Below are 144179 nucleotides of genomic sequence, written 5' to 3'. Positions count from 1 at the left end.
CCCACACTTTAGTAAATATACCCCTAGGAGTTGTACAGTTAGTAAAGCACATTGGTTCCCAATATTTCAGGAGCTAAAGACCTTGGTGAGAATTGGGCACAAAACAAGCCTCCTTAAAGCACAGGAAATATCTTTATGGAGGAATTTGGAAAGCTGGTCAAAGATAGAATGGGATAAATTAGCATTGTATATCAAAAGGGAATGCGGCTGTTTCAAATCCCGACAGCAGTTGCCTGACAGGATGAAAATCCCGACAGAGGCAGGTAAGTATGCTAACCTCCCCTGTCCTCCCCCAACCCTAACCCTCCCTTAGTGTTGCCTAACCCTAACTTCCCCCCTAGTGCCTAACCCTAACCTCCCCCCCCCGGGGTTGCCTAACTTGCCCTTACCGCTCCCTAAACCTAACCCTGCTGGGGGGTGGTACCTAACCCTAACCTCTCCATGGGGGTGCCTAACCCTAACCCTCCCCCCTAGGGGAACCTAACACTAACCACCCCCCAAAACCAAACCTAACCCTCTCCCCCCGCTGATAACATGATGGGTGCCCCGGATTTACTAGGATTCTGGCATTGGGATTATGATAGGTGTCAGTATTTCGACAGCTATCATAAATCCCTAGACAGCATTCTCCTGTCGGGATTGTGACCGGCGGCTGCAAGGTCACATAACTACATCCCATCAAAAGAGACATGTCTGAGATCTGAAACTGAAAGAGACTCAAACAGGAGCTTATTTTGTTTGTTAGAAAGTTCATGTGCATATCTCACATGCCTATCCGCACAGCTGCTTCCTGTGTGTTCCTTCTCCAGTGAAATACTGAAGGCCATCCAGACAAGAACTGTTATTTCACAGGTGCTCATTGTTGCATCAGCATAAAACCCATTTATGAATTTCCAGTTTACAAGTGTTAAAGAACACATTGCTCACCAGAGATAAGGGAATTGATCTCTATGAAGCAGCCCTGCATGACTATATAATTTTATAGAATCCATACTGACCGGTGCTTAATTCATGTATTTGTATCAGTATTTATATTATACCATTAGCTTAATATTGGTAATTGTGAGTGTAATAATAAAGCCCATATCATATTTGACTGGGCATTTTAACAATGATATTGGTAACAGTATGTGTTATGATCTGTAGTCTTATGATCCACTCTGTATATGTTTATATTGTATCAGCTAACCAAATGATTTGTGTGTTCAGCTATAGAAGACTCCTAGCAGGCCAGAATGTTTATGCAAGAACTAAATAAGTTTCAGAGGATGTGGCTGATAGACTGCTATTTCCAGTAGGACACGATCAAATGTCCTATGTGCAGTTTGCATGCCAAAGAATTAGCCAGTGTATTGTGTAAATTCTGCAACTAGCGCCACAAGGAGCCAAATGGGAAATAGGAAATCACACTTGTAGGTTTTCTGAAATCTAAACCTGTCTCCTCAGTATGCTAGAGCAGGAAAAGAGAAGAAGAGATCTCTTGATCATGTCCTATTTCATGCTGCCCAAGGTGTAATCTCTATTTGTTGGACAAGAACCTTGTTCTGAGAAAAGGGTCAGGTAATCACATCTGATGCCAGGGAAGTAATTCAATCTCAGACTTTAGGCCTCCCTCTCCCATGCGCTATGAAGAGGAAGAATCCATTTCTGTGAGATGGGAAGCATGACAGAATGGGTATATTAACCCAGCAAACTGGACAGCAAGTGTCCATTCTTTTAAGGTAGCCACATGGCTTAGATACCCCAACTTCTTCCAGGAGAGACCTTACTCCAGGTATTGTTCAATTCCAAAGGTGATATCTGAACTTTGGGCCTGATTCAGAGCCGGACGCTATTTGCGGACGCTCGTTCAGAAAATAGGGGTGGCTATTCAAATGAACCGTTCGCTGTTTGCGGTCTATTCACGCCTCTAGGTCTGAACGAGCTAACAAAACTTGCGGTCATTTTGTGGGAAACTACGCCCCCTGGCCGCTCGCATCCTACGTCATGTCCGCTATTTATTAGATTAATCGAGTACATCGAACAGGGTATGAGCTGCTCGCTATTCTTGTGGTTGGTTTTTGCTACCACAATTTTGCGAGCAGTTCTGGCTATAAAATAACCCAGTGACGTGGTCAATGGCGCTGCTGTTTTAAATATGCACACCCATAAAACGCCCGTTTTGACCTTTAAGCACGCCTGCGTTCGGATCTCCAATCCCCGTTTTCAAGCACCTTCCCCTGTTACACTCCCACATACACCTCATCCTGTCACTCAAATTAGCAGGCATTCGCTATTTTGCGAGCACATGAATTTCGGCCGCACTGACTGGTTCGCGCATGCGTATAACGATCCGTATGCATGCGCAGTTGGGCAAACATCGCTCGGAGCGAACGAGCTGCCACTTACGAGTGGCTCTGAATCAGGCCCTTTGTTTTGTCCTCTTTTTTCTTTGAAATTGTCTGTAATCTGTGTGTACTTTTAATAATCATATTAATCTTTGTAATTCGTTTTTGTACCTATAAACTTTGAAGTAATCTTGAAATTAAAACTTAATCTTTAAGTCTGATATTTTGTGTTCTTAGGCCTACGACCTTACGAAGTGCATGCTACTGATTTTAAAGCATATATACAGTGAGCGGAACCGAAGGACCGCTGTGGGAGGAGTTCCTTCCTAAACTAATTATTTGGTGGTGGCAAAGAGGTAAATTTTATTATTAGGGAAATTTGCAAAACACCAAAGTCACGACCACCCAACTAGGATGGAGTTCTGAGTACGGGCTCAGATCATGACAGTGAGTAATGCTGATCATCTTCAACGAGCCTACTTGTATACTTAGGGCCTGATGCAGATGTAGACGCAATGCCGATATTTATGCAGACAGAGCGATTGTTAGCCAATTGCGCATGCATTAAAGCATGCACAGTGATTGTTTTATGATTCCTCTCACATAGAGGAGTATAATAGAAGCACTGGTAAAGTGCTAGATGGCATATGTATTTGTCCACGGTTTCTGACCTATGTGTTCTAAACCCCCAGGAAATGTCTGTCTGCTTGATTAGAATTTGGGCTTTGAGTAAAAGCCGGATAATGGGTCCTGGGGGTATGGATATGAGAGAGAAGGGAGGGCTCCATCCACAAAGCTCAGTTCGGGTTTTCCAGCCTTCAGCCTGAGAGCAGGCAAATTTATGATTGCACCTGTGAGAGACTGATATAAGCTGTGTCAGGATTTGGCTCAGGGTCTCATACCTGGGGAGAACAGGCACTCAGGCTTGTTCAGAGACACTGTGATGTACTACTTGTAAGTACTGTGCATACGCCTATGTTTGTGGTGAGGACATAGGTCCTACCACTTTGAGAGAGGGAATCTATTGTTTAGTTAGTGCCCAGATAGGCTCGGATTTAGTTTTATGTTTTCTATTTAATACTGCACAATAAAAACTAGCTGCGGCTAGCTTGCACGAAAACCTTGGACAGGTGTGCTGTTTCCTGGCTGCTGTGTGTTTGAAGGTGTCCATCTACCCCAGGAGAGGGACCTCCTACCCCGATCCTATTACAGGAGTTATTTGCAAATTGAGTGACAGGTAGTCAGTGTTTGGGGGTGGTTATAAAAACGCAGGCATGTTGGACCATTTAAACACTGTTTAAGGGCATCAATAAATTGCATTCTTGCTCAAAGCAGGAGAGCCCTCTGTGTGTTTGCGACAGCCTAGACTTACTCAGCAGGCTGATAGCTGCTTCATCTATGGTCGATGTTTCCGGTTTTGTGCATGAAAAAGCGGATGTGAGATGCTGTCAGTGGGCATCTCTAAACACTGGACAGCGAATGGGTCATTAGCTTATTTTCACAATTGTGATCTGTGAAAAATCACTGCTGCAATGACCTTTGCGTCCAGTGTCGGACTGGCCTACAGGGGTATAGGGGAAACCCACGGTGGGCCCCACTGCCTGAAGGCCCTCCCCCTCCCCTACGGATCAGGTTCCAGACTGTGCGCTTGAATTATACATTATATGTTACATTTAACTGCATAGGACTATGGTGTATTTCTACAATGCATTGCTGTTATTAATCTGGTACATTATCATGCATGCACTAGCAGTATTTACTATATTTTTAAAGGTGTGGAAGGCTGGTTACACCCCTTTGTATGGGCCCCTATCACTGCATTCCCTTGTTGGGCCCTTCATGCCCCAGTCAGACACTGTTTGCATGCACATCTGAATCAGGCCCTTAGTGTCATGCAGAAGATAATAAAATTGTGCACACTCTAAGCACTAAGAATACTGATAAATAAACTGTAACTATTAACATGGATTTTAAATATGGTACATAGGGGATGATTCAGCACATAAGTACAATGCTGAACGCGGATCTGTGCATATACAGAACAGTACCTGCGTATTCGGACGCAGAGCGGCAGCAGACTGCAGTGATAAACAGTCTGCTGCTGTTTGGAGTAAGGGAGGGGTGCGGTGACAGCTTCCGTTTTCCAAAATAGAGGTGTGTCATCGCAAATGGGGGGGGGGGGGCGGAGGCCAGGATCTCTGCCAGCAAATGGAGATTTCCTGGCCTCTTCCTCTCATCTGCGATGGCTGGCCAGCTTGACCCCATGGTCACTCAGCCGGCCAAGGATCACACAGATGATCCGATGCTGCGTCCAGGGACGCAGCTCAAGTCATTAATGCATGCAGGAGGTATGACACCTACTACTGCATTAACATAACAGGAAGGATCGCATTTCAAAGCTGCTTGCGTGTAGCTTTGCAATTCCATCCAGTGCTGAATTACCCCCTTAGTACATGTTTGGCCAAAAATGTCTGCCCCTCATCATGTGGATCCCTAACATCCCTAATACTGACACACTATATAAATGTATCCAGACCTTACCTATAAGAGTGCCCTTTCCAATGTGTAGACTGCAATGACCTAATGTAATTAAAATCACCTAAGTGCAGGTGGGAGAGGTGCTAATCCAGTCAGAAGGAGTCTCACCTTCAAGTGGTGAATACACACATACAGAGGTACAAGGAGGTGGGAGGGCTGGACTGCACACCATAATTTTAAACATAACCAGATGTGCTACTATGCTGAATCCTGTAGTGTTATGCAGAAAAAAGAAGAAAAGAAAATGCAGATGCACACTCTAAGTAATAAGAATACTGATAATCAAAACATGTATAATAAACTCTAACAATTAACATGAATTTTAAATAAGGTTCTTAGTACATTTTTGGCCAAAAAATGTCTGCCTACCTACAGTACCTTGTCAAGATGTAAGGAGCTTTTTTACAAATGTATTTTTTAAGACATTTATACATTAAAGGGCAGTAAAAACTCTTAAGCTGGCCAACTAGTTGATTGGTTGGAATGACAATCTGGTAAGGTATGAAAGCAAATGACAATCAGCAATTTGCTCCCAAATGCTGGAAAATGGACAAAAACTGTTGCTTGAACAAATTATTTAGATCAAACATTTAACAAACTTGTCTGACGGCCATTTTCATCTGTTTTCTGGCATTTAGGAGCAAATTGCTGATCATTTACTCCCATACGTTACCAGATTTTCATTCCAACCAATCAACTAGTTGGCTGGTTGGACAGATAATCTTTAGATTTGTGGCCAGCTTTATAATTACTGACAAGGGTGAGGAGCACATTATGGTAATTAACACCTCCACTTGTGCTATTTTAAAGATTTGATAAATCCCCCTCTTAGAGAGAGAAGGTGAACAGAAAAATGTCACTACATAGGTAAGGAACTACTCAGATGGGAAAGCACAGTAAGGTACATGCAGATGGGGGATTTATGGTAATCACAAACTGGCGGGGGTATGGGAGTATCTGGAACCAAGGGCAGAACTATGGGTGACAATTGAGGTGCCTGCTGCCAAGCGCCAGCACTAAAGGGACACCTCCATCACCCACAATATATTCAACCCACTTAGGGCTGTAACTATTTACTCGGAGTGTATGTCACGGCTGCCCAATACATGGCACCTCTTCCTGGCACCTGAGAAGCCACCATACCCTAGTGGGGGGCTCATTGTCAGACCATCAGCTGCCGCCTCCTGCTGCCGTCTATATATAGCCTGTCCCTGCTCATTGGTGTCACTGCTCCTCAGCAGCTTCTTATGCCAGTGTGACACGTCCGTCGCTCTCTCACCCACAACTCCCTGTCACACTCCTCCCTGGCAGCAGCCCTAGCCGCGGACTTGTGCTTCGTGTCTGAGCATATGCGTGGCTGCAGATCTTCCAGGAGCTAGATGTCAACAAGAATGCACCAGATGGAGCTGCGGGTAAGTGTGCATGGGAAGCGGGAGTCTGAGGGCAGATCTTTGGAGGGGCAACTTCCCATTATGTGATTGGGCATTTTGTGAGTTATAATCCCACCACAGTGACAGCCTTACAGTATTGACTCAAACTCAGTCCCCCAAATCAGGTGGTTTTCCCTCCACCAGTGGTATCAGGAGAGCTCCCCAACCCACATCAGGTGGCTTTAGCCTCCATCAGGAGGACTTTCAGCCTCATGCTAATTGCACTATACAGGTCACTATCTTATCTGTGGCTAATGCATAGCTGTATATACTCCTATTTAACCCCAGAGCTGTAGCTAAGGTCACTCTTCATACATACAAACATACATTACATTCCTCAGTGCAATCACCTTCTCTATAATAGACAATGTTGCAATGTTATCCCTTATCTTGTGTCTCTGGTATACAATTGGAGAGCTGTAAACCTTTGCATGTGTTGTAGGCACGATAACTGGAGGGGATCTATACACAACCCTAATGCAAACCCTTAACTTCTTCTTCAGTACTGCTGTGCATGAGTGGTGTGAGTGGAGAGTGCCAGGGAGGGATGCTGGGGATCCCTTTCCTGGTACTTTTTGTGATCTGTAACCCATAGGCAGCTGCAGCTAATGCCACCTTGAGATAGTGTTAGCTACTAGGGCCAGACTCCGGAATGCAGATACATTCGGGTGATTCTACTGTATAAATCTGCAGCTATCTCCCAAAAAAGATTGTTTTTGGTGGAGGGGCTGGGGGATGGAGGATGAAGGAAGATTATAGACCATACAGGGGAATGATTGAGTAGCACAAGCAAAAAAAAAAATATAGGGTTATCTGGAGCACATTATGATAATTGTGATCATTTTACTGATGAAGAGGATCACATTATGATAATTACTGATGGGGGTGGGTTTGGAGTACATTACGATAATTACTGATGTGGGGGTGATGAGTAGATTATGATAATTACTGATGACGAGTTTCACATTTTAGTAATCACTGATAGAGGTGGACCACATTCTGAAAATTGTTGATGGAAGAGGGGCAAATTATGATCACTGTCTGGAGCACAGTTTGTCAATCATTGATAGTGGGTTGTCTGGAGCACATCCTGGTAATAATTAATGGGGGGCATGATTAGAGTACATTTTGGTAATCTCTTATGGGGGGGTTGAGGACCACATAGAGAACATACAGATGGACTGAGTGGTACATGGTAACTAGAGATGTGCAGCTCTGTTTTGGTGAAAACAGAACACATGAACTTTGGGGTTCATAGTCGAATTGAGTCTGACTTAGGTCTGCTGTAAGTTCAGAACATGGATTTAAAATGTAACTGGTCCAAATTACATGATTTTAGCTGTTTTTATCAATTTTAAATACATCCAAAACCAAAACAGATAAGAACCAAAACATTTGAGGGTGATTTTTACAAAACCATTACACGGGGGCCCTCGCACATCTCTAATGGTAACTACTGATGCAATATATGTATCTAGAGCATGTTGTGGTAATTATTGACAACTGAGGTGACAGAGGGGCACATAGAGAGGTTGAGACAAATAAATAATATTTTAAATTGTAAAGCATAATCTAAGTATTTTATATATTGTGAAAGCAAAAGTAATGTTGTTCTAAATGCTATCTAAATATATAAAGCTCAAAATATCTTATAGAGAAGGTAAATAGGGTCATCATCACATTGAACTAGCATGGGCTTTTTTCACTGTCATTGGGACGCTTTTGTTTCTGGCTGAAGTTGTGCTGCTTTGTTGGGTGAAATTTCTGCCAGTGAACAATCCAAAGTCACTAGTGAATGATACTTCTATTATACTGGGAAAGAAGTGGCCATCACCTCAACCTGCATAATGGTGCCATTTGGATTAATCTTCATAGTGTTTTCAGTTCTTGTAGTACGAATAGATTACTATTGTGTCTCTATAAAATGTTTTGAGGTTTATAGATTTGGATATATAGTCTTTATACTAACATGACTATTGCAATCCCAACATATATTCTATGTATGGGTGTTTGCATTTTCTATATATGGGTGTTTGCATATATGCATGCCAAGCTCCCATTTATAATAGAGAGTTTTACATGCAAATAATGGGGACCACCATGGGGTCAAATTTGGTGCTCACATATGCTAATATTTTTATGCATGAGTATGAAATCACATACATTATGCCCAAATATGGGGTAAATATCATGTATTTTTAGATTTGGAACAGCACTGAGACTAAACTCATTGATATGGCGAATAAGCTAAATTCTTTGGATTGCACTATACACGTAACTTGTAAATCAAGCCTTTTTTTCTCTTGATTTTTGGACATTACCATCTTACATAAAGGTACAAGATTGGGCACATTGTTCTATCATGAAGACATGGATAGAAATACTCTATTGTATGAAACAAGTACTCACCCTCCTAGGTTGAAAGTCAGCCTACCCAGTTCACAATTTCTAAGGTTTTCCTGCAATACTACAAATCCAGTTATGGCAAAACAACAAATAATGTAATTTACATCATGTTTATTACAAAGGGATATTCTAAAAGGACTGTATAGGGTTACCTCGCCAGGGCTGTGTAGAGATTGGCTGGTTGCGCTAAGAGGACATAAGTCCAGACAATTTTTGTGAGCTAATATGACAGTGTCTCAAGTGGGGTTGACAAGTCTAATAAAAGTAACTGGCCCATCATAACCTCAGATCCAGTATTTTGTGGTACATTACAACACTGGTTCTCAAACTCGGTCTTCAGGACCTCACACAGTTCACAATTTCCAGGTCACCTAGCATGTGCACAAGTGTATTCATTACTCATTGGCACATTTTAAAAGGACCACAGGTGTGACCTAGAAAACATGAACTATTTGTGGTCCTAAGAACTGAGTTTGAGAACCTAAGCATTACAACATCCACCCATGATGGCTTATAGATGTGTTCCCAATCTTAAAGAGCTCCTGATGTGTTCAATGTGGCAAACTGTGACAGAAGGGTCAATGTGGCTTATACACAACAATAGGTATGTTAAATGTGCCAGTTGTTTGATCTGTAGAACTATGGTTCAGTAGAGATTGTGGTGTACTTGGCAGTGAGAGATCAGGAGGTGATAAGACTGTAGATGGAGGGAAGACAATTAGTTGTTTTGCCCATGTTGAGTTTGAGAGTGCTCAGACATACAGGAGGAGATGGCAGAGGCATCAGGAGATGAGAGATAGTGTGGAGTGTCATCAGCCTAGAGGTGAAAATGGAGGCTGAAGGAACTGATAAGTTCACCCAGGGAGGAGGTGTACACAGAGAAGAGCAGAGGGCCAAGAACAACCCTTCATCACACCCACGTGAACGACGGATGGGAGGAGGTGAAACTGAAGGCAGAAACAAAGAAGGAGATGTCAAGGTAGGAGGTGAACCAGGAGTGGGCAGTGTCCCATGGTCTGAAGGATGCAGAGTAAGAGAAGATGATCCACATTGTCAAAGGCTGCAGAGAGGTTTAGGAAGATGAGCAGGGAGAAGTGGGCCTTTGATTTGGCTGAGAGCAGATCATTGATGACAGTTTCAGTGGAGTGAAGGGGCAGAAGCTAGATTGGTGAGGCTCAAGGATAGAGTTGTCAGAGAGGTAGTAGGTAAGATGGTTGTAGACAAGCCACTCAAGTATTTTGGAGGCAAATGTGTGAAGAGAAATGGTGTGGTGGTTAGATGGATAGTAAGGATGGCTCAAGTTTGTTTTATTTTTATAATGGATGAGACGAGCATGTTTGAAGGGTGAGGGGAAGATTCTGGTGAAGAGGGATAGATTGAACAACGATAAGGGAGTGGACTTCGTCACCCATAGTGAGGTTGATGGACAAGTGGAAATGGCTGTAGTGAGGGCAGGGTTTTGCTACAGCCAATCAGCAGACAGTGGCAGCATCCACTGATTGGCTGAGAATGTTCAACCTTTAGCCAATTAACAAAGTCATTGTGAATGTCTCACGCAGGAACTGTCATTTCACAGTTAGCACTACATCAAGTCCGTTGACTATATTTTTTGTTTAATCAAGACCCTGGACTACTATATGGACAAGGGGACTGAGCACATCCAAGGATTAGGTAAGTATGAAGTGTGAGTATGTGTAATAAAGGGTTAAATACAATTGGTGTGTATGTTCTGTCATTATTGTAATATTTTCTTTACAGTGGGACTATAGGTGCCAGCAGTCCCTAAATGTCTGTGCATGCTAGGATTTGTGTATCTCTAAGTGTCGGCATGCCAGGGAAGGCTTGTTGGGACCTGTAGTTCCACTGTAAAGAACAATATTAAATCTGTTACACAATACTAAAACATTCCACTGCAACCAGGGATGCGTGGAAGAGCCCTCGGCTGTTGGTAGATCCTTAGGAGGGGAACCCCAATTTATTTTGAATATGGGAAACTTTATCTTCGTTTTACCTCTACTTATGCTTCCTAGTGTGGTTTACATTTAGATCGATCACAAAAATGAGTCTATTCCTAAATGAAGTCTAAATAACTAAAAGTATGTAGCACAGCTATACAGTGTACATTTTTCTATATAAGAGTTCTCCTTTTTATTTCTTTCACCTTGTCCTTTCTCTTTCTGTCAAAGCAATTTATGCTCTGATAGAGTTTATTGGTTCTGAAAAGAGAAGGCTAATAATGACTGTTCACATGGACTGAACTTTTATTTGCATCACTTTATGCATAATTTTCTCAGTCACTTAAAGTACTTATCAATGCTTGAAGGACACTTGTAACGACCTTGGAATTGTATAAATCTTGGAGGGAGAGCCGGTAGATATGTTGACATGCTGTCTCAGCTAAAGTTTAACTTACATTAATTCTTAATAAATTAATTATTATTGTGATAGGATCACTGGTAAAGTGGTCAGTGATAGATACGTTTGCCCTAGGTTTCTGACCTATGTATTTTAAAACCCCCAGGAGAAAGTTTGCAGTGAAGCAAGCTTGAGTTTCGGCTTTTTGAAAAGCCGGTTTGGGACCTGGAGGTGTGGGTGTGAGGAGAGAGTGGGATCCACCCATGGCCACTCCAGGTTTTGGGCCTTTCAGCCTGGTAACAGGCTCATTAGAGCTTCCAGCTGAGAGTGGCCAAGATATGCTTAGTTTGTTTGGGGCTGAGGGTCTCACCTGGGAGAGCAGGCAGGGAGTTTGCTCAGAGACACTTGGAAACCTAGCAGTGAGGACTGTTCTGTGCTTTTGTTGCTGGTGAGGGTATTAGGCCCTACCAGGTTCTTGTAGTGAGGGAAATCACTTGTAAAGTTAGAGCCCAGACAGGGCTAGGATTTATGTTTATGTTTTCTTTATGTAATTTCTGATATTGTACAATAAAGTCTGGCGCCGACGATCTTGTACTCGCATCCAGACTGGTGTGCTGTTTCCTGGCTGCTGTGTGTGTAAGGAAGGAGTCCATCTACCCCAGGAGAGGGACCCATAATCCAGTCCTGTTACAATTGGTGGAGAATGCAGGCAAGCACACACTGAAAAGTGCAGCAAGGAAAAATTTGTCCTTTAAAATTTAAAGGGACAGACACATGATTGATTGTTGAATCCCAGGAGGTGGCATCAGCCAATGCTCAGAGAGGCAAGGTTCAGCTTCCAACCAGCGCCTGGAGGTAAAATGGAGGACATTGTAAAAGCCTTGCTTCAGGCTACGGCAGCTCAGCAAGAAGCTACCAGGGCCTATTACGACTTATGGTAGCTTATGGACTATAAAAAATTAAAACAGGAGATCTTAACTCGCTTGGGAGTTACCACCTTTGTTACCACCTTTGTTCGTGCCCAACGGGTCCACCACTGGGAGTTCCAAATGGACAGACCACCACGCTCACAGATGCATGACCTTGTCCATCTATCCACCAAGTGGCTACAGCCCGAGACGCTGACAGGACCACAAATCGTCGAACAAGTTGTAATGGATCGGTATCTGCGATCCCTACCTGCATCCTTGCGCAAGTGGGTGAGCCATGCAGACCCTAAGTCCGCAGACCAGTTGGTCGAGCTGATGGAGAGGTACATGGCGGCTGAGGAGCTGATGAGTATGCCCCACTGAGCCCCAATGGTGCATCAGCGAACTCCCACGGACGCTGGTAAGACTGTTCCAGGGGAGAAGGGTGCTGGGCAGTGGAATGTACCTAAGACTGAGGGTGTCGAACCTGGAGACAGGCCTGCCAGGCCGGGAAGGTTCTTACCCCGTAAGCGACTAGACATTAATATGACTCAGTGTTTCTGATGTGGTGGCTTCGGCCATATTGCCGCTAATTGTTCACTTACCTCTGAGCCCATGCAATGTGATACTGCTCATGTCCACCGCAGGGTGGCTTTCTTTGCACAGCCAGCCTGTACTGCTGATTGGCAGGCTGAGACAGATAAGCACATGTGTGTACTCAGTGAAGAAGGCAACCGAGTTGAGGCACTGTTAGATTCTGGTAGCCTAGTGACACTTATGAAAGCTGAGCTGGTGGACCCCTTGAAGCGTAAGGGGAAAACTGTTGGAGTGACCTGCATACATGGGGATACTCGGTATTATTTTACAGCCGAAGTGAACGTCAAAACTGCATGTGGTTCTGCGATAGTCTCCGTGAGTTTGGTGCATGGTCTAATGTATGATGTCATATTGGGGAGAGACTTTGCGCACTTCTGGAAGTTGTGGGAAAGCTGGTTTGTTCCAGAAGTGAACAACCCCGACCCATTTGAGAAGGTTATTGAAACAGTGGAAGGGAAAGTTTCTTCTGAATCTGTGATGTTCCCTTTCTCTAGCATGGTTGGCGAACCCGAGAGTGAGGGTGGCTCACCAGACGGTGTGCCTCCCACTGAGGTGGGAAGTGTTGTTGAGCCAGTTGATCGTCTGCCTGATTTAGAGGTCAGAAGGAAGGTCTTTGCCGTGGAGCAGTTAAATGACTCTACTCTGGTAAGAGCCAGGGAGAATGTCAAGGTGATTAATGGTAAACCCATAGACCCCGATAGTCCTTTGTCCTATCCTCACATGACAGTATGTCAGGATTTGTCATATCAGGTGTCTAAAAAGGGGGAAGATATTGTGGAACAACTAATAGTGCCCAAAGCTTACAGAAGAACAGTGTTGGATCTGGCCCACAGTCATATAACGGCAGGCCATCTAGGGGTAGAAAAAACCACGGAGCGAATTATGCAGAGGTTTTTCTGGCCTGGGCTCCATAAAGAGGTATCTGACTTTTGCGCATCCTGCCCTGAATGTCAGTATCATGCTCCCAGACCACATTTCAAAAGTCCTCTAGTCCCACTACCTATTATAGAGGTACCATTTGAAAGAATAGCTATGGACTTGGTGGGGCCCTTGTTGAAGTCTGCCCGGGGACATCAATATATTCTAGTAATTCTGGACTACGCTACCAGATACCCAGAAGCGATACCGCTACGCAATACATCTACCAAGTCCATTGCTAGAGAGCTGGTCCATGTTTTTAGCAGGTTGGGAATACCTAAAGAGATACTGACTGATCAGGGTACCCCGTTCATGTCAAAAGTTATGAAGGAGTTGTGCCGCTTATTTAAGATGAACCAGTTAAGGACCTCGTTTTATCACCCCCAAACCGATGGACTGGTCGAGAGGTTTAACAAGACCTTAAAACATATGTTAAAGAAGGTAGTCGACAAAGATGGTAAAGATTGGGATTATTTGTTGCCTTGTCTGCTGTTGGCCATAAGAGAGGTTCCCCAATCCTCCACCGGGTTTTCACCTTTCGACTTGTTATATGGGAGACATCCAAGAGGGTTACTAGACATTGCCAAGGAGATGTGGGAAGGGCAGTCCAGTCCTTATAAAACAGTGATTGAACATGTTTCCCAGATGCAAGAGAGAATTGCGGCTGTAGTGCTGATAGTTAAGGAGCACTTGGAACAGGCCCAACTAGCACAGCAGAGGGTATACAACCGCAATGCACAGTTAAGAAACTTTGCTCCTGGGGACAGAGTGTTGGTGTTGGTTCGTACTGTAGAAAGTAAGCTGTTGGCTAAGTGGCAAGGGCCCTTTGAGATCTTAGAAAAAGTAGGACAGGTCAACTATAAAGTTTACCAGCTGGGGAAAAGAAAACCCGAACAAATATATCATGTGAACGTGATAAAACCCTGGAGGGATAGAGCAGCACTGTCAACCGTCCAAGCCCCTTCAGTAAAAACCGGTTCCCTGGTAACCGAAGTGACCGTGGCAAAAACCCTGTCAGCCAGTCAGCAGCAGGAGGTCAAGGAATTTTTGATCCGAAATAGGGTACTGGTTTCTGACCTGCCAGGAAAAACCATGGTCATCAAACATGATATAGTCACTGACCCTGGGGTAAAGGTTAACCTAAAGCCCTATAGGTTGCCTGAAACCCCAAGGGAATCTGTGTCAAAGGAAATTAAAAAGATGTTAGAATTGGGGGTAATTGAAGAATCACACAGTGAGTGGTCCAGTCCCATTGTGTTGATTCCAAAGCCCGATGGGAGTGTGCATTTTTGTAATGACTTCCGTAAACTGAACAGTGTTTAAAAATTTGATGCCTACCGGATGCCGAGGGTGGACGAGCTAATTGAACGGCTGGGGACAGCAAGGTATTTAACCACTCTGGACCTAACCAAGGGGTATTGGCAAGTGCCATTAACCCAAAACGCCAAAGAAAAAACAGCTTTTTCTGCACCGGAAGGGCTGTTTCATTATAAGATGTTACCCTTTGGGCTACATGGGGCGCCTGCGACCTTCCACAGAATGATGGATCGGATTCTAAGACCCCATAAACGATATGCTGCAGCTTATCTGGATGATGTCATCATACATAGTCCTTATTGGCAGTCTCACTTACCCAGAGTACAAGCAGTGTTAGACTCCATCTTTAAGGCAGGTCTGACAGCCAACCCGAAAAAGTATTGTCTCGGGATGGAGGAAGTAAAATATCTGGGGTACACTATTGGCAGAGGTTTGATAAAACCACAGCTCAATAAGATTGAGGCAATACAGAATGGGCCACGACCCCTCAATAAGAAGCAGGTGAGAGCCTTCTTAGGGATCCCGGGATACTATAGGAGGTTCATACCCGGTTTTGCCACCATTGCGGTCCCACTTACTGACCTTACCAAGGGCAAACAAAAAATCATGGTGGAATGGGGTCCGGAAGTGGGGAAAGCTTTCCAAAATGTAAAAATAGCTTTATGTACCCAACCTGTTCTGGTGACCCCTGATTTTGATAAAGAATTTGTGGTACAAACCGATGCATCTGGTGTAGGCATCGGAGCCATCCTGTCCCAAAGTAGAGAGGGTGAGGAACACCCTATCTTTTACCTGAGCAGGAAATTGAACGTACATGAGAGAAACTATGCCACAGTGGAAAAGGAAGCTTTGGCCATAAAATGGGCATTAGAGACTCTCAGGTACTATTTGGTGGGAAGGAAGTTCAAATTGATTACTGACCATGCCCCTCTGACATGAATGTCCGAAAACAAGGACAGTAACGGAAGAATAACAAGATCGTTCTTGGCACTACAAACCTTTACGTTTTCAGTAGAACACAGGCCAGGAAGCCAGCAGGCCAATGCAGACGCGTTGTCACGCTTTCATTGCTTGGGATCTTCAGTTGTTCCGCCCCACAGGTCGAAACAAAGGGGGGGATATGTGATAGGATCACTGGTAAAGTGGTCAGTGATAGATACGTTTGCCCTAGGTTTCTGACCGATGTATTTTAAAACCCCCAGGAGAAAGTTTGCAGTGAAGCAAGCTTGAGTTTCGGCTTTTTGAAAAGCCGGTTTGGGACCTGGAGGTGTGGGTGTGAGGAAAGAGTGGGCTCCACCCATGGCCACTCCAGGTTTTGGGCCTTTCAGCCTGGTACCAGGCTCATTAGGGCTTCCAGCTGAGAGTGGCCAAGATATGCTTGGTTTGTTTGGGGCTGAGGGTCTCACCTGGGAGAGCAGGCAGGGAGTTTGCTCAGAGACACTTGGAAACCTAGCAGTGAGGACTGTGCTGTGCTTTTGTTGCTGGTGAGGGTATTAGGCCCTGCCAGGTTCTTGTAGTGAGGGAAATCACTTGTAAAGTTAGAGCCCAGACAGGGCTAGGATTTATGTTTATGTTTTCTTTATGTCATTTCTGATACTGTACAAGGAAGATTGGTGCCGACCAGCTTGTACTCGCATCCAGACTGGTGTGCTGTTTCCCGGCTGCTGTGTGTGTAAGGAAGGAGTCCATCTACCCCAGGAGAGGGACCTCTAATCCAGTCCTGTTACAATATGTATAATTTTAAGATGAGGAGTTTGGAATTGGAGAAATCCGCAGAACTGAATATTGAATATTTGTAGTTCTGAGAGGCATGAAGGGAGCCAGCATTGGGAGGATGTGCAGGTCCATATATAGTGCCATTTGGAGGTTTCTGGGGTACCTCCTACGTGAGTCAGCTCTCAGCTTATATTTTTATATGTGCTGTTATTATGCAGTACATTAATTTGTAATTATATGACCTAGAGTGGGTGCTACTATTTTTTAGCAATAATTATTTTGGGGTGAGCGTTTGGGCATGGGACCCCCGGAGTTGCTCTGGCTGGGCCTTTTTCAGGGCATCCCCACTTAATTCACATAGATATTTTTTCATCAAATTTCCATTTGTTTGTTTATTATTTATGTAATTTTAATTATTTCTTATTATATTAACACTTATTGATTATCTTTACACATCTATACTTTACACTTCACTATCACCTTTCTTCCATTTTTCGTGTGATGCCCTGGGAGTGGTCCTTGGCTGGGTTCTTTTGGGCTGCTCTGCGCCTCGGACATGAACCCATCAATGTTCGGGACGCTGGTATAGAGGAGCCTTGACGCTGGCCCGGCGCTTAATCATATATTTGCAAATGTAAGCAACTAATACCTCTGAATTTCTATTATCATGTAGGATTCAAGTATTTTTTCTGATATTGTTGCAGTGTGCTGGAGGGAATATTCTTTTTTTTCTGTGGTTCAGAGTAAACCCCGCCCTTTACAAGCACCTGTGCAATATCATTAAGCTGATGTGAGCGACCACTATACTTTTTATTTGCAGTACCGAGCAGAACTGGGTTGATATTTAGTTCCTCCCATCAAAATCCAATCTAAAGACCATACAAAATATAATTTCCCAGAAAATATTGGATTTTGTGAGTTTTTGATCACCATGTAAGATTAAATTAGACAACGTGTGTAGTAAACGTCACTTTCCTACAAATTAAAAAATATATTTTTTATCTGTCCAAATTCTAGTGTTTTATCGTTAAGGGTATTGCCTGTGTCAACATTCGATCAATGGCAGTCTAAAGGCAACATTTTCACTGCTACTGTGTACAAAAGTTTCCCCCATCCCTGCCACACCACTAAAAAAATTTTTTTATTAAACAAGCATTTTCTTCTTTAAAAATTAAATCCTGGTGTTATACTGTCAAGAGTGTTTTCTGTGTAAGGCACATTATTTACTATTACATATGTACTAGCCAGTGGTCAGAAACAAGGTACTGTGTGAATTTGCCTCTGAGCATCAACACCCAACAATTAAATAAATATTTGCGCTGTTACTAATTTCCAGTCGGCTCATTGCAGCCTTTGATCACTAGTGTTAAAAAAAAAATTCACAGTTGTTAGTTTGTCATTGGTAAAATTACTTTAAATGACTATAATGAATGTAAATGAAAGAAATACTAATGTCAGAATAAGAAGAGCTCCAAAATGCATGATTTAATATGTTTTTAACCATTATAAGCAAATTCCATAACCGAAACAATGAACCAAACAAAACAAATAAAAAGATTTTAGAACCAAAAACCAAAATATGGGGTTTTACGCACACCTCTAGTATAAATAAGCTTTCCCTATCATAGTTATTTCTGCATTCGTTCCTTTTTCACAGTGGATAAATTGAAGTCATACTATACCAGGGCAGCACATCCAATAAGAGGCTGTACTAGCAATGGCTGAACCCTATTAACATCCCGAAAGTGTGAACTTCTGGGTGCATGGGTGCATTCCAGTCCCCCGCAGCAATGTTGCAGCCTATTGGTTACAGCTGCTATGTCATTCATAGATGTTGTTAGCTATTGACCTCAAGCAATGAAAAGCTATGCTATAGAGCAACTCTGTCCTCAGGACCCCACACAGTTCACGTTTTCCAGGTCACCTAGCAGTTGCACAGGTGTATTCATTACTCAGCAACATATTTTAAAAGTTCCACAGGTGTAGATAATTATTGCACTTGTGATTCTGTGAGGAGACCTGCAAAACATGCACTGTTTGGGGTCCCGAGGACCGAGCTTGAGAACCTTTGCTATAGAGTTTAATACATTGCTTCTGCAACAGTCCCCAATGAGAATTATGCGTTAGTTTGCTAATGCAAATGATATCTCTGAAGTGACCATCACACAATGCTATCAAAATATAGCCCTTTTTGTCTTTAGAAATAAAAAAAACTGTAATCAAAGAAATTTAAACAAATATATTATTACCGTTTAACTGACGCATACTGTAGCAAAACCAACCGCTGCAATGTCTTGCTGTGAGACACGGTATGCTCTTATACTCCACTTGCCATTAATCTTTCTTCAGATGCTTCAGGATGTCTCATCACCCATACAACTGCTTCAGAGCTGATTTGCCATTTGGTGAATTCCTAGTCCAGGGGTATATTTGGTGGTTTCCTAGTCCAGGGGTATATTTACTAAAGTGTGGGTTAATAGAAGTGGAGGTGTCGCCCACAGCAGAAAATCAAACTGTACTTATCATTTACCTAGCACCCTCTAGAAGATAATAGCTAGATTCTGTTTGGTTGTATTGGACAACAACTCCACTTCTATCAACCTGCACTTTAAGCGGCCCATACACGGTGCGATTTTTTGCATTATCTGGCCTATTTAGATCGATTGTATTGATTAATCGTGCACATTGTGTCTGTTTTTTGTACACTTACGATGACAATGCAGTCGTAAATCTGCATCGTACATCTTATGGGTAAACCGTAAGATTACGACCTAGCGTCTACGATGTGACACACATCATAGTAATTTTTCTGTATTTACGATCTGATGTACGAGGACTTGGAAAATGCCTGGCCATTCTCCTACTCCATTTTGTGATTTGTGAGAGACAATGAAACGGAGAAGACCAAGCAGCATTGTGTACATCATCTGTGAGCCTTGCGAAGTGAGTATATATGTACTATACAGTCTCATTGTACACCCTGTAACCACTGTGCCACCAATGCTAATTCCCCTGGCACACCATTGGTTATACCGCTGTGGCACCACTGTTTTTTTTAATCCTGGCACACCCTTGTTTATACCGCTGTGCCACCAATGTTTATCCCCCTGGCACACCATTCTTTATACCACTGTGGCACCAATGTTTTTTTTACCCTGGCACACCCTTGTTTATACCACTGTGCCACCAATGTTTATTCCCCTGGCACACCACTGTTTAGCTATAAAGGACCATCATTTTATATTTTAATTTATATTTATTTTTCAAACTATTCAACAGTAAAAACATAACAAATTAAATCATCATAAACATTTAAAAACAAACTGTGTAAAAGTATTACATTTTTCAGTTTTCAAATTGAAATCAATATAACGCAGTTTTTTTTTTTTGTCAACAGAAATGACCAGTGTAAAGGAACGCCAGTTCATCACAGGCTTCCTGGAGATGTATAGATTCCATGAGTGCCTTTGGAGTATAAAAACTAGAGATGTGCGCTGACCCCCGTGTTTTGGTTTTGGATCTGGATCTCCCCTGGTTTTGGATCTGGATTGGTTTTGCCAAAGCCTCACCTCCGTGTTTTGTTTTCGTGTTTTGGTTTTGGATCTGGATTTTTTCTTAAAAAAATAAAAACAGCTAAAAACACATAAAATGGGCCTTTTTTTGTTCCGACAGTATTAATAACCTCAATAACATTTATTTCCACTCATTTCCAGTCAATTTTGACCACCTCACAACTCTCAAGGGGACCAGGAAGTGTGCTTTCCAAAAATAAATAAACAAATGACTTAAATAATGCTTTGCAAATCTTCTATAAACTGGCATTTCTGAACTTGTAGAGGGACATAAAAAATACCATAGTTAGCTCAAACTGCCGTTGGTCCCACTGTCCACTTAACCATATGAGATATATTGTGAACAAGCGGAACTGAGCAGCAAATACAAAATTTCAGACCTAAGGTTTAAGTATTACGTTGTGTGGCTGCGCCATGCCTGCTTGCTGGCATTTTTTTTTCATCCCAGAAGGGGACCAGGAAGCGTGATTTCCAAAAATAAATCTTCTGTTCTGTTTCCTAACCTGTAAAGGGACATTAAAAACAACCAGAGTTATTAGTGGCCTTCAAATTGCCATTGTTCCCACTGTCTTGGATCAACCATGGCGACTGAATTAGTGTCATAAGGAAGAGGAGGCTGCACACTGGGTATCATGTTATGAGTTGGCCATATGGGGTATGTTGCTGTTAAGGGATCAGGCTGGTTATCAGTGGACACATTATTATAGTTGTTGTTATTCTGGGTTGCCATCTCTCAGTGGCGTAAATTCATCCCAGATACCCGGAGGAAAGTTATAATTTGGTGCCCCCCGTCACAGCCGCTGACACTGTAATGTAGCAATTCGCATGCATCCAGGCTATAGATAGACGAAGGCAGCAGCTGATGGTCTGACATGGAGCTCTCCACTAGTGTATGGTGGCTTCTCAGGTGCCGGGAAGGGGTGCCATGTATTGGGTGGCTGTGACAGTACACTCTGGGTACCTACTTACAGCCCTAAGTGGGGTGAATATGTTGTGGACAATGGAGGAGGTGCCCCTTCAGAGCTGGAGCACGGCGGCAGGCGCCTCCATTGTCTCCCATAGTTCTGCCCCTGTCATCTCCTGAAGGGTGTTTACCAACAGACAGAGACTACCTGTCTATCAGCTCAGGCATAGACACTTCTTGAGGAACAGAGCTCTGTTCTCTGGACGGAAGCCAAATAGGTGGGAGCCCCTGTTCCAAGTCAAACATTTGAAGCTCTTATTCTCTCCACATCATCTATGATAGAAGAAAAAAAAATTAATTGGGAACATCTAGCTCCTCTTTCTGTACCCTGCTTACCCTTTTTGGACAGTAAGTCCAGCATGGATGGTTTGGAAGGAGGCCTAGCAACAGATAGGGATGGTCATTATCAAGACCTGGTCCCCCCAGTGGGTGTAGTCTGGGAGGTATTGGTTGGCATGTAGGCAGCAGAATAACAAAGGCCTCCATGTTGTCTGTGCTTACTATTCCGTATTTCATTTTGCTATTCAGGTAGGAATAAACTAGTGGGCTACAGAACACAGGGCCTGATTCTGACCCGCTTGCAAGCGGGTCGATGGTGCCTAATTGTGCATGTGCACGAAGGAGGGAGCTCCGTCGTGTGCATGCGCGAGACCCGGCGAGCGATGGGGAATCCGTCGCTCGGGGTCTCACAGCAAAGGGGGCGTGCTGTTGATGGTGAGTGACAGCACGCCCCCTTTGGTGGGCGTGCCGGGGGCGTGGCTGCCAGATGGAGGCGTTCCCATGGGAACGCCTACTGTCTGAGTCCGGCCCCACTGACATCAGTAGTGATGTCAGTGAGAGTGATTTTGGCTCTGACAGAGCCAAAATCACTCCAGGGCTTGCGGCAGCGAGACCCTACAGCAGGGTCTCGTCGCAGGCCTGATGGTCGCGATGGTCTTCCATCACAACCATCATCATGGACGCTCGCTATAGCTGTGGGTGGTAACCCACAGCTATGCGAGCGTCCATGAGGCCGCTCCAAAATGAGGTAGGAGGGCCCTGATTCAGAGCGAGCGCTCTGGTCAGAGCGTCCGGCTCTGAATCAGGCCCACAGTGACAGAATCACTGGATGTCTTAGTGCATTCAGGCCAAATACGATCCATGAGTTCCCAGAAAGATCCGGACAGATGAATCCTTTGCTTGTAATAATCTTTGGCTATCTATAACACCCACCTTTGCCAGGAATTACCAGATACTTTGAAGGCTGTAACTTTGGACTGCTTTATAGAAAACATGTGAATGAAACCTTTCCATACTGCAGAACATGATGGAGAAATCCCTTGAAGTTCAGCACCTAGAGCATCTTTTTCATGTTCTCTGAGGCCTCTCCTGACTGTGAAGAAAGATTCTCCACACTGTAGTCTTCCATTGTGACTTTTAATGGTGATTTCAATGTTGACCACTGGCTGAGATCCATCTCATCTGAGGGTTGTGTTTTCCTCATGCAAATGAGACAATTCACATCCAGAAGGTGACTCTTATGTTTAGCCGTGGTGTCAGTCTTTCTTTTGGCAAAATTAGGCTTTAGTTTTTTACAAATATTATAAATATAGGCTTTACTTTTTTAGAGCATATAACTTTATAAGCTGTTAGGATAACATTTCTGCTATGTTTAAGATAAAAAAAAAAAAACTTTTTGTAACCCAATAACTTTAAAAAAAAGTTTTTATTGCAATGTTCATGCAGCCCCTTGCCAGACAGCAGCACAGCACCCCTGCACAGCTATGCCGATGTCAGGTCTGGCTGACATGCACATAAAAAAAAATGTATTTATTATTTTGGGAAGAAGCCCCTCAACAGACAGGAGCACAGCATCCCTGCGCAGCTATGCCAATGACAGTGACAGCCAGGTGTAAAATTGATAATAACTTTAAATGTTAAATTGATCATAAATGAATTAAAATACAATTCATTGGTTGCAGCCCCTGGCTGTTAAATTGATCATAAATTGATTAAAAAACAATTCATTGGTTGCAGGCCCTGACTGTCAAATTGATCATAAATTAATTAAAAAAAATAATTGGTTCCTAAACCAACCATAACATTAATTTAAAATGTCAGGCAGCAATGCCCCAATCAGCATGAAATGGAATGGAAAAAGGTGCAAGATGGAATAGTACTTGTGCCCTCCCACCCACCCATATTATTATTATTATTATTATTATTATTACCAGTTATTTATATAGTGCACACATATTCCGCAGTGCTTTACAGAGAATATTCGGCCATTCACATGCGTCCCTGCCCCAGTGGAGCTTACAATCTATATTCCATATCACATGCTCACACTCATACACACTAGGGGTAATTTTGTTAGGAGCCAATTAACCTACCAGTATATTTTTGGAGTGTGGGAGGAAACCGGAGCACCCGGAGGAAACCCACGCAAGCACAGGGAGAATATACAAACTCCACACATTTAGGGCCGTAGTGGGTATCGAACCAACGATCTCAGTGCTGTGAGGCAGTAATGCTAACCATTACACCGTCTGTGCTGCCCACCCTTATGTTGTATACACAACAGGACAGTTTAACAAACCAATCATTTCAGCGACAAGGACTGCCAATTGTGGCTGAAATGATTGGTTTGTTTGGACCCCCATAAAACAAGTTACCAATGTGCTTTGGACATGGAAAAGAAAATAATCCCATACACAAACTGGCTTTACATTACAAGTTGTCATCATCCTCATCCTCTTCATCCCCCTCAGTGTGTACATCCTCTTCTTCACACAATATCAATTCATCTCCACTGGATTCCACCATAGGCGCCTCTGTCATTTTTTGATGTAATTGTTGGTCGAGGTCTTCCTCATGGAATTTGTAATTCATTGTAATGAACATCATCTTTTCCACATTTTTTTGAGGAAGTAACCTCCTACGCCGATCACTGACAAGGTTGCCAGCTGCACTGAAAACTCTTTCGGAGTACACACTGGAGGGTGGGCAACTTAAGTAACGCAAAGCCAGTTTGTGTATGGGACTCCAAATTGCCTCTTTTTCCTGTCAGTACTGAAAGGGACTGTCTGACATGTCTATTAGGATGTTATCTTTGAAATAGTCCTCCACCATTCTGTGAATGGAGACCGTATCACACATAGTCACGGTAGAAGGCATGTCACTAGTAGGCAGTTCTCTCAGGCCCGACCAGATATAATTTTTTGGTGACTGATCTGCATGACCAGCAGGCCTTCTGTAAGGAAAATGTAGTTTTTTCCTGGCAGCTGTTGAAACTGAAGGAGGAGAAGAAGGTGTTACACATGCGGCTGCAGCTGACAATTTTTGACCAACAGCTCTTTGCACAGTTTTAGATTTTGGTCTTTTGGAAAAAAACTCAAAGGGTAGGACCTAAACCTAGGATCCAGAATCGTGGGCAAAATATATTTTTCAGATTTCAATAGATTGACAACTCTTGGATCCTGGTGAAGTGAATCAAGGGCTTGATCCACCAGTCCGACATACTTTGTGCAATAGCTCCGTTTCAGCTCCTCCTTCAGTTTCTCCAGCTGTTTTTGCAAAAGTCTGATGAGGGGAATGACCTGACTCAAGCTGGCAGTGTCTGAACTAACTTCACGTGTGGCAAGTTGAAAGGGTTTGAGAACCTTGCACAACACGGAAATTATTCTCCACTGCACTTGAGTAAGGTGCATTCCCCCTCCACGGGGGAATGTCATAGTCCGCTGTATAGGCCTGGATAGCCTTTTGCTGTTCCTCCATCCGCTGAAGCATATAGAGGGTAGAATTCCACCGAGTTACTACCTCTTGCTTCAGCTGATGGAAGGGCAAATTTAACTGTACCTGTTGGTCATGCAATCTTCAACAAGCAGTCACCGAATGATTAAAAAATGTCTAGATACTTTGCGTGCCACTGAGAGCATCTCCTGCATGCCCCTGTCATTTTTTAAAAAATGTTGTACCACCAAATTAATTGTGTGAGCAAAACATGAGACATGTTGGAATTCACCCAGATTTAACGCTCTCACAATTTTGGTGGCATTGTCCGAAATCACATATCCCGAGGAGTCCAAGTGGGGTAAGCCATTTAGCAATGATTTCCCTGAGTTTTTCTAAGAGGTTCTCAGTGGTATGCATCTTAGTGAAACCAGTTATACAAAGAGTAGCCTGCCTCTGTATCAGCTGTCTTTTGGGAGATGTTGCTGCTGTTCTTGCTGTTGTAGGCAATACACTTACCCAGTGGGTTGTCACAGTTATGTAATCCTTAGTTTGCCTTGTCCCACTTGTCCACATATCAGTGGTCAAGTGGACAGTGGGACAACAGCATTTCTGAGGACATTAATTATTATTTTTTTTTAATGTCCTTGTACAGATTTGGAATTGCTCTTCTAGCAAAGTGGAATCTAGAAGGGATCTGGTAGCGAGGACACAGGACCTGAATTAACTGTTGAAAACCCACTGCAGTACTGGACGCACATCTAATACCAGCATAGTTGTTATGGCGTCAGTAATTCGCTGTGCAACTGTGTGATTGCTGTCATACTTGTTTGCCCTAGCAAACGATTGTTTAACAGTTAATTGCTTTTTGGAGGATACGCTACAAGTAGTCTTCCTCCTGGTCCCCTTCTGGGATGAAGATCCACTGACAGCAACAGCAGCAGCAGCAACAGGCGTAGTCATCAAGAATCCTTCTGAGGAATCACGGATAGGAGAGGAGTCAATCAAGTTTGGAATACCAACATTGGATGCAGCAGGACTACTTCTGATGATGAATGAGGATGTTGATGATGCAGGTGTTGGTGTTGGAGATCGAAGGCGCTTGGATCTCACAGAGAGGGATCAGGTAGGTGACACTGGACTTGTTACATTTTGAGTTTTGGAATTTGGCAACGTACACTTTGATATTTGATGAATGCGCTCCAAGTGACGTAACAAGGAGGAGGTTCCTAGGTGGTTTAGGTCCCTCCCTCTACTCACTCTTGCATGGCAATGGGCACATATGGCTTGACAACTGTTGTCCGGATCGGGATGGAAATAATTCCACACGTGAGAAGTAGATTTTTTTGTCTTTTGTCCCGGCATGACAACAATGAGCTTTGACTTTTTCAAACCATGGGCAACAGCTGTTCCCTTACTTACACAAAGGACATCCTCTGCATCAACATTCGCATCACCAACACCAACATCCTCATCATCCTTAGCACCTTCATCCACCAAAATATCCTCCTCCTCCATGTGCAATTCCACAGAAGCATCCTGAATGACGTGTGCAAGATGTTGACTGCCCTTCCCCACATTTACAGATGGCACACAAATGTTGGAACTTGGAGGATCCTCCAGTACACTAGTATTTAGGTCGGGCTCACACATGGCAATCGCGGACACACTTGCACTCTCCTCGGGGATTTGTGATTTTGATTTCTCAGGGCACACAGTTGGTTTTTCCGGAGCTGTCTTAACAACTTTCACATTTTTAATTGGACCACCACCACTACTACTACAAGCAGAAGGGCTATCAGAACCAGCAGTCTTCTTCATAAAGTAAGGAAGCCAAGGCCTTATCCTTTCCTTGCCACTTCGTGTAGTGAATGGCATATTGCCAATTTTTTTATTTATCTAAAGTCAAATATCCTTTCAATTTTTTTTTCTTACTTTCAGTAAAACCTGCTTTACTATTACTACCATATCGATGGCATGACTTAAGCCCTGGGGCATGGGCCTTCCTAGAGGTCGAGGAAGTTGACGACCTTGCACTGCTGCCGGCAGCTACAACATTTGGTTCTTGGCCTTGCTCTCCTGTCATGTGACAGCCCTCCATATTTTTTTCTGCAGTCTAGAAGCAGTGTCACAATCACCAATAGTATAGCCAAGGTGCGGTTACAAAAGTAACACACGTGCAGTCGTGCGCACACACAAAAATATTAGAAAAAACGACAAATGATGATTTATATTTTTTGTCAGCTCCAGAAGAACTTGGCCCCAGAGTAATGATTGATCACGACTGGAGTCTGTCAGCACAAGGTTGCAACTTGCATTGCTGGCTGGATCTTCTCCACTAATGGGGTTAAGCCGAAAACTCACCCACACAAACAAGAAAAAAATATTACACTTTAATTGTTTTTTTTTAATTGAACACGACTGTAGTCGCTTGATCTTGTGCGTTAATGTGGTTAAGCCTAACACCCACGCACACACAGTAGAAAAAAATATTTAAGACAGTGACACTTGTATTTTTTTTTTTTGATTGAACACGACTGTAGTCGCAGGATCTTGTGTGCTACTGTGGTAACACCCACACACACACAGAAGAAAAAAATATATAAGACAGCGAGACTTTTATTGTTTTTTTTTTAAGAACGACTGGAGTCGGGCAGCACAAGGTTGTAAGTGCTACGTGCGTTGCTGGCTGGCTCTTGTGCGCTACTGTGGTTAAGAAAAACACACGCAGAAAAATATGAAAAGACACTTTATTTTTTTACTTTTTTTTTTTGGAGTCCAGAACTTGGGCCCAGAGATTGACACAGCACAAGCCTAGGACACAGCAGACAGCCCAGATGGATCACCAGACAGCACAGTGACAGCACCGTGACCAGAGACCAGAATGGATCAGCACAGACAGCACAGTGATAGTGATTAGTGACACAGCAGATAGCACCAGTACCTCTCCCAGCCCTACACTACCCACCCTCCCTGTTCACTTTACACAGCCGGAGTGGAAATAGCATCTGTCGCATGGTCCCTTATATACTACATTGATCATAGAGACGAAAGCTCGCGAACCATGAGATTTCCATCTCTATGGTTTTGCCTCAGTTTCAAGAACCGAGTAAGGCGGTAACCTCCGAGCCTGCTTGGATTCGACTCGGATATGCTAAATTTGGGTGGCCTCGGTTCTCTGAGAACCGAACCCGCTCATCTCTAATAAAAACCAAGGACAACAGCAACAAACAGAAAAAGGCTGCTGCTATCGACGACATGGTGACCTTCAGCCTCAGGTACCACGATGAGGCAACCCCCAAGTGGGTGAAACAGCGGATCCAGAACTTGCGGACCGTTTATGTGAAGAAGAGGAGGAAGGAAAGTGACTTATGGACATCTGGAGCGGGACAGATGACATTACAGTAGCACCTTATGGTATTATAATCTTCTGGAGTTCCTCCATGAAGTGGAGCCCCAGCGAACGTCTAGAAGTCTTTTAGTGGACACGGTCCCCGTGGTGGAGACTTTGGAGAACACAGGGAGTGAGCCAGCGTTCTCTCTGGATCTGGTAAGATTAATATTATCTTTAAACAGTACTTTAACATATACTGTCCTCCTGCCATGGTCCTGCCCCCACTCCATTAAAGTAGGCCAGGTACTGCTCCCTTACCTATTTTGCCCGTGCAGTTGGTAGTGTCTCCCTCACTGTGGGTTTTTTGACAGAGGGCATTTGGACACCCTTGTGTGGTTGTTCCTTGCCGGCCATGGTCATACCCATTGGTCCCTGTTTGTCACAGCGCTGCCGAACCCAAGGTTCTCTTACCGGGTCTGGCGACGCTGGGGTCCAGTCTGGTGAGGGACAGCGTGCGGGAGATCCCCGGCACCCGCTGTCAGCTGTTCTCTCTCTCCCCCAGCGGCTGTGTGCAGGTGGCCGCGGCTTCCATAGGGACGACCGAGCCACTCTGCTGAACATTTAAAGAGACAGGTACAGGATTAGGGAAATTTCTGATTGGGGCTGGGTTGAACCCTGACCTATATAAGGAAGTTCCAGGGAGCACTTCAGTGCCAGTGTATAGGCTCTATTACCATACTCCAGCGTTCCTGTGCATATCCTGATTATTGGTTTTGACATGGACTTTGTTCGTGACTCCGACTCTATCTGACCTGGCTCTGTGTTGATATCTGGTTCTGACTTCGGCTACTCCCAGTGACCCATTTATGCCTGCTCCCTGGTACCATCCCATCTGTTTGGTTTTGACCCGGCTCGTCGACTACGCTAAAGTCTCCTGCACTCCAACCAAAGTTCACCAGCACCTGTATAGGGAAACCTAACCTGAGGGCCGCGACCTGTGTGTTGGATGCAGCCAAGTCCATACCTTCTTGCGAGAGTCTCTGGTGAATACCACCGGCACATTAGACTCCGCTCCTCAGGTATAGGTCAAGCCAATTCCCTGAATACGGGTCGCATCCACAATCCGTCTGAGAGTTTGTGACACTGTTGTATTGAGTTTTTGACCAGCAAAAAATTGTGTAGAACACAACAGGCCAAGACCACAGAATCAATTTTGTCCATACAAAGGTTTATAGCCGTATGGAATATCCGGAACCGACTACACATAATTCGAAAACATTTTCAACTTTGCGCCAGGCCCTGGATAGGCGATAGTTGAAAATGCATTTCTCTTTGGTCAGTCCCCTTTGTCCATACGGCTCACATAGAGCAAATGACTCATCTGCCACAAACACATAGTTCAGGCTGTGCTTCGTAACCGCTGTTGTAGGCAATTTTAGACGGTTGGTGGAGAGTCTGTCATAAAATTCCGTTTGTTTGAAGGATCCACCATCAGAAGGGTATGGGGTGCGGACAATGCAGTTTGGACAGGGTGACCAAACGCATGGCACAAGAGCAGATTGTGGTTTGCTGGGGCCTCAGTCTGCACTTGCGCCATGCGCTTCTTGCCCTGTTCAATCCGTCATCTGACACACCCTATACCATGCAGCTGGCTATCTATTGGGCAACCAAAAACTGGTTGATACACCTGTTATTTTATGTGAAATATATGTCTGTTCCTATAAAGGGATAAAGGCCCTGATTCAGAGTCGCTCGCTATTTGCGATCGATTGCTGTGAATCAGGGCGGGCCGTTTTTATTTTTACCCCAGCCTCCAGGCCACTCGCTAAGCTGTGGGTGACCACCACAGCTTTAGCGGGCGGCCTTGCGATGATTGGAATTATCGCGACCATCGGCTTGCGACAAGACCCTTGTGGTAGGGTCTCGTCCACCGCAAGCCCCAGTGAACTTCCTGCTCTATTAGGGCAGGAAGTTCACTACTGACATCACGTGTGATGTCAGTAGTGCCGCCCACAAATGGCACCTCTGTTTGTGCAGCCACCCCCCCCGACCCGCCTACAAAACGGGGAGAGTTGTCGATCAACATCGACAGCTGCCCCGTCTTGTAGCGAGCCCCGAAGCGACTGATTTCTCACTCGCTTCGGGGCTCGTGCACACGCAGTGCACACACTGCATATGCGACCTGCTTGGCCATCGACCCGCTTGAGAGCACTATGCGCTCACGAGCGGGTCTGAATCAGGCCCAAAGTTTCAAGAATGAATATTTCCTCTCCTCTGTATCAGTCAGTATTTTCAGATTGATATACTAGTTTGGCAAATTTAAAGACCATGTTGGTTTTTTTGTACCCAAAAAAACCCAGTGAAGTTGGTTACAATATTAACACTGTTAAATACAGCCATGTTTGTTGCTACATATAAATAATGTGTTAAAAAAAAGTTCTTTTACACCAAAAAAACTTGTGTTTTTGATCACCTTTTAATCACACCTTTCAGCCTCAGATAGCCATAGGCTAGCAGATGCTTATGGTGATGGGAATCCATCAGAAAGTAGGGAAAAAAACACTTTGTAAAAGGCAAGCATTTCAAAACACACTAGCAAAGTACAGCGTTCAGCAGGGTATAAAAACAAAAAACTGGAACTTCAGGACTTTCACAATGGCCTCACAGGTGTCTGGGATAATGCGCCCCAATGCCTGGGCACAAATGAGGGTCCCAAATTTCAGGTCTTAAAAAGACCATCCTGTAGCCAGGTACCTCAGGGTAGCCACCAACCTCTCCTCAGCCGGAATGACCATCCTCATGTTGGTGTCCTGCCTCTGTATATAGGGGTCACCAGACGCAGCAACTCCTGGAATGTGGCGTCATCCATATGCAGGTAGTTGCGATAATCATCCGGGTTGTTCTACCTAATCTCCATCAGCAGGGGCATATGGGAGTGACTCTCCCTCCTCGTCAGCCACTCCTTGGTCCAGCACAACGGCATCCTCCTCTCAGCTACTACACCTTTCAGCCTCAGATAGCCATAGGCTAGCAGAAGCTTATGGCGATAGGAATCCATCAGGGAGTAGAGAAATAAACACTTTGTAAAAGGCAAGCCTTAAAACAAAGCAGAGCACACTAGCAAAGTACAACATTCAGCAGGGTATAAAACCAAGCCTCACTAGTCACTGAGCAGAGTGTGCACAGATCTAAAATGGATGCTGCCTTTTATACCCCCTAGTTAAGTCCTCCCCTATTCAGATTCCATCAGATTTACTGTGAGGTTTTTAGAAATAAATGATGCATTGTTAACGATTTCAAATTGGAAACAACGCATCCTATCGTATAATCGTATGTCCAAACATACACAATTTGTACACCTCGTAGAGAGAATTTCAAGGGAAATCGTACAACACATCTTAACCTCAGAAAATCGCACCGTGTATGGCCGGCATTAGAAAATATACACACTACTGTGCAGGCGCTTCTAATCCTGTACAGCAACAACTTCTTTGCTGTCTGTTTGATCAGCATGCAGACACAGGTTCGGTATACAGTATTTGGTCAAAAGTTTGAAAGGAGACATTCATCATGTCGACACGAGAATGTTGACACAGTCATAGGCGTATATTTACTAAAGTGTTGGTTTTTAGAAGTGGAGATGTTGACCATAGCAACCAATCAGATACTACTTAGCATTTATCTAGCACCTTCCAGGAGATAATAGCTAGAATCTGATTGGTTGCTATGGGCAACATCTCCATACCTCCCAACATGACCATCTCCAGGAGGGACACAATTCTCTGGTCCTGGACTTCCCTGGTAAGAGGTGGGGCTGCAGCGCAGTTCAAAATTCAAATAGTGGAGCCACACCAACTGTCATTTCACACCCTGCCAAACATCACTGGCTGGGACTCACTGACAGTTGGTGTGACTCCCCTATTTGAATTTTGGACTGCGCTGCAGCCCCACCTTTGGAGCCGCCACCAATCATAAATTACCAAGGAAGTCCAGGACCAGAGCATTATTTCCCTCCTGGAGAGGGTCATGTCGGGAGGTATGTATCTCCACTTCTAAAAACTCGCACTTTATTAAATATGGGGTCAATTTATCAAGCAGTGAAAAGTGTGGAGATGTGAACCAGTGGAGAAGTTGCCCATAGCAAACAATCAGCTTTGAAGTAGCATTTATAAAGTACAGTCTATAAAATTATAGGTAGGAACTGTTTGGTTGCTATGGGCAACTTCTCCACTGGTTCACTTCTCCACACTTTTCACTGCTTGATAAATAGACCCCTATATCCCTTAATGCTGAAATGTTCAGTAAGCGGGCGTTGACCATGTAGACACTGATGTAATGTTGATATGCTAACAATGTCGACAATCTTCAATGTGGTTGTTCCGGCAGTAAGTACCTTAAGTCTAACCCTGCGGCTGCAGCTAATGGACCAGCGGTTGAGACTTTAGTTAATTTGCATCATTAGCCACACCCTGCGACTAGAACCTGCGGTAGTGGTGGTGTATAACCCTAAACCTGTCTGCATTTCACTTATAGACATTTACGATGTCAACACTGTGAACATGTTGACATTTTGCATATGCCAATATGTTAGCAGTCAACATTTCAACAATGTTGACATCACAACTATCGACATTGTTCTGTCAACATTAGGTTAGTCGACATTGGGGTCACTGACATGCTGACCGCATCCTTGCAGACACTGGGTTCAATTATCCTTATGCACGTGCATATTTATTAAGTGTAGATATAACTTTTTCCAGATTTTGAGAGCAACAGTGCACATTAATATACTGCCGAATTAAATAAATAAAGCATTATTTTTATAATTATTAATATAAAAATATTTATTTTTACTTATTTTATTTTTTTTCTTTGTGTGTAGTTTTTTATATATATATTTTTTTAAAGTAAAGTGGATCTGGAAGCCCAAATTCATGCTTACATTTGCAGTGTGTGTGTGTGTGGGTTGGCAATGTTGGCTTACACATTCACAGAGGCTTCCTGCTCTGGCCTGGTGAGCAGTAACAGTATTCTTGAAGCAGCCCGCCAGTATCAGTAAGGAGCAGTGATGTAACAGGGCTGCATGTGCCGCCTCCGCCCCTTCTGTCGCATCATGTCGTCTATAATAAGTAGTAACGTGTTTTGGAGCTTACACACGGTCAGATTTGTCAGATCTGTCAGATGAACGATTTTACCAAAGATTTGAATGATTTGAACGATTGAACGATTTTTGACTGCATTAAGATGAATGGAATCATCCAAGTCTGACTACAAACACATCGGATGTCAGATATCGTTAACTGACCATCGGGAACGCGCATCGTTCACCGACCATCGTTCAGGCATGTCAGATATGTCAGATTTTCTTTCAGATATGAACGATTGAATGATTTTTTAAATCGTTATCGTTCAAATCTGAAGAAAAATCTGACCGTGTGTATGCACCATTTGAAAGGGATGGGTTGTCATAATAGAAGCAAAAATCCCAATCAGAAAGCAGTTCAATTTCGTTTTTTATTTATTGGATAGCAGCATTTGCTGGGGTAAGTTTGTGTGTGTTTCTGCCAGTGACACAGCAGCTAAACCATATAAGAGACTGAGGTGCAAAATTACCTTAAGGATAATCTCATAAAAAAGTGACATAGCTAACAAAACATTATTGCACCTAGGTACAAATGCTGTAAGGTGAGCAATTATACAATATACAGATCCGATTATACAGCTGCACTGTTGAACCTCCTGTAAGATATTTACTTTTAATGTGCTTCCAAGGTACAGCATTCATTAGAACTTTGAATATCTCAACCGCGGCCAAGTGTTTGGTTTTAATTAGTTTTGGCAGCTTCAGTAGTAAGGACAATAAATGTCTGTTTACAAACCTGTTAAGATGTCTTTACAAACAGTCCTATTGTGGAGTATTCAGCATACCGTATCTCCTGATGATGGGGATTGGTCTAAAACACCATCTTTTTTTCTAAACCAATTCTAGGTAAATACAACATTTACTACAGTCCGATCTTGGACCGAATAATTTATTCAGTACTTCTCATCCCTTGTACTATACCAGGGACAGCCAACATTGGTCCTTGAGACATACTTGCCTACCCTCCCAATTTGGTTGGGAGCCTCCCGAAAATCGGGTGCCGCTCACGACCTCCCGGGATGGCAGGCAAGGGTCCCGGCTGCCACTGACCCCTCCTGTCCCACCGCAAGTCTCCCGGCAGTGAAGGGGGGCGGTGACGCGATTCGCGTCATTTTGGCACCGCCCCCCGCTTCACACTGCCTGCCAAAATGACGTGCTCGCGTGGCTCCGCCCCCGCCCCACCCGCAAATGCTTCTCATCTTGCCAGAACCGCCCCCGTCTGCTGGCCACGCCCCCCCCAGTAATGCCGATCTGGCTGCTCCCTCCCGGAAGGGGCAGCCAGATAGTCGGCATGTATGCCTTGAGAGCTACTTATGCTGGGCAGAGACAAAAATGGTTGTTCAGACAAATTGGTTAAAACACACAAATTTAACCAAGTTGATCAAATGTTTTTGTCCATTTTCCAGTATTTAAGACCATATGATCGTCTGTCATTTGCTCCCATACATTACCAGGCTTTCATTCCAACCACTCAGATTGCATAGATATCTGATAATTGTATTGTGTATGCCCAGCATAACAGTTCATATTTCCTAGACCACCTTGCTGGTGCACAGGTGTATTCATTACTCACTAACACATTTGAAAAGATCCACAAGTGGAGCAAATTATTTCACTTGTGATTCTCTGTGAGGAGACCTGGAAAACATGCACTGTTGGTAGATCTCGAGGACCAGGGTTGGCTACCCGTGTACTATACTATTCAATGTTATTTCTTTGTTGTTCATCTTTTAAAAAGTGAATATAAACATTTATGTTATAATATATTTATTTAATTATGTATTGTTAACAATATTAATAGTATTAGCACTGCAGTTGTACAATATATTAGAAGACTTTTAGAAGAGGAACGTCATTAGGCTTATTACTGGTTTAACTATAAAACAAAAGTATGGACTCAGTTCTGGAGTCCGCAAATACCTCCTTCTAAATCTGCATCAACCCCCAATGTGTCCAAAAGCCCTTAATGGCACAACCAAAAATTGCAAGGATAGCCCCAGCCTTGATGTTTTTGTTGGGAGGAGTGCTCTCCTGCGCTGCCTCCTCCCAGTGCCCTGTAAGGTAAGCTGACTCGGCGGTCACGATGACCTGCCAGAGTATAGTTAGACATACCTGACCTCTGACATGCGCTACTGTGTACTTATAGCATCTCTGCGCGTCTATCCTCTGTTCAGTGTTGATGGACGCATCTAAGAGACTTGCAAGTATAACAAGCCCCAAAGTGCTTATAGAGTGCCAAATTCACACTGTATCACCATCAATATATTAAACAAGCATGGCACTACCATCCACTGGTGTATTTACTTCTCTGGAGTAGGGGTGAGCGGGTTCGGATTTCTGAAATCCGAACCCCCCCGAGCCCCCCCGATCCGAGGCCGATCCGAGTCAGGCTCGACTTTTCCCGCCTGACTCGGATCTGAAATCGAGGCAAAACGTCATCATCCCGCCTTCCGGGTCTCGCGGGTTTTGGATCCTATATAAGGTACCCGCGTAGGCGCCATTTTCTCACTCGGCTGTGGACAGTGAAGAGGGAGGGTGGGAGTTAGGGCTGGCTGGCCTGTGTAGTGTAGTGCAGAGTAGTGTTGTGCTGTGCTGTGCTGCGCTGTGCTGCTGTTGTCCGTAGGGGCTGTGTCCACTACTTCAAAGTCCATAGGGGCTGGCTGTGTTGTGCTGTGCTGCTGTTGTCCATAGGGGCTGTGTCCACTACTTCAAAGTCCATAGGGGCTGGCTGGACTGTGTTGTGCAGTCAGTTGTCCATATTGGCTGTGTCCATTCCAAAGTCCTGTGCAGTGTCCCAGTCCTAAAGGGGTGCTGTAGTGTTCTCCAGGGGGTGCTCTGTCCATCATGGGTGCTCCCCCCAAGTGCTAAAAAAATATATATTTTTTCTGTGTTTGTGAATTGTGTGCGCAGTAGCCGCACGTGCATCAACAAAGTAGTGCCAAGCGTGCGCCTGTGTCATAAGTAAAGGGCCGGCTGGCTTGACCGTTAAAGGGTGCTGTAACCCCCAAAGTACACTCCAAACCAAATAAAAAATATTTTCTGTGTTTGTGAATTGTGTGCGCAGTAGCCGCACGTGCATCAACAAAGTAGTGCCAAGCGTGCGCCTGTGTCATAAGTAAAGGGCCGGCTGGCTTGACCGTTAAAGGGTGCTGTAACCCCCAAAGTACACTCCAAACCAAATAAAAAAATATTTTCTGTGTTTGTGAATTGTGTGCACTGTGGCTGCACGTGCATCAACAAAGGAGCAGTGCCAAGCATGCGCCTGTGTCCCATAAGTAAAGAGCCATTTCTTAAAGGGTGGTGTAACCCACAAAGTGCACTACTCTCCAGCAAAAATAAAAAAATATTTTCTGTGTTTGTGTGCGCCTTAGCCGCACGTATATATCAATATAACATAAATGGAGGACCAAACTTTCTCCGATAAAAATAAAATAGGGAAAGATCAAGAACCACTTCCTCCTAGTGCTGTTGCTGCTGCTGGGAGTTGTTCATCATCCCAGAGAGGAAGTAGGAACACCACTACTTTTACTAAACAATTGACCCTCCAACAGTCCCTAGCGATGAGGATGAAGTACGACAGCAGTCATCCTGAAGCAAAACGTATAACTGAGGCCTTGACTGCTATGTTGGTGTTAGACGTGCGTCCGGTATCCGCCATTAGTGCAGTGGGATTTAGACAATTGATGGAGGTAGTGTGGCCCCGGTTCCAAATCCCGTCTAGATTCCACCTGCATCCTCAAAGCAGCAGCGACAAGCGTGCGTCTGTCTGTTAAAGGGTGGTGTAACCCTCAAAGTGCGCTCCACAGACAATAAAAAATTCTTCTTTTTTTTTCTCTTTGTGAAATGTGTGGGCTGTAGCCGCACCTGCATCCTTAAAGCAGCAGCGACAAGCGTGCGTCTGTCTGTTAAAGGGTGGTGTAACCCTCAAAGTGCGCTCCACAAACAATAAAAATATTCTTCTTTTTTTTCTGTCTTTGTGAAATGTGTGGGCTGTAGCCGCACCTGCATCCTTAAAGCAGCAGCGACAAACGTGCGTCTGTCTGTTAAAGGGTGGTGTAACCCTCAAAGTGCGCTCCACAAACAATAAAAAAATTCTTCTTTTTTTTCTGTCTTTGTGAAATGTGTGGGCTGTAGCCGCACCTGCATCCTCAAAGCAACAGCGACAAGCGTGCGTCTGTCTGTTAAAGGGTGGTGTAACCCTCAAAGTGCTCCAAAAAATAAAAAACTATTTTTTTTATGTGTTTGTGACTTGTGTGCGATGTAGCCGCACGTGCATCAACACAGTAGCAGCGCCAAGCGTGCGCCTGTGTCATAAGTCAAGGGCCGGTTTGGACATCTGGTCCGGACTGAAGGACGTGCCAACAATTTCTGACAAGTCTACTGTCACTGCATATGATACAGTCCTCAAAGCAGCAGCGACAAGCGTGCGTCTGTCTGTTAAAGGGTGGTGTAACCCTCAAAGTGCGCTCCACAAACAATAAAAATATTCTTCTTTTTATTTCTGTCTTTGTGAAATGTGTGGGCTGTAGCCGCACCTGCATCCTTAAAGCAGCAGCGACAAGCGTGCGTCTGTCTGTTAAAGGGTGGTGACACTCTCAAAGTGTGCTGCACAAACAATAAAAATATTCTTCTTTTTTTTCTGTCTTTGTGAAATGTGTGGGCTGTAGCCGCACCTGCATCCTTAAAGCAGCAGCGACAAGCGTGCATCTGTCTGTTAAAGGGTGGTGACACCCTCAAAGTGTGCTCCACAAACAATAAAAATATTCTTCTTTTTTTATCTGTCTTTGTGAAATGTGTGGGCTGTAGCCGCACCTGCATCCTTAAAGCAGCAGCGACAAGCATGCGTCTGTCTGTTAAAGGATTACATCGGTGACAGCATCCAAGTAGGCATGTCAGACAGTCCGTACCTGTACTGGCAGGAAAAAGAAGCAATTTGGAGGTCCCTGTACAAACTGGCTCTATTTTACCTGAGTTGCCCCCCCTCCAGTGTGTACTCCGAAAGAGTGTTTAGTGCAGCCGGGAACCTTGTCAGCGAAAGGCGTAGGAGGTTGCTTCCACAAAATGTGGAGAAGATGATGTTCATAAAATGAATTATCAACTCTTCCAGGGAGACCAGCCTCCAGAACGTACAGAGGGACCTGTGGTTGTGGATTCCAGCGGGGACGAATTAATACTCTGTGAGGATGAGGATGTACACAACACTGAAGAGGGTGAGGAATCGGTGGATGAGGAGGATGAGGATGACATCTTGCCTCCGTAGAGCCAGTTTGTGCAGGGACAGATTAATTGCCAGCTTGTTTTGTGGGGGTCCAAACGAACCAATCATTTCAGCCACAGTCGTGTGGCAGACCCTGGCGCTGAAATGTTTGGTTTGTTAAAGTGTGCATGTCCTGTTTATACAACATAAGGGTGGGTGGGAGGGCCCAAGGACAATTCCATCTTGCACCTCTTTTTTTTCTTTGAATTATGTACTGTTTGGGGCCTAGTTTTTCAAACTGCCATCCTGTCTGCCACTGCAGTGTCACTCCTAGATGGGCCACGTGTTTGTGCCGCCCACTCGTATCTCTTAGCATAGTCATCCAGCTACCTCGGTGCAACCTTTTGGATATAAAAACACTATTGTGAGGTGTTCAGAATAGACTGGAAATGAGTGGAAATTAAGGTTATTGAGGTTAATAATAGCATAGGAGCAGAAAAACACACAAATTCTGTGATTTTAGCTGTTTTTATGCTTTTTAAAAAAAAAATACAGATCCAAAACACAAAACCCAGAACCCAAAACACGGAAGGGTGGTTTTGGCAAAACCAATCCAGATCCAAAACACGAAGAAAGATCCAGATCCAAAACCAAAACACAAAACACGAAAAGTAGCCGGTGCACACCCCTACTCTGGAGTCCGGCGCACTACAATGCCCAGCAATACATTAAACTCTAGGCTGCTCTCACCTATATGTTCTGCATACCGCTGTTACACCTCTGTCCCTATGTCATATGTTACTTGTTGTTCTACATGATGAAATAAATAAATAAATACCTGATTAAACTTCTCTACAGCACTAAGGGGTCTATTTACTAAGCCTTTGATGGAGATAAAGTGAACGGAGATAAGGTACCAGCTAATCATCTCCTAACTGCCATGTCATAGGATGTGTTTGAAATATGACATTTAGGAGCTGATTGGCTGGTACCTTATCTCCGTTCACTTCATCTCCATTCAAGGCTTAGTAAATAGACCCCTAAGGGTGGTATTAGACAGGATATTAGGGCCTGATTCAGACCCGAATGCTAAGCCGCGATCGCTCGCAGCCAAAAGGGGCCGGTTATGCAAATTCCGTGATCGCACTGTGTGTCATATGGACGCCCTCTATGTCTTAGAGAGCGACGGCAGTGAGCGAACGCAGGTGTATAAAGACGCCCACTTTCCTTTCTTAGCACACGTCATCTCCAGGAAGTGTATGATTAATCGGTAACATCGAGAGCCATCGGAGCTGCACGCAGCACTTGCGTTCAATGCTGACTGAAATACAACCATGTGACATGTACAATGACTCCTTCATGCTAATGATGCACAACCTTTAAATGCTTTTTCGACGCCCAGACACACCTGCGTTCGTACCCCCACTCCCCCGTTCACAAGCACCTTCCCCTGTTACCACCCACAAATGGCACTCAAGGTAGCGCTCAGTCTTTGTGCTACGAGCGCATGATTCCCGATCGCAGTGACTGGCTCGCACACACGCACTGCGATGCATGCGCACAATGCGAAACATTGGCAGCTACGAGCGACTGCTTCTTAGCGTCCGGGTATGAATCAGGCCCTTAGACCACTAGAGCTTTTACAGCTAGAGAAGTGCTATTATTCATATGATTCAAGCTGCTCCGTGCTGGCACATTGAAATGAATGGGAAACACTCAATCCCAGCAATTATGCTCAGGTACTTGCAGAAACAACTCCATCTCTCCCATGTCATGCATTCCCTATTCACTAATGTATTAGCACAGAATGATTCGAGTACTATAAACAGTGGCGACACCTACCTGTCCACTTGAGGGGGGCTGTCTGGCTGTGATGTGTAAAAAGAAAAGAAAAAGAAAAAAAAAACAGAAGGGGAGAGGCTTCCCTTGGAAAGTACTTTGGGGGTCATTCAGACCTGCTCGCGAGCGCAGGGCGCTCGCAAGCGGGTCGATGTTCCCCACTGCGCATGCGCACGACGGAGCTCCGTCGTGCGCATGCGCGAGACCCGGTGAGTGACGGGCTCTCCATCGCTCCGGGTCTCGCACCAAAGGGGGCGTGCTGTCGATGTTGATTGACAGCACGCCCCCTTTGGTGGGCGTGCTGGGGCATGCCTGCCAGACGGAGGCGTTCTCATGGGAACGCCTACCATCTGAAGCCGGCCCCACTGACATCACTAGTGATGTCAGTGGGAGTGATTTTGGCTCTGATAGAGCCAAAATCACTCCTGGGCTTGCGGCAGCGAGACCCTACCGCGACCATCATCATGGACGCTCGCATATGCTGTGGGTGGTCACCCACAGCTATGCGAGCGGCCAGGAGGCCGCTCCATTTTCATGGAGGAGGGCACTGATTCAGAGCGAGCGCTCTGGTCAGAGTGTTCGGCTCTGAATCAGGCCCTTTGTGCGCTTTCAATGGGAAGTCTGAAATGTTTTCTCCCTCTGGGCCTGCCGGACTGCTAGGCCCAACGAGAGAAAATATCTCAGCCTGGGACTGCCAGTACAGCATGTGATTAGCAGAGAGCAGTTTCAATGTGAAGCCTCTACACCTACTGGGGTGCAGATTTTTACAGAGGGGGGGTGGGGGTGCAGCCCTTAGATAAAATTCTCCATTGACTATGAACAGTATCACTTTTGCAGCTAGAAGTCTGTTAGCATCGATCACCATATAGGGTGGCATTTGAGCTGCCTGGTTTTCCTGCTCAGTCCTTGTACCACTTTTCTAGTGACTTCTAAGCTCGTGGGGGTCCAGATCTTTCTTGTAAAATAATTTGAATAATTTGTGTGCAGTGCATGATGTCCAGCTGATTGACAGTGTTCATCTTCTTTGGCAGTGTTTGGGGTGGCATAACATCCACCATTCTGCTTCTTGCACAAACAATTTCCTTGCACTAACCCATTCACTGCTGATGTTTGTTTGTTTGTTTAAAGAAGGCAGTAGGAGGTTAAGTAAGTAAGTCTGGTATAAATACAAATATTTAGCTTCAGTTCAGTTTATTTATATATGTAATTGCTAATTTTTAAATGATTCTGGATGGGGTAAGGATGTGGGATAAATGTGGAGAGGAAAATGGGGTAAGGGCAATCTAATTGTTGGGAATGGCCCATATGGAAGAAACATTTTTTTTTTAAATTGGAAGGTGACTCCAGTAATGAATTGTAAATATAAATGTCTGACAGCTTAATGAGGATGGAGGATGTAGGGTTTGAAGTATTTTTTAAACAAAAAACACAATTGCACCAACAGAAAAATGTAATTACAATTCAAAATGTCATTCGTCACATGATTTCATAGAAGCACATTAGTTGAGCAGTAAGTTATTTGAGACGATAAATTAAATAGTAGTATCCAGCGCTAACCTGCTCTAATGGTGTGTGGGAACGTTTTATGTCCAGTGGTGTAGTAGTGAGTACAAGATGCGAATAACTTTATATGGATTTATTTAAATGAAAAAAGAGAGTTCAAGAAGTCGCTTGTTATTATAAAATATGCAATATAGCAGGTGTCCAATTTCAACACCATAGGTGGGGATGAAGTTCCTGAGCAGTGACACTAGTAGATGGATAAGAGAGCTCCTTTAGGGTGCCTCTTTCCGTAGGTCACCAATGGGTGTCTACGTGTTCCTAGGTCAAAGTTACATGGTCCTTGTTACGAAAGGTGTCTCTGGATAGGTGAGACACCTATGTCAAGGTGCAGGTGACATAAGGTAACCCCTATGTGAGGTCCCTTTCCGTATGGCTCCCCGTGCCTACGTATCCCTGATAGCACCTGTCTGATTAGTCTGTAGTAAAAAGGATAGTGCTTATATGCACATATGACGTATCACGCTGTTGTAATTATCCCCAAGGGATTTGTGATGGTGCAGGGTGTAGGTGTACCCTCATGCAGGGCTAACCTTCCGTATGAATAGTCATACGTATCCTCACTCAATAGTTAGTGTAATAGAGGAAAGGCACAGTGTGGAACAATCTTTAAATAGAGACAGGGGCGGCGTCCCGCACTCCTGCCCTTACCATGGGCGCAGTAATACACTGGTCGCGATGTGTTCTCCCCCGTCTGTAACTGACTGCCGATCACTGCTCTCCTTCACAGGGCCGGATGGGATGTCAGCGTGCACGATTCTTAAGGTGCGCCGGCGGCTGCAGGTGTTCGTCAGGATCCTCTGTGATCCGTATAGACAGCCTCCGGTGACTCCTTTCCTCTCCAGCACCGGTTGTCACAAGGGGTGTGGGCAGGCAGGCAGGTGGGCGGACACTCAGCCAAATGGATAGATGGTCTGTTACTGATGCCCAGGCGTAGACTGTTCTATTGGTCCGTTGGATAACTGTGTGGTGCACGTGGTATCAACAACAACGCGTTTCAGCCTAATGGCCTTTTTCAAGTTGATATTCATTAGTCTCAATATGATATATATCCCTGGATCCTCCAATCAGATCCTCAGTGGGTGTGTCTGTCTGGCTCTCCTCCTTGGAAAAGCGTTTATGGTCTGCAGGAATGTACCTGTAGTTGTTTAAAATGTTCTTACTTATAGGCCATGAGTGTAGTTCTATAGGCAAATGAAATGATATATAGGCTTACAGTGTTGTATATATAGATTGAACCATGAATAAAGCAATAAAACAAATAAATCAATATCATGTATCGATATCTGTATGCGTATCTGGTGGAATCTTGTTTTATATGCATATATTGTTAATGTATGTTAGTGCAAAGAGAGGAATAAACTAAAATATTAAGGAAGAAAGCGTAAACACGCATATACATATGTACACACATATGTGCATACACACATGTGGTGTACACATTCACATATGTACATGCGTGCACTCCCACATACGTACATATATGTATATATGTATATCACACATACACACACGTACGGTCCATGTTCTTATGAAGGAGCAGATTGGCAAAGCGTCCAAGGAGATTCTCTCCTATAGGGAACTGTGTTCTTATGATGTAATGCTCCAGGACGTCCAATAGTCTCAGGTATAAAATCACTTACAGCAAATCTTTCGCAATATGCAGACACATATTTACAAGATCTAGTCAAATCACTCCCCTCATACATTAGGGACACAACAGATATCCTCACCACCCTTCAAAAGATAGAATGGCATTCAGATTATTGGCTGGTAACCAGTGATGTGGCATCTCTATATAGCATCATAGACCACACACAAGGACTGGAGAGCTCTAAACATTATTTACAAACTAAGACAGACATGGATCATTTACAGATTAATTTCATTTTGGACATTATTCAGTTTATACTGTATCACAACTATGTATGGTTTAACAACACATTTTATTTACAGACAACAGGTACCGCCATGGGATCGAGGGTCGCACCAAGCTATGCCAACCTCTTTATGGGGCAATGGGAGGAGGAGCACATATGGAGTGGGCATGGTTTTGGTGCGAACCTCATCCTGTGGTGGAGATACATTGATGACATCATTTTCATTTGGAAAGGCACACAATCATCACTACAGGAGTTCATAACACACATGGAGAGCAATAATCGGAATCTCAGATTTACGACAAACAGTAGTCAGGATAGAGTAGAGTTCCTGGATTTGGAAATTTTCATACATAACAACAAGATACATACTAAAACCTACAGAAAGAGCATCGATGTCAACAGTTACATATTATCATCCAGTGGACATCACAAAACATGGCTCAAAAACATCCCTAAGGTCAGTTTAGACGGATTAGAAGGAATTGCTCTAGAATGGAAGATTACATGACACAGGGAGAAGAACTCAGTAGACAATTTATAGAAAAAGACTATGATCCCAGACTTGTGGAAGAGGCTTTCACGGATACTGCTGCACTTAACAGACAAACACTCCTAGAAAAGAGGGCCAACAGGGACAACGGAGATTCAGAACGAATATTTTTCATTACGCAGTATAATAGATCAGCCCATAGAATCAAACAAATACTACATAAACATTGGAATATCCTCTTGCAGGATCATGATCTCAACAAATTTCTAAATACTACACCAGACATCGTCTTTAGAAAGGCCCCAGACATTAATAAAATACTAGTGAGAAATCATATCAAACCCACCAGTCTTAAACAAACCACTCTACCCTCCCTAACACACACCAGTGGATTCTATTATTGCAACAAATGTGCAGGTTGCAAGAATATATGGAATAAGAGCACAAAAAAACAAACAGAATTTCATTCGAATACAGTGAACAGAACATTCAAAATTAAACAACAGATGACATGTGACACAAAGGGGGTGATTTACTTACTCAGGTGTGGTTGTGGACTTGAGTATATAGGCAGGACCATGAGACCTTTAAAAACTAGAATATATGAACATATACGAAACATAAAAATTGGATATGACAATCACAGCGTTTCTAGGCATTTCAAGGAGGTACACGACTCCAATCCCATGGACCTCTATTTTATAGCTATAGAACAACCAGGGAGAAATTGGAGAGGTGGAAACCACATGGATTACCTAGATAAACAGGAGATGAAGTGGGTATACAATCTGAAAACAATGGCACCGAGAGGCTTGAATGTAGATTTCAACAACAGTATACTGATAAAAAAATAAATAAATAAATAAATAGGTCTGTGAGTTTAAGCATAAACGCAGACACACACATACACATTATAGAAGGTTCATCATTCAGGACAATGTTTTATCAAATTTGGGCAAGAATAATAGGATGTGGGTATGTGCTTTGGCTGGGACACTGGCCGCAGGAGTGTTTGCTGTGGCTGATGTTCCCAATAAGTACCTATTCAATATCAATTGATATTTATTGGACACTAATATAAGTAATAAACATTAATACACACTACCATATAAATCAGAGTGTTCATCACACATCAATTTTAAAGATGTTATTCCAACTATTGTATGAGCATTACATCATAAGAACACAGTTCCCTATAGGAGAGAATCTCCTTGGACGCTTTGCCAATCTGCTCCTTCATAAGAACATGGACCGTACGTGTGTGTATGTGTGATATACATATATACATATATGTACGTATGTGGGAGTGCACGCATGTACATATGTGAATGTGTACACCATATGTGTGTATGCACATATGTGTGTACATATGTATATGCGTGTTTACGCTTTCTTCCTTAATATTTTAGTTTATTCCTCTCTTTGCACTAACATACATTAACAATATATGCATATAAAACAAGATTCCACCAGATACGCATACAGATATCGATACATGATATTGATTTATTTGTTTTATTGCTTTATTCATGGTTCAATCTATATATACAACACTGTAAGCCTATATATCATTTCATTTGCCTATAGAACTACACTCATGGCCTATAAGTAAGAACATTTTAAACAACTACAGGTACATTCCTGCAGACCATAAACGCTTTTCCAAGGAGGAGAGCCAGACAGACACGCCCACTGAGGATCTGATTGGAGGATCCAGGGATATATATCATATTGAGACTAATGAATATCAACTTGAAAAAGGCCATTAGGCTGAAACGCGTTGTTGTTGATACCACGTGCACCACACAGTTATCCAATGGACCAATAGAACAGTCTACGCCTGGGCATCAGTAACAGACCATCTACCCATTTGGCTGAGTGTCCGCCCACCTGCCTGCCTGCCCACACCCCTCGTGACAACCGGTGCTGGAGAGGAAAGGAGTCACCGGAGGCTGTCTATACGGATCACAGAGGATCCTGACGAACACCTGCAGCCGCCGGCGCACCTTAAGAATCGTGCACGCTGACATCCCATCCGGCCCTGTGAAGGAGAGCAGTGATCGGCAGTCAGTTACAGACGGGGGAGAACACATCGCGACCAGTGTATTACTGCGCCCATGGTAAGGGCAGGAGTGCGGGACGCCGCCCCTGTCTCTATTTAAAGATTGTTCCACACTGTGCCTTTCCTCTATTACACTAACTATTGAGTGAGGATACGTATGACTATTCATACGGAAGGTTAGCCCTGCATGAGGGTACACCTACACCCTGCACCATCACAAATCCCTTGGGGATAATTACAACAACGTGATACGTCATATGTGCATATAAGCACTATCCTTTTTACTACAGACTAATCAGACAGGTGCTATCAGGGATACGTAGGCACGGGGAGCCATACGGAAAGGGACCTCACATAGGGGTTACCTTATGTCACCTGCACCTTGACATAGGTGTCTCACCTATCCAGAGACACCTTTCGTAACAAGGACCCTGTAACTTTGACCTAGGAACACGTAGACACCCATTGGTGACCTACGGAAAGAGGCACCCTAAAGGAGCTCTCTTATCCATCTACTAGTGTCACTGCTCAGGAACTTCATCCCCACCTATGGTGTTGAAATTGGACACCTGCTATATTGCATATTTTATAATAACAAGTGACTTCTTGAACTCTCTTTTTTCATTTTAATAAATCCATATAAAGTTATTCGCATCTTGTACTCACTACTACACCACTGGACATAAAACGTTCCCACACACCATTAGAGCAGGTTAGCGCTGGATACTACTATTTAATTTATCATCCCCCTTTTCGAGTCTGGACAACTCTGTATCCAGCTGCTTCCGAGAACATTAGTAGGCATACGGTAGCGCTGGTATCCACATTCTGTAAAACACAAGTTATTTGAGACACTGCAATGCATTGTTTGGAACACATAAACTCAACTGCAATTCACAGGATCGTGTGTTGAGAAAGTTTCATATTCAGATGTATGTGCCCAGCCTTTCTCCAGGGAAAGTGCCAGTGTACCACCTCAGCTTGCGGGAAGTCTGCCACCAGGCAGCTTCCATGTAAACCATGTATCCAATACAGCTAAAACGAGACCAATATATAGTAAAATGCTCATTTCATTTTCATAATTTATTGGTTTCGAAGCAATCTCAATTCTCAGATTTTGGGGGAGTTTAGTTTGAAATGGATTTGTACTTTTTAATGACAAGAGCTAAGGAACATTATTGTCAGTTACTGACCAAGGGTGTGATTCAGCCAGGATGGAATTTCAAGGCTGCACGCAGGCATCTTTGCAATTCCGTCCTTGCAAATGTGCAAATGCAGCAAGAGGTGTCTGACACCCCCCTACTGCATTTGCAATCCCAACACTGGGACCAAGGTCACAGGCTGGGATAACCATCACGAGCCTTGGCTTACTCAGGCTGGCCAACTTGCGAGGCCAGGAAACTGCATCCGTGGACGTAGCCCCTAGCCTTGCCACTTCCGGAAAATGGGGCCAACATGCCCCTATTTCCAGGAGTGCCAGCTATCCCCATTCACACCCTGTACATGCCTCTGCCTGTAAATCAGGCAGAATGGGTCCTACGCACGCGCAGATTCCCGATAATCGGGAATCTGTGTTCAGTATGCTAATATAAGTCCCCAAATTCATAGTTATTGAAATCACCACTCAATTGAATACAATATCCAGATTGCAGGCGAAAATAAAGGTGAATGTCATAGACGGTAACGAACCATTGGAAACTAAATCTGTTTCATTCTTTTTTTTTTTTATATATATATATCCTGTCAATGGATGATGTCTGGCAGCCAATCAAGCAATAAGTCCTTTTTAGGAACACTACTGATTAATAGCTTAGCAGGGTTATGATTCTGTGTTATCGGGTTACTGTGGTCCCTTTTATCTCTATGGGCATTGTTTGTTTTTTGCATATTTCCAGGATAAAGAAATAATGTGTCTTCCACAAATCCTGTTTGTAAGTATATTTTATATATAAAATTTTCGATATCTATTTTTATTGCAGAGCAATTCATTCTTGTTCCTACAGCTATAGCACCTTGCCGACTTTTGTTAAATCTGGACAGTCATTGAACTTTTCTACGGAGTCCATGTACTCAGATTCGGCTTTACTCCTGTACTTCCTTAGGTCTGGTCATTTTTTGTGATTAATCGGGGGTATTTATCAAAGCTGGGAGAGAGATAACATTGTGAGATATAAAGTACTAACTAATCAGCTTCCAATTTACATTTTGCAGGCTGTGTATAAAAAATGATAGGAGCTGATTGGTTGGAAAATTATATTTTTTACAATGTTATCTCTCTCTTAGCTTTGATAAATACCCCTAAATCTACCTACGTGATTGGTATGATTTACCGCTGGCAGCTCAACATGGATGAAAATCCCGACTGCACTAAGGTAAGTATAAACTAACCTAACCCCCCCCAACCCTCCCTTAAGGGTGCCTAACCTCCCCCCAGTGCCTAAACCTAACCCCCCCTTCCCCGCTGCCTAAACCTAAGTGTCCCAGGGGGGTGCCTAACCCTAACCTCCCCCCGGGGATGCCTAACCCTAACCCCCCCTTCCCGTAGCCTAACCCTAACCTTCCGAGTGGGTGCCTAACCCTAAGTCCCCCCGGGAGCCCCCTAACCTAACCCTCCCCCACACGGCTGTCCGCGCCCGGCACCCGGTTTACTATGAATCGGTAAGCCGGGTGTCGGACTTCCGGCGTAGGTAAAACAATAGGCGTCAGGATGTCGACGCCTGTCATTTAGCCCTTGCCGGGATTAGACAGTCAGGAAGCCGGCGGTCGGGATTCCGTCTGTCGGCTTCCCAACTGCTTCCCCTACCTACACACTATATAATTATTGGGCCTAATTTATTGTAAAGTGTAAATGAATGATCGTTTCACCGATAAAACATTTAGAAGACAGTCACAAACGCATTCCCTCGATCATCCAGTCTGTCGGTCCAATCTCTGCCTCAAAGAGCAGTGTGTGTGCATTCTCCATAACCTGCCCATATTGCCTAGGCTTTATCCCGATTACCTCAACATCCTTGTGGGCGTACATATTCAAACTGCCTGTGAAATCCGCCAGGTATTTCATTTAAATTCTATAGTGTGTAGCACAGGTATCACTGTCATGATTTTGCAGATATATAGTCCCAATTATCGGCATGATCAAAAAATTGCATAGTGTGTACCTAGCTTAACATCTCTGGCTCATGATGCATCAGCCTTTAGGATAACCAGGTGCATCAAGGTGGACGGGCACAGATTACTTATACATGGGCCTGCCCAGGGGGCCAAACAGTGGTGACCAGATTTCAGAAATGGCCCATAGGTGGTGTTTTTCTTGTAAGGACCATTCCAGCTGTCCACTGTTCACTCCTATTAACTTCTTTTTGTAAAAAGGAATTTAGGCACATCAACAAAGGGCTGATGGACAGCAGAGAATTCAGACTGAGGGATTTTTTTTCCTGTCAATCTGTAATAGAACAGCTACATAATTTCAGCTACAATAGGATTTTCCATAAGGAGATGGCTGTAATCTCTTCAGCACCAGACATAGCACATACTCTTTCTTCTTAGGAAGGGGATCTCAGTGGCTCTAATATGACTGATGATGCACAGATGCAGATATTTTCAGTCATTCAGAGCAGGAACAAGTGAGTTTAGAGAATGTAAAGTAACTTAAAGGCTTATTATATTGTGTATACTCTCCCCGCCTCTGCCAGTCACCTCTCAGTCTTCACTACAGAAAACAGGAGAGCTGTGCATGTGTACAGGAGAAGGGGGAGGACTAAGGAGACTATTCAGTGTGCACTGTGTTATAGCTCTCTCAGGAGGTGATCAGACAGCAGCATGCCTCTAACTGGAGCTGAGGTCTGACCAACATTATTAGGTCTTCATGGAGTGAGAGGTACAGGAAGACACCAAGGAGGGTTTGTCTAAACCCCACATACACCTTCAAGCTGTTACTTCTGTCAGCACATAAGGACAGGCAGTAATGTCTGGTGAGTAGCAGAAGGTGCACCTGTTGTTGTAGAACACCTGTAAGTTGGAAGTTACAGTATGATGTATTTGCTTGCAGTGCAGACAGGATGCATTTGTGTACAGGGAACTTGGAAAAAGTGAATAAATGCAATTTTCCAAGTGATTGACAATAGCAATAGAATACAGTATGGGGAAGTGTTTTTTTTTCTTTTGGCTGCATGTAGAGCAGGTTTGGTCTGTTTGTTTCTGAACCTATGAATTAATTACATTCAGAGTTTCCCTCTGATACAATGTGCTAGCAATCTGAGCCCATGTATGACAGTGTACAATGCAGCTGCAGCATCTGGGTGACAGATATTGTATAAATGCAATTCACCTGTAGTGGAGCATACAGGCTGGACCCCTGTGTCACATTGGCCTGTCACATGAGGTGCAATTCCAACAGTCATTTGCCATTTTAATATAAATCAGATATATACAGTTACACAGATTTGTGTTGGGTTTATAAGAACTAAGGAAATAGAAAACTGTAGCCCCATTTGTAAGAATATAGTGAAATTCATAATAATTACCCAATTGAAATGAAGCTTCCATCTACACTCCTAATACATTATGGGTCAGAGACTTGTGGTTTCTCAGCAGCATTCTAACTACAATGCCTAAAACCATAAGAAATTGCAGGTCGGTAACAGCTTTGGCAGCCTGGCATTGCTATTACATAGTTTCCTATTGTCTGTCATTTCCTGAGAGTTTGCCGGGTGTTATACATCTGCCCCTGAAAATGGTCTTCCCTGTACAAATTGAGCACTACAATCCCTATTCTTCTAGAATGTGCTTTTGAGTATCTAATTCTTTATAAGTGATTATTAATTAATTAGGAGTATTTTTAGTGCAAATATCTTTATGTAGATTCATAGATTGTAATACACAAATGCCTGACTGAGAACACACTGCTTGATGTTACTTGGATGCATCTGGTTAGGACGGAGTAAGGCGTCCTAAGGTTTGGTTACATGACATGAAATACATTTCATTCATCATATGGATTCATGTCATAATAATATATAATAGCGCACTAGTCCAGCAGTAAGATACAGTGGGTATAATAAGTATTGAACACATCAATAATATTCTCATTAAATATATTTGTAATGAGGCTATTGTAATGGAATTTTCACCAAATGTCAGCAACAAACCATACAATTCACACATGCAAAGAAATCAAACCATAGATGTCCATAAATTAAGTTATGTGTAATAATGTGAAATGACACAGGGAAAGAGTATTGAACACGCTTACTGACATTTATTGCATACTTCATATAAAAGCCTTTGTTAGTTATGACAGCTTCAAGATGCCTCCTGTATGGAGGAACTAGTCACATGCATTGTTCAGGTGTGATTTTGGCCCATTCTTCCACACAAACAGTCTTCAAATCTTGAAGGTTCCGTGGGCCTCTTCTATGAACTTTAGTTCTTTCCATAGATTTTCAATTGGATTCAAGTCAGGTAATCGGCTGGGCCATTCTAGCATCTTTATTTTCTCTCTCTGAAACCAGTTGAGAATGTCCTTGGCTGTGTGTTTGGGATCATTGTCTTGCTGAAACGTCCACCCTCATTTCATCTTCAGCAACCTGGTAGATGGGAGCAGATTTTTATCAAGAATGTCTCTGTACAATTTTCCATTCATCCTTCCTTCAATCATATGAAATATGCTGAAAAACAGCCCCACACTTTGTTGTTCCCGCCTCCAAACTTCACTGTTGGTATGGTGTTTTTGGGGTGATGTGCAGTGCCATTTCTCCTCCAAACATGGTGTGTATTATGGCATCCAAAGAGTTCAATTTTGGTCTCATCTGACCAGACTATATTCTCCCAGTAGGTTTGTCCAAATGTTGTGCAGCAAACTATAAACAAGCTTCAACCTGCTTTTTCTTCAGCAATGGAGTCTTGCGTGGTGAGCGTGCATACATACCATGGCGGTTAAGTGCATTACTTATTGTTTTCTTTGAAACAATTGTACCTGCTAATTCCAGGTCTTTCTGAAGCTCTCCACAAGTGGTCCTTGGTTCTTGGACAACTCTTCTGATAATTCTTTTCACTCCTCTGTCCGAAATCTTGCGAGGAGCACCTGATTGTGGCCGATTTATGGTGAAATTATGTTCTTTCCACTTCCGGATTATGGCCCCAACAGTGCTCACTAGAACATTCAGAAGTTTAGAAATCCTTCTGTAACCAATGCCATCAGTATGTTTTGCAACAATAAGGTTGCAAAGGTCTTGAGAAAGCTCTTTGCTTCTTCCCATCATGAGGTGTTTGTGTGATACCATGGTAATGAGACACCTTTTTATAGGCCATCATTTGGGACTGAACCAGCTTATATTAATTTGCACTGACAAGGGGCAGAATTGCTTTCTAATTACTGATAGATTTTAGTTGGTGTCTTGACTTTCCATGCCTTTTTGCACCTCCCTTTCTTAATGTGTTCAGTACATTTTCCCTGTGTCATTTCACATTATTACACATAACTTAATTTATGGACATCTATGGTTTGTTTTCTTTGCAGGTGAGGATTGCATGGGTTGTTGTTGACATTTGGTGAACATTTCATTACAATAGCCCCATTACAAATATGTTTACTGAGAAAAATGTTGATGTGTTCAATACTTATTTTACCCGCTGTATGTGAGACACTGGAATGCATTGTTTAAAAATAAATTCAACTACTGTATAATTCAAAGAGAAGTATGTTGAGAATGTCTCACATTCAGATGGATCTGCGAAGAATACACCTCCAATGACGGTACCAGCATAAAATACAACCATGTGTGGTTCCATTACCCCAGTCTGTTTGACTATCAGGTGCAGACTGCAGCTGTAGCCTGACTAAGCCACGTATCAAAACCTGTTTTGTTTTTATAGAAGCGAGAACTTCTAGAGATGAGTGAAATGTTCACAATAATAATAATAATTTACCGATTTTGGGGCATTCTTTTTTTTTCTCACAGAATGTAGATGGAATTTAAGCTAAATTAATTGTTAAATTGCAGTGAGAATGAGGGTGGAAAATCTGAGGAAAATTTAAGATTTTCCTATTCGGATACTCATTAAATGTGACCATAAAAATACATATATCTTACTAACAGTACTATGCATAGTTGTCATTCTTTTGGCTGCCTCCACCTGGAGGAGGCAGCTGGACCGGCACTGAGGGGGTGGGGCTCAGTGAAGATGGGCAGGCCTGGGGCAGTGATGGGTGGGGCATACATCCTCGCTAGTGATATCTGAGCAGGTTTAATCTGTGAACAGGTGTGGTATGCTATGTTGACAATTCATCATGTTACAATGTCTACATTGATCATATCAATAGGTAGACACTGATAAAATGTCAACATGCAGGGGAGCAGCTAGACCCCCCTGCCATAATCTTCTTGCCTCCTTAGTCTCTCCTCACTGATGCTGGGAGTTGGTGTGGCAGTGGTCTGGGGATGTCCTAGCAGCTCAGCACAGCCACGCCTCTTCCCAGCATCAGTGAGAGAATTATATGAGAGGACGGATGGGGATGTTCAGTCTGACTGGCGGCCCACAGATCTGATGATCCCTGCAGCAAACTGCTTCTTAGATGCAGGCTGAAGTGTGCCTGTGACTAAGAAGTTAGCAGGAGGGATCAATGGCGCCCGCAGTCCTGACCACATACACTCTACGAGTCCTACAGACCAAAAGTGGGTGCAGGGGGAGGGGGGTCCTGGAGATGCTGCTTGCCCCACAGCAATCACACCCCTTGCATTCATGGTAGTTTTGCCCTTGTTGACATGCCATAATGTCAACATATAGTCCCTGGTGGCCCAGCAGTGACTTACCTGCTCCTGGCAGCGGCAGTGGCTCCAGTGAGGGTTCCGGGTCCTGGCGGTCATGAGACCATAATTTCCGGGCCAGGGATCAGATCTTTCTCGGTAAGTATTCCCTAACCCTAATCCCTACCCTGACCCCCAACCCTCCCTCTAGTGACTGACTCTAACCCCCCACACCCGGCAGCGTAAACCTAACCACCCCCTAGTGCTGAACCCTAACCCTCCTACCCGTAGCCTAACCCTGATGTCAACATTTTAACAACATAACTGTCAACATTGCATTGTCGACATTGTAAAAGAAGACCTGATGACTACATTCCCTGTAAACACTGTATTTTTCATTACTGGCCTGATGCAGAGTTAGATGCAAGTAAGCTATAATTACAATTGCATTGTGTATACTGTACATAGTAAAATACAGTTATTTGCCTAAAAGCATGGCCACACTTACATTCATTAGACCATGCCCCCTATTTTTACCTGGACACGGGAAAAGCTCACTACAGCCATGCCTGTATGCTGGGTTGAACCACACCACCCAATCCATACCCTGGTGCAAAAGGTCTATCTGAAAACAGAAGTATCTTCTCATATACAGAACTCTACATAGGCTGCAATTCTGTTAAAAAGGGCCCTTCAGACACACATGGAGATCTGACTGAGCTGCCTACAACTCTGAATGGCATATAGATGCGTATGATCAGCTCTGGAGTTTTGCTCAGTATGAAAACTTGCAATATCCAACTGATTTGCGTACATGTGTCTGTCATAAATACTGATGCACAGTGTCAATTGTGCTCATCTCTATATCACTGTAAACCCTGTACTTATAAACTAATCTCACTTATCGGACCATTAGCGATCAATCAACTTCTAGCTGACATTTATCAAGTGCATAAAATGATATGTAGATGCTGATTGGTTGCTCTGGGTAACTCCTACACTTCTCCACTCTTTAGGGGGCCTGATACATCTCATGTAACTAGAAGCAGAACAAAACACACACATGGACACGCATCACCTTTTCCTCTAGATACAGTCATTTAAGACTATTTTCCTTGCATCTTTGGAATTCAAGCTATGTGCTGGCATTTCATAGAACTGCAGTATTAGTTTGATTGAATAAAGTATTTAACTTACATTTTTGATATTTCTGCTAATTATTATTTTTATATTGATATTGGTTTCCAAATAATATTCTTTATTATGCCCTAATTAAAATTACTATATGACTTTATCAGCAGGAGTATTTTGTATTATACATTTATAGTGCGAATTATATAAAGGGAACATTATTGTTCTTTATACAGAGCCTTTCTTTATTACAAACTTGCATACAGATGTGTCCTCACTCGTTTTTTTTGCAGGGCCGTAACTACATAACCCACGGCTCTCTCATCTGGCTAGCAGGGTGCATACAATGGCATCCTGCAGCCTGAAACTATGCAGCAGTGCCACCTGGAGCGTCCTTAGGACACTTCAGGCGGTCCTGAGGATGTACCGGGCATTTCTGTAATCAATGGCAATTGTGGCCCCGTCTCCTCCGTGTTACATCACGTGGAAGGGGGTGGCCTGCGCCGGGTGCCAGGAGCGCTAGTTGCGGCACTAAAACCCATCATGGTGTGTCATGTCCTGTGAGACTGCTAGTGCCAAGTGTTTTTTTTGAGTCTTTTTTTGCCGAAGATGCATCAATGTCGCAAGGTGTTGTGACTAGGAGCAGGCTGTTCTGATTCATTTGATGTCTGACACTTGTATATCTGTGTACACCTGAGTCTCAGAATCCGTATAGGAAGTGCTACAATGTAGCAGCCACAGCTTTTTTCATTTCAAGTTCCTTTGTGGTTCATATACAGACTCGGGTGCACACAGATATACATGTCACATATCAGATTAATCAGTACAGTCTGATAGTGCATCCTAGTCGCATGGTATTGCCAGTTAGATGCATATTCAGCTAAAAAAGTCGCAAAGACGTCCGGCATTAGCAGAGTCTCACCGGACCTGGAGGCTCACTCATGCCAGGCATGTCACACTGCATGGCGTATTAAGTCTAGATGTATGAGGACGCCTCTTTATATTTCATAATTACTATATGGTTTCCTTTTTTTATTAAATACAGTATATATAAACCTCAATAGACCAACAGTACAACAAACAAATGGAAAATCATAAAAATGTATGAATGTTTGCTTAGCATTATCGCTTATTTTTAAGTAAGCTGAACAAGGAAGGTTTATATTTAGTTTATGAAGCATTTGTCCATAACGGTATATCCTTGAGATGAAATGAGAAAGCATGTTTTGTGTTCCCATTCAAATAAAAAAGTGTGATTCAGTAGCTTCATTTCTTTGACAATCTATTCTATGGTAGGTTGTGAGGATGTCATAACTAAACTAAACTTTTGTCACTAATAATCAGTGGAGAAAGTAGCAGGGATAGGATTCAGGGGGAAAGCTGCTTTTCGGAGCAGCTATCCCCTAATCAGTGCAATATTGAATTGCTATGGTAGTTTTGAATCTGCTGCCGCACTTGTGGCGAGATTTAGATCCTTAAATTGAACATGGCCATCAGGGTAGAATAATGAATAGGCCCTTCAAATAGATCTCTCCACCTTAGATAAGCAAATCCCTCCTAATATGGCAACCGGCAGACCAGTGAAAGAGAACATGGTGACATAATGGGGTAGACCCAATTCTTGTCAATGTGTGCGTAGCACCGTCGTAATAGTTGCGGAGTACAATATGTGACATCCATCTTTCCTTAGCACCATATACAGGTTCACAAGCAAGTCTGTGAAGATTGCCCAACATAATAGACAGTAATGTGAACAACCGGACATTAAGATGATTTTCAGTGGCACATTGTCATCTCCAATAAGATAGATTAAAAGAGGGCAGTAAGCTAATGTATAGTTTGCAGCTCAGTAATGCACAGCTTATGCTATATAATAATATCAAATATTGGATGTATTTGTTCTTTGAATAATTACTCTTGTCTTTTTCCCATGTAATTAGAACAGGTGGCAGCAGTGGTTGGTGGTGTGGTTGGGGCAGCCCTGCTGTTGCTGCTGATTGGCATTGGGGTCTACATCTTATGGCAGAAGAGGTGCATTGGCCCTTCATATGAGGAACTGCTTAATGTAGCCACACCGACACACTCACAAAACAGCGAGCTGGATCATAGAATGTCATCCTCATTAGGTCATGCCAAGGACTCGGGGTGAGACACTTCTCTGTGATCCTACTGAGGTTTGTCACATGGAAATATTGCTGTAACTCTGTTTGAGCACCAGGATAACTAGCTTATATGTATATCAAAGATGTAACAAATACTTTGACACTGGTCTTATGAATATTGTTATTTTTTTATGAAAAGCAATAAAAAGTTCATGTTATTTATATATTTAAATGTTTAACTAAACATGCTAGATATTATATATACAGCAATGGGCGGTACTCCTGGAGACTTCACAAAAGTATTTTGTGAAGTCGCCGGGAGTGTCGCCTACTGCTGTATATATTTTTTCCTTCCCAACACTGGGATAGGCGATTTAGGAAGGCACCAGGTGCACATTATATTTTTAGCCCTTTGGAGTGCCGGCCATAATTGCTGTATATATATATATATATATATATATATATATATATATATATATATACATAATTATTTATTATATATATAGTACATTGTGTCTGTATTTGTCCAAAAAAAGTAAGTAAGTTTAGGCATTGCAGATGATGCCTGGGGAGATTGCTCCCACACTGCAGGGCACTATAGATGAAAACATTATTCTTTATCTAGAGACTAATTTGAGACAGCGCATCTTATCCGCTCTCTTTGTCCCAGTGAAATTTACAGTCCTATTCCATAGGGTTAATTTCACCAGTAGCCAATTAACTGATCATTATGCTTTTGAGGGGAAGCTCATTAAAATACAAGGTGAACATACTACCCTGGTTAGAATCAAACTCAAGACCCCAGCACTGTGAGGCAGCAATGTTTAGCGTTGTGACACCGTGCTGCCTATATAAGACACAGAATGAAATAATGTTATCTCTTAAACATAAACGTGCAATCAGGATAATACTTAAATTAGACCAGATATAATCTAATAACCTAGACCTTATGCCAAATAAACTCTGCCTTGAACATAATTCGCACAGGCAGTTTTGAATGCAGGAGAGGTGGAAAAAAAATAAATGAAACTGTAATTTGAAGGATGTGTCAATATGCATAAACACAGTTAACTTTCATTTCTCCTGGTTTGCTTGGTTGCTGTTTTTTGAAGGAATTTTATTTTATGTCAATATCTTATACTTACTGGGTTTTATCTTACAAAACATAGTAGAATGAAATAAATGAATGATATATATTTGGCAATGACATCTTCAAGATTACGCTCATAGTGGCAATCTGCTTTATCTATCAGGATGTCAGACAACTTATAGAAAACAAACAATTTTTCCTTGGCAATCCCTATCCCTAGTCTAACAGAGTTCACCTCTACTAAAATGGTCAGCTTGTCCAGGTGATTGTTATTGTTCAACCCACTGAAACTATCACCTGTATAAAGCCTAAGCTGCACCCCAGCTCTATCGTAAGAAGCTGGTCTTAGTACCATGCCTGAGTCTGGCTGCTCCCTCTTTTCCTCTATAAAGGAGAATATTATAATGCCATCATATATGCAGAAGAATAATCACTAAGGGGCTTGCACTGGGTAATGGCTGTCGTGTGAACCATTGTCTGTAAAAGTCATTCTAAAAAATGTATAGTCTTATTTGGTTTCAGAGCCAACAAATGTGAGCTAGACCATTGGCTTGAGTACTATTCAATTATATCTATCTGAATTATTTTATCAATCATTTTTACGGCTATGCATCTAGCCTCTGGTATTTAGTATGGGTTCTGGATTTCAATAGCACCAATTTCATGTACTATTAAGTTGGATTGCCTGGGACTAGAAGAAAAGACATCTCCATTCTGGCATATCATTTATTCTATGGGAACCTTAGGTTCTCCCACTCCAGTTCTAACCATCACAGTTACTGGGTTGTCTTCTTGCCAGGGTTTAAGAAGAGTAACTTGATACATTTGCTCCACTTTCCTTATCCCAGGTTGATGGAATTTATCATTTACTATTCCTTCGGGCTCTAATACCTCATTGTGTCCTTGCCAGTGAGCAAAAAGCTTGTTGTCTTGTGTGGGAACTAATTAGACTTATAGCTTATCGGTATCCCGACCGCTATTTATCCTTGCACTAAGTGACTGATATACTTAAACATCCTCACTCTCTGCTGCTTATTCTAATAATCCAGTACCAACTGGCTGCAATACAAATATACACAAAAACTACAAAAAAAGATGATAGCGCTTGAGGGGGGGAATTCAATAGAGATTATCTATATAATATTATCACTCGACTGAAAATAAAAATATTTCAACAAGGCTTCTTATAAATAAAATACACATTTATTATACAAAATGAAAAAATTGGGAACTAGCATTAACACTTTGCACCCTGATTGAAATTACTGTCCTACCATCGTTTTGAGATTGTCTTTCTTGCACTTCCCCTGGGTGTTGTTGCATTAAAAGGGTTTCCTTTCCTCATCTATCTTGCAGTTGAGCTATGAGCTGTACCAGATTTGGTTCATTTGAAGACTTTTGTTCCGACCCCTGAAGAGGGTCTCTCTCAGCACCCTGTTTCAGGGTCTTTCTCAGCACTGGTCTCTCACTTCCTTATCATCCATAGCCCTCTCTTTCCTTTTGGGTCTCTCTCAATACTTGTTCATGGAGGATTTTGTCAAAGAGATTAAAGTCACGTCACAAGATCAGGGGATATGGTAGCTTTGGCACTATGGTGGCTACTGTCCTGACTACTTGTTCATTGACTGCAACCATTAAGAATGTCTCATAGTCACCTTAGTGGTTCCACAGTGACAGTGCTGGAAACTTGAGTCCATAAAGACACCAGTATTTCAGTCACCCAAAACAATGAGAATTTCCCTCATAGCATTCTAATATGACACAGGCTACAGTCCATGAGCTCATGTAACATGGAATATTCCTTAAAACATTCTGGCCCAGTTACTTTGCTGGCACTTTTTCCACCATGGTGCTTTCACATGTTTTGGTGTTTGGGTTATTCACTTTTTTGTCTTGACATGGCGTGGACTTAGGTAGAAATGTTGCATACAGTAGCCCCAAACCCCTTTTACAGAGATTTCCTTAAATGTTTGTCGTTAACTTTACAAGACACCCCTCTGAAGCTCTCAGTCCAGAGCACGTGTGAAATGACCTATCATGAGAATCTCAATGATCCGCACTTTCAAATTAGCTCCAATTGAAGCAGTTTCTAAAAAACTGTAGACAAATTAGACAACTATGTCCTTATTAGTTTTCCTCTTTCCAAGTGCCAATCATGAAATTGTTGGACTCTCTTGGCGGCCGTGACTCCATTCCGAGCCAAATCTGCAAAATCTGCAAATCTCCCCTAAGTAAAAATCTATTTACATTTTCAAGTACTGAAGTCATCCCCATTGCTACTAAAGTATCGTGAGTCTGAATGGGGTTCTAGCTACACCCCTCAAACTTCTAAAAAAGTGTTACCTTCACAGAGTATTTTTTTACTAGTGGAAATACAATATTTTGTTCTCTTTGCCTTTTACTTGAGAAAGCTTAATATACATTATGGTGACCTAATAAGATTATATTTGCTCTGGGTTAATTAATATGTTAAAATGACCTTGGCTGCGAATGTATAAATTATGTCAATCCTTACTTATCACTGCTATGTTACTATATTATCAACACTTATAAATAAAATTGTAATTGCCTGTAATTGACACATTTTTAGTCGATTTGAATTTAGAAATTTGTGTATGTATTATTCTGAGTTAACTCAAAAACTACTGAACCGATTTTGATGAAACCTTCACTATTCTATTGCATATATTAGGGTATATGATAGCTTATATATCATCATACTTGTACTCAAGGGGGTTAAGCAGTTAACAAAAACCTAATTGTGCGCAGGGTTGTAAGGCTACCGGACTAGTGGTGAGGGAAAGCGTGGCAGGCGGAAAACTGTGTGTGCAGAGCCGCGTGACCTCGAAGCGAGTGGCAGGTGAAGGCGTGGCCAAAATATGTCAATCTTTCAGTCGTGCTGGCCACTCCCGCCATCAGGTCCCTACACAAAATACGTATAAAGACCTCAACTTAAAAAAAATGCCGGAAAAAGCAACTTTAATAATATATATGTTTACTGTAGGAATTATTCAGTAATGTTCACAACATTCGCAACACAAATGTACCCAACTCAGCCAGTTCAATCCCATTAAATAGGACATGATTTTATCATTCTATTCTTATCTACTGAGTTGGACTGTTGCTGTTCACAACAGCTGCTTTCTGATAAATGACACGGGGCCTATTCATCAAAACATAATGATCCATTGTGATAATTATGGTTTGAACTCGCTGCGAGTTCAAACACAGTTTAGGAGGAATTCATCACCATGTGGGTGTCCGATGTGGACCTCCCTCCCCCCGTGGGTGTCCAATCACCAGCTCTCCTCGAGGGGTTCTGATCCGGTGTTGCTGCATCTTCTCCCTCCCCGGATTACCTGCTGTGTTCAGTCGGTGAGTCTGGGTCACATGTCTGCAGTGCCCCAGAGCTCTCAGCTCCGGGGCACTGCAGTGCAGACGCAGCAGGGAGGAATCTGAATAGATCCCTCTGCTGTGGCTGCCATGTAAATCTTCACAGGCTGCCATGTAAACAGCAGCCTGTGATCGGGGGTTATCGGGGGCTGAACGCCATCTGAAAGTGGCGCTCAGAAACATCATCAAGTTCCGAAAAAAATGCTTTTTTGGAGCATGATGAACAGCCCATACACTTATTTTTACAAAAGTATGTGAAAATGTTAATTTTCACATGCTTTTGTGAAAAATAAGTGATGATGAATAGGCCCCACAATGTACCTCCTTGCTCCTGGTAATATAATGACATATGCCTATTTGCACATAAGGGAGGCAGTATATGATAAGATTGGTTTCCCAAAGGTTTAAAAGGGTAGTGGGGCGAGACAAAAATTTTGCAACTTTATTTTTTTGTTCCAAAATGTAATAATTTTACCATCTATTGGTAAAGTTGCCACTGATTATGCATCCACTACTGGGAATTATAATTCCATTTGGATATGAAAAATTAAAGTGACATAATGTTTATAATTTGCATTGTAAACGAGATCAGGAGGCCAGTCTGCTTATTGCAAGCAGTTATAATATAGACAAATAAAATGAAATGGTTATTGATGTTGTTTTTTTTTTAAATAAAAACTGCTTTTAATAAGTTATTCTAAATGTCACTAACAAATGGTACAAATAGTTTAGAATTTCCATTTTTACACATTTATTTTTTTGTTGATTTAAGAAATAAAAGCGTGCCCTTCATTGTGCCACCTAAATTCCATGGACGAGACTGGGTTGGTTTGCAAAATGGAGAACGTATTCAAGAGGACAGTGAGCCCTATATTGCCCCAGATTTTCTCCCACGATCGTCCTTCTGTTCTATGGGTAAAATAATATTTCATATTTTGACCATTAGTGAAGATATTGGTTACATTAGTATAATTAATTGGAAATATATTAGTTTGGGAAGGAGAGAGACACTGTAAATTGTACAGGATATCAAATATCCTGTATTTTTTATACAATTTTGTAGCTATTGTGTTTATTTAAATCATAGTCCACCATATCTCTTCTCACGTTTAGGGGGATCATATATTGTGGGATCCATCAACCCGGCTTTGTATAAATACCCAGAGGACAATGAGGAAACAGATTTTCCTGAGGGAAACATCGGACGCATCTGGTTTGCGGTGGAGTATGAATATGAGACAGAGAGGCTGGTAGTTTCTCTTATCAAAGTGAGGAATCTCCACTTCAGCTCAGACTCCTGTAACCCTTTTGTGAAGATGCATCTCCTGCCTGATGAGAGGCGCTATCTGCAGTCAAAGACAAAACGTAAAACTTTAAACCCTCATTTTGACGAGATCTTCGTGTTCCAGGTACACTGACGCAACACAGGTGGTGTGGGCACTCTGGTTGTTATATTATACCTCTTTCACACTGAATCCATGTCAGCCCTGCAAAACTTGTGTGTGTCATTACAAATGGATGTTTTTAGGCACACAAAGATGAGGTCATAAAATGTGGGTGGTGACACATCTCTGAGCGCACCAAAAGCTCCAACCAGATCTTTTTACCTTGACCGAGGTCGGATTACCTGGGTCGCACCAACGTCATTGCTGCATTCGTCCCTGGTAGCTACCAGTGTAGGATTCCCAGGTAACACAACCCAGGTTGACCCTTAAACACTAAAGCTGGACCTGAGTTGCCCTGGCAATAACCCGGGCTAATAGTTTGGTGTGAAAGGGGTATTAGTATTTATAAATTTAATGCAACAATTAAGTCATTTATCATCATACAACTAAAAATAATGTACATGATTTTAATGAAATAAGTGTGTTCAAGGTGCTTTCTATCCCATCCTTTTGCTAAGAGTATTTTTTACCTTGATGTTTTCCTTTAGTGTCTTATTTAGTGTTAAGGGTCATGCGGGAAGTAATGAAAATATTACATTGAAACACTAACACTATACACAAAGCATGACAACCATACTATGCATATCCTTCAGACATAAGCAGCTCCAAATAGAGGAATGCATTGTGTTTAACAGGTTTTTCAGGGTAATGTACTTCTGGTTTTGTCAAAATTAGAGATTTTATCTTTTCTCATTCTTGGCAATAAGCTAAAATATTCCTTTTTCAAAAATTATAAGAAGTCTGATAAATTTGAAGATACAAGTAGGATAGAAGTTCCTCAGATATAGCTTGATCTACATAAACTTTACAAAAAACAAGGTGTCTTCAAGTTTTATAAAATACAAAGGTGCTTTTTTATACTGAAAAATATTTGAGGTCTGAGTTTTGAGGTCACAAACTTCAACTTGTGTTTTCTTTCAGAAGTTAAATTATAGATACACACTTATTAATGTAAGTATGCACTCATAGGGGTAAATTTACTAAAGTGAGAGTTTTTAGAAGTGAGTTTTAAAAGTGATGTTGCCCATAGCAACCAATCAGATTCTACTTAACATTTAACTAGCACCTTCTAGAAGATAATAGCTAGAATCTGATTGGTTGCTATGGGCAACATCACTTTTAAAACTAACTTCTTAAAACTCTCACTTTAGTAAATTTACCCCATAATGTCAACCTTTATATCGACATGGTTAAAATTGCAACATCATACATGTGGACATCTGGAAAATGTCGACATATGTCATGTCGACATTGTGAAAATGTTAAAATTAGGATTAGGTTTTGGCTTAGGGATAGGGGTTAGAATTATATTGTAAGAAACTAAGGCTTTGGCTAATGTCAGTGGAAGTTTGAGGATGGTCCAGTGTGAATGTTAGAGGGCTGGAGTTAAGACTGCCAGGCTACTTTAAGGAGTCTCATGCCTTCTTATGATACCGGATTCATCTTGCGGTGACACATGACTAGAAAGTCTACAGGTGGGCTTTCTGTTCCGACAGGTCCAATTAAGCATGTCTATTTTATTCTACTACGCATAAGCATATCTATTTTATTCTACTATGTGTCAGCATGTCTATTTTATTCTACTATGTGTCAGCATGCCTATTTTATTCTACTACGTGTCAGCACATTCGGTATGAAAAGCCGGCTGCCGCATGGCCGGCAGTTCGATTCCCGGCAGCGGCAGCCCGACAAAAGAGCAGAGCCCGACAGCGGAAGCCCGACAGCGCTGGAAATCCCAATCGTCCCTAAGGTAAGTACTTACTAACCTAACCAACCCACCTAACCCTCCTTAGGGGTGCCTAACCCTAACCTCCCCCCCAAGTGCCTAACCCTAACCTCCCCCCCTCTAAGTGCCTAACCCTAACCCCCCCTTCCCCGTTGCCTAAACCTAAGTTCCCTGGGGGGTACCTAACCCTAAATCCCCCCCGGGGGTGCCTAATCCTAACCCTCCCTCCTCCTAGCCTAACCCTCCCGGGGGGGTGCCTAACCCTAAGCCCCCCTGGTGCCCTAAACCTAACCCTCCCCCCCGCGGCTGTCCGCTTGCGGTGCCCGGCATCCGCACGATCGGGATGCCATGCGCCTGTCTCCCGGCGTCGGGAAAATAACAGTCGTCTAGATTTTAGACGCCTGTCATTTAACCCTAGCCGGGATTGAGGATTCGGGAAACCGGCGGTCGGTATTGCGGCCGCCGGCTTCCTAAACGTATCCCCTTGTCAGCATGTCTGTCTATTTTATTCTGCTACTTGTCAGCATGTCTGTCTATTTTATGCTACTATGTGTCAGCATGTCTATTTTATTCTACTACGTGTCAGCATGCCTATTTTATTCTACTACTTGTCAGCATGTCTGTCTATTTTATTCTACTACGCATAAGCATGTCTATTTTATTCTAGTACGCATGCATCCAGTCCAGCACCAATAAAGCGTATCTGAAATACTACATGCTACCTACTTTGGACCACTCACACCATTACGACCGTAGGGAACATTTAACACAGCAGCAAACAACTACAAAATCAAATAAAATAGTTAAATATTCCATTTTAATTACAATACATGCACAACAAAACGTGTTTAAATGTTAATTCTCAAAAATAACAACAATAATAATAATAAAAAAACATTTTAGTTATTTCTTGGACTTTGGTTTTCTACTTTGGGTTACAGCTCTGACCTTGTTGCACAATTTTCCACAGGTATCTGGGAAAACATTACAGCAGAGGACTCTGAGATTTTCTGTCTACCATGTGGATAAAATAAAGAAGCATTATCTATTGGGACAAGTTCTTTTTCCTATGAAAAATGAAAATTTAACAGATGATGGTAAACTCGTTATATGGCGGGACCTAGAACACGAAAACTCAGAGGTATGATATTATTATTTCATCTTTCCATTTGTGCTGAACTTTTGATACAAAATATAGATTACTAATACATAATTTAACACTAGAATAACTGGATTGGAAATGTTATACACAGTATGTATTGAGTTCATTGACTTAAAATAAAAAATTGCATTTTAGTTATTGGGTATGCACTAGTCATTGGGTCTGGTGAATGGGAAATTCCCAAAAGGGGAGATGTGGCAATCTGCAATTATATGGCTACTAAAACTCACTTTATTAATACTTTGAATTCTACCTAATAGAAAATGTTACTTATGATAGAAGTTCTTCTTTCAGCTACAAATTAGCATGAAAAGCTGGATTTAACATACAACTGATACATGCTTTTTTAGAATTAAGCTAGATACACACTATAGGATTTTGCCCAATGCAGACCGATTCAGATTCAGCCTGACCAAAAGAATCCCAATGTACAGCATACACGCTGCCAAATAATCATTTTGTTCTAAACGATCCCTTCGTTTCCAAATTGTCTCCGTAAACTGGGCCTGATTCAGCAGAGGATGCAGAGGCTATCGCAGCTCCTAACATGATAGTAACTGTGATAGCATTATACAATTATGCAGCAGGTGGCTACCATGCCTCCTGCATGCATTACTGATCCAAGCTGCTTCCTTCGAAGCAGCATCGGATCATCTGCGCTACCATCGTCCGGCTGAGTGACCACAGGGTCACGCAAGCCAGCCGCCGCAGATGAGTAAAAGAGCCCAGGAAATCTCCGTCAGCCAATGGAGATCTGGCCTTTCCACTCCCTCCCAATGGCGGTGACATGCCCAGAAATGGCAACAGACTGTCAATCACTGACAGTCTGCTGCCGGACTGCATGCAGGATTGCAGACCCGTACTGCAGATGCACAGTACGGGTCCAGCACAAGCACAGATTCCCAATAATCGGGAATCTGCGATCAGTGGTGCACTAGTGTTCACTGCTGAATCAGGCCCACTATACACTAGACATCGGCCGAAGTCCATACTCACTGCATTTTCTGAACGATGCCAAAATAAAGTGAATGATATAGCGCTTGCAGCACTCTCTGATAATGACAACTTGCACATGCCGATTACTGCACATACGCAGTAGCTTTACCAGGTCCAAACCTGGAAGTAAAGTGATTGCATACTGTAAGTGATCAGTTTGCTTCTTGTCCCTTCGCAGGCATGGGCTCTTATCTGAGTCCATGCCCTTGTAAAAGGATTTTGATACATACTCCCCGATAAATAATTTGTCATTGCTACAATATGTGGCGATAAGAAATTATGCTAATCGGGGGTAAAATACGATCAATAATACATCGGCCCCTAAGTCCTTAGCTTTTAATGTTGTCACTTTCCTGTCCCATTAATACAATTTGTCAACTTTAAGAACTGCTTCACTTTTGCAAATAGATAATCCTCCAGCACATATAAAACATTAAATAAAATCAGTGCTTGTACACCTTCAAGACATTACTTTACAGGCTTGTGTAATCCATGCTTCAATTTTTGCTAAACACATTGTTTTTTTCTCTTGCTTCCTTCCACTGAACATATCGTCCTGACATCTCTTTTTATCACAAGGCAGAGATTTCTTTTTAAATTCTGCTAGGATACAGCAAGCACAATGGTGCTCTCTGGGTATCCAATCCAGATCACAGCAGAGCACCAGGGCACTAGTATTTGACTGAAAAGCAGAAGGAGGAAGCCAAAGAGATAAGCAGTGTATGTAGTAAAAGTTACAGTAGAATGTGTTCAAGTCAATAAAATCATCATCTTTAAAGAGGATAAGCCTTTAATAATTCCCTGGGGGAGACCTATTCAGAGCAGATAACAGTCAAGTATTTTACAGAGGTATTCCAGAGTTTATAGCATTTTAATTAAATTCAATACAGATAACAGTATTCCTTGCTAAATATTTACTGTCTCTTCCTAAAGCCACCATCAGAGTATGGAGACATCCAGTTCTCTCTTAGCTACAACGACTACCTTGGACGTCTGACAGTGGTGGTGCTTCGAGCAAAGGGTATACAATTCCAAGAGGAACGTGCTGTTGTCAGTAAGGAGAACTCTGTTTATTATATGTTATAGTGTCCTTAAAATATAGCCTGAGATATATGGCATCAGTTTTAACTGTACTTCCAATGCTTATTACTAGATGGAGATGTCACAACTGTTTGTATCTGTCTAAAGGACTACTGTACTGTCAATCTTGAAAAACAGCATTATGCCACAAAGCGCATTATTAAATTATAAATGTTACGTTTCACAAAAGAACAAGGTTCTATTGGTGTCATACTGTACCAAGAAAAAAAAATCAACATTTTATGTTAAACTTTAGAAAGAATTATCTGATATTATCAACATTTGTTGTTATTTTGTGTGAAATGTCTGAATCATATTTATTTCATTAATATGTTTTTTTGTTGTTGTTTTTTCTTAACTCGGCTTTACAGCATAGGTCATGTTTTTATTTGACCTAAAGCCCATATACATCAGTCTGTCCACTGGTGTAAAAGGTATTGCTCGTCTAGAAGTAACTAACAGCAAGGAGCTTAAATAATTGCCAATTAAATGACCTCATGCATTGATAAAACAGAGAAGTATACCAGCTATTTAATAAAGCATGCAGCTAGTTCTTTTTTCATTAGCGTTGGCTATATTGTAAATAAGGGCTTATGGGAGAAGAAAACATATGTAGCTTATTATTATTATTCTAGCATGCACATCGGCCTGATCTGTTTGAATGCACTGACCAGCTTCCTTCATTTCATACAACTCTCCCAATTACATTAACCTGAACTTATTTGATTTGAATAATTGATGACAAATGTGTTCTTAATATACATTTCTTAATTCATGCTATAGTAAATAAATGGAATTTTAGTGGGAAAAAGCAGCATAGCCCTGTTTACTGTCAAAAATTAATTATAATGTGTTATATATGCCAGTATTATGGTCACTATGTAAGCTAGCATCACATTATTAAATAATTTTGCTCCATGAATATTTCTGCAGAAATACACATTTTACACACCAGAGGTTCCCAAAATACCCCATTACAGTCCAGGTTTTCAGGATGTCCATGCTTAAACCCTGATGGCTAAATCAAAATGACTGAGATACTAATTAAGTCACCTCAAGCATGAATAGCCTTAAAACGCAGACTGTAATGACGGCGTTTATGAATCTCTATTGTACCCTGCCAAGTTTTTTTTCTAAGCCACTATAGTATCTTGTCTTTTTATTACTCAGAATGTGAGACTTGTTTATATTCAACATTAGATTCAGTTTCATAGGATTGTCTGACCACCACACAAACGGATAAGATTACGTTTCACTGAATTGCATCTAGTAGGTTGACAACTGATTAAAGATCCTTTATTTCTGTTGCACACATAGTACATCAATATGATTTAGATTGCTATCCTATCAAGGTTGTGAGTCATTGCCTTGATACCAATAACACAACGACGTTGAGTCATGATTTCGGGTCTTGTTTCATAGACACCTTGGAAATGTCACCAGATTTCTCTTTGAAGGTCAGCAAAGACCAATTAAAGCACACTTTGCAGCCAACATTTTTGCCCAGTGACCTCATATTAATTATGGCTCCAATGTTTTTTCCTTACTAATTAAGTTATGTTAATATAAACCGTAATATAAGCTGGAAGTTGCAAATAGCTTTTTATCTTGTATCATGTTATTCCAAATTGTATTTGTGTCATAAAGAGAGTGAAGGAAACAATAGGGGATATTTTATTGAGGAAAGATGATTTTGTAACTTGTTGTCTAATGTGTTATTTTTTAAACCAGCATCAATTGGATGTGATTTTCAAACATTAAGCCTCAGTATGTATAAATCTGCTAACATGCACAAAAAAGGGCTGATTCTAACTTTACAAGTGGTTCAAATACATTTATGTTTTTGTATGCTGGGTAAATACTGGCTGTTTTTGCATGTAGCCCACAAATGCTGGAAAACTTTATTTTTAGACTGTAGTTTAGATTTGAGTTTGTAAACACCCCTCTCCAATCTAAATCTCTCTGCACATTTTAATCTTCCCCCCTGCTGCATCCTTATTTTTGCTTTGCTGCCAATCAGGACCAAAAATATTAGCAAACTGCTAGTCTGTAAACTAAACACTATGGAATAAAATTGTTAGTTCCTGCAGTGAATTTTGACCAACATATCTTTGATGGTCAAGTTTATTTGTTGATGATAATGACTGTGGCATCTGTGTTGCACATTTTGTAAGATTTATGCCTAAACATATTTTTGCAGTTACTTTGTGGGCGTATTTTATCAATCAACTTTAAATCAGGCAAGCTACAGTATTTTGGTTATTGTACGCAAAAAAAGGATGCAATATAGACAGTCTTCAAAGTGAGAACCATGTCTGCAAAATGTGTGTCTGTGTTTTATTGTGCGTCTATGCATATTACCCCTTGACATTGCACTGTTTCTATAGAACTCAGTATTGTCGTTGACGACCTGCTGCTTAAAACCAAAATGCGTTGTGCTATGTGATACTTATAGCCTCATTTATCAACGAGTTTATCACTCAAAACTAGTGATAAATATCACTTTTTATGTTAAATGGTGCTCAGCCAATCAGCTCCCAACTGTCAACTGTTAAAAAAATGACAGTTGGGAGCTGATTGGCTGGAGCACCATTTATCATAAAAAGTGATATTTATCACTAGTTTTGAGTGATAAACTCGTTGATAAATGAGGCTATTATAAATAGCATAGTTTGAAAACTACAGAAAATAACAGTACTTGGTCAGATGGTCAACAGTAACCATGCTGACATTCATAATGTCGACATTAGAATATTTGACATGGTTCAACATGTCAACAGGCACCATTCTGATATCCTCAGAATGTAGACGGCCTCGGAATGTTGACTCTGAAGAAGCCGACAGTTGGGATTAGGCACTGCCGAGAGAATTAAGAATAGGCGATGGGTGGAGGTTAGTATTAGGCTGCGAGAGGGGGCATTAAATTTAGGCACTAGGGAAAGGGTTAGGGATTAGGATTAGAGTAAGGTGGTAAAGTACTCAACGGAATGCCGCTGCTGAGACATCGCTACATGAACTACATGTCATGTGACAAGCTAGACCAGGAAGACGACACTGGAGCTGCCACTGCTGCCCGGAGATGTAAGATATCACTAGACCACCAGGAACGGTTTGTCGATAGTTTACCATGTCATCATATCATCCGTGTAGGCATGGCGAATGTTGATATAGTCACTGTCGACATATTGCATGTCAATCTGATGCATATCAACATGATAACTGATGACCAATCATACCAGACCCCAAAAGAACAACAATTAAATTGCAATTAGGCAAAAACCAAACTTTGATGTGTATTCAACTAAACGAGCAACGGGCAACAATGAGGTCCAATGAAAAAATGGTCAGGAGTTTGCTGCATATCAAGCAGTCACTGATCCAGTGTAAAAGATAGTAGAGACATACAGATATGTCCTTATACATCTTTGCTGCAGGCGTGCTAAAAAGCTCCTCTTAGTGCGCCAGGTCCTGTGAGACTCTGCTAGCGCCGGGTGTCTCTTTTCACCGAAAATGCGTCTAAATCACATTGCAATGTAACTAGAATGCACCAGCAATGTGACTAGAACACACGAGCAGACTGTGCTGATTAATTATATATGTGACACTTTTATATCTGTGTGTGAGTCCCTGAATCTGTATATGAAGTGCTACAATGTAGCGGCTGCAACTTTTTTCATTGCAAGTTCCGTTGCGGTTCATATACAGACTCAGGAGATGTGCACTAACCATTGGCTTACATCTCTGAGTAAGGCCCACAGTTATGAAGAGGAAGAAAAGCTGATGTCAGGACTAAGAATGACATTTAGTTCACTGCCTTTAGGAGCTTTGGTTGAGTATTTTGTGGATTTAATGGATGGTTGTTTTGGAAATGGGCTGAAAAAGTCGTTAAAACTGAAATAATGGAATAAAGGGGAGATTTATCAAAGCTTGGCAAGAGATGAAGTAGAGAGAAATAAAGCACCAACCAATCAGCTCCTAACTGTCATTTTTCAAACAGACTAGAGAGAGAGAGAGAGAGAGAGACTTTAAAAGAGGAAAAAATGTATATTAAATTGTCATTAAAAATCTGAAATGGTAACAGTTGCTAAACAGGTGAATTAGTATTAATAATGTTGGAAGAAAATTATGATATTCTGGCAAAACTGAAATGTAGCTGGGTAAACATTATAGGCAATTAAACTAGTACATTTGGGAAACATAGGAATGGTGGAGGGGTTTGGGGTATATTTAAAAATATGTTAAGACCTGCCTGTTAAACCTGGGGTGAGACTTTAAAATGGAAAGGATAGATTGTGCTACTGCTACTGAGTAGTAACTATACTTGATTGATCCACTCACAAACTTCTCTGAATCACAAAACATTTATTTCACACTAGGGGTGTGCATCGGCCACTTTTCGTGTTTTGTGTTTTGGTTTTGGATCTGGATCTTTCTTCGTGTTTTGGATCTGGATTGGTTTTGCCAAAACCACCCTTCCGTGTTTTGGGTTCTGGGTTTTGTGTTTTGGATCTGTATTTTTTTTTAAAAAAGCATAAAAACAGCTAAAATCAAAGAATTTGTAGGTTTTTCTGCTCCTATGCTATTATTAACCTCAATAACCTTAATTTCCACTCATTTCCAGTCTATTCTGAACACCTCACACCTCACAATAGTGTTTTTATATCCAAAAGGTTGCACCGAGGTAGCTGGATGACTATGCTAAGAGATACGAGTGGGCGGCACAAACACGTGGTCCATCTAGGAGTGACACTGCAGTGGCAGACAGGATGGCAGTTTGAAAAACTAGGCCCCAAACAGTACATAATTCAAAGAAAAAAAAGAGGTGCAAGATGGAATTGTCCTTGGGCCCTCCCACCCACCCTTATGTTGTATAAACAGGACATGCACACTTTAACAAACCAAACATTTCAGCACCAGGGTCTGCCACACGACTGTGGCTGAAATGATTGGTTCGTTTGGGCCCCCACAAAACAAGCTGGCAATTAATCTGTCCCTGCACAAACTGGCTCTACGGAGGCAAGATGTCGTCCTCATCCTCCTCATCCACCGATTCCTCACCCTCTTCAGTGTTGTGTACATCCTCATCCTCACAGAGTATTAATTCGTCCCCGCTGGAATCCACAACCACAGGTCCCTCTGTACGTTCTGGAGGCTGGTCTCCCTGGAAGAGTTGATAATTCATTTTATGAACATCATCTTCTCCACATTTTGTGGAAGCAACCTCCTACGCCTTTCGCTGACAAGGTTCCCGGCTGCACTAAACACTCTTTCGGAGTACACACTGGAGGGGGGGCAACTCAGGTAAAATAGAGCCAGTTTGTACAGGGACCTCCAAATTGCTTCTTTTTCCTGCCAGTACAGGTACGGACTGTCTGACATGCCTACTTGGTTGCTGTCACCGATGTAATCCTTTAACAGACAGACGCACGCTTGTCTCTGCTGCTTTAAGGATGCAGGTGCGGCTACAGCCCACACATTTCACAAAGACAGAAAAAAAAAGAAGAATTTTTTTATTGTTTGTGTAGCGCACTTTGAGGGTTACACCACCCTTTAACAGACAGACGCACGCTTGTCACTGCTGCTTTGAGGATGCAAGAGCGGCTACAGCCCACACAATTCACAAAGACAGAAAAAAAAGAAGAATTTTTTTATTGTTTGTGGAGTGCACTTTGAGGGCTACACCACCCTTTAACAGACAGACGCACACTTGTCGCTGCTGCTTTGAGGATGCAGGTGGAATCTAGACGGGATTTGGAACCGGGGACACACTACCTCCATCAATTGTCTATATCCCACTGCACTAATGGCGGATACCGGACGCACGTCTAACACCAACATAGCAGTCAAGGCCTCAGTTATACGTTTTGCTTCAGGATGACTGCTGTCGTACTTCATCCTCATCGCTAGGGACTGTTGGAGGGTCAATTGTTTAGTAAAAGTAGTGGTGTTCCTACTTCCTCTCTGGGATGATGAACAACTCCCAGCAGCAGGAACAGCACTAGGAGGAAGTGGTTCTTGATCTTTCCCTATTTTATTTTTATCAGAGAAAGTTTGGTCCTCCATTTATGTTATATTGATATATACGTGCGGCTAAGGTGCACACAAACACAGAAAATATTTTTTTAGTTTTGCTGGAGAGTAGTGCACTTTGTGGGTTACACCACCCTTTAAGAAATGAGCCAGCCGATTCTTTACTTATGGGACACAGGCGCACGCTTGGCACTGCTCCTTTGTTAATGCACGTGCAGCCACAGTGCACACAATTCACAAACACAGAAAATATTTTTTTATTTGGTTTGGAGTGTACTTTGGGGGTTACAGCACCCTTTAACGGTCAAGCCAGCCGGCCCTTTACTTATGACACAGGCGCATGCTTGGCACTACTTTGTTGATGCACGTGCGGCTACTGCGCACACAATTCACAAACACAGAAAATATTTTTTAATTTGGTTTGGAGTGTACTTTGGGGGTTACAGCACTCTTTAACGGTCAAGCCAGCTGGCCCTTTACTTATGACACAGGCGCACGCTTGGCACTACTTTGTTGATGCACGTGCGGCTACTGCGCACACAATTCACAAACACAGAAAATATATTTTTATTTGGTTTGGAGTGTACTTTGGGGGTTACAGCACCCTTTAACGGTCAAGCCAGCCGGCCCTTTACTTATGACACAGGCGCACGTTTGGCACTACTTTGTTGATGCACGTGCGGCTACTGCGCACACAATTCACAAACACAGAAAAAATATTTTTTTTTAGCACTTGGGGGGAGCACCCCTGATGGACAGAGCACCCCCTGGACAACACTACAGCACCCCTTTATGACTGGGACACTGCACAGGACTTTGGAGTGGACACAGACCCTATGGACAACTGACTGCACAACACAGTCCTGCCAGCCCCTATGGACTTTGAAGTAGTGGACACAGCCCCTATTGACAACAGCAGCACAGCACAACACAGCCAGCCCCTATGGACTTTGAAGTAGTAGACACAGCCCCTATGGACAACAGCAGCACAGCGCAGCACAGCACAACACTACTCTGCACTACACTACACTACACAGCCCAGCCAGCCCTAACTCCCACCCTCCCTCTTCACTGTCCACAGCCGAGTGAGAAAATGGCGCCGACGCGGGTACCTTATATAGGATCCAAAACCCGCGAGACCCGGAAGACGGGATGATGATGTTTTGCCTCGATTTCAGATCCGAGTCAGGCGGGAAAAGTCGAGCCTGACTCGGATCGGCCTCGGATCGGGGGGGCTCGGGGGGGTTCGGATTTTAGAAATCCGAACCCGCTCACCCCTATTTCACACATAATAAATTTGACATAATCACATAATTAATATCTCTATATGGAGAATAAGATTTAGCAAAATTGTTGCAATTACTGTGACAGCTCTGAGTAGATGGAGTGTATGTATCTATAATTAGATACAATTGGATTTAATTACTCACCGCTCAGTGTATCGACTGTGTTTGGTATCCAATAAGTTCATCCAAGCATCAGCGTTTGAGAGGAACGAAACGCATCGAAGGGGTTCTATATACAGTGACCAGTTCCGTCAGCTCCTGGAGTTTGATTTCTACTCTATTTGCCATCCACCGCCAACCTTTTTACAAGCGCCAAGGGATGTCAGCTCGCAGAGAGTACAACCAGTTGCTAATCAGGACGTGGGGGAGAGCGGCGGAAATTGCACCAACAGCGGGGCACAAGACCGCTGCCAGATCATACCATTGGTCAGGTACATGTCTTGCCTGTAGCCGCTACCCCGCTCAACCATCATCAAAGCCTAACCAGCTGACGCTTAGTTCGCAAGTGAGAGTGGTACAACCTGTATTACCAACGAGGACATGAGACCGCTGCCAGATCACGGTGCCGGTCAGGTACGTGACCTGTTTACAGCCGCCACCTTGCCTCACTACCAAGGGGTGATCTTTGCCAATGGGCTGTCACTGTGTGGATAATATCCGAGTGACTCTGCCTAATACATATAGCACTATATATAAATTTATACAAATAGTTCTAGCGCACCACAGATCCCAGCCAAACACAGATCCACGTGTGTATTTATTGGACACCCAATTGAAGGGGGATTGTTATTATCTAATGTCTCACTGTGAGAAGAGTTGTTTTGGTGGATCTACGGTGGCACAATTTAACATGTGTTTTACTTTAACAAATGGAACTTTTGTGTGTTATCAACTTAAACACTGATGCTTTGATGAACTTATTGGATACCAAACACAGCTGATACACTGAGCGGTGAGCAATTAAATCCAATTGTATCTACCTTGAAAAAGCTGCTCTTATGCAGTGAAACGCGTTGGTGGTACCTTGGTTACTGGCACTTGTCAACTGGACATCAGCACTTATTCTTCATTGGAGCAGCGATCTGGACTTGGGATATTGTGCATCTATTCCAGTGCTGGCTATCATGAGGTTACATCCATTTGCGTTGGAATTTGCAGACTGTGATGCCATCGCTAATCAAAGGATCCTCACCTCCTGAAACACAGCCGGTATTCCACCTACAATATAACTGTACTTTTTGCTGCCCCTTTATTTGAATGACTCGGTGCCCATCCAGTAATTCATGCTGTAGTATAAAGTGCCTCCAGGGTTTTCAAGATATATGCCTTTTTGCTTTGTACGTACTTAAAAATCTGACGTCACATGTGACCATTTGATATTCATACATGGTTAAACCATATTTACTATTGGGTTTTTTTTATCGTAGTTTTATTGTGTTTTCCATATTGTTGGTTTATTAAATGTGATTACCTTTTATTATAAGCGCTGCTTATTACCTGTTTAAATTATTCTGTAGGAGGCTGACTACCTCCCTTCCAGCAGCTGCTTGGAAAATTGATACATGACAGCACCCTTTATACTATAAACTTTATAGTCAATTCCTTGAGGGCTGGAAGTGCCTTGGCTGGCTGTGGCCAGTGGGCCTGAAGATGAGATGCAGCCTTTGGGCCGGTAGCAGCCTTGAGGGCTGGAAGTGCCTTGGCTGGCTGCTGTAGCAGATGACTGCAGAAAGTGCGCTAGACTACGACTTGTGCTGCTGAGTTGATACAAGCCACCAGTGCTGGAGTGCGACCTGTGCAGCCAGGTTGACACAAGCGTGAGTACACTGGCTTGTGCACTGAGGACTGTGGATTACGGCCTGTGCCGCCGGGTTGACACAAACGGCAGGTAGATAGAAAGCGAACCATACCGCCCAGATGACACAAACGGCAGGTATACAAGATAGCAGGAGGACTGGATACTCGACTGGATACAGGAGACAATGCCAGAAACGGAAACACGTAAAACGCTATCACCGGCATCGGAGCAGCGTTCACAGGAGAATGTCATGGATGCAGGAGCCAATCTGGGCTGATCCCAGAATGATGGACAGGAGGTAGGCGGAGTTTCAGCGAACACTGACACAGCATTAGCAGTGCGGCGGCTTATGACACTGCCCCGTGGTAGGATATCTGAGAAGATTCTGAAAATGTAGAGTTCTTATTGAAAGATGAAAAATCAGTAAAATAAAAATTAGTCTTTTTACTCACCTACCGTAAACAGTTGTTATTGTAAATACAAAGGGCAGCGAAAAACATGAGGTCTACTGGCTCCTCATGAATGATTTTAGTAACCTCAAGTTTATATATTGTAAAAGACACTCAGCTTTACCAAATGGTAGACGAACCAACTAAGGGTGGAGTGCTGATGTCATTAGCACCATCTGATAAACTTCTACTGTACAGTACATATCGAATCTCTTTCAGGACGGCGCGCGCGCCTGCAGAGAAGCCGCGAGTGCTCGCACATTGCACTGGGAAGAGATCGATCACACAGCAGTGGGCCCCGGGGACTCCTTGCCCACTGCACTGCCACTGACCAGCGCCGCCGGACCCGGTAAGTGTGTACCGGGTTAGGTTAGGCTGAGGGGAGGGAAGGTTATGTTTAGGGGTAGGGTTAGTATGCTTACCAAAATGTGTCGGTATCCTAACCCTGTCAGGATGCTGGCATCAGGATTCTGACCCCCGGGATCCTGAACGTTGGCATCCCATACCCAACCCCATCTAATATAAGACACTGTTATACTGTAATTGTACATATATCAGAACATAAGTACCAGACATAAAACAGGGTATCAGTGCATAAATAGCAAACACAAAACAGGGTATTAGAGCATAAATAGCACACACAAAATAGGGTATTGGGGCATACTGTAAATAGCATACACAGAACAGGGTATAGGAGCATAAATAACATACACAAAACAGCGTTTCGGAGCATAAATAGCATAAACAAATGGTATCCGAGTATAAATAACACACACAGAACAGGGTATAGGAGCATAAATACCATACACAAAACAGGGTATCCGATCATAAATAACATACACAAACAGGGTATCAGAGCATAAATAGCACACACAATACAGAGTATCTGAGCATAAATAGCACACACAATACATGGTATCGAAGCCTAAACAACATATATAAAACAGGATATCGGAACATAAATAGCACCACCCACAGCTATAGCGAGCGGCCAGGAAGATGGTCGCGATGGTCAAGACCATCGCGACCATCGGGCTTGCGACGAGACCCTTGTGGTATGGTCTCGTTGCCGCAAGCCCTAGAGTGCTTTCGGCTCTACCAGAGCCAAAGCACTCCCAGTGACATCACTTGTGATGTCAGTGGGGCCGGCCCCAGATGGTAGGCGTTCCCATGGGAACGCCTCCGTCTGGGCAGCCACGCCCCCGGCCCGCCCACCAAAGGGGGCGTGCTGTCACTCAACATCGACAGCACGCCCCCTTTGGTACGAGACCCGGAGCGACAGTTTGCCCGTCGCTATCTGGGTCTCGCGCATGCGCACGACGGAGCCGGCTCCGTCGTGCGCATGCGCACTGGGCCACCATCGACCCGCTTGCGAGCGCATAGCGCTCGCGAGCGGGTCTGAATCAGGCCCCCAATACAGAGTATTTGAGCATAAATAGCACGCACAATACAGGGTATCGGAACATAAATAGAATACACAAAACGGTATCGGAGCATAAATAACATTCACAATGGGAGACCAAAGCAAAAGTACTGTACATTGTCCAAACATTGATATAACACCACAGACTGGGTAGGAGTAGTGCAAATAACAGGGGCAAATGTAGGACATGCAGATGCAGATTCAAAGGTAGGACATGCAGATGCAGAATCACTAACCATCAGACATTCACTTACACTTTGAGACAGATTAAGTTATCCATGGAACTTATGCTGGGTACACACTGACAGATACATTGGGCGATACATTATGCCCTGTATAACACATTATGCCACATGCAGTAATAACCTGTATTACACATTATGCCACACGCAGTAATGCCCTGTATAACACATTATGCTACATGCAGTAATAACCTGTACAACACATTATACCACATGCAGTAATGCCCTGTATAATACATTATGCCACACGCATTATCCCCAATTCAAATTATGCCACACAGCAGTCCCTTATTAATGTTATGACACACAGTGGTGCCCCTTTTACACGATGCCCAAATTAGTGCCCCTTATACACAAGGCCCACAGTAGTAGTGGCCCTTATACAATGCCCACAGCAGTAGTGCCCCTTATACAATCGCTCCAGGCAACGGCCCTGTTAGCCTGCCCGTAGAACTGCCACTATGTACATCAGCAAGTATGTACGGGCGGTCTGCAGACCACCCATACAAACACAGCGGTAACCGCAAGGAGGGGGGCGGGACACCCACTGGCCGCCGGGATCCGAGGGCACAAGCAGGTGATGGCCGTTCAGTGTGTATGAACGACCATCATCTGCAGATATATCTGTCAGATGTGTACCCACCTTTACTCTGCAGTTGCAGCTACTAGATTTAATCGCTGGAGCTATTCAATTACTTGCCATTTTCTACACATGGTAAACCCACACTCCCAAGTTAAATGTCCGGAGCTATGGAATTACCCCACACGTAAGTCCTAGAGGGTGCACTTAATACAGATTTTTCTGTGTTGAATGCACCCTCTAGGGCTTACCATGCAGGGTAGGAAGAGTAATTAATTAGCTCAGGGAAGAGCTGCAGCTGCATGGTAAGTCCCATGGCTAATTGAATCTGCCCCTCTGTATAACATATCCCATGGGTTGTACCACTGAGTACTAGGCAGCATACTGCTCTGTCTAATGGTTAACTGGATCTATTTCAGGAAATTATATATATATATATATATATATATATATATATACACATACACACCCATTATATATATATATATAGATATATATATATATATATATATATATATATATACAGTCAGGTGCATAAATATTGGGACATTGACAGAATTCTCATATTTTGGCCTCTAATCACCACTACAATGGCTTTGAAATGAAACAAACAAGATGTGCTTTAACTGCAGACTTTCAGATTTAATTTGAGGGTAATTACATCCAAATCAGGTGAACGGTGTAGGAATTACAACGGTTTCTATATGTGCCTCCCACTTTTTAAGGGGCCAAAAGTAATGGTACTATCAACTCAAAAGCTATTTCATGGACAGGTGTGGGCTATTCCCTCATTATTTCATTATCAATTAAGCAGGTAAAAAGTCTGGAGTTGATTCTAGGTGTGACATTTGCATTTGGAATCAGTTACTGTCGATTCTCAATATGAGATCCAAAGAGCTTTCACTATCAGTGAAGCAAGCCATCATTAGGCTGAAAAATCAAAACAAGCCCATCAAAGAGATAGCAAAAACATTAGGTGTGGCCAAATCAACTGTTTGGAACATTCTTAAAAAGAAAGAACGCACCGGAGAGCTCAGCAACACCAAAAGACCCGGAAGACCACGGAAAACAACTGTGGTGGATGACAGAAGAATTATTTCCCTGGTGAAGAAAAACCCTTCACAACAGTTGGCCAAATCAAGAACACTCTCCAGGAGGTAGGTGTATATGTGTATAAGTCAACAATCAAGAGAAGACTTCACAAGAGTCAATATAGAGGGTTCACCACACGATGTAGACCATTGGTGAGCCTTAAAAACAGGAAGACCAGATTAGAGTTTGCCAAACAACATCTAAAAAAGCCATTACAGTTCTGGAACAACATCCTATGGACAGATGAGACAAAGATCAACTTGCACCACAGTGATTGGAAGAGAAGAGTATGGAGAAGGAAAGGAACTGCTCATGATCCAAAACATACCACCTCATCAGTGAAACATGGTGGTGGTAGTATCATGGCGTGGGCATGTATGGCTGCCAATGGAACTGGTTCCCTTGTATTTATTGATGATGTGACTGCTGACAAAAGCAGCAGAATGAATTCTGAAGTGTTTCGGGCAATATTATATGCTCATTTTCAGTCAAATGCTTCAGAACTCATTGGACGGCGCTTCACAGTGCAGATGGACAATGACCCGAAGCATACTGCAAAAGAAACCAAAGAGTTTTTTAAGGCTAAAAAGTGGAATGTTATGCAATGGCTAAGTCAATCCCTTGACCTGAATCCAATTGAGCATGCATTTCACTTGATGAAGACAAAACAGAAGGGAAAATGCCCCAAGAACAAGCAGGAACTGAAGACATTTGCAGTAGAGGCCTGGCAGAGCATCACCAGGGATGAAACCCAATGTCTGGTGATGTCTATGAGTTCCAGACTTCAGGCTGTAATTGCCTGCAAAGGATTTGCAACAAAGTATTAGAAAGTGAAAGTTAGATTTAGGATTGTTTAGTTTGTCCCATTACTTTTGGCCCCTTAAAAAGTGGGAGGCACATATAGAAACCGTTGTAATTCCTACACCGTTCACCTGATTTGGATGTAATTACCCTCAAATTAAATCTGAAAGTCTGCAGTTAAAGCACATCTTGTTTGTTTCATTTCAAAGCCATTGTGGTGGTGAATAGAGGCCAAAATATGAGAATTCTGTATATGTCCCAATATTTATGCACCTGACTGTATATATATTATACATACATACAGTGTATATATATATATATATATATATATTTATATATTTCTTTAGAATTGAAATTATTTAAACTAAAAATCCACTTACCACAAAACTGTCTGTCACTGATATTGCAGGGTGCCAGGCAGTGTGTGATTGACAGTGCTGCTGGAGACTGCCTCAGGGGTGGGGAGGGCGTCTGCAGTCAACGGAGGGTGTGCTGCTGCAGCTTGCTGCCAGGTCATGCCGCAGGCTTAACCTCGCCTCCTCCTGCGGTGACAGAGAGGGAGGCAGGGACAGAAGGGCTGGCACGGTGCAACATCACATGTGATGACACCTCCACTGCACAGTTATTCAATACTACGGCGTATGCACAATATGCACCAAGTTTTCAGGGTAGCCGTGGGAGGTGTCACGGGGGGGAGGGGGGGGGGTGTTTAGGGGGTTCACCCTGACCAGCTTCATTGTTTGTATGCTTTTCTGCCTAGTTGCATGGTGCTGTCTGGACAGCTGACAGGGTCTGTATGTATATCAGATTTAGGCACCGTGGCCCTGTGTTATGCCATTTGAACTCCGTTGCCCTTCTGAACCTCAGGGCCATAGACGGATGTACCCTTTGTTACCCCCCCGTCTATGGGACCTATGGGTATTTGTGATGTACTTTTGGTATTATTGAATGGTCATGATCACAGACACACATTTGGGACTCCAGTGCTTCACTTTTTGGTCAATTATAGTTTTTGAGTGTGAATGACCTTTGCCACATCAGTGCAGCTCTGTTCCTTTTGTGTTTTGGATACATAATGCATAGGGGAGAGGCCCTAGACTGCACACCTTAAGCACAATGTGAGGTGCTACCTGCTGAGACTTGTAGTGCCGCAAGCAAAAAAAGGGAAAAATTGCAAGTGCACACTCTAACCATGCTAAACCTAATAATAACACTGCTACATTGCATCAGAGGTTCATAGCATAATAATGGCCATAATTATGGGCCTGCCCACCGCATCCAGGTGACCTCTATCAGGCAGGTTCCTAATACTCCTATGGAACAAGTTTAGGGCACGGGACCCTCCAGGCCAACCCAGCAGAACCGCCCCATGGCATCACACTAGTGCGAGATTACAAGTGATAGAGAAATATAGAGAAACTCCTATGTGTGAAGTCTTACATGAGTAAGAGGTTATTATTAAAAGTGTAAGAAGTGCTACATATATAAAAAACAAACTAAAGAGGTGATAAAAAGTGTACATTATGATGCCATGAAACAGTCCAGCCACACCAGCCCAGAGAGCCCTGCGCCCCAGACCCAGTCCCAAAAGCTAAAGGCCCCCATACATCAGCAATCTGAAAACCACAATTGAACAATTTGAAGATTTATTGCCCGATTTTAGGATTTCCCAATCTAGCAATCTGCCCCCATATATTACAGATCTTTTTCAGTGAAACACAGATCTGCCAATCTTGAAAGACCCATCATTTTACAATTAAAGGTCTGCAAATCTGCTGATCATGTCTATACACTAGCAATCTACAGCCCCATCTGTGAAATCCAACATGTTGGACAATCTGATTTAACAATTCCAAAAACTTTTTGCTTGCAATCTGCGACCTGTGAAGCCCATACACTGCAGATATTTATACACAATCGATTGCAAATTGCAGAATTGCCACAATCGATTGCTGATGTATGGGGGCCTTAACACACAGCATATATTTAGTAGGTCTAAAGGCCCCCATACACATTGCTCGGGGCTATCCAATTAGCCCTGAATTCGGCCAGACGCTGCCACTTATCAGGTTTTTTTGGGGGGGGACCTTATGTGTCCCAAAAAATAATCCACGATAAGTGCTGTTTTTTCACCAAAAAAAAAAGGCGAAAACACATAGGTCCGCGAGCTTACGTGCCTCCTATATGTTTTCAGGAGAACTATCCTATTTTGACCGAAATAATAGGATAGGGTAAAAAAAACATAGGCGAAAATGAGGGATAATTGGCGAAAAATCCCCATTTTTCTCCGATTGTGGGGATCAATTAGCGCCCGAACAATGTTCGGGGCTAATTAGATAACGCTCTACATTTGATACATGCCCACCTGTGACCCTTATCTCAGTATGTTATGTCCAAATTTCCACTTACAGATGGTCACTAGGATCCTCTCAATAAGCTTCATTAATTCCTTTGTCCCTTACAAGCTGTGGAGCGGGAAAGAAAAGAATATCACTGTAGGCAAAGAATGTCTTAACTTGGTGCACTTATTTGTAGTGAAAACTGAACCTTTACTGGTAATTTTATAAAAATAATCCATTAACCAGATATATTGAATATCATTTGTACATTTTTTTTGTAAAATAGCTAAATAAAACAGAAGGTAGAAGTTATATAAGTGTAAAGATATAAAATCTAGTAGGCTTATGTGTGTACTCATTGACATTTAATAGAAAAATGCTATTTAAAAGATCCTAGTGTCCCTCTATCTGTACTGGCACAATTACCAGATTTAATTAAGCTGCAAAGTTTGCATATGTTCATGAGACAGGCATTATCATAAATTGTAATGTTATGTTACTCAGAAACAAAGTTATGTATGAGATAAGGTGCTCATACATGGTGCAATATAGCAGCCGATCCGATGGATTGGTACGATATCGCTGCTACATCGTACCGTGAATGGGCATGATATCGGCCAGTGCGTGCTCCCGTGGGGTCGTACATCGCATCTCCAGATTTTACTGTATGTTCTCTTGATCTGGGGATGCGATGTATGATCCCATGCAGCGCAATGTGGGTGGGGGATGTCAACATATCGGGCGGTCGGCCACCCAATCGCTTCGTGAGTGGTGACCGCCCGATGTGACGGCCGTCGGATCGCAGGTCGCGTCGCAAGGTGCATATCGCAACGTGTATGGGTGGCTTACGTTGTATCCATTCTTGGGACAGTTAGCAAGCCAGTATAAGTTGCACAATTGATCTCATGTTCACAATATAAGATACAATGTTGCTGTTTAGTATCACACAGTAATTATTATTGACATTTTCAGTCTCATTTCACAGAAGAGGGAATTATAATTTTTACTATGCAGTAATGTAAGATGATCACTGTAGTAGGAGAAGAACAGCAAATAATGTTATTATGATAAATCAATTTATGGATTATATGAAGATATTATAATAAAAAAAACATCTGTAGATTATAAGTATTGAAACTGCATTTCTAGGATCATAGCATCCTTATACTGCATAAATTCTATTTCATTTTAGAATTTTTCAAAGCAATACTTTAATGAATTTGATATTCGGCTGTGGACTTTAATACCTAGCAAATATGAGTATTACAAATGATTTCATTATTGGAATTGGAACATACCATTTTTATACCTATTTACATTTTAACTTTTTCATCTTTACAGTTCCTTTGTCTGAGGTCTGATCTCTCCAGTGACACAGTTCATCCTCCCTACCATGATGTAAACATTACGCTGTGTTTGTAATACTGTAATTTGTTACTGTATGACCTGTCATTCAGGGCTTATTCACACATATGCGCTGGGAAAATTGTTAAGATGCTGCTTGAACGCTTCAATGCTAGGTTAATATTTAAAATGCAAGTAATACCTCTGCTTGTTTGTAGTAGCCATAAGGTATTTGTGTACTTTACGGACTCATTGCAGAGAGAACCCAAGTGTCCTACACTCATTATTATCAATCATGGTAATGTCTAAATCCCCTTCACAGAGAGGACCCTGACGTCATCAGCCAGTGTCCAGCGTCATTTCCAGTATCCACCGTCATTCCCTACCATCCAAGTGGGCATAGAGGGTGAATATAACCTTGTGGCGATCACAGCGAGCTTGAAGTGTGGCGAGCGCAGCGAGTCTGCGAGGGAACAACTTTTTTCTTTAGGTGGGGACAACTTTCGGTACTTGTGTACGTAAAGTACTCAAGTGCCATTGAAAACATTCATTGGGTTCTCTCTGCAATGAGTCCGTTAAGAACACAAGTTCCAGCCATAAACCTATCAGGAGTTTTCCCGGTAGGCTGGAGTGACAGCCATCTCTTCCAGGCATTTTCATGGGGGGAAACCTAGGAACATACCCCAAGCAGCTGGCAGGGTATGTTCCTTGTTGGGTGCTTGATGTGACTGCATCATTCACTGACACACAATTGTTCCTATGAGACTCCCATTGCCTTCAGTACAGGTGTCTTGTAGGCCCAATATTATGAATGGAACTTTAAGTGAGGCAGACGAGCAACTCTTTGTGTTTTGGAACCAGTAACAGAAGAGCGGTTTGAGGCTATTTTTTAGGTGGCTACTTCAGAAAAAGGGATTGTGGGAAGAGAAGCCCCTGAGAGGCAATGAGTAAGCAGGGAAGATGTGAAAAAGAGAGGGGAGGCAAACAGTACAGCAGAATTGAACATAAAGAAAAGAAAGATGATAGACAGTGAAACAATGGCAGGGTCGTATGTACCCATTGGCCAGGGTGGCACTCGCCAGGGGCGCCGACCAAAGGGGGGGCGCCATCCGGCAGTGTCACCAGCAGCCAAGGGGTGGACAAACCCCCCAGCTCCACAAGTGTAGGGCAGACCACAGTGAGAGCGATCTGCCCTACACAGTTTACAACACACAGCCGTCAGACAGACTCTCATTTGCTGCTGCGTTGTCCGTGGAGGGAGCCGGCTGGAGCTCATGAGTGAGCTCCATGTTCCGGCTCCCCCCGCAGCATGTGATGGGAGAGACATCATACGTCATGACATCTCTCCCATGCAGGAGAAGAGCGGGCCGGGACTCATGAGCGGGGATCAGGTAAGTTAATTTTTTTTTTGTTCTTTGTGTGCGTGTGTGTGTGTGTGTGTGTGTGTAAGCCTGGCTCTATGGGGGGGCACTGAAATAGGGGGTGGCCACTACAGGGGGCACTTTACAGGGGGGTGCCCGCTAATGGCGGCACTGTATAGGGGTGGCCACTACTTGGGGCAATTTAAGGTGGGGGGCACTACTGGGTGTGCTGTATAGGGGTGGCCACTACTGGCGGCAATTTATGGGGGGTGGCCACTACTGGGGGCAATTTAGGAGGGGGTGGGTGGCCACTACTGGGGGCACTGTATAGGGGTGGCCACTACTGGGGTCAATTTAGGGGTGGCCACTACTGGGGTCTACTACTGGGGGCACTTTATAGGGGGGACTACTACTTGGGTCTACTACTGGGGGCACTGTATAGGGGGGTCTACTACTGGGGGCAATGCAGTATGGGGGGTAGGGGGACGCCAGTCCATTACATTGCCAGGGGAGCTTGGATCCCTAGATACACCCCTGAACAATGGTAAAGGAAAACAGAATGGAGTTTGTAGGTAACATAAAAGAAAATAAGAAATTTGGGCAAGTAATAGAACAGTAAGAGGAAACAGTGGTAATAGAAATACAATATAAAATTATAGAGTAAAAGAGAATGGGCTGGAAGCTAGTAAAATAATACTAAAGCAATCTGAAAATAATAATAATAATAATTATAAAAACATGCAGCTGTTATTAACTAATTTGTTTGTGGCTTAGGAGGCATATTCAGCACTGTCTTAATTGGAAACCTTTCTGTGTATGTATGTATGTATGTATGTATGTATGTATGTATGTATGTATGTACAGTGCATCCGGAAAGTATTCACATCTTGTCACTTTTTCCACATTTTGTTATGTTACAGCCTTATTCCAAAATGGAATAAATTAATTTTTCTCCTCAAAATTCTACACACAATACCCCATAATGACAACGTATAAAAATGTTTTTTAGAGATTTTTGCAAATTAAAAAAAACAACAACTAAGAAATCACATGTACATAAGTATTCACCTTTGGCAGCAATTACAGCCTCAAGTCTTTTTGAATAGGAGGCCACAAGCTTGGCACACCTATCTTTGGGCAGTTTCAGCCATTCCTCTTTGCAGCACCTCTCAATTTCCATCAGATTGGATGGGAAGTGTCGGAGCACAGGCATTTTCAGTTCTCTCCAGAGATGTTCAATCGGATTCAAGTCTGGGCTCTGGCTGGGCCACTCAAGGACATTCACAGAGTTGTCCTGAAGCCACTCCTTTGATATCTTGGCTGTGTGTTTAGGGTCATTGTCCTGCTGAAAGATGAACCATTGCCCCAGTCGGAGGTCAAGAGCACTCTGGAGCAGGTTTTCATCCTGGATGTCGCTGTACATTGCTGCATTCATCTTTCCCTCTATCCTGACTAGTCTCCCAGTTCCTGCCGCTGAAAAACACCCCGCATCATGATGCTGCCACCACCATGCTTCACTGTAGGGATGGTATTGGCCTGGTGATGAGCGGTACCTAGTTTCCTCCAAACATAACGCCTGGCATTCATGACAAAGAGTTCAATCTTTGTCTCATCAGACCAGAGAATTTTGTCAGGTGCATTTTGGCAAACTCCAGGCGGGCTGCCATGTGCTTTTTACTAAAACGTGGTTTTCGTCTGGCCACTCTACCATACAGGCCTGATTGGTGGATTGCTGCAGAGATGGTTGTCCTTCTGGAAGGTTCTCCTCTCTCCACAGAGGAATGCTGTAGCTCTGACAAGTGACCATTGGGTTCTTGGTCACCTCCCCGACTAGGGCCCTTCTCCCCCGATCGCTCAGTTTAGAAGGCCGGCCAACTCTAGGAAGAGTCCTGGTGATTCCAAACTTCTTCCATTTATGGATGATGGAGGCCACTGTGCTCATTGGGACATTCAAAGGAGCAGATATTTTTCTGTACCCTTCCCCAGATTTGTGCCTCGATACAATCCTGTCTCAGAGGTCTACAGACAATTCCTTGGACTTCATGCTTGGTTTGTGCTCTGACATGCACTGTCAAGTGTGGTACCTTATATAGACAGGTGCATGCCTTTCAAAATCATGTCAAATCAACTGAATTTACCACACATAGACTCCAATTAAGCTGTAGGAACATCTCAAGGATGATCAGTGGAAACAGGATGCACCTGAGCTCATTTTGAGCTTCATAGCAAAGGCTGTGAATACTTATGTACATGTGATTTCTTATTTTTTTTATTTTTATTAAACTTGCAAAATCTCCAAAAAACTTTTTACATGTTGTCATTATGGGGTATTGTGAGTAGAATTTTGAGGAGAACAATGACACAAAATATACTAATATACTAATATATAGTATGTATATGCAAATAGATACAATTTGTATATGAGGTGCTAATTTACAACCAGAATATAATCCAAAAGAAAACATTTCTATTAGTTCACTATTTATGTGACCTAATAAGCACACCCCAAGTTTGGGGTGGCAGCCTTGACGTCAGGGGAAAGATCTAGAAAGAATGAAGACAAATGGTGCCCTCTAAGTGTAGTATCTTTAGAGAGACGAGTGAATATTCTGAAAGTCTCTTAGATGTGCACGTACCATATGTATGTGAAAATAGTGTCTTGTGTATAATTGCTGTTCCTCAAGTATCACCAGAATCTTTCTCCTCAGTACTGTATATAAACAAAAAAAAATTGTTTAATACTAACAACACAAACTGACCAAACACTAAACCATGTATTTATATGTACTCGTACAAGCTTAAATGTGCTCCAAAATTTAAAAAGTGGATTAGAGACCAGGCAACTTCCAGAATGTGTATACACCAGGTGTGCGCCTCCACCAATGATGATATCATCTGCTTACCAAAAATGTCTTAATTATGTTTTCATCAAAAATAACTGCCACAGTTTTTCTTTATATGTTTCCAAAATAAACTCGAAAGTAGATGATAGAAGCATATAGTGTACCGTATATACTCGAGTATAAGCCGAGTTTTTCAGCACATTTTTTGTGCTGAAAAAGTACCCCCTCGGCTTATACTCGAGTGAAGTGTAGCGCTGACCAGGCGGAGTTCGGTCAGCGCTACACAGCACAAACACACAGCCGCCGGAGCCGGCAGCTGTGTGTTTGGCCACAGCCGCTGAGAGTCTGTCAGACTCTCAGCGGCTGCTGCTGCTCCCACTGCGGGAGCCATCTTCCGGCTCCCGCAGTGGGTAATGGGAGACACGTCGTCATGACGACGTCTCTCCCATGCAAAGCGGCCGGAGGAGCGGATAGCGGTGGGACCAGGAGCGGGAGTTTCAGGTAAGTGATTTTTAAATTTTTATTCTTATCACGTCTCTCTCTACTGGGGGGGGACTACAGGGGGCACTACCAGGGGGCGATTACTACAGGGGGCACTACCAGGAGGCGATTACTACAGGGGGCACTACCAGGGGGCGATTACTACAGGGGGCACTAAAAGGTGGGATTACCACTGGGGGAACTACCAGGGGGGGATTACTACAGGGGGCACTACCAGGGGGGGATTACCACTGGAGGCACTGAAAGGGGGGATTACTACTGGGTGCACTACCAGGAGGGATTACTACTGGGGGCACTGAAAGGGGGGATTACCACTGGAGGCACTGAAAGGAGGGATTACCACTGAGTGCACTACCAGGAGGGATTACTACTGGGGGCACAACCAGGGGGAATTACTACTGGGGGCACTAACAGCTGCTGCCATTTCCCACACTAGGCTTATACTCGAGTCAATAAGTTTTCCCAGTTTTTTGGGGTAAAAGTAGGTACCTCGGTTTATATTCGGGTCGGCTTATACTCGAGTATATACGGTAATATGTTTTTAGACAATTTATTGCATACAATCACTACAATATATATGTGTACATTTGCTATAAGTAAAAACAGCTTATATGATGGACAAATCACCCGAGAGAAGGATAGGTCCCATGAAAGGAAGGTAGTAGAAGCTTGATCTACAGCAAATGTAACACATGATCTGAGTTGCAACATTATAAATTGTTTCAAACAGTAACTAGTCTTTGCAGTTCATGTTTTAGTAAGATTACTCCACACAGATTCACTAGATCACATAATTTGACCAAGCAAAAACAATGCTTAACTTAATGTTGTCACATACAGTCAGGTCCATAAATATTGGGACATTGACAGAGTTTTCATATTTTGTCCTCTATTCACCACCACAATGGCTTTGAAATGAAACAAACAAGATGTGATTTAACTGCAGACTTTCAGATTTAATTTGAGGGTTATTACATCCAAATCAGGTGAATGGTGTAGGAATTACAACGGTTTCTATATGTGCCTCCCACTTTTTAAGGGGCCAAAAGTAATGGGACAAACTAAACAATCCTAAATCTAACTTTCACTTTTTAATACTTTGTTGCAAATCCTTTGCAGGCAATTACAGCCTGAAGTCTGGAACGCATAGACATCACCAGACGCTGGGTTTCATCCCTGGTGATGCTCTGCCAGGCCTCTACTGCAAATGTCTTCAGTTCCTGCTTGTTCTTGGGGCATTTTCCCTTCAGTTTTGTCTTCATCAAGTGAAATGCATGCTCAATCGGATTCAGGTCAGGGAATTGACTTGGCCATTGCATAACATTCCACTTTTTAGCCTTAAAAAACTCTTTGGTTGCTTTTGCAGTATGCTTCGGGTCATTGTCCATCTGCACTGTGAAGCGCTGTCCAATGAGTTCTGAAGCATTTGACTGAATATGAGCATATAATATTGCCCGAAACACTTCAGAATTCATTCTGCTGCTTTTGTCAGCAGTCACGTCATCAATAAATACAAGGGAACCAGTTCCATTGGCAGCCATACATGCCCACGCCATGACACTACCACCACCATGCTTCACTGATGAGGTGGTATGTTTTGGATCATGAGAAGTTCCTTTCCTTCTCTTCTCTTCCCATCACTCTGGTACAAGTTGATCTTTGTCTCATCTGTCCATAGGATGTTGTTCCAGGACTGTAATGGCTTTTTTAGATGTTGTTTGGCAAACTCTAATCTGGTTTTCCTGTTTTTGTGGCTCACCATTAGTTTACATCTTGTGGTGAACCCTCTATATTCACTCTTGTGAAGTCTTTTCTTGATTGTTGACTTTGACACATATACATCTACCTCCTGGAGAGTGTTCTTGATTTGGCCAACTGTTGTGAAGGGGTTTTTCTTCACCAGGGAAATAATTCTTTTGTCATCCACCACAGTTGTTTTCCGTGGTCTTCCGGGTCTTTTGGTGTTGCTGAGCTCTCCGGTGCGTTCTTTCTTTTTAAGAATGTTCCAAACAGTTGATTTGGCCACACCTAGTGTTTTTGCTATCTCTCTGATGGGTTTGTTTTCATTTTTCAGCCTAATGATGGCTTGCTTCACTGATAGTGACAGCTCTTTGGATCTCATATTGAGAGTTAACAGCAACTGATTTCAAATGCAAATGTCACACCTAGAATCAACTCCAGACCTTTTACCTGCTTAATTGATAATGAAATAATGAGGGAATAGCCCACACCTGTCCATGAAATAGCTTTTGAGTTGATAGTCCCATTACTTTTGGCCCCTTAAAAAGTGGGAGGCACATATTGAAACTGTTGTAATTCCTACACCGTTCACCCGATTTGGATGTAATTACCCTCAAATTAAATCTGAAAGTCTGCAGTTAAAGCACATCTTGTTTGTTTCATTTCAAAACCATTGTAGTGGTGAATAGAGGCCAAAATCTGAAAATTCTGTCAATGTCCCAATATTTATGGACCTGACTGTATAACATGTAAAAAACATATCAGACATGAGAGCCACTTCTAACCACCAGCTAGCCAGCATTCCAGGATGGCTAAGCGTCCTTTTTTCAAGGATGAAAACAAAACAGAAGTACAGAAACATTTTATTATTTATTAACATTTTTTATATAGCACCAGCATATTCCATTGTGCTTTACAATTAGGAATAGAACACTAATAAAACAATTCTGGATAGTAACAGATAGACAAAGCGACTAGAGGGCCCTGCTTGCAAGCTTAGCTACTGCAAGGGAGACTTTAGAGATAGCGGGAGAATGACAGTAGAAAACACTGAAATATGAATGATCTATCTGATTGTGGTCATGCATCATGCAGCAGCAAGGACTTCCCAGGCCCAACTACTATCGCTTCAGTACTAACCCTGGTAACTCCCTGATGCTGGATTAAGCTGCACCTCTCACATATGCCTAATTGTGTGTACTCTGACTACCAGTGCAATGCTTTGCAGCTTGTGCTTTAGCTCTGTCTACTGTGACTGAAGTCACTTCTTGTACAGTAATTCTGCCTACGATTACACAAGGTACTTACTGTATTATCCCTGACTTCAACTGATTTGGTCCTGCCCAACTGAAGCAACTTTCACATTATTTGTAAAGTCCACTTTAAGTTCCTAATCCACTCCTGTCTGTGCTTTATATATATTGAGCTTTTTTCCCCCCATGTAGCAGGTAATTTACCCTTGTACTCTGTTAGCCCCAGTGTGCCTGCAAACTGTTTATCCCACAGATTTTTATGTAGAGGGTTGGTGGTGCTCCCCAGGAATAATAAGACTCAAATCGTATATAATACCACTTTTACACTAAAGGCCCAGGTCCGATCCAAAGTACTGAACATGGTTCCAATCCAGGTCAGACCCGGGAGAGACCCCGTTCCCACTGCGGCGCTGACCCGGGCTATTCCTAGGTAGGAGTCATTCACACTGAACATGGGTGCAGTAGGACTCTTCTTCCGGTGCTTGGAGATGACATCATCTTCAAGTACCGAGAAACCTGGAAGTCCCCATGCTGTAAATGGATGACCCGGGTTACCCGTTTTAACTGTAGATTTACACGGGTTGTTCCCATGTTAAACCCTGCAAGCTACCCGGGTTGGAATGCCGGGTTGACCCGTGAATCCAGCCCTTGCCCCTTTTACACCTAGCAGCAACCTGGGTTAACCTTGCAATAACCTGGGTTTTAGCTGTGGTATAAAAGGGGTAAACAATAGTTTGAGGACTAGCAAGGAGATGGAGACCAAAATGAGGTACAAATGGGAGATCATGATCACGGCAGGAGAATACCTATGACCCTAAAACATCAGAAATCAGAAGGGCCGGGCAGGGGAATTAGGATGAGAGCTAGATAAGACAATGTTAAGCAAGAAGCTGACAGGCCATTGTACAGCACTAAGTAGTTTGTTAGTGCTTTATGCAAATAAGATAATAAAACTATTTCTAGTGTATATGAAAACTAATTGCAGGTAACTGAGACAAATTTATTCAGTTATTTATGACAGTAATATGAAATGTAGAGCAGTTCTTTGCTGCGGCAAACGGCTTAATGTCTTTCCATTTGAAAATGTATTTATAATATAGCAAAAAGCAAATGAGCAGCTTATGACCTAACTAGCAGATACAAGATTTGTTCAATCATCTCAGACAGCAGTGAGTGACAGCTGCTACTAATTCATAACAACAGCTGTTATTTAACCATAATAACAAATGCTTACAATGTGTTTTGGAATAGTACAACAAATCATGGTTGACATAAATACAAGCTGTGCAGGATCTGAACAGTATTTAACAATAAATGATTATTTTATTGCATTGAATGTCTGGAAATCCCTACATTGTATTCATTTATCATGAAAATGAGGCTTCCATGTGGTGTGCTACCAGATCTAGGTATCTGGCGTTGCCTTGTCCTCCATGCTCTAAAAGGATGAAACACTCGTTTGCCAGGTCCCATACCAAAATTTGGGTGTCTGCAATGTGATCCATAAGACCCTATTATGCTCTGAGAATGGCAGTGAAACAGAATTTGGTTCTGACCTTGGGGAGATGAGCCTTGGCTTCTGGGCTGCATGACCCACACTGCCAGGCCCCATAATAATCCTCTCAACTATACAGATTTATGGGGACAGACCTGGTTTCAGAACATTGTACCCAAATTAAGTAATGGTGGGTCCACACTATACAGATATATCTGCAGATGATGGTCGTTCATACACACTGAACGGCCATCATCTGTGTCTGCCCGCAGGGCCCAGTGGCCAGGGGGCGCGTCGGGGGCGTGTCCCGGTGGGCAGGGGCGTGTCCCGCCCCCCTCCCCACGGCTGCCGCTGTGTGTGTACGGGCGGTATACAGACCGCCCGTACACACTTGCCGATGGACAGATATGTCTGCAGACATATCTGTCCATTGGCTATGCAGCACAGCCATTGCGATATGTTGGTGAACACCGACGTTCATCGACATATCGCGGGTACACACTGACCGACGGCCAGCAGATATATTGGCCAATGTATCTGTCAGTGTGTACCCCGCTTTAGTTGGGAGGTATTTCCATAAACACACAATAAAAATTGTGTTGTTATGTAAAAAACATTGACCATTGGTAAAGGATACACCCAACAGGGGTATTGTATAAACTAACTAGTCATTTGTGGGTCCCATAGCAAGATAAAAAGATTTGCATAGAAACATGTGACAGACAAGGAAGACAGCTCCCCCCCTCCAGTTGTGAGCCCCATTGCAGCTGCCCCTGCTGCCCCTATGGTAGTATGGCCCTTGATTGTGTCTCAACTAGTCCCCACAGCTCATAGATTGTAAACTTATGCCAGCAGTACTATCCTAGCATTCGGTTTAATGTCACAGTTTCCCTCATTCTATAATGCAGTGTTATAGGTTGGTGCTTTATAAATAAAAGATAATAATAACCAGCAGTGACTCCTTACCTGTCTGGCCGGAGCTGGTCTATAATAGTGCGCATGTATAGGATTGCCATCCCGTGCATGCGCACAAATTAGCAAACTAGCCAGCTTCTAGGAACTGCATCTGCTGGTAATACCAGGGGAGTGGCTATCACAGTCTGAACTGGCAGTCCCAGAGGGAGAAAATGCCCTGTTACTACTTGACTGGAGCTGTCTTCCATGTCTGTCACATGTTTCTATGCTCTATGTTGCTATGGGGCCCACAAATGACTAGTTAGTTTCACCCCTGTACACAGTGTAGTATTAAAACAATTGAAGGTATTGATGGGGTATCTAGATAGAAGATTGACAGTGTAAAAGTCGACAGTCCATGGGTTGACATCCGATAGTCGACATGCAATTGGCCGACTGGTACAAAGGTTGATAGTGTAGATAGTCAACAGGGTTAAAAGGTCGACAAGGTTAAAAGATTGAGAGGTTTAAATGGTCGACACAAAAATAATCAACAATTTTTTTATGGTTTTCAACATTTTTAAGGTTAGGATTAGGCTGCTGGGGGGGACGGTTAGGGTTAGGCTTTAGAGGGAGGGTTAGGGTTATATTTAGGCACTTGGAGGAGGGTTAGGATTAGGGTTAAATAGAAAAAAGATGTATCAACCATTTGAACCTGTTGACCTTTTGCACTGCTGACCTGCTGTACCTGTCGACCTATTGCATTTAGACCATCTGGTGTCGACCCACTGACTGTCAATCTTTACATTGTGTTTTTTTATATCACACCCATGGATAAAGAAAGTGAGTGGCTACATGAGGAAGAAGCTTTATCTGCTACTAATATTAAAGCAGCCTTTGGTAAATTAAATGTTTGTCCACTATGCAAAAAACAACTTTGTGATCTTTGTAATCAAACCTTTTTATAGCATTTATTTGGAAATTAAGATTTCTAATTTGTCAAATACATACAGTACTACTCTATGTACATCAGTGATGGGCAAGAGATGGAGCCATCACTTGCAGCCCCCAGGTCTTTCCTCCTCTGTTGTTATATTGGCTTGTTTTAGCTTGTAATGCTTGTTTAAAAGGCCTGCTGATATGTTATTACAGATTGGTGTCTCTTTCATTGCTTAAATGTATTAATTTCACCTACTACTGCGATTAGGAGTAATGTGTGGCCCTTTTGATGGTTAGTTGGCTATTTAATGCATCCCCTTAAGTGTATCAGGTTGCCTATTACTGTTGTACATGATGTATTTTTTTTTAATCTGACATTTACGATGTTATCATTCTTGTACAATGACCACCATTTCCTCTACTACACTTCCTCTTACAACTAGAAGGACCATTATTATTTCTGAGAACAAATACATTATTATCTCATTGTATATAATAAAGCTGAAAGATTCAATTGTCTTTTTGAGCCACAGAACTCCCTTGTGACTTGTTGATAATATATAAAAGTATTTAAAATAAGAATCGCTTACATGAGTCCTTTTCCTTATCTTGGCTTCCATTTGTTGTAGGTTCAGCATTTGTTAAGGTGTCTCTAATGAATCACAACAGATTTATCAAGAGTAAGAAGACAAATGTTGTCCTTGGCACCCCAAATCCTGTTTATAATGAGACCTTCAGCTTTAAATTGGAGCAGAACGAATTGGACACAGCAAGCCTGAGTCTCTCAGTTTTGCAGAACATTGAAGGAGATAGTAAGTAACTCAATTAGCCCCAATAAAATGTATCATGTTTCATATAATTTAATTTAAGTTATTGTATTTTGATCAATAATGATGACAGTGATTATAAATAAAGCTTAAAGAAGCAGTATTCACTACCCAAACTGCCGGCAATGTTTTGCCTGAGCATTGAGCAATCTGTAAATGAAAGAGTTGCAGTGACTGTGTGCTAAGTGTGCCACAGTCCAAAACTCAAATAGGGGAGCTGAGCCACACTAATTGCCAGTGAGTCCCAGCCAGCGATGTTTCACAGCGTTTGGAAGGACAGTTGGTGTGGCTCCGCAATTTGAATTTTGGACTGTGCTCTTGCCCCACCACTGTCTGTCACACATTTAGCACACAGTCATACCTGCAGTATTACGTGACCGCAAAGAGTTTTGCTGCCGTAGAAGAGATAACCCATACGTAGAAGAAATAAATGTTTTATCTAGATTGAGCTTTTTTTAATAATAAAAATTACAGCTTAATTATTATTGTTTTTTTTTTCTTATAGTTAAACATTTTGTGTTCCTTACTTTTTTAATTTTTTGTGAAAAGGGCAACTGGGAGCTTAAAGCTGGGTACACACTACATGATATGTTGGTCAATCCTGCGATGGATCGCAACCCCCATGTACCCCCAATTCATTATTTTTAATGAATTGTGTTGTCACATCTTACAATCTGATGTTTTTGCACATCAGATGGGAAGATGTGGTGGACGACAAGGTGTAGTTACATTAAGCATGTAACAATATATTGCATAGTCGTATGGTGGATCGTGCAGTATGTACCGCAATGTGATATACCAATACATCGCATTGCCACGTCACCTGGTTTGCGCAGCACTGAGATGTGTACCCAGCTTTAGTCAGGCATACCAGTTCAACTGTGCTTATATGAATGAGCAAAACTAATATTGTCAGGTGAGTGATACTCTGCTGCTCTGGTGATATTTTTATAGTAAATTACAGTGTGATGAATCATTATATTTGTTACATTTTGATGAATAGGGGCCTAATATCTGGTTGAGGGCTTCTCTCCTGGGACCACCACCTTTTGCGTACAGGCATCCATTAAGGACAAATTGAATGTACAGTTCTCATTCTTGCAATACTCATGGTTGTCCAGCAGAGGTCCCAGGGTTAAGTATAAACAACTGCCATAGTACTAATACAATATAACACTGATCAGCAACTGTTACTTGGGGGGGTCATTTTATTCCCGGCAATGTGTAAAAATGTGCATATTGCCAAAAATTATGGTAGAGCTACACTGCAGATTTACCTGCACACCCCGTTGTGCTGCACAGGAAAATCTGTGATGTTTGTGGCAGCAAGTTGCCACGGTAACAGTCCAAACACCAGCACACAATCAACTTGTTGCCATTTTAATTCAGATGCCCCATAAACAGGGGAATCTTTAGAGAGGAGGGGGCCCGTGTGTATCCCACGTCATGGGTCCCCTCCTTTCACCATGGCGGCCGTCAGCCGACTGATGTGGCTGCCCTGCCACCGCAGAATCAGTAGACTCTGGACACTAGAGTGTGCCCAGACTCTACTGCGCATGCGCAGATCGCCGGGGAAATGGCGCGGCCGCCATTTTACCAGTGATTTCCTCACATCGCATGCGCAAACCGGCGTTTCCGATGATTTGAGCAGCGCTGAGAGACCCAACACAGGACCTCAGTGAGGTAAGTTATAGATAATATGGGTGCAGGGTGTGCGGTGCAGCCCCCCTGAATACAAGGGTCCGTATGCACCACACACCTTGCACCCATTATAGATACGCCCCTGCCCATAAGAGTGTTGGTGCATGCCATGGTGATGACTATGGTCATCAATAGTGTTTTCCTATAGGATTAAATTCTAGTCACTAACAACCAGGATTATTTTACTCGGTAGGATGCATCAAGCCACTCATCGCATGCATGCCAGCATAAATAACGCTGGTATGCATGAAGAAACTCACAAAGGACAGATCTCCTGATAGGAGCTCTCCTTTGTGATAAAAGGGGCTTCCAGGTTTATGACCCAGAAGTCCCTCTGCACATGGGCAGAATGCCGTGTGTGCCACAGGGGGCAGTGGGAGGGATCTGTTTGGATCCCTCGCAGTGCTGAATGCAAAAAGAAGCCCATAGGCTTCTATATGGCAATGCCATCTGAAGATGGCATTGCCTACTGACTCCAAGCTACGGGAAGCTTTGCTTTCCGAAGCTTGGTTCATGAAATGTGGTCAAACCCCATAAACAGCATTTTCAGGGGTTTGACCGCATAATAGAGGATAGTAACCTGCCCACAGTATGTTAACATATACTATTTGTAAAAAGTTTTTTCCCGATGGAATAAAATAGTTAAATAAAGAATATGCTTAAAATAATACAGAAATTATATTCAAAATGTTTTTTATGGCATTTACACATAGATACATGGGTGTGATACAAAAGGTTGACAATAAATTGGTTGACACCAAAAGGTCGACATTACAAAAGTTACACAGTACAAGAGGAATGACATATACAAAAGGCCGACAGGTCCAAAATAGGTCGACATGGAAATGGTCACCACTTTTTTTTTTAAGCCTAACCCCAACCGTCCCTCCTAGTTCTTAACCCTAACCGTCTGGTAAGTGCCTAACCCTAAAAATAAAAAACCCATGTGTCCACCATTTCTGTGTCAACAATTTCCATGTTGACCTTTTGTACAGGTCGACCTTCTTACATATCGACCTACTGGTGTCAACCTTTTGTATTGAACCCATATGCATAAAGTACACATATTTTGCATACCGATATTTATGGAAAAGTGTTTTATCCACATTTTGTTAGACTTGTTTTTGCTATAGAGCAGTGGTTCTCAAACTCTGTCCTCAGGATCCCACACAGGTCACATTTTCCAGTTCACCCAGCAGGTGCACAGGTGTTCTCATTACTCACTGACACATTTTAAAAGATCCACAGGTGGAGCCAATTATTTCACTTGCGATCATGTGAGGAGACCTGGAAAACATGCACCGTTTCGGGTCCTGAGGACTGAGTTTGAGAACCTGTGCTATAGAGTATCCAGAAAAACGCTCCCAAAAAATAAGATATTTAACTAAAGTGCCAAAAGACAGCACTTCCTGCAAAAACTAAATTACAAAATTAATTTTCATAGGAAAACAGATTAAAAGCAAATTCCTGTGTTATTCTAAAAACATCTTCAAAATTTATATGTCCACCTATAATTCAAAATCTGACAGTGAAAGATAGAAAAAAAACTGTAAATGATAGCACAAAATCCCTTTAAGAAATATTATTAATCTAATAAGAATACTGAAAAGCTGCATTGAGAATCTGCTTATCGTATCCATGTTCTTACTAAACAAGTTCACGCTATACTGTACCACTGGTCTCCTGGCAAGGAGTGTGACAAAATGTCAAGAGAAATGTTCAGCACAGACACTTTCTTTATGCTAGCGATGAGTTCATTTGTTATTTTTCATATAACATGGATGGAAAATATAACAAAGTGCAATGTGGGAATTACCATAGCCTCTGCAGGTGTTTATCCAACCTTCACCTGCCCCGTATCACTAGCAAACATAGTTTTAGTTCAGTGATTAACCATTTTGCTGGCAGAGTGCATTGCAGGCATGCACATAGGGGCTGATTGATTCTGAGCTGTGAGCAAAGCAAAAACAAAAGCAAGTAACTTTGTACTGTATATGGAACGAACCATGTAGCACTGCAAGGAGTGCAAATACATTTACTGTGTTTGCTTGCACAGTCAATACTGACTGTTTTTGCATGTAGTCCACAAGTGATGGACAGCTTTATTTTTGCACACTCCGATTTACATTTGAGTTTAGACACACCCCTCTCACATATTTACAGTATATATTACCAGTTATTTATATAGCGCACACATATTCCACAGCGCTTTACATATATAAATCTCTCCGCACAACTTAAATCTGCCCCACCTGCACTGCAACATGGTTTTACCAAGATGTGTGCTGCTACATTTTTGCTGATCTCGCTACAAACGTGCGCATGCATCGCGCCATGTGATTACCGGCAGCAGCAGCATACACTACGGTACGCTATGGCAGGCCCTGTGATCACACCATGCAATCCTATGGAGGCGCGGGTGTGAATGTAGTGAGCGTATCCGCTCGCGGGCACACACCTCTCGCCATACGTGGTGCGATTTGCTGTGTACGCAGCAAATATGTAGCAGGACATATCTGTACTTGTTTTTTTTGTTATTTTTTTCACTCCCACCTTTAGAATCAGACCCATATTAATTAGATCATATTAAGAAAGCACGAGGATGTGTATCTATTGAATTGTCTCATTAACGGCATTATTAAAGGCTCTATTATGCTGATAATGCTTGATACAGACAGTCTTTCTCAATAAAGTAACATAGAATACAGAAGTGCAGAGACTTAAGTTACTAAAACTCAATTAGATGCCCATAACAGCCATCTGGAGACTTTGCCAGCTGCTAGAGAGGGAGGAAGGGAGGGAGGGGGAATGAACAGAACGGAAATTACTCTGCTGTAAACGTAAAAATAACTTTATAAAAAAATATGTATTAATTTTTATCCCAGTGATTTCATACAAATAGGAAGGCACAATTATATAATACATACTTGAATAGCCAAACAAATATTTGCCAGGTTAGGATACTGAATATTAGAATAAAAGGATTTGTTAAAGGATGTAGTTTGGAAGCTGACGGTCTAAATCCCGACCACCGGCTTCCAGATGTTTTAATCCCGGTGTGGTACTAATGACAGGCGTCTAAGACCGATGGCCCGGCATCCCGATCGAAGTGATGCCGGGCGCGGACAGCCGGGGGGGAGGGACTTAGGGCTAGGCACTCCCCCGGGAGGTTGGGTTAAGCTGGGGGAAGGGGGGTTTAGGGTTAGGCAACCCTGGGGGGAGGTTAGGGCGGACTTATGTTTAGGCAGCGGGGAAGGGGGGGTTAGGTTTAGGGATTTAGAGGGGGGATTAGAGTTAGGCACTTGGGGGAGGGGGGTTATGGTTAGGCACCCCTAAGGGAGGGTTAGGGTTAGGGGGGGGAATTAGGTTAGTGATACTTACCTTAGGGATGATCGGGAAATTCACCCTTGCCGGGCTGCCGCTGTCGGGATTTGTGTCCGGCGGTAATACCTACTACACCGTTTGTTAATTACCAAATACCAAACTCAATCCAGGGTTTGAAGCATATATACTTTTAACTTAAAAGTATATATGCTTCAAACCCTGGATTGAGTTTGGTATTTGCCTAATTGCTAAAAGGATTGACACAGAATTAAACGTATTCCTGTTTACGCATTGTGTGTCCTTGTTCCCTGCGCAGGCTCTGGAACCATGCTCAAGCAAGTACTGGCAATGCAGAATTATACTTATCTCAGATGCTTCTTCACCTGCAGGGGCATAGTGGGCTGTATCAGTGGGAAATTCTCATGTAGACATGATAAGTGAGGGAGTCTCATCGGAATTGCTGGCTATGTAGAGTTTTCCAGAAGTGTAAATATGCAGGTTTGCAGAAATTTATTTTGCACCAAGTATAAGGGTGGGGCAAGTGCAGCCTGATGATGATGAGGATGACAGCGATAGGGGCGGTGAACTGATAGAGATGTGGCATGCAGTACTGTGCACACAGTGGGACCAATTACAGCCAACTTGTGTTCAATTCTACATTGCCACTAATACATCTTTTATACCAAAGTTCCGTGTCTGACCTGGGGGTTGGAACAGGGTTCCAAACTGGATCATACCTGGGACTTACCACTTTCAAACTGTGGCACCGACACAGGATTTACCAGAATCTGCACCATTCACACCGGAGTCGGGTCTGCAGTGACCCGGCTTTTCTGGTGTTGCAGTGGACGCTTGGAGATGATTTAATCTCCAGGCGCCACTGAAGACGGCCAAACAGATGGCATGCAGCACAATCTGGGTCATCATGCCCCGGATTGTGCTCTTTACACTGCAGGGTGGCACGGGAACAACCCGTGGCCAACCCTGCAAAGTACCCGAGTTGGATCCTTGAGTCCCTGGACCCGGGTGGATCCATTTACACTGACAAAAATCCCAGGTTGATGCGCATCAACTTAGGATTTTAAGGTTGATGTAAAAGGTATCTAAGTGTTCAGAGCCACCTTTTTCAGCAACCTGAATGCCATGTATTTTTAGTGGACTGGATACAGCTATTTTAATAAAATAACCCATAGTCCGTTAATTTCAGAAAATAGGCAAAATGAGCTGGACTGCACATCCTAATCTATAACATAATGAGAGGTGCTACCATACTGAGACCTGTACTTTTAATACAGAAAAAAGGAAAATGCTGATGCACACTCTAAGCCAGTGGTTCTCAAACTTTTTTTCATCACTGCGCCCTAGAGTGTCATCATTATTTTCACGGTACCCCTAAGTCAAAAGTTTGTTATTGAGAAATTCAGAATAAATGTAGTAAAGTAGTAAAGTGAAGTTAATTGTGTTGACTGTCATCCTTAGGTTTAGTTATGTTGTGGTGGACAGGTTTTCACTTTTTTGTCCACATATTTACATTACATTGACCACAAATAATTTGATTTGGTGCTGGACAACCAACCTGAGGCACCCCTGCAAGTGTCCCAAGGCACCCCAGGGTGCCACGGCACACAGTTTGGGAACCACTGCTCTAAGTACTAAGAGTACTAATGATCAAATTATTTATATAAACTCCGACAATTAACATGGTTTTTTAAGTAAGGTTCTTAGTACATGTTTGGCCACCTACCACGTCACGGTGAACCTTATAAGGTGGTCCCTAACAGCCCTAATACTGATACAAGCCTGTGGAGGCAGTAAATAATGTATTTTTAATAATGTAGAAATACATATTGCTGGTATTTAATATGCAAAACTTATTATATGTGGTGGTCGACTTTCAAATTAATTTTTCACCTTGATAGAAGCAATGGAAAGTGTTAACTGATCAATGATCACTGATATTATGTTCCAACATTGTCTGTAATGTACTTTTAGCAGCTGTAATGTGGGAGGAGATTGGACACTTGTTGCCTTTTTTTTATCTTCTATTCCAAGTAAACGTGCCCAAGTTCATGCATAGTGTGTAAATCGTAATAGAGCACAGTAAGAAAAAGGATTTGAGCAAATTATTTATTCTTCTATATCTTCTTGATCTAGAATGTAACGTGCTAGGCCGTGTTGTGGTTGGACCGTTTATGTACACAAGAGGACGAGAGTTGGAACATTGGAATGAAATGCTCAACAAACCAAAAGAGTTGGTGAAAAGATGGCATGCCCTGAGCATTAGCACCTGAAGTGTAAACCCCAATCAGGATGAAGATATTCAGCATGAATGCAAGACGGCAAGAAAATGGGAACTGAGAGGGCAGGTTTCTGTTCTTAAAGGAATGAAGTATCATCTCCCATGAGCCTTAGCTTTAGCCAGTTGGTTTGAGTATAGAGATTGGGCTTTCCAAGGAAAATCCATTAGCTTGAATGGACCATGTAATGATTGCTTGGCTATCTAGTCCACAGTGTTATTTCAATCATATTAGCTCTAAAGTGAAAATACATAATACAACAATGTTGAAAATAAAGATCCACTAGACATTTATGTTGATAATAAATACAAAGTACAAAATAGCTTTTCTTGAAATGTAATATTTTACATTGATTTAACTTATTTTAGCTATAATTAATGCTACTGTCATTTTTATCTTTTGCTTAGGTAAATAGAAACCAGCCAAATTGTATATTGACAGATGTCTCTCACATTTTCTTTTAATCCTGAGTTTCTTTATACTGTACACTAGGGCACTATCTCCGGTGCCAGTCGCAGTGTGACAGATTGTGTTCTAGTATTGTGGATTCTGCTCTAATGTTTCACACTGGAAAGTAAGATAACAATCCACCATGTATAAATAAAGCATAATTCCGAATGAAGTCATACTAATACAATTTCAAGTCCACATTGCTTTCTTTTGTGTATAAGGGACATTGACAAGCTGATATTTAGTATTGAGGTCTTTTACACTTTTTGGGTCGCATGTATATTTGGACATACTTGATTTCATATATATATATATATGTATATATATATATATATATATATAATAGATAGATGTTCATATACCTGAACATATGGCAGCAAGGCATTAGAAGCAGATGCTTTTTAAGTCCTGTAAGTTTAAAGGTGGGACCTCCATGGTTTGGAATGTTTTTTTCCAGCACATCCCACATATGATCAATCGGATGGAGATCTGGGGAATTTGGAGGACAAGTCAACACCTTAAACTCTTTGTCTTGTTCCACTGATCATTCCTGAACAATTTTTGCAGTGTAGCAGGGCACATTATCCTGCTGAAAGAGGCAGCTGACATCAGGAGATATTGTTGCCATGAAAAGTTGTACTTGGTCTGCAACAATGTCTAGGTAGGTGATACATGTCAAAGTAGCCTCCACGTGAATGCCAGGACCCAAAGTTTCCCAGCTGAACATTGCCAAGAGCACCACACTGCCTCTGCCAGCTTGCCTTCTTCCCATTGTGCATCTTGTGCCATCTCTTCCCTAGATAAACGATATCCATGCACCTTGCTGTCCACATGATGTAAAGGAAAATGTGATTCATCAGACCAGACCACCATCATCCATTGCTCCATGATACAGTTCTGACGCTCACGTACCCATTGTAGGTGCTTTGATGGTGGACAGGGGTCAGCATGAGTTGCTACATAGCACCATACATTTGAAGCAAGCTGAGATGCATTGGGTGTTCTGACACCTTTTTATAATAGCTAGAATTAACTTTGTCCGTAATTTGTGCTACAGTAGCTCTTCTGTGGAATCAATCCAGGCAGTCTAGCCTTTGCTGCCCATGTGCATCAATGAGCCTTTGGTGCCCATGACCCTGTTGCTGGTCCACCAGTTGTTCTCTGTTGGACCACTTTTGGTAGGTACTAACTACTGTATACCAGGAACACACCAAAGTCTTCAGATTTAGAGATGCTCTGACCCAGTTGTCTAACCATGACAATTTGGCCCTTGACAAAATTGGTCAGATCCTTACGCTTGTCCATTTTTCCTGCTTCCAACTCATCAACTTGAGTGTTCACTTGCTAATATATTCAACCAGTGTGATTTCCAGGTCACCTTGTCTGCGATTGCTGGAGCAGTTTTCTGCAATGGCAACTCAGTTGTCTTGCGGTGTACACTTTATTTTCTCTTGGGCATATCCTTTAAAACCCAGCTGGTGAGATTTGCTACTAGATCACTTCCTGGAATAATGGAAAGTCACGTCCCAGGATTAATGGATACAACAACCTAGGAGCTATCTCCGCCATTGTCCACATGGTCTGGCTCCTAAGAGTGACTTGGATAAAGGCCCTCTCGTATTTCTCAGATGTCCAACGAATACACAGGACAGTCACTATTGGCAATCGAGGTGCTGGCACCACCGGGATCAGTAAACCTGAAACCAAAGTAAGTTCACTACCTGTGTCCACCGAGGCCAGGACCACATTCTGGTTAATGAGGACGGTTAGCCAAAATAACCTGCTGCCCTTCTGGGGTAAACTCATGGTACAGTAACTTGGGCCCCACCTCCTGGGCTAGAGAGCAGTCTATAGACTCCAGCAATGTCGGGCATTCCATCCAGATATATATGTAATCAACAATGTACTTCCAAGTATGTTAGAAATGCAAGACAATTTTGGCTACTTAGAGCCCTTTCCTTAGGGTACAACATATACACCCTGGGGGAAGGGCTCTGCATAGCCTTGGAATGTTGGTGATGTCTTTTTTAAATATATATTTTTCATTAAATCTTTGAGAGTGTTCTTAAGTGTGTACTTAAGGTTGTTGCTTATTTTAGTATTGAGTGCTGAATGCACATGTTTACTAAAATTATATTTTACTTTTGTTTTGACTAATTACACTGTAAAAGAATTATTATCTCTATATAACACTTAATTACATTATATTGTGTATGAATTTTGTAATGCAACTGTCACATGTATAACTAAGACCAGTATCCAATTAGCCTCGATGTATTTTTTAGGGTGGAAAATAGGTATTTTTCACCGATAATCCCTATTTTTCAACAATTTTTTTATCACCGTATGCCATTGCGGTGACGAAAACACCACTTTTCGGGGATTATTTTTCAGGTAAAATCAGGTTCTGAAAAAAAATCCCTGATAAGTGCCGATGTTGGGTTGGACTACGGGGCTAATTGGATAGGCCCCGGGGGATCCATTAGCAGCGGTAAATTACTGCTGCTAACTGAATACTGGCCTAACTATAAAACCAAATTGCTACACCATTGTTGGGTGGAAGTATACGCATTTGTACGCATAACATACGCCTGAGATAGAAATACTGCTTTATTTAGAGTTGAACATATCTTGAGATACATGTTACTCAAGCTACACATGTAAATCAGCAATTTTTGTGACACAATTAGTATGCTTGCATTTGGGGTGAAAAAATGTGTCAAATGCTAAATGAGGCTTTATATGTCTACTATTAAGTGGTACGTTAATTGCTATAATTATAAATTGTGTTGATATAGTATTATGCATAATTCACATTTTTAATTTGTCACTTCAGGGATCAAGAGAACATTGCAGTTACTATAGCAGTTGCTAGTTGTCCATTATTTCCACTTCTGTTTATTAAATATCTATTCCTGGAAGAATGTTGTCTCTGATTATATCTATGCTGTTTAACATTAACCTATTGCACATAACAATTTTTCAAAAATGTGCATGATACAGTTACAAATGTTCCTTCCTATACAGAATTATGTTAAGTGTATTGAAAGTGAGCATTTGAAATTCAGTATGATTGATTTGCACTTGTATGCATTTACTTACCATAAAGTATGTGGTTGTGCAGCATACTTAATTTTGGCCAAATGCACGTATTTGATTGCTGTGTACATACTGTACCTAGGTACACAACCACTTATTGCTTTTGGGAGCTGTCTCTGTGCAAGCACAGGGGTACATTTACTAAAGTGCGGGATTAAGAAGTGGAAATGTTGCCCATAGCAATCAGATTGATTGATTTCTTAATTGGAGCAAGGCAGAAAGTGAAATGTGACGTAATAACAGACAGTTTTATTTTTAAGCTTCCATCCGCACAATTTAACAGGCACTTTAAAGGGAAAATGTCCCCTAATATTAAACAAAGGTGATTGTTTACAGCAGTAATCTTTTTCACATTATATTATGTTGGCAGATAAAGACCATTTGGGTCATCTAGTCACCTTGTTTCAAGTTAAAGACCCAAGGACTAATGCTGAGTTTGTCGTATGTGCGATCTCGTTTCCGCATTCTCATTGCATTCTACTTACTTTCATATGCAAATGCGAGAATCCACCAGAGTGTGCAGAAAATCTGTATGACTGAAAGTAGAAGCCTGTCTCTCCCACTGGGTTCCTGTATGCAGATGCAACTATCATCTTTAGTAACTGGACTAGCACCAAACGCATGCTACAGTAGGTGCAAGAGGTCCGTCAGAAACAGTCGTCCTATCTCTGACAAAACACCACGATTGCGCATGGAATATGAATTACCCGTCCACAACACTCCCATGAAATGGGGCTGTTCCTTGTGAACTTTTGGTCGATGCCTCGTTACTGCACAGAAACGCCCATTTCACAAAAAGTATGGTCCGTCAACAGACAGATCAATCCTATCGCAGTAGTGATCTCGGTCAGGTGCAAACACATGTGTAGTCATTGACTTCTTTCTTTCAAGCATATGCAGTATGATGATATCCACCAGATATGTCCTTATTAGCGGATACCAGAGGCAGATTGGGATGGAAAATCAGCCTGGGAAATAGTCCGTCTTCAAAGGGCCTGGGGGGGCACTGGTAAGCCATTGAGGGGAGCAGGGCCGGCAACAGAAAACTTGGTAGACGATACATTCTTTTTGGGGGGCCCCATTCCTCCACACTAGGCCAGTTGGCTCAAAAGTCTTTTCTTACCTATATGGTGGTTTCTCTGGATGGGAAACCTCTGAAGACAATTGAGCCTCACTGGGCAGACAACGTCTTCAGTTGATATTCACTATTCATGTAGTAGATTGCATTGTCTGGAAGATGCCTGTTTACATAGAAGTATAACCAATATCATTATCATATAACTGGGGTTTAACCAGTTAATGCATAGTAACTGAAGTTTTTGTGTAGGGCAAAATGTGAATTTCCCTGATCAAACAATTTTGTATTCTTAAACTATTTGCTAATCTGGTACCATTTGTATAAGTAACATGTTTATTTTTTGTTGTTTGTTTTGGATTGGTGTCTTAATGAAGATTACTGTACCACAGCCTTACCCCTCCCCCTGTGCATCTCTAGCACTAACCTCACTGTGCCTTTCTAGCACTATCCCCTCTCTGCCATGGTCCACATGGTCTGGCAGTTAAGAGTGACTTGGATAAAGGTCCTCTCGCATTTCTCAGATGTCCATCGAATACACAGGACCGTCACTATTAGCAACCGAGGTGCTGGCACCACCGGGATCAGTGAACCCTGAAACCAAAGTAAGTTCACTACCTGTGTCCAATAAAAATTGTTTTATTGTGCAGACTGGCTGGTGTCCCTGCTCCTGGAGGTGGAGCTGTGAGGTGTGACTTATGAGCACCACATATATTCATGGGAGGAGCTGATGTAGCTGGACATGCAAACAGATCTCCCGTGCCCATTTTACTACAGAATGCCTAGTCGGAGCTGAGCTTTCTGCTCCAATCATGGTAGTCACCATCTGGCCTGTCAAGCAGTGTTTGCCAGCCTGGCAGTGGGGAGCATGGAACCAGCCCAGGGGAAACTTTCTCAGTGGCCCATTATGCCCCTGGCGGATATATCTGAAGAATCAGACCCCTAATCCTTAAGATTGATGTGGTTATCCTAAATGTAAAAAAACAATGAACAACAGCAGGGGCGGATTGGGATGGTAAACCAGCCCAGGAAATTTTTGAAAGCAGCCCTAATGGGGGCGGGGTCTGTTAATGGAATGGGATACTCCCTCCTTATAAGGCCTGATTCTAAATTGGATGCAGTTGCGGCTACTTCTAACCCCTTGCATGGTGCACAGCTGTGTCAGAATGTGCAAGGACTGAGATGCCTAAGTTTAGTGTCCATAGATGCTGCAATACCGCTTGGTGCGCCTTTAGATGCAAACATCGGTTGCACCAGCAATATACAAGTTGCATTTCATCCATCTATATGGCCTGAATGTGTATGCAACTACTTTCAGCAAACACTCGCTACCTTCCAATAACACACCCATACTATGCAACATCTGCGTCTGATTAGCAACCACCTGTAACCGCCCAGGATCGCACAACAAATTTAAAATATTGATTTTACTTTGCAGAAATAAATAATTGAACAGCACCTTATTTTATCATAGGGCCTGATTCTGAGTGGGATGCTGCAGAGCCCATCTGTGCGTCCTTTGTCGCTGTCACATCTGCAACCTTATACTAATGTCACTGCAAACTCCTTGCATGGTGCACAGCCGTGCATCTGAAGGTGCAAGCACTGAGACCAGAGCTGTAAATAGATATTTTGGTGCCCTGTACCGGAAACAGCATTGGTGCCCCCCTCTCCCATAGTCTAAACTGGGACAGTGCGCGCCTCAGGCATGCGGCTCAAAAAAGGTTGTGGTCTTGTAAGGAAAGGTCATGGCCACACTATAGTACCCCAAATTCACATTACAAGACATAGTAGTGTCCCTTATACATGTTACGTTACACAGCAATAGTATTGCCTCTTACACATTATGACCACACAGTAGTAGTGCCCCTTACACATTATGCTCAGTGGTAATGCCCCTTACACATTATGCTCACAGTTGTAATGCTACATACACATTATGCCCATAGTAGTAATGCCCCTCACACATTATGCCCACAGTTGTAATGCTCCATACACATTATGCCCACAGTTGTAATGCTCCATACATATTATGCCCACAGTAGTAATCCCCTCCCATTTACACTTTATGCCACACAGTACAAATGCTTTGTGTGCACGCTCATGGAAAAGTGGGAGTGACTTTGCAACAAGAGGCATGGCCTCAAAGGTAGTGTCGTATCCACAAGCTATGCCCTCATTGGAGAGGCAGTGGGTTATGCCTGGGAATGGATGACAAAGGGAGGCAGTGGGTGACGCTATGGGGAGGTAGTGGGTAACGTAGAGGACAATAGGGAGAGGCAGTGGGTGACAGGGAGAGAGGGTAACAGGAGACATAGGTGACGGGGAGAAATAGTGGGATACAGAGAGGCAGTGGGTGATATATAGGGAGGCATTGGGCTGGATGGGAATGGGGCAGTAAGATGGTGCTGGGAGGGAGGGAACACTAGGCTGGAGAAGGGGTTCACTGGGTTAAACTATTGGGGGGGACACTGACTGGACTGGCTGGTGGGTCTTGCTGAGGGGCACTGGGCAGGATGGGAAGGGGGCAATGAGAAGGTGTAGGATCACTGTGACTGGACTGTCTGCATAGTACCTGTGCCAAATAGAATTGCACATAGTAGATGTGCTGGGGTTTTGGAATTGTAGAGAGAGCAGAGCAAGGAGCTGCAAAACAAAAGATGTCATCTGTGGAATTGCTTTTCCACATTTTTGTTTTGAAGCTCATTGTACTCTTTTTCTGCAATTCAATTCCAAAACCCCAGCACATGTACTGTATATTACACATATACTATGTATTTGGCACAGACACAGTGTGTGTACTAAATAACAATACACCTTACCTATGTGGTGGTTTCTCTGCGATGGGGAACCTCTGAAGAAATTGATACTCCTTTGGCAGACAGTCGGTATTCACTATTCATATAGGAAATCCCATTTACTGGAAGATGCCTGTTTGTGTAGGAATATAACCAATGTCATTATCATACAACAGAGGTTCAACCAAACTCATGCCTCATGTCCCCTCCAGCCTCCTACCTGTGTCACTCCAGCCTCCTGCTCCGTGTCCAATTCATCCATGTGTTTTTCAAGCTATATACCCTGTGACTCTCAAGTCTTGTGCCCCGTGTCACCTCCAGCCTCCTGCTCCCTGTGTTACCTCCTGCTCCATGTTCCCACCAACCTTCTGTGTCTCCCCATCCTCCTGCCGAAAGTCGCCTCCAGCTCCCTGTGTCATCTCCAACCTCCTGGCCAATGTCTCTCCAGCCTCCTGCTCTATGTATGATGTTCTGCCCCATCACCCCCCTCAGCCTCCTACTCTATTTTACCTCCAGCTCACTGTGACACTTCAGCCTCCTACTCTATATCATTCCAGCCTCCTGCTCCCTGTGTCACCTCCTGCTCCATGTCACTTGAGCTTCTTGTCCCACTATCTTTACTTCTTTGCTACCTGTCTTTCAAGCCTCCTGCTCCCCTCTGTAATTTCAAGACCAGCCCCCATGGTCTTTCCTGCCCCTGCCACCTGTCTTGCAAGCCTCTGCCCCATTTTTCAAACCTCCTGCCTCCTTTCTGTATTTCCAGCCTCCTGCTCCCCTCTGTAATTTCAAGACCCCTCCTCGCACACTGTCTTTCCTGCCCCTGCCCCGCTTTTCAAGCCTCCTGTCTCCCCTCTATATTTCCAGCCTCTTGACCCCCCCCGACCCGCTATCTTACCAGTCTGTCTGCAGCCTGTACGGTCCTCTCTGCAACCTGTGCGGTCCTCCTCTTTGTGTGGGGCAGATGGCTCTTCTTCCAGGCAAGAGATGTCGCGCTCCGGCTCCCGGCAGTCCTGGAGATAGGAGGAGCTGTCATGCCGCCGAGAAAGATGGCGCAGAGCACTGTGGGCCAGTATGGGAGAGACTTCCGTCATGACATCTCTCCCAGTCCTTGATGGATGTACACAACAGGAGACGGGCCAGGGAGGGGGCGGAGCACATGGGACAGACAGCTGCAGCACTGCCCAGTGCCAGCCATATTCTAGTGTGAGTAAGCTGTAACACTGCATGATCGGATCTGAATAGCTCTGATCGCGGCAGCTGGGGCCAGGTCGGTCCGACTGATCATAGAGGTGGTGGGTGATGGAATCGTGCCGGGCGGCCGCCGGCCCCTAATGGCACATAAAGGGACCGGCCCAATGGGAAATGGCCCAGCGGCCCAATCCGCCCCTGAACAACAGCGCTGTGTAACACCTAAAACCTAAATCAATAATAAATATACAAAATTAAATAAAATAGAAAATGATGGCAGAAATAAGAATGAAAAATAAATCATAAAAAATATAACTGGAGTGTACAAAATATGCAAATTTAATAATATGAAACAGACATCATTGGCCAATGTAACAAATATAAATACACATATTGTATATGTCTAAAAGCACATAACATAAAAAAAGTCAATAAATACTGTGACAAAATAATAATAATTAGTAATATATATGTCTAGATCACCACATTAACCTTATATAGCAGCTGTGGTTTCAGATGCTAAATATATGGGCAGAGATGGTTATAATCTCATGCATGGGAGCATGGAACCTAAAATCTGTTTAAAGTTCTGCAAGAAAAAGTATAGTGACTTTCAAAAAAAATGTCTTATCCGGATAGGTCATATAACGGATTTAGGCCCTCATTCAGAGCCACTCGCTAGCGGCAGTACGCTCGTTCCGAGCGATGTTCGCACATCTGCGCATGCGTGCGGATCGTTATACGCATGCGCGAACCAGTCAGTGCGGCCGAAATTCATGTGCTCGCAATATAGTGAATGCCTGCTATATTGAGTGACAGAATGAGGCGTATGTGGGTGGTAACAGGGGAAGGTGCTTGAAAACGGGGAGTGGAGATCCGAACGCAGGCGTGCTTAAAGGTCAAAACGGGCGTTTTATGGGTGTGCATAATTAATACAGCAGCGCCATTGACCACGTCACTGGGTTATTTTATAGCCAGAACTGCTCGCAAGATTGTGGTAGCAAAAACCAACCACAAGAATAGCGAGCAGTTCATACGCTGGTCGATGTACTCGATTAATCTAATAAATAGCGGACATGACGTATGGTGAGAGCGGCCAGGGGGCGTTTTTAACAAAAAAACAAGCGTATGTTTTGCTCGCTCCTTCAGACTTAGAGGTGTGAACAGACTGCAATTTGCGAACGGATCATTTGAATAGCCACCCCTTGTTTTTGAACGAACAACCGCAAATAGCGAACGGCTCTGAATCAGGCCCTTAAACAGTAATTCCCAGACTGAATCCTGCTGAACACTGATGACAACTGTCAAAAAATAGAATTGGAGAATTTAGGATAGTTTTCCACTATCAGTTTCAGTGCAGGTTTTGTGAAATTAATGTCTCACAGTGAGTGCAATATGTACAATATGTCCTCACTCACCAACGCACCTCATGCTCAGTCTGTCTCATGACCAAATCTGTGGTTCATACCACATAATAGAGACAACGTGGCAGTCTGCAGGCTCCGTCCATCTCGTGGCAAAAGAACATGCACTTTCTCTGTGCTAATTTGGGATTGGTGACGCACTATTGCTCAGCCTTACTAAGGCTTTACACATTTTATTTGCTATAGATGTGTACTGCTACCATCTTTCCTCATAGTGCACCATACAAGCTTCTAAGTCGCTGCATGAGAATAGTGTGTCGTGGCGCAGTAAGGCATAGTGAGACTTGACAATTTCCATGGCATGCAATACACAGCTTCACCACTAGGCGGCCAGTGCTCCACTGATTAAAACTACAGCCGTGAGTAATACTGCAGTGGATGGATATGGCACTTCAGAATACAATAGAACAGTAAGCCCTCACATGCGGACCAATCACATACTGTACGGTACTGCAGAGTGTAAACAGTGTATTTAATAGTAATTCGGCACAGCAGACTATTTTTGACAGTGATGTGCGGCACTCTCCCAGTGATGGTATGCCTTAGAAATTAGTAGTATGGTTTTAGCAGCACTGTATGCAATTATCAATGAACCACAAATCTCAGTCCAGATAGAGGTGTCTCAATACAAACCGAATGTGCGTTTTATGACGCACACTTGTGGCAATGTCGGCACTGCTGTGCCACTAGAAGCTTGTACAATCTGTACACAACAGTAAGTGCCATCACTGCAGCTCTGTAGAAAGTGGTGTGCAGCTCTCATACAGTGATGGCATGCCTTAGAAAGTAGTAGTGTGGTTTTAGCAGTGCTGTATGAAAACATCACTGAACCACAAATTTCAGCCCAGATGTCTCTGGATTACAAACTGACTGTGTGTCTTATGCCACACACTGGCGGCAAACTCTGCAGTGCTGTGCACCGCTCACACAACAATGTCATGTCTTAGAAATTAACCCCACTCCCCTGGAAAACTTGTACACTGCATATACATAAACCTCTAATATTATGTACTGCATGAGTTCCCTTACAATCATGAACCAGCACTGAGCTCTGTGAGCCAGTCCCGGTTTTAAAAATCGGGGGAAAATTGACATGAGATCCCCCTATTTTAAACATTAGATTTTTATTGTTTCAAAAGTTTAGAGGAGAAGGTATGGGGTACAGAAATAAAAAAGAGGGGGAGAAGGGGAGTTAGGGGTACAATAGTTGCGATATATAATGCATCTAAACATTGACATAATTTACAATATATTACAGTATAGAGTAAGTACACAGGTACGAACCCTTCTTTATCAGCTATACATAGCATCCAATATACAACATACATCATAAAGATATGGTTCAAGTCGCCCTTGATAGGAAAAAGCTCAGCTTAAACATTATAACTTCCCAGTATTTCCAATTGTAAATCAAGGTAGTCAACTTTTTCAATATTACCAAATGTTCAAAAATGACCCACTGCTGTTCAGTGAGCTGAAGCTTGTATTTCACGGGGGATGCAATCGGGAAGCCGGCTGACGTCAGCCCGACAGCCGGCTTCCCGACTACTTTATCCTGGCGAGGGTTAAATGACAGGCGTCTAAATCTAGACGCCTGTCATTGTTCCGACGCCGGGAGACTGGCGCCCGGCATCCCAATCGAAGGGGTGCCGGGCGCCGCGAGTGGACAGCCGCGGGGGGAAGGGTTATGTATAGGGCTCCCAGGGGGACTTAGGGTTAGGCACCCCCCCAGGAGGGTTAGGGTTAGGCTAGGGGGAGGGTGGGTTAGGGTTAGGCACCCCCTGGGGGAGGTTAGGGTTAGGCCCCCCCGGGGCACTTAAGGTTAGGCAGTGGGGAAGGGGGGGTTAGGTTTAGGCACTTAGAGGGGGTTTTAGGGTTAGGTACAGGAGGAGAGGTTAGGGTTAAGCAACCCTATGGAGGGTTAGGGGGGTTAGGTTAGGTTAGTAAGTACTCACCTAGGGACGGTCGGGATTTCCAGCGCTGTCGGGCTTCCGCGATCTCTCCAGCTGTCTGCCCCACGCTGCCGGGATTCGAACTCACGGCCATGCGGCCGGCAGTATTTCATACCGCTTCCATTTCACGGTTAGGGTTTTGAGGTCCAACATGCTGACCAACCCGACCATTTAATTAGCGAATTCCAGGCCGAGGAGGAATAAAGAACCTCCTCTGTCTCAAACATTTTTCTCTATAGCTGCCAACGTAGGGAGTGTAGGGGACCTCCAGAATTGGGCTATCAATGTCGTTCCCCCTATTTTAAAACCAGCACTGGACTCTAACTAGCTGGAGTGTAATGCCAGGGTATCCTTTCACTGGGCCACCCTGGTCAAAGCATTAAAACCCCAAGCTGGTCAGCCCAATCCGTGGATCTCAGAGAGGTGGGGACCCCCCAATAAGGGGTCCCCCCTCTCCCGAGCAGCCCAGACTTAGGCTGAAGCCCAGGGCTCTTCCCTGAACCCCTGGCCAGTTTCTCAGTAATAGTGTATTAGTGGGATTTTTTACAGTGGAACTTCAGGTGCCAGCATTCCTGCCCTTTGGCACTTGTGAAAATATAAATGCCAGCAGGCGGCCTGCAACCGTAGCAACACTGTAAAAAAATAGTAAAATAATCACAGTACACACATGCCATAGAAAGTAAAGTTTTATTACATACAAAATTCACTCACACATATTTAATTTCTTCCAGGTGATCGGTCCCCTTGTCCAATAAAATTTCCATGGTTTTTCTACAAAAAAAATCTATACTCACCTATCTCCTGGCGAAACTCGGTCCCTTTGTCCAGTAGTATCCCGGGACTTGCCAAAAACAAACAAACAATTAGCATGGACCCAAGAACCCTGTAGAGATGTATGGTCACTGATTTACACATACATCTCTACCACGGTAAATGGCAGAGACTGGGTGGTTTCTGTCATTTGCCAGGCCACCAGCCAATCAGGGGCCGCGCTATTGTAAGCGGCTACTGATTGGCTATAAGCCACATGGTTGTTAATTAACAGCCATGCTTGCTTGCTTTGGGGGAAGCAACCTAAAGGGCACACCAAGTTTGTAATGTGATTGCACCACCTGCTCCAAAGATTTCAAACAGCACAGTAGCCAGTCCCATCAACAACCACCACCATTCTCTCTTAAAAAATACTATTATATAATTAAAAATAGTATTTTTTTTCTTTGGTGTGTTTCCTGTCAGGACTTGGAAGGCACTTACTTATGTGTACCAATCCTACATGTTGTACAAGCTCATAGTGGCACAGCAGTGCCAATATTGCCGCAAGTGTGCGGCATGAAAGGCACAGTCAGTTTGCAATCCAGAGACACTTCTTTCTTGGATGAGACTTGTAGTTTAGTTATGGTTTTATACACCACTGCTCAGACCCCACTACTAATTTCCAAGACATGCCACCACTGTCTACAGTGCCGAGGTCACCGGCACTTACTGATGTGTACCAATAAGCAACATGTTGTACAAACTCCTAGTGGCACAGCAGTTCTCCTAGTGGCTGGGGGACAGTGTACTACCAATGGTCACCATTCCTCTCCTTTTCCTGGCACAAGTACTGTAATTGCAAGGGCAGACCTTGAGCTGACTGCTTAAATGGCTAACAAAACATACTTTATTATGTTATTGAAAGGGTCCTGCTTGCTTTGGGGGAAGGCACCTAGAGGGCACACCAAGCTTGTAATGTGATCACACCACCCACTCCAAAGATTTCATACAGTACAGTAGCCCACCCCCTCAACAACCACCATCATTCATTCTTAAAAAATACTATTATATAATTTAAAAAAAGAGTATTTTTTTTACTTTGGTGTGCTTCCTGTGAGGATTTGCAGCTAGCACTAAATGATACATTTTGAAAATAAAAACCCTATAATACTGTATTATGTACTGTATGTGTCTCCTTACAATCTTATTCACCATATAAAACACTATAGAGCAAGCTGTGTCATTGACGCATACTATAGTCTCACCCACAGAACAACTTGCAACACAGGCACTTGCCACAAGTGTGCTGCAGCAGAAAAATGCACATACAGTTTGTAATCTAAAGACACCTATATATTTGCTGAGACTTGTGGTTTTGTGATGATTATTTTGAGTGCCCTTCAAACACCACTGTTAATTTTTCAGGCATGCCATCACTGTGAAGAGTGCCGCACACCACTTTCTACAGTGCCGCAGTGACCAGCACTTACTGATGTGTAATAATTAGCGACATGTTGTACAAGCTCCTAGTGTCCCAGCAGTGCTGACATTGATGCAAGTGTGCTGTATAAAACACACAGTTTGTAATCCAGAGACATCTCTTTTTGGGCTGAGATTTATGGATCAGTGAGGATTTCATACAGAGAAAAAAGGGATTTGCCCTCCAGTACACTGTAGCAAAATCCACAAAAAATACTTAAATCCTACCTAATAATAGAGATTCAGAGGTATTAGTTACATACATTTGCAAATATATGAATAAGCACCATTCCAATCGTCAAGGCTCCTCTATACTGGCGTCCCTAACATTAAGGGGTTCACGTCCGAGAAGCAGGGTACCCCAAACAATTCCAGCCAAGGACCATCCCCAGGGCATTACATGAAAAGGGGAAAAAAGGTGATAGTGAAGTATAAAGGATATATGTGTAAGGATAAATCAATGTGTTAATGAAATGTGAAAGAATTAAAATGACATAAATAATAAACAATTAGAAAAGTGATAAAAATATTCTATGTGAATTAAGTGGTGATGCCCTGAAAAAGGTCCAGCCTGAAAAACTCCGGGGGTCCCACTCCCAAATGCTCACCCCAAAATAATTATTGCTACATAATAGTAGCACCCACTCTGAGTCATATAATTACAAATTGGTGTACTGCATGATAACAGCACATGTATAAGCTGAGAGCTAACTCACCTTGGAGGTACCCCAGAAACCTCCACATGGCACTATAAGGACCAGCACCTCCTCTTAATGCTGGCTCCCTTCATGCCTCTCAGTACTGCAAACAAAAAGTATGGTGGTCGCTCATATCAGCTTAATGACTTAGCACAGGTGCTTGTAAAGGGTGGGGTTTACACTGAATACAGAAAAAAGGGATTTGGCCTCCAGCACACTGTAGCAAAATCAACAAAACATACTTAAATCCTACATAATTATAGAGATTCAGAGGTATTAGTTACATAAATATTTATCCTTACACATCTATCCTTTACACTTCACTATCACCTTTTTCCCCTTTTCGTGTGATGCCCTGGGGATGGTCCTTGGCTGGAATTTTTGGGGTACCCTGCTTCTCGGATGTGAACCCCTTAATGTTAGGGACGCCAGTATAGAGGAGCCTTGATGATTGGCCTGGAGCTTATTCATATATTTGCAAGTGTATGTAACTAATACCTCTGAATCTCTATTATTATGTAGGATTTAAGTATTTTTTGTTGATTTTGTTGTTACAGTGTGCTGGAGGGCAAATCCCTTTTTTTCTGTGTTCAGTGTAAACCCCACCCTTTACAAGCACCTGTGCTAAGTCATTAAGCTGATCTGAGCAACCACCATACTTATTGTTTGCAGGATTTCATACAGTGCTGTTAAAACTCCACTACTAATTTCTAAGGCATGCCATCACTGTGTGAGCACTGCACACCACTTTCTACAGTGCAGCAGTGACCAACATTTATTGATTTGTACCGATTAGCAACATGTTGTACATGATCCTAGTGGCACAGCAGTGTCAACATTGCCGCAAGTGTGCAGCATAAAACACACAGTCAGTTTGTAATCCAGAGACACCTCATTCTGGTGTGAGATTTGTTGTTTAGTGAGGATTTCATACAGCACTGCTAAAACGGAATTGGTATGAAATACCGCCGGCCGCATGGCTGGCGGTTCGATTCCCGTCAGCGGCAGCCCGACAGGAGCAGAGTGCGACGCAGCGGAAGCCCGACAGCGCTGGAAATCCCGATCGTGGATAAGTAAGTATCCACTAACCTAACCTAACCTAACCCCCCTAACCCTAACCCTCCTTAGGGGTGCCTAACCCTAACTTCCCCCCCAAGTGCCTAACCCTAATCCGCCCTCTAAGTTCCTAACCCTAACCACCCCCTTCCCCGCTGCCTAAACCTAAGTCCCCCGGGGGGTGCCTAACCCTAAGTCCCCCCCCGGGGGTGCCTAACCCTAACCCTCCCTCCCCCTAGCCTAACCCTAACCCTCCCGGGGGGGGTGCCTAACCCTAAGTCCCCCCCGGGAGCCCTAAACCTAACCCCGGTCTCCCGGCGTCAGGGAAATGCGGGCGTCTACATCTAGATGCCCGACATTTCACTCTTGCTGGGATAAGACAGTCGGGAAGCTGGCTGCCGGTATATAGGCAGTCGGCTTCCCGATTGCCTCCCGCTAAAACCCTATTTCTAATTTCTAAGGCATGCCATTACAGTTTGAGCGCCGCACACCATTTTCTACAGTGCCGCAGAGACTGGTAATTACTGATGTGTACCAATTAATGACATGTTGTACAAGCTCCTAGTGGCGCAGCAGTGCCGACTGCCGCATATGTATGTCATAAAACACCCAGTCAGTTTGTAATCCAGAGACACCTCTTTCTGGGCTGCGATATGTGGTTCAGTGAGGATTTCATATAGCACTGCTAAAACCCCACTACTAATTTTGAATGAATGCCATCTGCTATGAATCTTTTGGAAAATGCACACAGTAGAGGTAGTAGAACCCGAGGACACTGGATAAGAGCTGGCCAATTTCGTGACCTAGGCCACATGGCAGCCATGAGGGCTGATGTGTACTTGGTTGGTTGCAGTCTGAAGGCTAAAGTATACTTGGCTGGTTGCAACCTTGAGGGCTGAAGTGTACTTGGCTGGTTGCAGCCTTAAGGGCTGATGTGTACTTGGCTGGTTGCAACCTTGAGGGCTGATGTGTACTTGGCTGGTTGCAGCCTTGAGGGCTGATGTATACTTGGCTGGTTGCAGCCTTGAGGGCTGATGTGTACTTGGCTGGTTGCAGCCTTGAGGGATGATGTGTACTTGGCTGATTGCAGCGAGCGGGTCTGAATCAGGGCCACTGTACGTTGACAAGGGGACATGAACATCAGGAACCAGGTGAGTATGTATGTGTGTAATAAAATTGTATTTTCACGGTGTGTGTTGTGTTTTTTTTTTCACATTTCTTTACAGTTGAACTACATGTAACATTGAGCCCTTAATGCCCCGCATGCTGGTACTTGAGGTCCTCCAAGTACCAGCATGCGGGGTAGGCTTGCTGGGACCTGTAGTTCCACTGTATAGACAATGTGAAATATTCTAATTTTTACACAATACGCAGACACTATCAAACCACCACCCTCCGCCCAGGGGTGGCGGGGATAGCCTCGGGCTATCAGCCCAGGCCAGGGGTGCCCTAGAGAGGGGGACCCCTTTATTGGAGGGGTCCCCAACTTCCCAGGGATCCCTGGCCTGGGCTGACTAACAGTCAGGGCTGATGCTGCGGCTGGGGGGCCTGGTGAAAGGGCACCACTGGCTGTGGCATCAGTCCCCCATTAGAAAGGGTCCAGGGCTGCTTTTAAATATATGGGGTACCTCATGCCAATTTATTGCACTGTATATTTAAAACCAACTCTGTCCTTGCTGCCTGGTGCTGGTTCTTAAATTACAGTGGAACCCTACACATTTTTTTCCCTGTAATGCTAAGAAACAGGACTAGCTGGCAAGTCCGGGGCTGGTTAGCATTTTGGGGGGGGGACCTCACGTAATTTTTTGGATACAATTAATCTGTTATTACAGGCACAACACAAGCAGTTTACACATATCTCACTGATATGTGCAGGCTGCTTGCTAGGGAGAGTGGTGCTGAGAGAAATCACTGCAATCTCGGGTGATATAACTCACTCTAGCTTGATTTAAAATCACCCAAGAATCTAGATCTACATCACCATCAGCAAACTCGTTTTTCAACAAATCGCCTGTTGGTAAATTTGGTAAAAAAAAAGTGAAAAAATCACCCGAGTTCAGGCGAGTTATGCCTAGATGAATCACTTTGAAAATTGGGTCAATTCTGATTCTTAGTAAATTTACCCCTTGTAGTTCAGTGATGGTATTATAATCCACTGCACAGACCCCACTATTAAATTCTAAGACATGCCATCACTGTGTGAGCATGGCACACCACGTTCTAAAGTAAGGAAAATAAAACACAGATATAGCTAGATATCTAAATCAGGCGCAAAATAAAATATATTTATATTAATGAACCAATTATTATCCGTGTTGCTGCTCCCAAAAAGGTTCTGGAGACACTAAATACACAACAAAAATTAAAATACACAAGTGAGTGCTAAATAAAAAGTTACAAATTCATTTAATATGACATATCTAGTAGGCAATACATTATACCTTACAGTAATAAAACCAATTATTTATGGCCAAAAATATTTTTGAATATAAAAAACTTATATAAAACAAGGTAAGATAGCCTCAAGAGGAATATACATATAGTCCATTATGCCTTTAGAGATCCGTTGTAAAATGGGGCTCCACTTTGTAAAATAGCATAAACAAATATCCAAGTAGGCAAAGTAGTAATCAGGTAGCCCAAATGCTGGCTTTATGCTCAACCTCCTCACTGTGAATCAACCTCACCACCTTGTAGATCTCGATCCCCAGTTCTTTGTCCCGGGGTAGCAGCGGTGGGAGGGCAATACCTCAGTGGATTATGCTCCCTGTGAGCTGTATACACATCCACCTAATCAAGGGCTGGCTGGTAACTTTTACCCTGGGGGGCAAATGCATGCAGGCGGCCCTGGCAGAAGAGTAGCGTGTAGCCAGGGTGCCCGAAGAACGTGCGTGCTACGGCGCCCCCCCTCAAATGTTTCAGGGAGGAGGTGGGTCCATATGGGATTAATGTAAGGTAAAAATAAAGATTAGGGGCAGCCCCCTGTCGTAGTGCCCATATGCAGTGCCCCTGTGTGCCACAGGAGAGAACACCCTTATGCAGGCCTCCAGTAGTGCCCCCAGTAGTGATCCCCCCCTATGCAGTGCCCCTTGTGCCCCCAGTAGTAAGCCCCTTATATAGTGCTCCCAGTAGTGGTCCCCCCTGTGCAGTGCCCCTTGTGCCCCCAGTAGTAAGCCCCTTATATAGTGCCCCAATAGTGGTACCCCCTATGCAGTGCCCCTTATATAGTGCCCCCAGTAGCAGTCCACCCCCCATGCAGTGCCCCCAAGTGCAATGCCCCTTAAATAGTGGCCCCAGTTGTAGTCTCTCCCCTATGCAGTACCCCCAGTATTGCCCTTTATATAGAGCCCCCAGCAGTGGTACCTCGATGCAGTGCCCCCAGTGGTAGTCCCCTCCCCCTATGTAGTGCGCCTAGTAGTAGTCCCCTCCCCCTTATGCAGTGCCCCTAGTAGTAGTCCCCTCTCCTTGTAGTGCCCCTAGTAGTAGTCCCCCCATTGTAGTGCCCCCAGTAGTAGTAGTACCCCCTTGTAGTGCCCCCAGTAGTAGCCCCCCTTGTAGTGCCCCCAGTAGTAGTAGTCCCCCCCCTTGTAGTGCCCCCAGTAGTAGTAGTCCCCCCCTTGTAGTGCCCCCAGTAGTAGTAGTCCCCCCCTTTGTAGTGCCCCCAGTAGTAGTAATCCCCTTTGTAGTGCCCCCAGTAGTAGCCCCCACCTTGTAGTGCCCCCAGTAGTAATAGTCCCCCCTTGTAGTTCCCCCAGTAGTAGTAGTCCCCCGCTGGTAGTGCCCCCATTAGTAGTAGTCCCCTCCTTTGTAGTGCCCCCAGTAGTAAACCCCCCCTGGTAGTGCCCCCATAGTAATCCCCCCCTGGTAGGGCCCCCAGTAGTCCCTCCCCCAGTAGAGAGAGACTTAATAAAAAAAAAAAAAATCACTTACCTGAAACTCCCGCTCCTGGTCCCGCCGCTAACAGCTCCTCCGGCCGCTTTGCATGGGAGAGACGTCATTACTCATGATGTCTCTCCCATTACCCACTGCGGGAGCCAGAAGATGGCTCCCGCAGTGGGAGCAGCAGCAGCTGATGAGAGTCTGACAGACTCTCAGTGGCTGCTGATTACAGCAAACACACAGCTGCCGGCTCCGGCGGCTGTGTGTTTGTGCTGTGTAGCGCTGACCGAACTCCGTCCGGTCAGCTCTACACACGCGGTGCAGTCTGTGTCACAGTGACACAGACGGCCCGCGGCCCGTATGACGCTGCGGCTCGGGGGGCACATGGCACCCTGCCCCCCGGCCCAGCCCGCCACTGCACCTAATGTTAAAGATGGAGCAATATCAATAGGAGCAACACATCATCGCCTGGTATTTAGGGAGGGAGATGCAGGTAACACTGACGTAAAGAATCCAAAGTGCTTGTGTCCCAACCAGGGCTGAGAGGCTGAGGAGACCACAGTACTTACCGATCCGGGCGCTCTGGCAGGGGCCCTCTGGTGGGTGTGCAGGATCCTGGAGGTCAGCGCTAGGCACAGGGGGGTTCTGAAGGCTGAGAGGATTTGTCTGGAGACAGGTGAACAGGAGTGAGGCTGGCAGTGCTTCCAAGCTGCAGACAGCTGGGTGCCGCCATCTTGGATTTAGGTCATGTGACTAGATGGGCCAATCTGGTCACAGCATGCTCCTTGGAGTCCTAGCAGCCAATCCTGCACTATCATTTGATACTTAATGGCTGAATGGAAGTCCTTTAGTTGCCAGTGCAACATCTTACACAGTGTATGCTGTGTGCTAGTTCTCTGCTCCCATTTGTAATTTTGTATCAGTGCTAATATTGCAGATCCAGCTATAGGTATCCACCGCTTACTTTGTGTCAGTTCCAGCCTCATACCTACCTGGTTCCTGTGTGCTAGAACGTGTCTCCTGGATTCTTACCTCCGCAGGTCCTCCTGCCATCCCGGTTATTCAGGTTCCACCGTGGGTCTCTGCTGCTGTGTTCTCACTCCTTGTAATTCCTACTATTCAGTCTGCTCTATATTATCCTTGCTCCATCCATGAGTAATACCCCTCTGAGACTGGCTGCATTCCAATACCATAAATCGGTAAAGCAGACAACTCCTGACTCCACTCCGGGTCCTAGCTCCAATCAAGTTGTGACAGCTTGTATCCGCAAGGTCCCAACTAATCTCATATAAGTCACTGGAAGTGATGGCAATAGTGGCCAAGCCTGCAGATAAGTCCTTAATGCTTTTCTCCGTTATAGTCATGTAACGGTTTCTTCAGAAGGGTATTGCAGGTATCCCACAGATAAGATATTTAAATGCTCTAATAGCCAATGGTATCCATCCAGCAATTAGCTTGATTAGGTGGTCGCAGATATATTTAATTAAGAAAGATTGAGGAAACCAACTATTAGTAAACTTATCATACAGATAATCATAATATAGCATGTCATTACCAGAGAAAGATATAATAAAAAATCCAATTACATAAAAACTATTAGAAATTAAACATTAAACAGTTATAATTATAATGGCATCATGAAGAAACATAGTAAATAGACATCAACTATATGTCATAAAAATTTAAGTAGGTGGTATATATAGAGAAATCTAAATGGATTTCAGTAAGCCCAGATAGTCTAGAGGGCTAATGCTAGGACACTAGCAATCAAGGTTCAAATCCAACACAAAACAAGAATAAAAAAAATTAATATATATTTTTACTTTAATAACCTTACAACTAATATTTTGTCAATATTCATCATCTAAAGAAAAATATGTATATAGACAAATAGATAGAGCTGTCAGTCCCTACATGGCACTTCTCATATTATCACTTTACATAAATGGCATATAGCTTTACAACTAATATTTAGTCAACATTCATCATATTACCAGTTATCTATAGAGAAATAAAAAAATAGACAAAGTTGTCAGTCTCTACTTAGCGCCTCTCAAATTATCACTTTATATAAAAAAATTGTAAATATTCAGATAGAAATAGCTCTAGCAATTAATCTGCCACAATGGCCTATTGGACTAATAACAGAGAATAATGCTCACAGAGACCCAGGATCAAAACCAACACAGAATAGCAATATTAATTTTCTTTTTTAATCCTCTCACAAACACAAATTGCCTAGTTGGTAATAATTATCAAAATCTACGAATTCCACACCCACACTTAATAGAGAAAACTACTATACACTTTATTTACAATCAAGTTGATATAGAAAATTATACTAGATAAATTGATGAGATGTTTGGAGGTTACAGGTACCTAAATAGTATAAAAAGTAAATATCCCAAGGTAAATAGCTGGTATGCAGTTGGGAAGCCGGCGGACCTAATCCCGACAGCCTGCTTCCAGACTGTCATATCCCAGCAAGGGTTTAAAGACAGGCATCGATATGCCGACGCCTGTCATTAGACATACGCCGGCAGCCCGACACCTGGCACCCCGATCGAAGAGATGCCGGGTGCCGAGTGCGGATAGCCGTGGGGAGGGAGGATTAGGTTTAGGGTTCCTGGGGGGACTTAGGGTTAGGCACCCCCCCGGGAGGTTAGGTCTGGGCTAGGGGAAGGGGGGGTTAGCATTAGGCACCCCCGGGGGGACTCAGGGTTAGGCACCCCCCGGGGGGACTTAGGTTCAGGTGGCGAGGAAGAGGGGGCTAGGTTTAGGCACTTAGAGGGGGGATTTGGGTTAGGCACTGGGGGGGAAGGTTACGGTTAGGCACCCCTAAGGGAGTGTTAGGGTTGGGGGGTAGAAATAGGTTAGTATATACTTACTTTTAACGATCGGGTTTTCCTCCTCTGCCGGGATGCCGCTGTCGGGATTCCAACTGCCGGGCATGGGTCCGGTGGTAAATCATACCAATTCCAAATAGCTAAATATTGTTCATTTCAATACAGTCATTAAGACCATTTGGAAATAAAGTGCCCAGAGAAAATATCCAAAAGGCTTCCCTATTACAGAGTAGATTAAAGCGATCTCCTACTCTGGGAGTCTTTTTGATATGTTCAACGCCCTGGAGTGTAATCACAGTCACATCTCTCCCGTGTTTCGATTTAACATGTTGGGAGAGGCTGTGTGTATTAACTCCTTTTAAGGCATTTCTTCTATGCTCAAGAAGCTGTATGTGGAGCATGCGAGTAGTCCTTCCGACATAATGAACCCCACAGTTGCATGTGATAACATAAACTACATATGTGGTTTGGCAATTGATCCTGCTGTTAATATCAAAGACAGAGCCTAATGATTCTGATTTAAATTGAGTACTTTTATCCAGCATGAATCAGCAGGTAATGCAACCAATCTTCCACATTTGAAATGACCCTTTTTATGGGAGTATTCATCTAGCCAGGTATCAGCATTATGAGTTGTTATATTATTTGATCTGAAATAACTAGGTGCCATGTATCTCTGCAGATTCATTGTTTTCTTAAAGCTGACTCTTGGTTCATCTTCTAGCAGAGTGGACAAGATGTTATCAGTTTTGAGGATAGGATAGTTCTTTCTAATAACAGCCTTTAGTTCACTGGAAAAGGAATTCAATTTAGAGATAAACTTTAAATTACACTCCAAAGGGCTCACATTGGTGTCTTTATTAGATAGACATAGTAGAGATTCTCTGTCTTTGTCGGTCACTGCTTTAAATGCTAATTTCAAAATTTCATCAGGGTAACCTTGATCATTACAGGATTCAGTCAAATCTGCGCCTGATCTATTTGAACTGTTGAACTGATCTATCTATCTGTTGAACTGATCTATTTCTGAGCAATTCCGCCTAAGTCTATAATATTGACTTTTCGGTATATTCCTAAGCAAAGGGTGATAGTGACAGCTACGGTAATTCAGATAGCTTTTACAGTCAACCTCTTTCTGGTAAGTACTGTAGATGTCACTAGATTATCACCTTTGATGGAGAGGGCAATATCCAAGAATGTGATAGAAGTTTTAAGAATAGTGCCAGTGAATTTTAAACCAAAAGTGTTAGTGTTAACATAATTCAAAAATAGAGAGGCCAATTGTAAACCCCCATCCCAAATAAAGAACATATCATCGATGTACCGACCATAGAGCACCAGGTTCGCACCAGTTGGGCCATTCCATACCAATTGTTCTTCAAGTAGGCCCATATATAAATTGACAAAACTCCCACCGCTGCTACCCCAGGACAAAGATCAAGATCTGCAAGGTGGTGAGGTTGCTTCAGCGTCAAAAGGTTGAGCATAAAGCCAGTATTTGGGTTCATTGATCATTACTTTGCATACTTGGATATTTGTTAATGCTATATTTCAAAGTGGATCCCTTTATTACAATGGCTCTCTAAAGGCATAGTGAACTATATGTATATTGCTCTTGAGGCTATCTTGTCTTGTTTTATATAAGTTTTTTATAATCAAAAATATTTGTGGCCATAAATAAGTGGTTTTATTACGGTATCTAAGGTGTAATGTATACTCTACTAGATATGTCATTTTAAATGAATTTGTAACTTTTTATTTAGTGGTCATTTTTATTTTCACTTTCTAAAGTGCTGCAGTGACCGGCACTTAGTTGTGTGTACTGATAAGCATCAAGCTCCTAGCAGCACAGCAGTGCCGACATTGCCACAAGTGTGTGCCATAAAATGCACAGTCAGTAATTTAAAGATACCTCTTTCTGGGCAGAGACCTGTAATTCAGTGATGTTTAACACATGTGCCAACTCAGGGTAATTAGCTTGGTAGACTAGTGTCAGTGGTGCAGTGATTAGGTGCAGAATCAGACTCCACACATGGCATTCCAGTAAAACAAATGAACGTGATGCTTTGCTTCCAGCATAATCAGGAAACAAACAGAAAATAATAAACACCTAGCCCTCTCTTAGGGCACTAGCTCACTTCTTGAACCCCCTCTACAGAAGCAGCTACTCTGCATGAAAGTCTCTCACAGTCTCTGAGATTGGTGGTCCTTCCTGCCACATGCAGAACTGGACACTGGTCCCCTGGCCTGGTATAGCTTCCTTAGTTTGTTGGCTGCCGCCTCTCACAGTCTTCCCTGCTTCCTTGCAGGTACCATAGCTCAGTCCCAGAGTTTGATAGCCTTCCCTGTATCTCACATGTCTAGGCTCAGGCCTCCTGGCCCTCACTGGCTCGCTAGCACAGTGAGCTCTGTATGACTGGTCTGCCTCAGTCCTCCCTGGACTGAGTTCCCTCAGCAGCAATTAGGCATCTTCCCTCAATGCCTTTCTAGCCTGTGTGGGCGGATCTCCCCTGCCACACAAAGAATCTGCTGCTCACCAGTGCCACCTCTGGTGATACTGCCACACACAGTGCCCTTCAAACCCAAGTTTTCATTTCTAAGGCATGTAATCACTGTGTGAGTGCAGCACATTACTGCAGAACAATGTCACACGGACTGGCACTGAATGTTATAAAATGAGGTGTTACCTTGCTGATACATTTACCTAGCATAATATACTGTAATAATGATGGCAGAACACATTTCTAAATTGTTTTTCAAAAGTGTACTCAGAACTCGAACACCGAATGATTTAATCCTTTATTGCACACTCAATTACAGCTCTCGATCCAATACAACTAAAACGTACCAAAACATACTAAATAACAGGTACAGTCAGTCAATCAGCGGGCGGTACTACAAACATTGCAGCCTTTTTTATGCATGCACAGTGCAGTTTAGGAAACGCAACATCAGGTGGACAGAAAGTTGTATTAAACTCTCCGGGTTTTCTATAGCTTAAGTATGTTGCGATGTGACTCAATACGCCATGGCACAGCGCGACTAGCAGGGCGCGCTATATGGCGTATGGAGCAAAGATGTAGCAGGACACAGTTTGTATTTGTTACAAAAGTGAAAAATGTATTAACTTTACCCTCACCAATGGTTCAATAAACTCAGGATTGCTTGCACAAGCGGAATATTCTTGTTGCATTCCAAACTAAATGGAGGATATTACTCGGTAAAAACCACCTACAAGGAATCTATTGATCCTCATGCTATACAAGGCATGCTGTCGGTAATGAATAAGGCCCATTGTCACTTGTTCATCCATCATCCCATTCTATACAATAGAACAAAATGACAAGGAAAAGACTATGGCACTGCAAGTTCCTGATGAAAGTCTGCATTGGGATTACCATTCTTACCATTACCATTCTTTTTACTGACATTGGTGGCTTAGCCTTTTTACATGAATCAGTATGCAATGCAGCACATACATTTTTCTGGGTTCACATGTGAAGTCTGCACATTACTATAAGATTGTGTATTTATGAAGCATAACTTAGAGTTTACCTGTTAAAAACACTTTAAATTAAAAAGATATATAAAAGTTTCTAACAGAGGACCTAATTGAGAGGTGGATGCAGGTGCCAATATTTGCTCAGTTGAGCAATCACTTGCTATTGTGCATTGGCGAAAAGTCCTGAAAACCCCACCGATTCATGTGTCACCCTGAGTATACGGCTCCATACGCTGTTGCATTCGGATTTGCAGGTAGTAGAAACAACTAGGCAATGTCATGGGCATTCCTGGTCAGTGGCTGGGAGATGGCCTGAAGTGAAGGCAAATGAAGGCCTTCTCAGGGGCGTGTTATGGGACTGTCATGGGCAGTGGCAAACGCAGGATTTCTGGAGGGGGGGTTTCCAAATGCCTGATTTTAGAGTGAGTGTGGCCAGTCCATGAAGAGGGCATAATTAGCACTTAACCAGCTTTAATATGCGTCATACAAAGTATATTGTGTGTCATAATTCTAGCCTATAGAGGACCAGCAATCACAGTAACCCATCAAATGCGGCAGTAGGGCCATCCTGCCTGAGCTGAATGGTTTTATTTTAGATGTGGGCACCATTCCAGAGTATTAGAGCAAGTCCGGGCGTCTGGTGGAGCAGCAGAATAACCTAGCACTGGCTTGGACATTTATGTACATATTGGGCTCTATAGCAGCACATCCTTAACAGTGAATGTTTTCCAGATCTCCTAGTTGGTACACAGGTTATTTATCCCTGGCTGATACATGTTAACAGATCCACAGGTGGAGGTAATTATTTCATTTGTGACACTGAGAAGAACATGCAGCACTAGTAAAATTCTATTATATTACTATTTCTATTGTGGTAATGGTGTGGGCAGGGGAGGGGGGTTTCCAGGCAGACAGAAACCACCCCTGCATTTGCCTATGATGGGCGTGTCAGTGACATCCGCTGTGTTCCCAAATGCAGAGCCGCAGCCACAGAGGCCATATTTAGCAAAAATTCAGAAGGAGACATAGGGGTCTATTTACTAAGCCTTGGATGGAAATAAAGTGAACTGAGATAAACTACCAGCCAACCAGCTCCTTTGCTGTCATTTTTCAAAAACACAGCCTGTGACATAACCGTTAGGAGCTGATTGGCTGGTACTTTATCTCCGTTTCACTTTATCTCTGTCCAAGGCTTAGTAAATAGACCCCATAGGTTGGTGCAACTGTCTATGGTGGCATTAGCGTCCACCACTGAATCAACCCCTGAGTTTGGTTTTAATCCATTGCTCTCAGGGCCTGACACACCCAAATAACCAAAAGTGCATTAGCTGGTCAGCTGTTTTAAAGAGAAAAGACAAAATATTTCACAAACTACAGATGGATGAAATATTTAAAACTTTCAAGTAATCCCAGTTCTACCAAAAACACAGCAGAAACAGTTACAGTTTTTGTCCCAGCTCAATTCATAGACTGAACAAAGGCCCTCATTCAGAGCCGCTCGCATTTAGCGCTCGCTCGTTCAGAAAAAGGGGGTGGCTATTCAAATGAACTGTACGCTCCTTGCAGTCTGTTGCCACCTCCATGTCTGAACGAGCGAACAAAACATGCGCTCGTTTATTTGATAAAAACGCCCCCTGGCCGCTCGCATCCTACGTCATGTCCGCTATTTATTAGATTAATCGAGTACATCGAACAGGGTATGAACTGCTCGCTATTCTTGTGGTTGGTTTTTGCTACCACAATTTTGCGAGCAGTTCTTGTTAATAAAAAAACCCAGTGACGTGGTCAATGACGCTGCTGTTTTAAATATGCACACCCATAAAACGCCCGTTTTGACCTTTAAGCACGCCTGCGTTCGGATCTCCACTCCCCGTTTCCAAGCACCTTCCCCTGTTACCACCCACATACGCCTCATCCTGTCACTCAAATTAGCAGGCATTCGCTATTTTGCGAGCACATGAATTTCGACCGCACTGACTGGTTCGCGCATGCGTATAACGATCCGTACGCATGCGCAGTTTGGCAAACATCGCTCGGAGCGAACGAGCTGCCACTTACGAGTGGCTCTGAATCAGGCCCAAAGTCACAGACGTGTGAAGTTCAGAGCTAGGGCCACAAAGTTACATAATTCTGCTGTGGTGTGGCTGGGCTAGGTCTGGAAACAAGTAAGGCCAACCTCCGCAAAATATGGAACATTTGGTGGTCACTCACAGAACAAGATCAAATGTTTCACTGAATAGCATTGTAAGTTTATTTTATATATATATATATATATACATACATACATACATTTATATACACACATATATATATACTGTATAGTGAAAGTGGAGTATCTGTTCCTGCACCATGGGGTTACTCAGAACTGTGGCCCTGATTCAGAGCCGGACGCTCTGACAGAGCACTCGCTCTGAATCAGGGCCCGGCCTTCTTGTCTTTTAGAGCGGCCTCCCACAGCCATAGCAAGCAGCCAGGAAGATGGTTGCGATGGTCAAGACCATCGGGCTTGCGATGAGAACTTTGTGGTAGGTTCTCGTTGCCGCAAGCCCCAGAGAGATTTCGGCTCTAATAGAGCCGAAATCTCTACAACTGACATCACTCGTGAATGCAGTGGGGCCGTCCCCAAACGGAGCCGTTCACATGGGAATTTGGGCAGCCACTCCCCTGGCCCACCCACCAAAGGGGGCGTGCTGTCACTCAACATCGACAGCACGCCCCCTTTGGTACAAGACCCGGAGCGACGGATTGCCCGTCGCTATCCGGGTCTCGCGCATGATGGAGCCGGCTCCGTCGTGCGCATGCGCTCTGGGCCACCATCGACCCGGTTGCAAGTGCTCAGCGCTTGCGACCGGGTCTGAATCAGGCCCTCAGTTCCAGCTTTCACCTCACTCAAATACTCGGGGAACGACTGACACGTCGCCCCTTAAGACGCACTAACGATGCGAGGGTCTCACTTCCACTCTGGGCCAATCCGAGATGCTTACACACTGAAAAAGCGCCCGGGTCCCCCCCGCGCAGAGAAGGACAAATTCACCAGGTTCATCGAGGGCAAGTGCCCCCACAAAGTTATCCTACACCACATAAAGCCACTGACCTGCAGCGTACTCCCGCCATGCTGTGCCTCCCCTATTTGGGAAAGAAAAGGTTAATGTGACACAACAAAATTCATTAACGGGTGGGATGGTGGGTTTCAAGGATCCATCACCAAAGAGGCTGTCATTATGCAAACGAGCCAATATATACTGATAAACCGACCACTCCCTCAATCCATGTCATTGGCTCTACCAAACATCTGACCAGCCAGCACTATAACCTGCCCAGCAACAAGGCTGTCATAAACAGCCATACAGCAAAAACACCAATGAATGACGTAACAGTGATCATTCTGTTGTTCATTAAAGTCATCCATTGTGGACGCACAATCACTGCTCATGGGCATTTGTTCCATCGGAACAAATGCTCGTCGCTCCAGTGAGAACCCAGCCTTACAGTCATACAACAGCTAGGTAATGGAAGGGTTATATAAACATTTTTGAGTTAATCATTTGTTAATAGTACTAGGTTATTTGGTACTTTATCTCACTTGAAAACGAGCCATTTGTTAAACGAGCAGAATGAGATTAGACATTTTTTCATGTGTGTCCAGATCTTGATTTTGCCTTATTAAATTGTATTTCTCAATATTTTTTCCTAAATGTTCCAGGGTTGCTAGAGTTTAAAATTAGCACAAAATCACAATAGTGTAATCTATGTTATTCTAGTAAAATGAACTCTAGTGAAACTAGAACACAATTTGACTGCAGGTCCGAATCTGAAGACTAGCTAGTTTGATATAGTTTCTGTGCATGTGCAGACACAGGAGCTGATTGTATGAAGGCAACAATATAATATGGTGATAGAACTCAAGGAATACGCTCTGGTACTGGAGCCTGGCAATGATTAGGCCTATGGGGAAGGAACACAAGGAGACATTACTCAGGAGATAGCACAGACTGACAGGACTCAGGAGGCAGCACCAGTTGAATGGACTCAGGAGAGAGCACAAATAGACTGAACTCAGGAGATAGCTCAAGTAGACTTGAACTGGCTGGTGGAGTCAGATTATGTCTAGGAACATTTTGACCTGTTGGAAATGAAGGAATCGGAATCTGATTGGAACCAGAATGGGTAGAATCCAAAGACAAAGTCGAAAAAATGGTACTCAGACTGTTGTCAATCAGGCTGATATTCTCAGAAGATGATTAATAGGAGTTGGTATCTGAATCTGTGGTACTGCAGGCCCCTCCTGAAGCTGAGGCTCTGGAGAACCCCTCTGGGGTAAGCAGGTTAGAATTCTCTCCTGAAGTTGAAGACTCAGATGCCCCTTCTGGGTTACTCAGACCATTGGATGGGAATGGATTGGACAAGGAGACGCTTGAACTGGTAGGAACCAAATGGGATTGCATCAACTTGGAATAAGAGTTTCTTGGACCAGCTAGAACCGGAGGTGACTTTGGACTAATGGATGGAACCGGATGGAGTACAGAGGAAGTTGAATCAGTTGGAATCAAAGGAGGCTGGTCCGGACATAGGGATGGAACTGGATTGGGTCCAGACGAATTTGAGTTGGTTGGAACCGAAGGAGACTGAACCAGACATACGGGTGGAACTGGATTGGGTCTAGATGGACTTGAGTCTGCTAGACCCGAACGAGACTGAATAGGACATACGTATTGAACCGGATTGAGCCCAGTTGAACTTGAATTGGTAGGAACCAAAGGAAGCAGAATCTGGCTAGAACTGGAACAGGCAGGATCCGTATGTTCAGATGGCCCTTCTTGGACCAGAACCATGTTGGTAGTCAACATGGTGGCACTCTCAGATAGTGGCCATGACTGCCTCCATGGCACTATAAATCCCACCTGGAATCTTGATACTGAGTATCCCTACTGAGGATGAGAACTCATATACCCCTCATGGGGTTGGCCACATGGATATCCTTCTGGGGTTGGCAGATCACTTTTTCCTCCTGGAGCTAAAGGCTCAGATGCCTCTCCTGGATCTAGAACATTGGATAACTCACCTGGGGTTACAACATCAGATTCCTCTTCCAAGGCTAATGAAACAGACGCCCCTCCTGGGGCTGTGGAGTCAAATGCCCCTACAGGGGCTGCGGACTGAGGTCCTTTATTGGGATGAGCAGAATCCTGGTTGGAACTGGAATGGGCAGAATCTGGCCTGGGACCGGAATGGATAGAATCTGGCCTGGGACCAGAACGGGCAGAATCCAAGCTGGAACCGGAACAGGCAGAATCCGGGCTGGAACTGGAATGGGCAGAATCTGAACTGGATCTGGATGCTTAAAGCCCCCTCCTAGGGCTGGACCCTGGAAGCCCCTCCTGGTACTGGATGCTCGGAACCCCCACTTGGGGCAACAGGCTTCAACCTCCTTACAGGACTGGTATCAGGTTCTGAATTTGTTGTGGACCCAGGGTGGTGATAGGAGCAGACACAGAAGCAGACTTAAATGAAAAAGTGGAGTTTTTAATAAGTGACTTAGAAGACATGAAAATGGCAAATGAAAAAGTCCAGGTATAGCACTAAAGTGCACTTGATAACTGTAGTGGGGGTTGATGAGAAAATGTCCAGATAGTGACAGGCAGGAACAGTCCAGTATACAAGTATGGTGAGCTGAATACAGAATGCAGGTATGATGAGCTGTAACTAAATGCAGGCTTGATGAGCTGTAACTGAATGCAGGTTTGGTGAGCTGTAACTGATGCAGGCTTGCTTTAATGCACAAATTAAAGCACCATGACCCCCCATTGAATGGCCATACACAGAAATTCTGTCTGGGTCTGTTGGGAAATTTCCATTTACCAGTTGAGGCAGCTCAACTGGTAAATGAAGTAATGAGGTAATGAAGTCCAGCTGGGAGTGAAATGAAGCAAGGTGCAGGGAAACAGCAGGTTCAGGTACTCAAGCAGGTAAGAAGGTATATGGAGGGTGCTGGGTAAGTCCAGCAGGTTGGAGCAGGCAAGGTTCAGGCTAGGAGCGTATACAAGCAGGCAGGTAAGGCACAGGTACTCTCTCTCAGCAGCAGCTGAGAAACACGTTGCACTGGCAAAGGAAGGAAGGCTCTGGACCTTCCTAAATAATCACAGCCGCGCTGTGACTGGCTGGAATGAGCACATGACCTACCAGGATTGGACAGCTGGAATCACATGGCCGCAGGCAAGATGGCAGCGCCAATGCCAACGGAACGGAAACACCGCCAGACCTCACCAGGCCTAGTGACAATGTGCCCACACAGAACCATGCGCAGCCAGTGGTGTATCTATAATGGGTGCAATGTGTGTGGGGCACATGGGCCCCCGGGTCCAGGTGGGCCCTGCACTGCACACACTGCACCCATTTTTTTTTACTTACCTGTCTGTGGTCCCACGTCGGGTCTCAGCGCTGCTCAGAACACCGGAAAATGGCCGCCGCACACTCTAGTGCCCGGAGTCTACTAAGGCTCCGGTGGCTGGCCAGCTGCATCAGACGGCTGCCAGCCACCAAGGAGAGAGGAGGAGGCCCCACACAGTGAGTGCACACGGGCCCCCTCCTCTCTTAAGACACCCCTGCATGCAGCCCATTCCCCTTGCCAAACACCAGCACCTCTCCCAGAGACCCCCCGCCATAACGACCTCACAGGTAATACCCGGTGACTACCATGCTGAGAAACCCTGGCCGTGACAGCTGGCAGGAACTGAAAGTGAATGAGGCTTGCGAGTTGACCTGGAGATATGATTAGAACAATACTAAGTTTTGTTATGGTCTTTTGGCTTGCAGAGAGTACAGTCTTTGATGAAATGTTTAGCATTGCTACAGTACAAGCAGAGCTGAAACCTTCTGCGTAGCTGGCGTTCAACCTCGGAGAGCTTGGACCATGGGTAACTATGATAAATATCTTTTCTCAGCAAGGGAGACGTAATCTTGGTTCAGAAGGAGCCTTGGGTATGACGCAGCAAGTCTAACTGAATCTGTAACTTTCCAATGATTCTGGTTGCAGCTGATGATAGTGGAACCGATGGTTCTGGTTATAGCTGATGGTAGAGGAGAACCGGTAAGCTGGTAGTCGGATAGGTACCGATGATGTTAGGTTTGGATAGGTACTGCTTAGGCTGATTATCGGTTAGGAATCAATGGTGCAGGTATCGGATAGGGACTGATGGTGCTGGTATCGGAAAAGGGACAGATGGTGCTGGTATCAGAAAGGGACTGATGGTGCTGGTATCGCATAGGACCAATTGCTGGTGATTGGACAGGACTGATTGCTGGCTGTCGGATAGGACAGATTGCTGGTTATTGGATAGGACCGATTGAGGGTTATTGGGTAGGACCGATTGCTGGTTATGACTTCCGCAACTGCAGGAGTCTGGAGCCGAGAAACGAAGCACAGGAGGGAGACTTATTGTTCAAGGCAGTGACTGCTAGTCAGTGGAATCCTTTTATCCTCTTATCCCCACTGACCTGTCCTGATTGGCTAACAGGATCAGGTGTCTGCTGAAATTAATCCGGTTGGAGGAAGGATATTCCACACTGAGTGGAGCAAAGGATCACATGATTCGCACTAACACAGGGACTGAAGAATCAGCGGTCAGCTGACTGCATGTGTCATGGAGGTGCTCAGGGCCGGAGATAATGGGCATGCTTGTGGGGTTACAGCAGCCAGGGGAAGATGGGGTACACTGCGGGTAGCAGCGCAGGGCAGGAACAAGAGAGCTAGCCTGAATAGATGACCTGCGCAGGCCTGCATTCCAGCTTGAAGGTGAGATCTGCAGCACTGTAACGCGATGCCTGACAGAAAGATGACTCATGAGGCCTTATAATGGGTATATTTTACATTTGGGGTGAGCGTTCGGGCGTAAGGCCCCCGGGGCTGGTCTGGCTGGGCCCCCTCATGGCATCACCACTTAATACACATAGTTGCTTCTTACATCACATATTATGTTTGTATTTTTTTCATATAATAATTCACATATATTTTAACCCCTTTTTCCAACACTCATTAATTAGTCTTACACACCTATACTTTACACTGCACTGTCACTCTTTTTCAATTTTTCGTGTGATGCCCTGGGGGGGTCCTGGACTTGACATTTTTTGGGGTGCACTGCGCCTCGGATGTGAACCCCTTAGTGTTAGGGACTGCTAGTGACAGAGAAGCCGTGACGTGGCCTAGCAGCTTCCCATGTATTTGCAAATGCATGCAACTAATATCTCTGATTTCTATGACCATATAGTTTTCATATATTGTTGCAGGTACTATTCAGTGTGCTGAGGAACAATAGGGGGTTAAACCCCCCTCCTTTTTCTACTTAGTATGACCCCTCCCTTTCATGCTCCTGATTAGTGCTGCTAGATTGATTGAGCAGCTGCCATTTTTTGTTTGTTTGGTATGAGAGGCATGAAGGAGCCAGCATTAGTAGGGCATGCTGGTTCTAGTAGTGCTAGTTGGAGTTCCCAGGGGTGACTCTCAGGTAAGCTGGCTCTCAATGTGGATGCATTTATGTATGTGCCTTTATCAGGAGGCCTTACATTTGACAAAATTTATATGTGCCTTTATCATGAGGCCTTATAATTGGTATATTTTACATTTGGGGTGAGCGTTCGGGCGTAAGGCCCCCGGGGCTGGTCTGGCTGGGCCCCCTCATGGCATCACCACTTAATACACATAGTTGCTTCTTACATCACATATTATGTTTGTATTTTTTTCATGTAATAATTCACATATATTTTAACCCCTTTTTCGAACACTCATTAATTAGTCTTACACACCTATACTTTACACTGCACTGTCACTCTTTTTCAATTTTTCGTGTGATGCCCTGGGGGGGTCCTGGACTTGACATTTTTTGGGGTGCACTGCACCCCGGATGTGAACCCCTTAGTGTTAGGGACTGCTAGTGACAGAGAAGCCGTGATGTGGCCTAGCAGCTTCCCATGTATTTGCAAATGCATGCAACTAATATCTCTGATTTCTATGACCATATAGTTTTCATATATTGTTGCAGGTACTATTCAGTGTGCTGAGGAACAATAGGGGGTTAAACCCCCCTCCTTTTTCTACTTAGTATGACCCCTCCCTTTCATGCACCTGATTAGTGCTGCTAGATTGATTGAGCAGCTGCCATTTTTTGTTCATTTTAAATTGTGTAAAGGTGAAAAAAATGTTTGAATACTTAAGTTAGGATGTTATTTTAGTCAGGTAACTGCTCTATTGTTTTATCTTCATAGTATATCATTTGCAGCATAACTCCTATATGTCATGATTTATCCTGGATAGTCCTAGTTTTCAGTGTAAAAGGACAGTTGGTAGGTATGTCCTCAATGTTGCACAACCAGTGGCATATGCCATTTTCTGGGTGTGCCAAAGCCAGTGGCTGCATCCTTGTATGTAGCATCATTGGCACCAGCTGTATGATTTACTTGGACACCCTGAGTACCCCAAAGGTTACTCAGATGTCTGATGTTCACACTGTTGATATGATTCTGCAGTGGATCAGAGAAGCCAGCAGGAGGTGTCTTGTTAGTTGTTACACAAGAGATGTGCGATTCAGTTTTCCTGAACCACCCGAACTTTGGGTTTCCGAGTCAAATTGAGTCCCGGCTTGGGTGTGCTGTCAGTTTGGAACTCAGATTTAAAGACCGAATCTCAGGTTTTGAATTGCATGTAAACAGGTCCAAATTACATGATTTTAGCTGGTTTTATAAATTTTAAAGAAATCAAAAACCGAATCCGAATAAAAATACTTGAGGGCTATTTTGCCAAAACCAAAACCCAAACACGAGGGGTCCACATAGATCTCTACTCTGAATCAGCCCCATAGTTTCTGAGGCACTGATAAATTGACACAGCCAGAAGTTGCCCTGAGCTCAGCGGCCACAAACGTAATAAAATGGCAGGTCCCTGGGATGACTGTGTCCTGGCATGCTCCCAGGAAGCTGACCAATGTAGGGACCTGCCACTAATAGGCAATGGCCAACCTCAATGAGTATAAGAAACTCATTCGCAGTAAATGCAATATATGCCTAGGATGGCTGTTTCCTGGCTTACCAATATAAGGAAGCTTACCAATATATGGGTCTGCCACTAATAGGCAGGGCCAACCCCAATGAGTGCAGGAAAGTCATCGAGCAACTGAATGAGCCTCCAGCCTTTGCATAATGGAAGATAAAAAGATGACAGTAACATAACATTTGGTTTTGGGAAGCACTGCAATTTCAATTATACTGACAAATCACATGAAAATGCCAATAAGATAAAGGGGGTCTATCCAATTAGGTGCTAAGGATACTGGATTTAAACCTCTATACGCACCTACCTATACCTTCTAAACCCTGCCTATAAACCTCTAAAATTTACGCTATTTGCTTACGCAGTCATACGGTAAACTAAAGACTTTAGACCTTGAACATGTGTTCCAAAGCACAAAGTATTATTCAAGTAAAGTACAGTCAGTTAAACGCTGTGATCGAAGTACAATTTAGCGCAAAGAATTATACAGACCCAAGATACAGTCATACATACGCACGCGCTCTGGACCAGATACCGGCATCAGCAAGAAACCTCCGTCAATCAGCAATCAGCAAGAAGACTAGAAACCCAGGGTCAGAGCACACATATTTATACCCCCCCAGAAATAGACAACACAATAGAGGAGTTTGTTGCTGATCCCATTGGTTCCCAGTGCGGGTGCATTTGTTACAGGGCATTTAACAGGTCAGTTCAAATGGCCACAGTCCAGCCTCCAACAGCTGGTTGCCTTCGTTTTCCCACCTCATGCAAATCTAGACTGTTGGTTTTACAAAGTACATTTTGGTTGTTTATGTCTTTACGGTCCATAAGTTGTGAACGCATGTTCCGATCTTCACACCGATGATACTGGAAAGCTGTGGATAATGTGCGGATCAGTATAATATCAAACACGACTTACATATCACGTATTAAACCTTAGATACCAAAATAGTCTTTATTTCACAGCATTTGTAATAAATGAATAAAACTTGGATCTTTTACTTATAGCTATGGAACCTTTTGTGTAAGTGTGCATCATGTAGGTATTCGGGATATGGGAAAAGACGCTAATTAGGCTTATCTGATTTGGGGCAGATGTGCACGCATGCAGCTAATAAACAGCGTTCGCATGCAGGATATTGTGCATTCACCACTGTGCATAATGTGCGGTGTTTATGCATGAGATTCTATTTGTGATGGATTTAACATATATATATATATACATATATATATATATATATATATATATATACACACATAGCTCATTCCATACTAACAGTTTCAAACTGCAATGCAAATGTGTTATGGGCAGTGAGCTTCACTTCCCAAACAAGGTGGAGACCCCCAGCTGTGAAGCTGGGGCCATTCTGTCTGAGAGTGAAACTAAAACCTGTTTAGGATTCAGACAAATTCAATTGTGTAGATCAATGTCTGGGTTATATTACAATTGCCACAACTATACTTGTCTATATACAGGGATTCCCAATTTGTATGTAAAACACTCACAGTATTCTAGTGTATTGTCTATTCTATTTACTTTTCTCAGGAGGCTGTTTTTCTAGTTGTTTTGGTATTTCTCTATGCAAGGTTGTCCCCAGAATGGGCCTGTCATGGGTTCTAAAAAGATTATCAAAAACAAGGCCATCTGTACTTAGCTCGTGAGTTGTAACTTAAAATGGCGCTGGTCGCAAAATGGCGTCTTGCAGATTCTTGTTTCTAAAATGGAGTCTAGCTGCCATTCACAAGATGGCGTCACGCACGCTAATTTTTACGCTGATTCCGTCTCAGCCACTAATCCAGCTTCGACAGTGCGAAGGTCACGAATTGTCGTTGTAACAGCACTGTAGCGCTGAAATTGGCACAGCGATTAGCTCCGCCCCTCACCCCAAAATCGTCCATTTTTGCTCACAGCCCTAAGGGGCTGCAAACAGAAATGTGCAGATCTGGAGGTACTGTTAGGGGTAACTTTACTAAGATTCGAGATAGGTCGAGATGACCATCTCGGGTGATTTATTGATTTTTTCCCTGCTTGCAAATTTACTAAAGGCAAAGTCGGGTGAGTTAGAGAGAGATTTCTCTCATCTCACTCGTAAAACTCGTTTGAGATAGCAATCTCGAATGTTATCACCATTGGGCCAAATCGGAAGTACTTTTCACCTAAAACATACACCTCTCAAATTTAACAAAAATCGTGATGACAAGCTCGGGTGAGATAGAAGTAAACTCTCTGTCAAAATCACTTTTCAAACTCTCAACCCCGTGAGCTGCGAGATGGTCAGAAACACACACAAATCATTGTGATTTGTGTATGTTTCTTTCTATAAATGGTTAAAATAGGGTTAATTTAAAAAACAAATTACGTGAGGTCCCCCCCCAAAAACATTAACCAGCCCTGGGCTTGCCAACCTGTCCTGGTTCTTAACATTATAGGGCAAAAAATGTGTAGGTATCCACTGTAATGTAAGAACCTGGACAAGGCAGCAGGGACAGAGCTGGTTTTAAACATACAGAGAAAAAAAATGACAAGAGGTCCCCCGTATATTTAAAACCAGCCCTGGACCCTTTCTGACGGGGGACTGATGCCACAGCCAGGGGTGCCCTTTCACGGGGCCCCCTAGCCGCAGCATCAGCCCTGACCGTTAGTCAGCCCAGGCCAGGGATCACTGTGGAGTTATTGACCCCCCCCAGGGCACCCCTGGCCTAAATATATGGGGGGACCTCAAGTAATTTTTTTTCTCCATATATTTAAAACCAGCTCTGTCCCTGCTGCCTTGTGCTGGTTCTAATATTACAGTGGATACCTACACATTTTTTTCCATGTAATGTTAAGAACCAGGACAGGTTGGCAAGCCCAGGGCTGGTTAGTGTTTTTGGGGGGGACCTCACGTCATTTTAAAAAAAAATATTTATCTATTTTTTACAAGGCTTAACACACAAGCAGCAAGCACATATCTCACTGATATGTGCTGGCTGCTAGCTCGGGAGAGATTTGCAGAGAGAAAACACTGCAATCTCGGGTGAGTAATCTCCTGCAAAACGAGTTACTCGGGAGAGATATATCGTTCTGCTTCACCATCGGCCAACTCGTTTAGCCTCAAATCGCCTGTTGGTAAATTTGGTAAAATAAAAGGGATTAAATCACCCTAATTTTGGCGAGTTCCAGCGAGATAAATCACTTTGAAAATCGGGACCATCTTAAATTTACCCCTAAGTGCGGCATATAGCCACACTTATTGACGGGT

The 144179-nt window shown here is 43.3% G+C and overlaps 1 protein-coding gene across 1 annotated transcript; it reads left to right on the top strand.

Moving 5' to 3' along the window:
- Positions 1 to 50165: 50165 nt before the first annotated feature.
- LOC148443207 (synaptotagmin-15-like) lies at positions 50166 to 105384 on the top strand. The gene is made up of 8 exons (XM_088463049.1): positions 50166 to 50238; positions 57084 to 57288; positions 62501 to 62643; positions 62842 to 63137; positions 65870 to 66040; positions 67991 to 68111; positions 97177 to 97359; positions 104554 to 105384. The coding sequence occupies exons 1-8, from the start codon at positions 50232 to 50234 to the stop codon at positions 104688 to 104690; spliced, it is 1263 nt and encodes a 420-aa protein (XP_088319175.1). The 5' UTR covers positions 50166 to 50231; the 3' UTR covers positions 104691 to 105384.
- Positions 105385 to 144179: the final 38795 nt, after the last annotated feature.

This window comes from Taudactylus pleione, unplaced genomic scaffold (genome assembly GCF_031769625.1).
Source record: "Taudactylus pleione unplaced genomic scaffold, aTauple2 ptg001314l, whole genome shotgun sequence".
NCBI classification, from domain to species: Eukaryota; Metazoa; Chordata; class Amphibia; order Anura; family Myobatrachidae; genus Taudactylus; species Taudactylus pleione.
The sequence above is the reverse complement of the archived record's forward strand: the minus strand, read 5'-3'. Positions and strand labels throughout refer to the sequence as shown.

Bases quoted from the DNA above. Each gene is read 5' to 3' on its own strand.
- LOC148443207 (XM_088463049.1), top strand. The intron at 62,644-62,841 runs GTAAAATAATAT...TCTCACGTTTAG, and splicing joins ATCGTCCTTCTGTTCTATGG to GGGGATCATATATTGTGGGA. The intron at 66,041-67,990 runs GTATGATATTAT...CTCTTCCTAAAG, and splicing joins TAGAACACGAAAACTCAGAG to CCACCATCAGAGTATGGAGA.